This window comes from Populus nigra, chromosome 1, assembly GCF_951802175.1.
Source record: "Populus nigra chromosome 1, ddPopNigr1.1, whole genome shotgun sequence".
Lineage (NCBI taxonomy): Eukaryota > Viridiplantae > Streptophyta > Magnoliopsida > Malpighiales > Salicaceae > Populus > Populus nigra.
This window is the reverse complement of record NC_084852.1, coordinates 24,371,353-24,506,286: the sequence shown is the minus strand read 5'-3', so window position 1 is coordinate 24,506,286 and position 134,934 is coordinate 24,371,353. Positions and strand designations below refer to the sequence as shown.

General features: G+C 34.4%; 10 protein-coding genes, 2 long non-coding RNA genes and 2 pseudogenes across 18 annotated transcripts; 6 read left to right on the top strand and 8 right to left on the bottom strand.

Annotated features, from left to right (window-relative positions):
• Positions 1-4,012: 4,012 nt before the first annotated feature.
• LOC133687391 (abscisic acid 8'-hydroxylase 2-like) lies at positions 4,013-9,680 on the bottom strand. Its single transcript, XM_062107038.1, has 8 exons — positions 8,965-9,680; positions 8,526-8,844; positions 8,275-8,424; positions 7,852-8,106; positions 7,426-7,515; positions 7,009-7,194; positions 6,369-6,487; positions 4,013-4,359 (listed from the first exon to the last, which is right to left on the bottom strand). Exons 1-8 carry the CDS (start codon positions 9,207-9,209, stop codon positions 4,251-4,253), a joined length of 1,473 nt encoding a protein of 490 aa, XP_061963022.1. The 5' UTR covers positions 9,210-9,680; the 3' UTR covers positions 4,013-4,250.
• Positions 9,681-29,551: 19,871 nt separating this feature from the next.
• LOC133686778 (uncharacterized) lies at positions 29,552-31,163 on the top strand. Its single transcript, XR_009840187.1, has 2 exons — positions 29,552-29,928; positions 30,015-31,163. It is a non-coding gene; the product is annotated as an uncharacterized LOC133686778 (long non-coding RNA).
• A 3,989-nt stretch (positions 31,164-35,152) lies between these two features.
• LOC133691711 (probable carboxylesterase 16) lies at positions 35,153-39,076 on the bottom strand. Of its 4 annotated transcripts, none has more exons than XR_009841727.1 (2): positions 38,612-39,076; positions 35,153-38,241 (listed from the first exon to the last, which is right to left on the bottom strand). XR_009841727.1 is itself a non-coding variant. In XM_062112321.1 (2 exons), exons 1-2 carry the CDS (start codon positions 38,911-38,913, stop codon positions 38,026-38,028), a joined length of 402 nt encoding a protein of 133 aa, XP_061968305.1. In that variant the 5' UTR covers positions 38,914-39,076; the 3' UTR covers positions 36,949-38,025. The 4 variants fall into 4 exon arrangements, 1 of the variants encoding a protein (XP_061968305.1); XR_009841729.1 differs by having other exon boundaries at positions 35,153-38,201; XM_062112321.1 differs by having other exon boundaries at positions 36,949-38,125.
• LOC133691728 (small polypeptide DEVIL 13) lies at positions 35,393-36,319 on the top strand. Its single transcript, XM_062112334.1, has 2 exons — positions 35,393-35,689; positions 36,105-36,319. Exon 1 carries the CDS (start codon positions 35,393-35,395, stop codon positions 35,666-35,668), a length of 276 nt encoding a protein of 91 aa, XP_061968318.1. The 3' UTR covers positions 35,669-35,689; positions 36,105-36,319.
• A 3,198-nt stretch (positions 39,077-42,274) lies between the features above and the next one.
• Positions 42,275-45,220, bottom strand: LOC133697150 (increased DNA methylation 3). 2 transcript variants are annotated; one of them, XM_062119543.1, is made up of 3 exons: positions 45,089-45,220; positions 43,004-43,189; positions 42,275-42,837 (listed from the first exon to the last, which is right to left on the bottom strand). In XM_062119543.1, the coding sequence occupies exons 2-3, from the start codon at positions 43,170-43,172 to the stop codon at positions 42,533-42,535; spliced, it is 474 nt and encodes a 157-aa protein (XP_061975527.1). In that variant the 5' UTR covers positions 43,173-43,189; positions 45,089-45,220; the 3' UTR covers positions 42,275-42,532. The 2 variants fall into 2 exon arrangements, with proteins under 2 accessions (XP_061975527.1, XP_061975537.1); XM_062119553.1 differs by having other exon boundaries at positions 42,275-42,807.
• Positions 45,221-46,705: 1,485 nt separating this feature from the next.
• Positions 46,706-57,458, bottom strand: LOC133679651 (laccase-2-like; annotated as a pseudogene).
• A 17,401-nt stretch (positions 57,459-74,859) lies between these two features.
• LOC133689220 (uncharacterized) lies at positions 74,860-77,649 on the bottom strand. Of its 2 annotated transcripts, none has more exons than XR_009841277.1 (3): positions 77,098-77,649; positions 75,771-76,094; positions 74,860-75,668 (listed from the first exon to the last, which is right to left on the bottom strand). It is a non-coding gene; the product is annotated as an uncharacterized LOC133689220 (long non-coding RNA). The 2 variants fall into 2 exon arrangements; XR_009841278.1 differs by having other exon boundaries at positions 77,113-77,649.
• Positions 77,650-81,219: 3,570 nt separating this feature from the next.
• Positions 81,220-90,923, bottom strand: LOC133679562 (E3 ubiquitin-protein ligase RDUF1-like). The gene is made up of 2 exons (XM_062102235.1): positions 90,750-90,923; positions 81,220-82,703 (listed from the first exon to the last, which is right to left on the bottom strand). Exons 1-2 carry the CDS (start codon positions 90,921-90,923, stop codon positions 81,594-81,596), a joined length of 1,284 nt encoding a protein of 427 aa, XP_061958219.1. The 3' UTR covers positions 81,220-81,593.
• Positions 90,924-92,376: 1,453 nt separating this feature from the next.
• Positions 92,377-99,345, top strand: LOC133705562 (pumilio homolog 2). The gene is made up of 9 exons (XM_062130842.1): positions 92,377-93,543; positions 94,199-95,781; positions 95,872-96,013; positions 96,104-96,211; positions 96,649-96,861; positions 96,946-97,056; positions 97,586-97,780; positions 97,976-98,150; positions 98,895-99,345. The coding sequence occupies exons 1-9, from the start codon at positions 92,911-92,913 to the stop codon at positions 98,930-98,932; spliced, it is 3,198 nt and encodes a 1,065-aa protein (XP_061986826.1). The 5' UTR covers positions 92,377-92,910; the 3' UTR covers positions 98,933-99,345.
• An 881-nt stretch (positions 99,346-100,226) lies between these two features.
• Positions 100,227-101,315, bottom strand: LOC133705569 (uncharacterized). Its single transcript, XM_062130852.1, has 2 exons — positions 100,789-101,315; positions 100,227-100,538 (listed from the first exon to the last, which is right to left on the bottom strand). Exons 1-2 carry the CDS (start codon positions 101,149-101,151, stop codon positions 100,368-100,370), a joined length of 534 nt encoding a protein of 177 aa, XP_061986836.1. The 5' UTR covers positions 101,152-101,315; the 3' UTR covers positions 100,227-100,367.
• Positions 101,316-110,919: 9,604 nt separating this feature from the next.
• Positions 110,920-114,502, top strand: LOC133692243 (transcription factor LUX-like). Of its 2 annotated transcripts, none has more exons than XR_009841845.1 (2): positions 110,920-114,101; positions 114,184-114,502. XR_009841845.1 is itself a non-coding variant. In XM_062113037.1 (2 exons), exon 1 carries the CDS (start codon positions 111,130-111,132, stop codon positions 112,321-112,323), a length of 1,194 nt encoding a protein of 397 aa, XP_061969021.1. In that variant the 5' UTR covers positions 110,920-111,129; the 3' UTR covers positions 112,324-112,366; positions 114,184-114,502. The 2 variants fall into 2 exon arrangements, 1 of the variants encoding a protein (XP_061969021.1); XM_062113037.1 differs by having other exon boundaries at positions 110,920-112,366.
• Positions 114,503-122,628: 8,126 nt separating this feature from the next.
• LOC133701643 (pentatricopeptide repeat-containing protein At5g59600) lies at positions 122,629-125,185 on the bottom strand. Its single transcript, XM_062125643.1, has one exon. It carries the CDS (start codon positions 124,489-124,491, stop codon positions 122,818-122,820), a length of 1,674 nt encoding a protein of 557 aa, XP_061981627.1. The 5' UTR covers positions 124,492-125,185; the 3' UTR covers positions 122,629-122,817.
• A 1,324-nt stretch (positions 125,186-126,509) lies between these two features.
• On the top strand, positions 126,510-128,512 carry LOC133679473 (uncharacterized; annotated as a pseudogene).
• Positions 128,513-130,237: 1,725 nt separating this feature from the next.
• On the top strand, positions 130,238-132,256 carry LOC133679384 (L-type lectin-domain containing receptor kinase SIT2-like). Its single transcript, XM_062102004.1, has one exon. The coding sequence runs from the start codon at positions 130,238-130,240 to the stop codon at positions 132,254-132,256; it is 2,019 nt and encodes a 672-aa protein (XP_061957988.1).
• The last annotated feature ends 2,678 nt before the right edge of the window (positions 132,257-134,934 follow it).

Sequence of the window (134,934 nt, the reverse complement as noted above, 5' to 3'; positions counted from 1 at the left end):
CAGTGCAGCAACAGTGCAGCATGCTGCACTGTTGATGCGAATAGTGCAGCATGCTGCACTATCCACACAAATTAATTGGCATGAACAGTGCAAATTAATTGGCAGCATGCTGCACTGTTCATGCCAATTAATTTGCGTGGATGTGCGAAAGCATGCAGCAGAGAGGAAAAAACACGACAGAAAGCATGTAAATTCTGTTCAACAAAACCGTGTTTTTAACGCAGATAATGGTAGGTCCAACGTATAAAAATCACGGCTTATTTCTTAACTAAACACTATGTTATTACTATTACATGTTAAACGCGGCCACAAACTCTTAGCCAAACAGACTCGAAATCTTTTAGCCTTTTGCTACGTTGGAAACATGGAGAAAGTTTTCCACGTTTTCCTCCCCCTCCTCTCTCCCATGGTATTTCTCGTCATCTCGGTGGCCTAATTAAGATTTCCAAGTTCAAACAACGAATCCCTATTTCCTAACTATTCCTAATTTATTGAATTTTCTAGGTTCAAACAGCAAGTCTTTAATTTCTTTATATTTGATAGAAAATCTAGATCCTTAATTCAATGTAAATCATGAAAATGATGTTTAATTTAATATTACCTCTATTCTTAAAATAAAATATTATTAAATTAAGCATGATAGATTAACTCCGATCAAAGAAGTAGTTAATTATTTTTTATAAGGATTAATTAATTAATCTTGATAAACTTTAAGGGCTAGATTATAATTAACTTCAACCAACGTTACTTGGGAGGAAACAACTAGCATGTTTATTTTGACTTAGTAGTTTTCTGTAACAACAGTAAGAAAGAGATGATCCTTCTGCTCCCGACATGTTACAGGTGGGAGGTGATCTTAGCATAAAGGACTGAGAGTTATTGATGCAAAATCACGGGCACTGCTTCCTCCCCTCGACTGGTAAATAATATTGTTTCTGCATAATGGTACCTTCTCATTAAGAAATCACTTGGTAAAGCCGTGCATTTAAAATGGTTAGGGCTAGTAGCTGCTGCTGCTGCTGTGGTGGTTATGTAAAAAGTATTCAGTTAACACAGTAACATGATAATATAATCCAAAATTTTTCGCCGTGCATTTCTTTCGCCGCTGGCGAGACCAAATTTTTTGTAACCTAAAGAAATGATATTCAAGCGTTTTTAGTGTATTTAAAAAAGAAAAAGAAAATCCATCACTTGATATTACAGAAAGAAAAAAAAAACAATTGACAATTGATCATATGAATTCAAATATAGAAAGATAAAATTAAAAATATTAATGAAAAAAAATTAAGAACCAGCAAACTCAAGTGATAGCGTCAGAACTCGCAAGAGGAATTTATGAGAACAAGATAATTTAAAAAAAAACAAAAATGACATGGGCTACCTGCTGTCTAGATCATAAGATGGAGATAACTTAGTTGAAAGGAAACCAGATAAAATAACGAAGTTTATTTTTCAAAATAAACATCTTCGAAGGACGTAATTGGAAAAAAATATCAACCCGTGTAAACTTTTTAAATCCATGACTTTGGCTAGTAACTAAACAAAAAACATCTCATTTGAAAAACCACTATTTTAATACTAGAATTGACCCAATAGGTTGACCCATGACCCTATAGTGCTTAGACCGGGTCGAGTTTTAAAAGAAATTGAGGGACAACTGACCCAGTGTGAAATGATTAAAAACTCAGGTTGACCCATGACCTAGTCAGGCTGGGCAAGTTGAGTTAAAACTCGTTGGCTATTTTTCTTTATTTTATTTTATTTTTAAAAATGATGTCATTTTAATATTTTTATAAAACAAAAAGATTTGGTTGACTTGGGTTATCTCGGGTCAGCCCACCTAACCTATAACCCTGAATTGACTCCCCGGTTGGGTCTAAAAACTATGAAAAACACTATAAAGACTAACTCCCAATAAATCAAATGTTGAATGATGAAATTTTTAAAAATTCAATTATACAAAAGGGTAAAAAAAAATCAATTAAGAGAATAAAGACTTAATTTGAAAAATAAATTGAGAGTACAACCTAAAATTTTGAATTTTTGGGAAAGAATGAAAAGAAAAATCAAATTAACAAAAGAATCCAAAACAAAAAAATAAAAATCAAGAGAATGGAGACTAAATTTGAAAAAAATAAAAAAAAATTATGGATCCAATGATGAAATTAAAAATAAATTAAAATTTGATAAAATGGATAAGAATAAAAATAAAAAAATAAAAAAATTGAGGGTTCAACCTTAAATATCATCAAATGTTGAGTTGAAGGGCAAAATTGAAAAGAAAAATCAAAATCACAAAAGAATCCAAAACAAAAATCAAAATCAAAAGAATGAAGATCAAAATTAAAAAAATTAAAAATCAAGATCATGGATATAAGGATGAAATTGAAAATAAATTAACATTTGATAAAATAGCTAAAAATTAATATTAAAAATCAAAACAATGAGGGTAAGAATTGAAATGTTATAAAATAAAAGGACAAACCTCGGTTTTTAATGGCCATCACAAAACTCAAGGAGAAAGAGAGAGAGAGGGGATAGAAAGAAAAGGAAAGGGCATCCGATGACAAATTTTCATCATAACCACCACACATGTCACTTTTTGTGAAAGGGAGTGTCATATAGCTTCCAACGCTTTAGCTGAAGGTGGTATTTCTCCATCGGACAACAACTTACGAGTTGTTTAAAGAGCGTGTAGTTGCCCCACACATTGACACTTGCATAATTTTTTTTTAAAAAATAATTTTTAAAAATAACATAGGACTGGATTCCTCCTAACCCAACTTAAGAATAACAAGAAAAACACATAGCAAATTACATAAACACCCCTAGATGATGGCTTAGGCTTAGTAAATTTAATTTTAGGGGCAATTTAGTCAATCTAATTTTTAAAATAAAGTAAAAAAAACAAAAAATACCCCTAGATGCTAATTAAATGAAAATAACTTTTAAGGGTAATTTAGTAATTTTACTTTACAATTAAAATAAGAGTTGGCTATAATGTCCCTTAAAAATCCAGTAATGACATTTTGACCATAAAAAAAATCTGAATTACTCTCCTAACCAGGTTAAATGTTTTTGTGTGGTAGAGTTAAAACAATTAATTTATTATGTGAATCTACAATAAATTAATTATGAGTGTGTACCGATATCTTTCAGCCTTTTAAAATTTTTTTTATTACTCTTTATATATTTTTGGTTTTTTAAGAATTTTAAAAACAAAAACCAAGAATAAAAAATGACAACTATGCCAACGGGCGATGATGGACAGCCGTGTGAATAGGTGATCTTCTTGTGCATTTGGGTGTTTGCTTCACATGCAAACAATGAGATATTTAGATTTCCAAGAATACAAACTTATCTTGGAAATGCTTGATTCTTTTAACTCAAAAAAATAAAATAAAAATAGAGTCACATGTTTTTCGAGAATCACCTGTGTAACATTATTGATGTGAATTGTGATTATTTTATGTTTTTTTTTTGTTTTTTTTTTATGAGGAAGCCATGGTGATTCAATGCCTTGTACTAAAAGGTCACGTAAGTAGCTAGACTAGGCTTCAATCCTGGACCATGCTTAAATATCCTTTCAAATCACCATTCGCCATGAATGAATCTCAACCTGTGAAATTTTCAAGCACACATTCACTCGATGAATGCGATATTGTAGCCAAAGCAGCAGCTAGCCCGACGTGGAATCCTAAAGAGCACAGCCCATTAACGCCACGTGGCACAAACCCAGTTGCCTATCTTTGCCAGGGTTATCTTTCTCCTCCAGGTTCTTTTAGAGACCAGACGAGCAAAGAAAAAGATCTAAGAACATGATAGCTACTTCTTTCACCATTCAAGGCCACAGACATTTGATCCTTAAAAGACACGAACTTGGTCCAAAAGCACCAATTCAAACACACCTTTTTCTTTCTTTTGCACCCTTTTTTTCATTTTTTTTTCCTGCACAAATACATCGATTATATCGTGACAATACATGCAAGCACGTCAAGATTAAAGGCACAAATAGAGGGAAGAGGGTGCATCTGACATTGAAAAGCCAACTTATCTATATTTACAAACCAGACAAATCCCCGTGAATTAGAAATTTAAGGATCCCCAACAATGATTTTTTGACAACCAAAATAAAACTAGAGGGAAAAAAAAAATCAAAGTAGAAACTCAATGGGGCCGGGTTGCTTTTTTGGCCCCATTGAAACAGTTCCGTATCATCGTGGAGAATCCAATATCTGTCCAGCGTCCAATCACAATATTGCTGACTTGTTCCGGCGGCTTACCCTTACAGGCAACCCCCATTTGGGCACAGGGAAAGGACCATATTGTATACCATCGTCGTCTCCCACAGTTTGCCACCTGAAACCAAGCATCACAAAATTTCAAATTAAACCAGGAATCACAAAATGTTTATGGCCATTTATCGACTCTTTTTATCGTCAACATGGCTGCATTTAGTATGCTAATGATCAGCGTCATCTCCATAAATACATAGGAGATCAACATAATCAAGTAAATAGTATAACAGACAACTTTGAATGTCTAAAATCCGCTTGGAAAAGTAAAGAAATTGCAGGAATCATTTTTCTTCTCTCTCTAAATTAATTGATAAGAAATAATTTTAAAATAGTGAGGACAAAAGAAGAGAAATGATGTGGCCTACGATAAAGGTACTTCAGAAGAAATTAAGCTTGTGGTGTCGACCAAACCTGGCATCCTATAGTAATTGAATTTGTCTATAGTAATTTCCATAGCTGGCATCCTAAATGGGCTCATACTTATTTTGATTTTTTAAGACTGCGTAGCTGGCAACCATGTCGCTTATATACTAGCTGAAGACTGTGTTTGATTCGCATGCTTAACATTATTCCCATGAGCCGTTGTTGCTGTGGGATAGAGGTATATAGATACGCACGAGGATGGCAAGTTTCTGGGTTCAAATATTTTGGGGGATATATATGCATATGTGGTGATGAAAATCCTATAAAAAAGATTGGATATTTGGTGACTGTAACCTTTGCCACGTCGAAATCTATTAGATATTAATTATATGTATATAAACCTGAAATCAACATATCGAAATCTTTATATAAACAAGGATGTTTTAATTTTACTTGCAGTTGATTATGATTAGGCTTCCTTAGCAACTAGCTAGCTAGGAAGAACATGTCACGAGTCACGTGGATGGACAATGCTAATCCTATATATCAAATAACTAAAGTTTCGACAGCCTAGAAGATTTTAGAATCAATCAAAGCCAACCAGAGGGTATCATGACTTGGATGATCAATAATCTAAGGTTAATTATTTAAGTTTTTAAGTTGAGATGGTTTTTTAATATAGTATTGGAATCTTGTTTACCAAGCAATCTGTGCAAGTTTCAAGTTAAAAGAACTTTTACTTGATGAGATGTGTTGGAGAATAATATAAAACTATTATTGGGATCTTACCTAACATCTTAAGTTTTTAAATTGAGATGGTCTTTTAACATGATATCATAGTTTTATTGACTAAACGGTCACGAGTTTTGAATCTCATCACCTCCATTTTATTTTTTAAAAATTAAATAGAAAAAAATATAAACATGTATAAGTTTCAAGTTAAAACACACTTAAAAAGTACGCTAAAAAATATATAAATTATATATTAAAATTTTATTTAATAATTTAAACTATTGAGTTAATATAATTTTATAACACTAAAAAAATTATAAAGAACATGAAAAAATTAGAAGCAAAATCCTATAAATGGAGTCGGAGACTCGGAGTACAAGCTCTCCGCATCACTGATCTCCACGTTAACATGCAATTAAATTAATAACATGGGGTGTGCTACCCACCAATTACCAATTGCTCTTCTAATTCTAAATAGCTCTTGGAATGACTCGTGCCTAGGTAATGGAGCAAGTACGTTAGATTCATGTATCATGCATGAAAGCCACGTATAATGAGAATGATTCTAAATTCTGTTTTTTTTTGCTAGCCTGGTATCCACTACTAGAATCCACTTAAAAGGGCAAAAAAAAAAAAAAAAAACAGCCCCACTGGCGTTTCATTGTTACCTAGGACCACTTCCACGGCCCAAGGAAAATCAAGAGGACCACCACAACACCACCATCAATGGCTCCCCAAGTCAACCAACAGCAGACCTAACCTACGTGGCTCGACCTTTATCTTACATTCAAAACAAAATCACTAGATAAGTACGCATAGCACTGTATTTCCCCCTTCAAATTAATTAGGTACAGAGTCATGTTCAGATTACCCAAATCCTTTGATTAATGTAATTAAGCTTATCATCATGAGTAATCTTGACGCGTGTGTGATAGATTAGTGTGTATGAGAGAGAGAAAGAGAGGGGGGACGGACCTGTAAGTGGTAGTGAGATGATGCAGGAGAATGAGCATCTCAAGCTTGGCAAGCTCACTGCCTGGACAGGAGTGCAATCCATTGCCAAAGGGCATGAACGTGTTAGGTTTCGGTGGCACCTGCAACATCACAGAACACACTCGTCTTCATCTCTTTCCTTGTTTATCTTCATCATCAAGTAATTAAATGTATAAGCTCTGAATATATATATCTATATTCTTTTTCCACAAATATATAGGAGATGATATATTTATAAATATATATGATTCCAAACAGGATCATACTTCGTTAGAGTAGTTGCTGTTTATGTTTGCTACTGTACCCTACAAGAACCAACTCACGTGATCGGATACAGAAAAGATTTCATGACGACGAGCTGCTATCGATCATCTAGATACAGGAGATTCACATAAACAACAATGAAAAGGACACTACCCATCAACCAGGATAATCTTTCCCTTATTAACTTTGTATTTCTACGTAATCCGAAACAAGATAGACTGTATAGCGGTGTATGACCCACTTCATGAAACTTGGTCAGTGACTCAGTTAACACAGAATGCATAGTCGACACACATGTAATGTTTTTGGTATGTAGCTAAGCTTACGTACATGTGAATTAATTAATTCTGGCCCTCACCTCGAATCTTGAAGGGTCAAATTTCTCGGGTTGAGGGAAGAAATCCGCACAATGATGAATGCTTCTAAAGAGAGGAAGAACCTTCCAACCTTTGGGGATAAAGTAGCCTTCAAACTCAACATCTTGCACTGCTTCTCTGAACGTGAACGACAGTATACTTGCTGTTCTTAGCGTCTCTTGGATCACCTGAAATTAAAATCATAATCAATTAAGATTGCAGCACACATATATATGTGGAAATATTCATTGTAATATAATTATCATAAACACTACAATATTAAATTAATTTGTTTTGTAATTTTTTGAATATTCAAATCACGTAAAAAAAAAACAAAAAAAGAGAGGATGACGATATGTCAATTGAGTTAGAAACTGAAATAAATTAAATTAGACAAAATTGATAATTGATATTTGTACCCGACTTGTCAACGGCATGCGCCTTGTATCATCCCACGTAAGCCCACGATTTGCCTCTACTATTTTGCTTCTAATTCCTTCCTGTTCTCTCTGCAACAGACAATTAATTTTCAATGAATAACACATACCATCCAATGCATATATAGTTGAATAATCCAATATTCGATTGCTTTCTCTGCCGCAAGCTTCTCTCTTCAAAGGCATTATTTTAATAGACCAATGATCGGTCAAAATAATAATAAAAAAAAGAAATAAATTGAGAAAAATCAACTTAATGAAGACAAAAGAGTAAAAATCATACTATAAAAAAGAATAATATGAGACAGACACAACTTGACAAATACACTAATGATAAATGATTGGCAGGAGGGGAAGCTAAGGGGATGAATGGATTGGATTAACGTGGGGAGATATTAATTAACTTACCGTGACAGCTTCTAATAAATCTTCATTATCATGCAAGTACTTCAAAATCCATGTTAGGACACTAGCAGTAGTATCATGAGCGGCAAAAATCACTCCAATTATATTGTCAGCGATTTGAGAATCGCTAAGCTGATTTTTAAGCTTCTCGTCATCTTTATCTCCTAATAATACTCCAAGCAAGCCTCCTCCTTGTCTCCTGCTTTGCCTTCTCTTCTGTATCAGTTTCTTCAATGTCTCGTTCAGTTGCTTCCTTGCCTTTCCAAACAAACATCAAAACCCGGCACCAGTTATTAAAAATTGTAAATAGACAAAATCAATAAATATATATGTTTCCTTGATACTCTTGACCAGCAAAGAATACAATGTGTGCAAGACAAAGACAAAGTAGAATTCAAGAGACAGGGGAGCCAGGTAGCTCCTTACTTTCATTGCTTTGTGAAAGGGTGTTCCTGGTAAATCTAGAGGCATAGAATTATATCCCTTCTCCAGGCGCTGATACAGATGCTTAATTCCTTCCATTTCCAAGTCTTGTTTTTCACCGAAGGCAGAAATCATTGCCACATCAAAAGCATACTAAGAAAATTAAAAGTACGTTTTTTTAGCACCTCAATGAGACAAAAGTTGAACTGGTAAAAGATTACTTTAGTTCTTAAGAAACAGACATATATACATACCCTCTTCATTTCTTGCAAGGTGTTGATAGTGGTGTTTTTCCAAGAGGGAAGAAATCTCATGACAATTTGCTCAATCTCCGAGACAGACCCTCTTATAGCAGAGGGTAAAAAAGAGGCCTGCACCAACTTCTTGAGCCTTGAATGATATGCCCCTTGATGAAAGAACAGGGCCTCTGGTCCTATCATTTTTTCCTTACTTGTTGGATATGTAGGCTTGAACAAATGCGCCCGAGTCACCAGAACAATTCTTGCTGCTTCTGGACTAGAAATCATCACACAAGGACATCCCAATATGTGGGTCTTAAATATGTCTCCAAACCTGCAAAATGAGCTTAATTATCAAGAACTAAAAAAAGAAAAGAGCTACACAAAAATATTTCAAAGAAAAGAAGAGAACTATATATATACACGGTACATATTGTGTAACTTTTGTATATACCGTTTTTGCCTGTTGAAGAAGAAGGAATTTGGGTTCTCAGCATAGAGCTTGAGCGTCTCTCCAATATAAGGCCAACCCATTGAGCCAGGTGGTAGGCGTTTGTCTTTGGGGTGATGCCATTGAAGATAAACAAGCAACAATAGAAAACAACAGAACAGGACTCCAGGTACCATCAGAAAAACAACCTGAACCTGAGAATATCGTGAAGTTGCGAAAGCCAAGGGTGGTGATAAACTAAGTTGCATGTTTTTCAAAGAGAGAATAAATTAACTATTCAAAGAAGTGAGACAGAGAGGTGGCAGAGGCTAACTAGAACAACTACTAGTAGTGGTGATGGAGAGAGAGCGAGAGAGAGAGAGAGGTAGTGTCGTAGTGAGGGAGGGTTATTGGCGTGAAGTAGGGGGACTTATATAGTGGGGAGGAGGGGTTTGTAGGTGACAAGCGTCACCACGTTTATGGGAACACCTTGCTCGTCAGCCCCTCTTTTAGGGCTATACCCCAACCTTACACCCTGTATTAATCACCCTTTTCTCTGGATACCACTGTTTCTCTTTGGACACGTTCATTAGGACGATGAGGTACGGCTCCCGCGTTGTTCTAGGCATTTAGGGACCAGGCTACTGCATCATATCTACTTTATGTATTCAACATTTGTCTGGCACAGACCTTTAGCTTCTGTAGTAATTCGATTTCCCATTTCTCTCATGCACGCGGCAAGTAGCTATCTCAATTAATCAGAACATTCATGCTTTATTAAACCAAATCAATTTTATATGTTATCTTGCTGATTTATTGCATCTATGAAATATAGACTGAGTTCACAACAGCACCGATCCACTACGATATTAATTCTGGTTCAATGAATCAATCAAGATTCACATAAAAGTTTCTTTTACATAGAGGTTTTAAGAAATTCTAGCATTTACACCTATATTTCTTTTTCTTTTTTTGTTAATACTAATTAGTAATTAACACTGTACCGGATCAGCTAATAAATCTTTATTGGTTACAATTACTAATTGTTTGAATCTAAATGATACTAATTATACGTGTAGCACGAGGAAATGTAAAAAGAATCAAAAGAAAACGATGGAAGAGAAAAAAAAAAGAAGAAATGTTTAAGAGTGTGACCGTGATTGTTTTTTAAAATTTTATTTTATTGGAAATATATTAAAATATATAATATTTTTAAAAAATTATTTTTAATATTAGTATATTAAAATAATTTGAAAATATATAAAAATAAAATTTATTTAATCCCTATTTAAAACACAATACCAAACAAAAATAAAAATTGTACCAAATAGTGTGTTCACTGAAGTTTCAAATGTTATCAAATTGATTTATTTATTTTTTTTCTTTTAAGTGTTTTGTATCAGAATTATAAAAAATCTCTTAAAAAATTAATTTAATAGTTTTTTTTAACAAAAAAATAAACTTAAAAAAACTGGATTTTCAAAACCACACGAAAACAAGTATCAAACTTGATGGGAAGCTTCTACATGTGTGTGCTGTGTATTAACCTCTAAGTACTTGTCAGTTCGCTGGAAGAGAAGGGAAAGACATGATAATGCCTCCATCCATGATTACCTCAAACTCATCGTCAGTACTTGTCAGCCCGGCCCTTCGCGGCCTGGCCCAGCCAATCTTATCCCGGCAACGTTGTCTGCACCATTGTGTTCCTGCATACGTGTCGTTAGCCAAGAGCGTTAGCTTGACTATGTTTGTGTTGCCAATTTAGTAGTTGGGACTTGCAGTTTTCACGTGTCACGTATATGTGTAACTTAAATTTACAAAAAAAGAAAAAAAAGAAAGAAGAAGATATTGTTGGATTATTTATTTTATATTTATCTCATTAATAGTTTATATAGCTATAAACCAAGATAAAAAAAATATTGATTATATTTTCTTGATTAAATAATTGAAATAATTTTTTGATTGCCTTCAATCTCTTGATCTCTTTCTTTTATTAATTAATAACTAATCAATAATATTTATTTGAATTATTTTCTTAACAAGTCTTTTTAAGCTCATACTAATTTTAATTTTCACGAGTTTGACATTCACAATCTTTATTATAATTATAGCTTTATTTGTTTATCTATAGTGATAATATTTATCTAAATGCGACTATTTTTAATTATTTTTCTCCTTTTATGGTTATTGTTTCATTTCTTTAATTAAATGTCTCTGTTCATGATTTGGCTTTTTAAATAGTCATTCTATAATGATTCACTTTTTATTAGACTGTTGCATTTTTCTTAATTATCATTATTTCTTAGCCATTTTCTATCTACTTTTTTAGGAAGAACTCTCTCTCTCTCTTTATTTACAAGTGATCTTTTTTTGTACCACTTTATCTCTTATCCAAGAACCTAGTCTTTTTTTTTTTTTTTATGTTTTTCTCTTGATGCAAGATCTCAATTCTCTTGGTGAGCTTTGTTATTAATTAATTCACATCTTTTTTTAATGTTATTTGATCATTCGCATGGTCTTCTGATTTCTTTATGTAATGAGATGATATGTTATTGACAAAGAATAGTAAATAAAATATTTTCTACACAATGAGAGGATTGAAAAAAAAATATTTTAAAGTGGTTGGACGGACTGCATATATAAATCCACCTATGAAAAAAACGAAAAGAAACAGAGTTCATATTTAAAATAAGATATATGTAAATAACGTATCGCTGAAAATTAATATGAAAGCTAATATTTAGAACAAGATATGATCGACTTACTTTGATATCATATATATATATAAAAAAGATTTTATATGTAAAATTTGAACTCTTAAATGAAGTTTTATATTTGGATAATAAAATGCATATATCATGTTGTATAGTATAGTATAGTATAATATAAACAAGAAGTCATTTTTTTATCATTTTTTTATCTTTTAATCTATAGATATAAAATCAAATCTTCCATGAATTAATCTAGAACCCAATAGTCTACGAATCAAATTAAGTTTTTTCTAAAACAAATCAACTTGAAATTGACAGGTTTAATCCAATTAGTTTTATAAATCTATATATATGATCTGGTCACAACTTAATTTAATTTTTAAAAGAAATTTCAAAACAATATTATGATCTACTTTTTAAAAAGAAATTAAATCAAAATGAATAAACTTGTATCAACTTGTACACCTCGTTACTAGGGCAAACACTTATCCTTTTCTTTGTTACCAGCCGCATTAATCAGCACCGTCTCTGCTTTATGGAGGCGATGTGCTTGAAACATTTGCCAACGACAATGATTCACTTGACCGGATTGTGATGCAAAGCCTGTTGTACAATAAAGTAATTTTCTTTTCGCATTTAAAAAAATAACTACAATTCCCATACATTCCCACTCATATAAAGGATCAATCTCACGACTTTGATTGATGATATTTTAATATATAGTTAGAATTTTTTTGTTAAGATTTTTTTTAATGATATTGAATATATTAAAAATAAATTCTCAATGTGTTTTTATTAGCTCATTTTTTATTTTTATTTTTTTTATCTCTTGCCACATTACCTTATTTTATTCTTCTTTTTTATTTATTAGATATTAAATTTTATTTTTTAACTATTAAATCTTCAAAAAATCTTGAGTGGATTTTGTTAAGGTTAATTAAATTGTAAAAGATATGTTATTTAAAATATAACTAAAGGAATGCTATTTAAAAATATCAATTATATATAAAATTGATATTAACAAATATAATTATATTTAAATTATATCATTTCCCAAATATTTTTTCAATAAATTTTAACCAAACAAAAAAAATCGGAATATAGAACGCATCAAGTGACGGGGTGATGATAGAATCTTTTCGATTTAAAAAAAAGTAGAATTGTTTTCACAGAAGTTGACGTGTTTCGGTGTTTGCTTGGCAGAAGCTAACCACACGTGTGGTGGCGCAGGCCAAAAGAGGTACCGACCAGTTCACGTGGTTACACCGGCCTTGATGAGCATATCCTTAATCCACGTGCCCGCTTCCTCTCCTCTGTAATTTTCTCCCTCCCCACTAATGCTAGCCACCTGTACACTCCAAGCTTGGACCTTGGAAGGAGCTCTTCCCTTGCTAGCCTTCTCTGGCCTTTCCTTTTCGACTTGCAATCTTCTTTCTTCCTAGAACCAGAAGCAGGCACCGTATACGTGGCGATCACTTGCACTAAAAGAGCCCACAGATGATTGAATGTTCCGCCTTTTGTATTATAAGTATTAAATTAAACGGTGACGTGCCGCATGGGATCATGGATTGATTTACTACAACGCAGCAACATGGGTCCGATCGATGCACACAAGATAGACTTTGGTTTGCAATTGATGGAGAAAATATAAGAGAAGACTATTCGAATGACACATGTCAAACTGGGGAGTTTGCAGGACCTTCGTATCTTGCTCATTGCATTGTTGATCAGCAGAGATTGTCGTCCATTATATATGATTAATATTCAACGATATAGTCTTGAAGATATAAATTATTAGAATTTAGTGGATTAATTCCTAATTTCGCACTGAGGAAATCACATGGATGTGTTGTATTCATGAACAATATGATGATTATGCTCCTCAACCTGCATTCAAAGCATTTGAAATTGTATCTACAAGGTCCATTAATCTTCTCTGAACTTATGCCCAATATTTACAAAGTCAATTAATTATTTTTTTATAACTTAATTAGATATTTAACTTCGTACGTATAGCATGGAAATGTGAATGAGAGTTACTGGTGCATGGTTGATCTAGCCGAATCTTCTCAAGTGCAGTAAAATATGGATTAGTTGGGCAAGAAATTGCACTACAAGAAAACGTGAAAAAAGTATCTTAGAAATTATTTCTTGTGGGTTTTTTTATTGAATTCATTGCCATTTTTTTGTTTATTTGATTAAAGTTTTAGGTTTATTTACATTGCCATTTTTCGTTCATCTAGCTTTAGTATTAGAAATTATCAAGTAAATGAATACTGAAGTATAAGATTTGCAAGGGGTCTCAGAGTCTTCGACCAACTATCGAATTTTATTTTCTGGTGTTCCTTTTCTTAGGGTTCCTGCTGGATATGAATCTTCAACTTAACAGAGAGAGCACGGGAACGTGTTCCAGGCATGGAAAAAGCCCACAACTCCTGCCAGCCAACTTACAGCATCAGTGCCATTCCCATCAACCCAAGACCAGGAACCTAAAGACCAGCAATTAAGTAAATTTGCCATCATAATTTTTTATACGCACAATGTCAAATTATATAAGTAACGTTGTTTTGTTGAGTAAGATTATGGAATGAATTAATGAGCATGTATGAAAATACGATCGAGGAATATCTGATCCTGGACCAAATATTTTTAGCTTTATCATATGTTTTAACTAAATTGACAGTTAATTTGACTATATATTGCACAGTTACGGTTCTTTTCTAGAAAAACCTTGAATCAACAAAACAATTTAGTTTATAAAGTTAAATTGATAGTTTAACTAATTATTTTTAACTAAATACATTAATCATGAAGAAAAAAGAATAAAGAACCAACAATATTGAAAACAGAGCTGCTGCTACTTTGGAAAGCCATAAATGTTATTCTTTATTATGTGATGTATCATAAATATACGAAGTAGCAGAGACGTGAGTACAAGCAGAATAGAAGTCTAGAATTACAAGGAAAACTGACAATCTTTATCTTATAAGGACTGCATTTCTTTCTCATAAAGCACTGGTGTAATTAATCCTTTACGTATCAAATATTTGTTGCTAAAGAATCAGCTAATATTTAGTCTTCTTCCAATACTCCCCCTCAAGCTGGATCAAGGGGATTGATTGATCCAAGCTTGGACAACAGTCGGTGAAAGTGAGCAAAGGTTAGGGATTTGGTGAACACATCAGCAAGTTGATCATGACTGCGGATGTAATGAGTTTGGATAGTCGGAGACTGAACTTATTGATGAATAAAGTGACAATCAACCTCAATGTGTTTTGTTCTTTCATGAAATATAGGATTAGCTGCAATATGCAAGGAAGCTTAGTTGTCACAAAACAAGGTCATATGGATGCTACTTGGAAAACCCAGTTTAGATAGGAGACCTTTAAGCTAAATTAACTCACAAGCAGCTGATGTCATGGCACGATATTCGGCTTTGGCACTAGAGCGTGCAATGACATGTTGTTTCTTGCTACACTAGGATATAAAGTTACCACCAACAAACATACAATAGCCAGTGGTCGATTTGTGATTAATAGCATTGCTTGCCCAATCTGAATCATTGTATCCGGTTATCTGAGTGTGATCGTTTTTGGTCATGACAATTCCACGTACAATAGAGCCCTTTAGATAGGGTAGGATTCGCTTGACAATACTCAAGTGAAAAATAGTAGGCGCATGCATGAATTGGCTAACAAGACTAATTGTGTATCTTATATCAGGTCACGTGATAGTAAGATAAATGAGCTTACCTACAAGATGTTGATAATGATTGATAGATTTAAGAGGCTTACTATTTTTGGCAAGCTGCAATTTACTGTCCAATGGAGTAGGGGCAGGCTTAGTATCTATCATTTCAGCATCCTTGAGTAAATCAAGAACATATTTTCGCTGATTAAGAAATAACCTTTTTATGAGCAGTAACCATTTCTATTCCAGGAAAGTACTTTAATTTGCCGAGATCTTTAATTTGGAAATGATGTTGTAAAGTGGCCTTGAGATGTGATATAACCTCATTATTATTTCCTGAAATAATAAGATCGTCAACGTAGATGAGAACCACTAATGTTTCCTTAGGTCCAAGATGAACAAATAAGGATGAATCTGCATTGCTCCTTTTGAAACTAAGCTCTTCAAGAACAACACTTAATTGAACATGCCAAGCACGTGAAGATTACTTCAAACCATAAAGTGATTTGTGAAGTCGGCGCATTAAGGTAGGATATGAAGCTTGAGGATGACCAAGAGGCAATTTCATGTAAACTTCTTCCTCAAGATTCCCATGCAAAAAGGCATTTTTAATGTTCATCTGACACATTAACCATCCATTGTTTACGACAACTAATAGTAAAACACGAACAATGTTCATCTTTGCAACATGAACAAAGGTTTCCTTGTGATCTACTCCAAAGGTCACCCTGAGCTACAAGACGTGCCTTGTGTCTGACAATGGTGCCATCAGAATTAAACTTTGTTTTATACACCCATCGACTGCTAACAACATGTTTTTTTTTGGGAAGTTTGACAATACTCCAGGTTTGATTCTGAGCAAGAGCTAGAAGTTCATCATTCATGGCATGTTTCCATTCATCTTGAGAATTAACTTCCTGAAAATTTAGTGGCTCATGGACAATAGATATGGCAGAAAGAAATGCAATATAGGCAGGTGAGAGTCGTTGGTATGTAAGGGAATTTGGAATAAAATGTCTTGCTGCAAAAATGACAAAATCTTGCATTTTAATTGGAGGAGCACGATTATGAACTAGATTTTAACGAGTATGTGGAAGAGGAATAACATGAGCATCCAATTCAGATTGCTCATTAAGGGAATCACCCTCAGGATTAACCATAATAGGTTTAACGACCCTTGAGCTAGAAGAAGGACTAGCAGTAGACACAGAGATACTGCTACTAGAATTTGCATCGGGTTTAGAGTGTTCATCATCTTTTTGAGATTTTGAAATAATTTGACCAAAGTTCTCTATACCTGAGGGCACATCAGCGGTTGATGAGAGGGTGTTGCCAATAGCGGGAAGTAAGGTTGAAGAAGATACTGTGTCTGTAGGAGCTAGATAAGGCAGAGGGAATAGATCTTTTAAGGATGTCGGCTGACTTATCTCACAATAGTATGGAGTAGTTTCTTCAAATTGAATATCTTTTGATATGAATAGTTTTCAAGAATAAGGGTGATAACATTTATATCCCTTCGTGGTTGAAGAATATCCTAAGAAAATACACTTAGTAGCCTTTGGATCAAGTTTGTCATGATTTGAAGCCCGAATATGCATAAAACATGTGCAATCGAACACCCTTAAATGTGATACGTCAGGTGATTGTTTCTGCAAAACTTCAAGTGGTGATTTGAACAACAACACTCGGCTAGGTAGCCGATTAATTATATATGTAGTAGATAATACTTCTTGAGACCAAAAGGATTTGGGAATATGCATTTGTATCATCAAGGCTCGAGTTTTTTCTAATAGATCTTTATTTTTACGTTCAGCTACCTTATTCTATTGGGGTGTACCAACACAACTAGATTGATGTAAAATTTCATGAGAAGCTAGATACTATGTTATTTTTTGAGACATGTATTCGACGCCATTATTAGATCTAAGAATTTTAAATGTCGTAGAAAATTGAGTCATGACTAGCATATGAAAATCCTTAAAAACATCAATAACCTCACTTTTGAATTTTAAAAGATATATCTAGGTTACACGAGAAAAATCATCAACGAAAGTAACAAAATACTAATAGCCATCAAAAGATTCAATGGTTGGTCCCCAAACATCATAGTGTACAAGTTCAAACATCTCATTAGCTCTAGACAAAGAGGGTGAAAAAGGTAGTCTGGTGGATTTGGATAAATGACATGTATCACATGTGATGTTTCTGGCATCTAAACTAGGCATTAATTTTTTAAGAACACTCTCGGAGGGATGGGCTAAACGTTGATCCCATAAAACTTGATCCTGACCAAGGGAAGAAAGAGTAGAAATTTAAGGTCGCTTAGAATTATTTGAAAAATAATAAAGTCCTTGAAAAATGAAACCTTCACCAATCATCCTCTTGGTGGCGCAGTCCTGAAAAAGAACTCTTTGAGAGTCAAATATAACACGACAATTTAGTGTTTGGGTGACCTTGCCAATGGAAAGCAATTGGAATGGAAAAGATGGAACATATAAAGCCAAAGACTCAATATTTTTAGAGAGCAATTTAATTTTCCCTCTACCCTTAACAGGGACATGCTTTCCATTTGCAACAGAAATATGAGTTGGAGAAGTAATTTTTTTGAAATGAAGTAAGCTAGTTATTTTATTTGTTATGTGATTAGAGGCACCTGAATCAATGACCCGCAAATTTTGCACAGTGCTAGCAACCAAAATAGTTTTAAAAGCAGTCAAAATACCTTCTAAATTCTCTTGTGATGGATGATCAGAGTTTCCCAAGAAGCCAACAAACTTACCAAGAAGAGCCATAGAATCAGAATTGTTTGAGGCTGTCAAGCTAGCATCACCCTTTTCTTTAAGATAAATGGAAAAATCATTAAGAAGAGCAGCTAGGTTGGTAAAAAAGTTTACCACATTACTTGGAGAAGAACTATTAATAGAGTGAGCAACAACGTGAGCTTTATGTTCATAACCTTTTTCAAGTCCCCTTTCCTTTTCAAAGTTAGGCTTCAATTCCAGATGAAGAGTCCAACATCGCTCGATTGTGTGTCCAAGATTATGACAATAAGTGCACTTCAAATATGTTACTCTTTATCTATCTAGTAACAATATATACACGAGTTTCTGGCAAGGTGATTATTGGCTCTGGATTCATGATCTTTCTGCGAGCTTCTCCTCATTGTATTGTAACACATACATTCACAAGGGATGAAAGATCAGAGTTCATCAGACCTCAACTTTGAAGGTCTTCATAATCTGGACCAAGACCGGATAACAGTTGGAATATCTTGTCTTTCTCATCTTGTTTTTCCAATACTGCAACATCAATAGTGTAAGGTCAATATAATGCAAGTTCACTCCACATACCTTTCAGAATTCCAAGCAGTTGCACATAAGTCTTGCCATCCTGCTGCAGATTAGCAAGATCCCTTTTGATTTGAAAAACGTGAGCTGCTTTGTTTTGATTTCCATACATTTCCTTTATAGCCTCCTAGAGGTGCATTGAAGATTCTGAATAGCTGGATATTTTAGCAATATTGTTCTCCATAGAATTGAGTAACTAAGGCATGACAAGTTGATCATTGCATTCCCATGCTTCATAGTTCTGTGAGGAAGGGTTGGGCTTTGATATGGCCATTGACATAGCCAAGTTTGGACCTTCCACCAAGAGCAATAGTCACAACTCTTGACCAAGAAAGATAGTTGAGTTCATTCAACAATAATGAACCTAGACGTTGGTTTGGATTATTTTGTTCTCCTTCTGAAGTGTTAGAAGATCTGTTGATGTCATCAACACCAACATATTTAGAAGAGTCTTCCATAGAAAACTTTAAGTAAAACACAGGTTTATCAAACCTGTTCTGATACCATGAAGATAAAAGAACAGAGAACCAACAATATTGAGAATATAGCTGTTGCTTTGGAACGCCAGAACATTATTCTTTATTATATGATGTATTGCATATATACAAGGCAGTAGAGGCGTAAGTGCAAGCATAATAGAAGTCTAGAATTACAAGGAAAACCAATAATCTAACCGACAATCTTTATCCTATAAGGACTGCATATCTTTCTCCTAAAGCACTGGTGTAATCAATCCTTTACGTATCAAAAATTTGTTGCTAAAGAATCGGCTAATATTTAGTCTTCCTTCTAATAAATCAGCCCACTTGCAAAAGAATTTAATTAATTTTTAGCTTTACAAGATAACAATTAATTAATGTTGAGGTGTAAAGTTTGGACAAATATAAAATCCTTCCAAACAGCCCTGATTAATTCCATCCTAAAAAATGGATTCTAAGTCTTTCTGAGCTTATGATTCAAACATGATTTAGTAATATAAATGAAGTGATTATCGAGAATTATACTCTTTTTTTTTGTAAAAATATTAGACTCAACATGAAAATAGTTCGTAAAATATCCCACTAATTAATTTTATCCGTAAGAATTATTACAGCTCCAGATATAATGAATAATATTTACACCATATGTTAAAAGCATCCTTTATGAGAAATTAAGCACACGAACCATGATGGAGCAGTGTCTCGTCCAACCACAATGTTTTCCCTCATGCCGCTACAAAATTGAACTTACCGATAAACTACCATTTACATGATCTAGCAACGATCGAGTGAACTTTTAAAGCTGAAAAAGAAAAAAAATCTTCATCCAAATAACTAATAATTCAAGACGTTTTCCCATATAAATATTTGAATTGGATATATGCTTGCAACTAAGAAGAGGATGAGTGCAAGCAAGGTCGGAGTCTTGTACAAGGCTCAGGTGGGCTGTAGCCTAGGTAACAAATAATGTTTTGCCCAATAAAAAAAAAGGAGCACAAGTTTAAACAATTGAACCTTTATGAAATTTGAGGTTTTCTAAACACAAAATTATACAAAGGAAAGGAGTACAGATAAAAGTAAGGACACAGTAATATAATTGCAACATGTGGAAAATAATTGTTTTTGTACGTAATTAATTGTAAAATATGTTTTGTTTTATTAGGGGTGTTTGTGGTAGTGGTAGTGGTTGTTTTTAAAGTACTTTTCACTTGAAAATATATCAAAATAATATTTTTTTTATTTTTAAAAATCAGTTTTGATATCAGCAAATCAAAACGATCTGAAAACACCAAAAAAATTAATTTAAAGCAAAAACCAAATTTAGTTTTTTTTAAAATATTTTTGAAACCCAAAAATAAACTAACTATATATCACTACGGAGTGTCGAAACATGAACAATTTGGATTAAAAAAAAAATAATTCTGATCAATTGTGTTTTGTAGGGCATACACACTTATATTAATTAATCATCCCAGGTTATTTTTCTCAAAATTGACAACCATTATCAATCTTATTAGAGTTTCTCCCTAACATTATATCGAGTTACATTATACTTAGGTTATAGAAATTGCACACATGGTAGCTACCAGAGAACGTGAGACTGGTAGAGTGGTTAATCAAATTGGTAATTTACATCGAAGTGGAACTACTCACTGGAGCTCTTATTTTGATTTTATTTGCAGCTTAATAGATATGTATAGAGCAACTATTAATGTGCTTGTAAGTATAATTCAAGAAGGATCTTCTAAGTCTATACATGGAGAAGCTGGTGGTTGTTTGATTGTGATGAAATCTTTTGAATTGATATTCATCTTATATTTTACGCATAAAATAATGGGGACTACTGATTTACTTTGTCGAGTTTTGCAGCAAAAATATCTTAACATCTTAAATGCAATGGATCTTGTATCAACTACTAAAGCATTGCTTCGAACTTTGAGAGATGTCGGATTTGATCTTCTTCTTGCAAATGTGCAATCTGTTTGCACAAAATATAAAATTGACATACCATATATGAATGCTTCATATAAAAAAACTACAAGTTGTTCATATCAACAATAAGGTTAAGTGATAGTTTACTAGTGTTATCATTATAATATATTTAACTCAACAATAGATTTTCAGTTGGAAGAATTAAATTATAGATTCAGTAATGGAACAGTGGAACATGTTAAAATTGTGCTTCACAATAAAATGAAAGAGGAGTTCTTAACAGATTCTTTAATGATTTACATTGAACGAGAGCTTGTTGAAGATATTGATTCGGATTCGATCATAGATGAATTATATTCTACAAAACATCGAAGGATGCAACTTTGATAGTATAATTTATTTTTATTTTGAATTTTATGTACTTTAAATTTTATTTTATATATATATTATGTTATGTATTTGAATTAAAACTTTACTGTTAACCTAGTAAATTTATATATCCGAGTGAATGATTGATCTTAAAAAATAATTTATATTTACTTATATCATAGCCCAGGACATGAAAAATTTCTGGCTCTGCCTTTGAGTGCAAGCAAATCATTGGATGCTTGCATCTTTAAAGCTGAAAACGCTAACAGACAGCGCAACCGTGCCTTATTAAGATATATAACCATCATTAACAAAACCCTAAGTGCGCCAGTGGTATTGTTTACGTATAGAATATGTACAAATTGCTATTTAACTAGTATACATGTCACTAAAACCGAAGGAAGCACTATTATAATTGACATAACAGTCCCAGGCTATCGATATGATGAAGCTGATGCCCTCCCATTACGCCGACTAATTAAACTGATTCCTCCCCACTAAGATATTCATTATACAAGCAAAAGCATCCATGGTGTTTGTCTTTGCCTTTACACGTAGTGCATACGGTTCGTTACCTATAATTAGCATCAAGGTTACCATGTCAACAATGTCACTTTTCCTCGTATGAAAGAAAGACGCTTCACTTCAATTTTCTTTTGGGATTTGGACTGAATATTGATACCTTTCTGATCTACAGACACCCCTTACCATTTTTCTACAAAGATTTTTATGAATTCATACAGAATTAGCTGGTCATTTAAAACACAAAAGCTGTATTGCCATAACAAATATTAAATTGGCAATCGCTATGAAATTGAGGAGATATTTTAGCCTAATATCTTAATATGAGTAATTATAATTTTCCAGGATGAACTCATAGACTCTTATATGATAGCATGAATGAGCCTCTCAATGTGATCATAGGAAGAACAGAGGTAAGCCCAAGCCCTGGCAATGCCACATTCAAATCAAATGATTAAATTGTTAATGTCTTTTTTCTTAACCCACAGTACTCCACTCCAACACTAGTTACTTATTCTCGTGTAAATATTCAACAATGTATTATTTTTAATTGTGTGAATTCATAGTGTTTATTCTCTTAAAAATACTCAACAACATATTAGTTTTAATTAGTGTAAATCCATACCGCTAACTCTCAAGTGTTTCCTTTCTTATAATACTCTTATCTTCTTGCATTGTATATATCTATTTCTTCTGATTAATAGAACATAACCAGTTATATTGGCAATGTTTTTTTTTTTTTAATTTCATGGTATCAGAGGCTTTCTAAGCTAATGTTATAATTTTTACTTAGGCACATTTCTCCATAATATCATCTTCATCTTCTTTCAATGATTTTGAAAGCCCTCTTCCACTCAATATTTCTTATAACTCTCTAAGAGCCTGTTTGGGATTAAAGTGTTTTTTTTGTTTGGAAATATATCAAAATGATATTTTTTATTTTAAAAAAATTATTTTTAAAATCAGCACATCAAAACGATCCGAAAACATAAAAAAATAATTTTTGCAAAAAATAAATTCAAAATTTAAGGGAACATGGTTTAGACCACGTTTCCAAACGGACCCTAAATCATTCCTCCAGGACAACATCTTTTAAACTTAATGGCCCAAATTACCTAGTATAGTTGTCACAATTTCAGTCATTCCTTATTAAAAAAGACCTCTTAGGATTCGTGGAAAAATTTGACCCAGTTCCTTAGAGATTTAACCCTGATAATTCTCTTAATCCTTTTTATACTAAGTGGTATTTATAAGAAAGATCAAGCTATATTAAAAATTATCTTATCATCCATCATCAATCCAAATCTTATGGCTTCTGTATGTGGTTTAAACACTTTTACACAAATGTGGAATGCTCTTAAAACATGGTTTTTCAACCAAATTTGTTCTCTCATTACTCATATAAAGTGTCAAGCATATCATTACTCAAGGTTCTCAAACTTGTTTTGCCTTATTAGACCATGCAAAAACCATTGTAATCAACTAGTTACTGTTAGAAACAAAGATTCAAGAACTTTGATGAACACTGAATTGTATCGCCTGCCTTGAAGAAACAATTGTCTAGCTTTATATTGCTTTACAATGTTGCATGGTAGTTAATAACTGATGTACCGTGATTTAAGGAATCAGTTTGCTAACTAACAGTTAAGCACTAACAAACTTACCTGACTTAACTAAATGCCAGCTGGATACCAACTAACTAACAGCTTTAACAGATTTATTTAACAGTAATACTAACAGTTATTGAATACTTCTCAACATTCTCTCCTTTAAACTAATTTCTGTGTAACAATTAGTTTACTCCAAGCATCACGCAGACTCCCAATTGTTCTTGAAGGTTTTTAAATGTCTGCAGCTTAATTGGTTTTGTCAGCAGGTTAGCCACTTGATCTTGTGAGCCATAGTGCATAAGTTCAAGGACTCTATCTTGAGTTAAATCACGTGAGAAATGGAATCTCACATCAATGTGTTTGCTGCGTCCATGCATGATAGGATTTCTTGAGAGCTTGATGGTTGAACTGTTATCACACATTAAGATGGTGCATCCTTTTTGTTCATGATTTAACTTCTCCAGAATCCTTCTCATCCATACTGCTTGGCAAGCACAAGCTGCTGCTGCCATAAATTCTGCTTCAGTTGTTGACAAGGTGACTATAGGCTGCTTCTTTAATGACCATGAAACTACTCCTCCACTCAGTATGAAGACATAACCGGATGTACTCTTTCTGTCTGCAATGTCTCCTGCATAGTCACTATCAGTGTATGCAATCAGTTGTTTGTTCTCATTCTTCTTGTAGAATATTCCATAATTGATAGTGCCCTTCAAGTATCTTAATATTCTTTTAGCAACCTATAGATGCACTTCTATTGGATTGGCCATAAACTTGCTAATAAAGCTCACCCTAAACATGATATCTGGCCCTGTAGTAGTGATATACATAAGACTTCCTACTATTTGTTTATAGTAAGTCTTATCGATTTTGTTTCCTTCTCTAATTTTATCAGCCTTGAAGCCAAGGACCATAGGATTCATTACTGCGTTACTCTCTTCCATTCCAAACCATTTCAGAACCTTTAGTGTATATTTTCGTTGATAGATATAAATTGCATTGGTCTGTTGTAGCACTTCTATACCTAAAAAGAACCTTATCCTTCCTAGACCAGTCATGTCAAATACCCTTATAATTGATTGCTTGAATTCCAGCATCATTTGCTCATCATCTCCAGTGATGATCAAATCATCCACATAAACACTCACAATTAGAATGTTGCCTCAACTGGTTTGTTTAACAAACAAGGTTTGTTCACTGATGCACTTCTGAAATCCTTCATGAGTGAAGTAAGCTTCAATGCGACTGAACCAAGCTCGAGGGGCTTGTTTTAGTCCATTCAAAGCTTTGTGTAATTTGTAGACCTTGTGCTCATTTCCTTTTTGCTCATAGCCTTTTGGTTGTTTTACAAATAAATCCTCACTTAATTCCCCATGTAGAAAAGTCGACTTAACATCTAGTTGATAGATGAGCCAACTTTTTTGAGCAGCTAGAGCAATGATCATTCGAACAATGTCTATTCTTGCCACAAGAGCAAATACCTTTGTGTAATCCACACCATGTTGTTGAGCATAACCCTTTGTAACCAACCGGGCTTTGAGCTTATCCACTTTACCAGACTCATTTAGCTTGGTATTGTATATCCATTTCACCCCAATCTTCTTAGTTCCAACTGGTAATTCAGTTAAACTTCATGTCTCATTTCTCTGAATTGACTCTATTTCAGCATCCATGGCTTTCCTCAACTTGTAACTTTTCACTACCTCTTCATAGCTCAAGGGGTCATCAGAAGTTATAATTGCCATATTCAGTTCAGTTTCTTCTTCTGACAATCCTTCATTAGAGACGTAGTCTCTCATACAACTGAGAGTAATTGTCTCCCTCCTTGTATGCATATTGACATCTTCTTCATGTATTATGTTGGCAGGAGCATTACTGGATTCTTCAATGCCATCCCAATTTGACTCTGCACCTAAGTCTACAATATTATACCCATTTGTGTCTGCATTTCCACTATTGTTTGCTTCATCTCCATCAGTTCCACCTTCTTCTCCCCATTCTAAGTTCATTTGTAACTGCTCTTTGTAATTGATATCTTAGTCCTAGTGTTTCTCTTCTTCAAAGATTATGTCTCTGTTAGTTACAATTTCTTTGTTGCAAGGTCATACAATCTGTAACCCTTTGATTCTTCGCCCACTCCCAACAATACACAGTACACAGCACACACTCTTGTTTTCCAGTTTGGTTCATCTTGTATCTGGTATATGCATACTCTTGTTTTCCAGTTTGGTTCGTCTTACATCTAGTATATGCAATGGGCTACACATCTAAACACTCTAAAATGTTCAACTTAAGGCTTCACTCCAATCCACACTTCTTCTAGAGTCATGTCTTTTACAACATTAGTAGGGCATCTGTTCAAGACATATATGGTCCAGTTTACTGCCTCAGGCCAAAAGGTTTTGGGAATCTTCTTTTTTGAAAGCATGGATCTTACCAAGTTCATCACTGTCCTATTCTTCCTCTCAGCCACTTCATTCTGCTGAGGGGTGTAGGCTGTAGTTAGTTGTCTTTTGATGCCATTCTGCTTAGAGAACTCATTGAATTCCAGCGAGTTGAATTCACCACCTCTATCTGTTCTTATACACTTGATGAATTGTCCAGTTTCTTTTTCAACAAGCTTCTTAAAATATTGGAAATGCTGAAGAGCTTCTGATTTTTTTGATAGAAAATAAACCCAGGCCTTCCTGCTACAGTTATCAATGAGGCATAAGAAATACCTGTTCTTGCTGTTTGAGATTGGTGTGATTAGACCACATATGTCTGTATGAATGAGTTATAACCTTTGTGATGCACGCCATCGAGTCTTCTTTGGAAAGGATTCTCTGTGTTGCTTGCCAATAATACAAGCAGTGCATTCTGTAGATGATGTAGGGAGTTGTGGCAGTCCTCGAACCATCTTCTTATATTGCAAGGTTCTTAGTCATTTATGACTGAGATGACCATATCTGGAATGCCATAAATGTGACAGATCTTGTGAATGTGTATGAAAACAAGAAGCATATTTGACTTGAGCCTTTGCTATTAACACGAATATTCTATTGATTGTCATCCTGGTTTGAATGATCAGGCCTCTCACAGGATGATAAATTTTGCATGTTCCTGATTTAATAAGGATTGCCAAACCCTTTTCTTGTAACTGGCCTATGCTTAGGAGGTTATTCTTCAATTCAGGTACATAGAATACATCAGTAACCATGTGCTACATTCCATCCAAAAATAGCTTGACTTTTCCTTTTCCAAGAACTGTTATTCGTGTATTATTCCCAAGCTTTACCAATTGTCTAAATTTTTCATTCAACTCACAAAACATAGCTTTGTCTCCACATATATGATTTGAACAGCCAGAGTCCAAAAACCATGCATCATTTCGATTGTTGTCATACAATTCCACGTGAGACATCAATAATATTTCTTCTTTATTGTTCAGTTCTGCATAATTTGCCTCCTTGTTCACTATGGGACATTCATATTGAAAATGGCCAAGTTTGTGACATTTATAACACTCCACAGTGGTTTTGTTAAAGGTTTATTATCCTCTACCTATTCCTCTTCATCTAAGAGCTCGTCTGCTTTGACTTATGCCATAAAACCTATCTTCAGATGTCATCTTCAAGGCTTATTCTTCCATGCTATGTTTCTGAAATTTTTATTCATGTACAATCAATGAGCTTTGTAACTCATCAATTGAGAGAACATCAATGTTCTTAGATTCTTTAATTGAACAGACTATGTAATTGAATCTGTCAGTCAAGGATCGAAGAATCTTATCCATAATCGTTACATCTCGCATTTGCTCCCCATAAATTCTCATTTTGTTGGCTACAATCATAACCTTTGCAAAATAGTTAGTGATATTCTCACCAGTTTTCATCGCCAGTGTTTCAAACTCCACCCTTAGTGTTTGAAGGATTGAATGCTTCACTCTTGCATTTTCTTTATATTTCCTCTTCATTGAGTCCCAGATTTGTTTAAAGGTGTTCTTCTCCAGAATAGTTTCTAAAATGGTTATGTCAATGGCTTGAAATAGATAGTTCTTCACTTTTAGATCCTTGACTTTTAACTCCTCTAATTTCTTTTGTTGTGCTTCAGACACAACTGCTCCTTCCTCTGGCTCTGTGTAGTCTGTTTCAACCAAGATCTAAAATTCCTTGGATCTCAAGAAATTCTCCATCAGCATGCTCCAGTGATCGAAATGACCATCAAAACGCGATATGGATGGTTGGATGAAATTGTTATTATTGTCTTTCGCCATATCTCAGTCTGGCTCTCCTTTGTTTTGTAAAGTTCAGAGAAAACAACTGCAGCTTTTTCTTTCTCTCCCTGCAGCTTTCTCTTTCTCAGGCCCATTGGAGGCTTTGATACAAATTTGTTAGAAACAGAGATTTAAGAACTCTGATGAACACTAAATTGCATCGCCTGCCTTGAAGAAACAATTGTCTGGCTTTATATAGCCTTTACAATGCTGTATGGTAACTAATAACTGCTGCACCGTGATTCAAGGAATCAGTTTGCTAACTAACAGTTAAGCACTAACAAACTTACCTGACTTAACTAACTATCAGCTGGATACCAACTAACTAACAACTTTAACAAATTTATTTAACAGTAATACTAACAGTTATTGAATACTTCTCAACAGTTACTAGAAGGAAACTTGATGATCAGGAATTGATATCTTATCTTTTTTGTGGTCTGAATCAGGAGTTTAATCCCTTCATTATATCTTATAACCTCGCTTCCAAGGATAAGGACTTCACCATAAAAGATTTTCACTTTGAGTTGTTGAGTCATGAAGCTCAGTGTAGCATAATGGTTTATAATACCACTTTTGAATTTTTTTCTTGTAAAAAATCATTACCTCATTGGATTGTTGTCAAACACATTTTCCAAAACTTAAAATATTCCATTTATTATGATTTCCTTTACACTCCATTTTTCATTGCTTTAAATGCATTATGTGATTCTGATTGGACAGAAAACTCTGATAATTACAAGTCAACTAGTGGTTATTAGGTGTTTATCCGCCAAAAAATTGTTTTACAGAGTGCAAAGAAAGAAGTTGTGGTATCCAAATCTAGTACCGAAACAGAATATCATTCTATAAAGCACTAGCAACATCAAAATTGTACAAGATATGAATGTTATTTCATGACCTTGATATCTTTATACCTTCTCCTCCTACTCTATGGTATGTCAATGTTTGATGTGATTGTTGTTGCCTCAAATCCAACTTTTCATACTCACACTAACATGTTAAAATTGATTATTATTTTACCACTTAAAAAGCTATCAAGAAAGATATTTTGGTTTGTCATATATCAACTAAAGATTAATTAGTTGATGACTTTATCAAGAGGCAAATTAACTGGGGGTAGGGGGGGTAGGGGGGTCTATTCCTTCACTCTAGCACCGGCTATTTATTCCCCTACAAATACTCAGCAGCATATGAGTAATTGTCTGCTAATTCTCAAGTATTTCACTCCTTGTCTTGTTACATTGTATCTATTTATTTTGATCAATACAACATAACCAATTGGCAAGACTTTCTTCTTCTTTTATTATGTAATAGAGGTGGTTTTGTTTGGAGTTGAATTATATTCAATATGATTAGATTCATGTTTGAGGAGAAATACTTAGAGATATTCACTTTGAGTGAAATGCAATTGAGGCATATATATATATATATATATATATATATATATATATATATATATATATATATATATATGGAATTAAAGTGGGCATTGAACTTAAGATTCTTCAAATTCGAACCTTTTTATTAAAAAAAAAACAATTATGTCGTCAAGCACGTCTATTCATCATTAAATGATCTTGCTAGGTCCACAAAAAATTTAAAGTGATTGGGTCTAAATTGAAAAGCTAAAGCATTTGAAAAGCCAAGTGTGATAAGCAAGAATCCAAAAATCATTGAAGGAAGCAGCATTTGATATCTGGGGTCTGATCCCTCCGTGTTCGCCTCCAATCCACACACAACGCCTGTCTAATCCTGCGTGTCTTCGCATAAAGTATTTGCTCATCCTTAAACCCAGGGCATATCGGCTTGTTCTTATTACCAATCCTGAAAGCCACCACTCCAGCATAGCTTTTTTTTTTTTTTTAAAGTGTGTGTTTAATAATAATATTATGCATGATGTTTTTTTAAAATATTTTTTAATTAAAAATACAAGTATACAGGGAGAACAAACAGGTACAAGACTTTTGGCGGTCAGTTTGTGAGTTTTGCCTTTCATTCTTGCTTTTCCCCCCTCGGTTTAACCTATAGCTAGTGGGACTCTCCTATATAGCTTCACAATGATTTATTCCGGTGGGTATTTGCTTTAATTACTATGTCATTAATCATATTCGTTCCTTTTCCTTACTTTTGCTTCATACGTTATAATTTTCGCTTAGGGTCAGGGTCGGTCCATTGATACTCATGGAAAGGTCGATCTGATCAAGACCATCAGTCTGCATTGGCGGATGCGGCATCATCAAGATTCACAAACTTTAAGGCTTGAGTGAGAGGGGCGGTTTACGGTCACCTCCTTTAGTCCAAAGGGTCCTTTTTTATGGGAATCTTGATGATGCTGCATCGGCGAATATGTGACTATTCTTCTCTACTGTTGCATGCCATATATGTCCAGCAAGCTCTTCGATTTGATCAAAGGTGGAGTGTAAGTTCATTTTCAAGCAAAAACCATCAAGGTAATATATATTTCCTTAACATATCTCAAGCTGCTTGTTGAATGAATAAATTGTGTAGATTTATCATGCCCTTAAGTGATTTTCACCTGCACAACCTGCTTGCTTATCGTTGCCATCCAAGTGAGACTTCATAAGCCGGTTTTGCTACAGAAAAATTTTATATTGGAACTGATGAAAGATAAAAAAAACATCATCAGAGCCAGGTTTCTTTCTTCAATTTCTTGGCATGGTTTTCACTTTTAATTAGTTCTCAGAGAAATATCACTGAATATATAGTCATATAGAGATCATATGATTATCCAAAACTCTTGTAACGTTTAATGTTTTAATAGAATGATTACTCTCCACTTTTATGGCATCAAAACTGCACCCAGAAACGTTATGTAGAAGGTTAATTTTCCCTCTACCTTATAATAAGCTCTTTCTTTCTTTCTTGGATTCAGAGGAGAGCATTTAGCTCGATGATCATTTTATTTTTCTTTTTAAAATATTGTTTTCAGGTTATGTTTATCCAATCTAGTTTTTGCTCTGTTCTCATCTCCCATAATTTGGTGATTTACTCGAGTGTTTATCTGCTGCATTTCAACGGAAGTGTGCTGGTTCTCCTTCTTTGGCTGCTGGTCTGGGATTGTTCGGTGGTCTATCAGCTTCATTTGGTTGTGGCAACATTTTTTCAGTTTATTGTTCGGTATCAGTACAATGAAGAACAGAGGGAGTGGTGTAGTCAACAGGTTTTATGTTTGTTTTCTAGAGATTACTAGTTCGAGTTTTATAAATTTTAGAATTATTAAAGGCTAGCATGCTTGTTAATTTCAAAATTTATAGAATTAATTAAAATATACACAAACTTACCCCCTAGATATTCAAAAAAAATAAAGTGACTGACATCTTAAACATAAAATTAAGAATAAAAGTACCCTCTGCGTATAGGGAGGTGAGGATGTTTCCAATTCACTCCAATTAAGGCAAACTGCGGACATTCCAACGCTAGTTGAACACATACAAGGAGCTTAATCAATATTGTTCACAAAAATTTGAGGTGTTTATCGGATACAGTAAGGCCTGTCAATCCTGCATCAAATTCGGTGTCATAGAACAGCCATGAAATTTTGCTTGACCTCATGTTTTGGGCTCATGCTGATATGAAAGTTGTACTCGCTAGAAGTATCAACGAGCCCGTGTTGTTGACCAAGTTTATTGCTATCAATGATCAAGCACTCGATAGAATCGTGCTTTAGGCTTTTTTTCTACCTGCTAGGAATCTCAGAGTCATCAGCCAAGGCTCCGATCATCCATTATTCTAGCTGCATCAATTAAAATTTAATTCTGTAGTAGTTTCAAATCACAACATCAATTTAAATGTTGCTTTTAAATATCATGGTTTTTAATGATATCATATAAAAGTGTGCTATTTTATCAAAACATTTTATCATTATGTTAATTCATTATTTATTTTAATTTTATTTATTAACTATCCAATTTATTAGCTCTGGGGGCACCACCCATTTGTCTTGGTGCATCCATGGTATAAAGATCCATAACTCATTTCAAGTTCTAAGTCCAATAGGTTAAATCAAATCAAATTTTGTTTTTTTTTTAAAAGGTTAAAACGGTTTTGTTTTGAAAAAAAAAAAAAAATTTGACCAAGTTTTTTTCAAGTTAAGGGTTAATTTATTGGGTTGTCTAAGTTAAATCAGATTAATTTTTTATTTTTTATAAAAAAAACCTAACCTAAATCAAAAGTGTCGTTACAAGTTAATTTGTTAAGCCGAGGTCAATGAATGCAGCACTTCCACCAGGCTGGTTTTTATAGGTAGGGGGTAAACTGCACAAGTTGACACTGTAAGTACTATATATATATATATATATATGGTAAAGAGCTGTGCAGTATATTTTACTAGCCATTGATGACCTGCACAGTAAGTAAACTGTAGTTGACAAGAGATGAGCCAAGTTCAAGCGTCATCTTTCACTTTTGTGTTTCGATATATGAGGTAATTACGTAAATGGAGCCAGCAAGATGAACTGTAAAGAGTCTCTCTGATGCTTCCGTTTAAAATAAATCAGTGGACCATTTGTAGACACAAAATTATGGAAAGTTTGACCTGCTGTTCCTATGGAGTGTAGCAGAGAGGGATCCATGGTTTCACAAGTCTTACCTTCCCCGTCCCGAGCCTGACCATCCCTTGTGCAGCTCACATGTCTCCATGTGGGTCTCCCAATACGTGCATATACTCAAGCCCCCATGATTCACCTACGAATTTGCTAAGCCCAAAGAGTCTTAGAAGAAAAAAAAAATCAAAGAAGATTAAAAAAAGAGATGCGTTGTGTACCCAGTAGAACATACCATGTGGCTAGATTTTGACTCTTCTATTCATTCACTTTGACCAATCAAGTGTAGCATTTTAATAATTGTTTTTTAAAATATTTTCACATAAAAATATATTAAAATATATTTTTTTATTTTTTAAAAATTATTTTTAACATTTATACATCAAAATAATTTAAAAATATAAAAAATATTAATTTCAAGTAAAAAATAATAAAATATGAAATTTTTTCTAAAATGCTTTTAAAATACAAAAACAAACTAGGATTAAAATGTATTTTAAATAGTGAAAATTAAAAACACAACAAACAAGAACAGCCACTATATTTGTTCCTTGCAGTGAAACTGTAGGTTTGATTTCACATTGTGCAAAGAAATGTGCCATGGAGATTTATAGGTTTTTATAGCTTAGTTTATTTTATTGAGTTGATTAGGTGACTTTGCATTAGAATAAATTATTCTTGACATGTAACCTAATAATTTAAATTTTTAGATTAAATAGGGTTATTTTTTTTATTTTGAATTAAACGATGTCAATATCACGCTCCAACAATTACATAATCTTTCTTTTTTCTTCTTGATCATTAAATGTCTGTCAAAGAAATATTTTTCTATTAAAAACATATTAATTTTTTTATTTTTAATATGAGAAAATCAAAATCTTTGAAAAGTATTAAAAAACAACTTTTTTTAAATGAAACAAACTTGGAAGATACATAATTTATCACGAAGTTAATGAAACCAAAAGGTAATGAAGACCGCAACTCAATTTAAGTACAATGAATAAAGTGGATTATTTGACCGTTGTTTTGAGAAACTTTTATTAGTTTATAATTTCACACAGAATTTTTTCTAAGTACCATTTGATTATTGATTATTCAAAGCTTGAGATCATGGGCTGGTCTGGCTTTAAATAATCTCGTAAGTACACCATTTTTTTTTTTGTTTTTTGAAGTTTGTTGTCCAGCAACGGATGACGCAGAGCACAGACCATTTTCATCACATGGTGAGTTTCAGAAGAGCACCATTCAAGAACGTTAAGCTTCATTTCTCCTGACCCAAAGGGTTGCAGTACAATCTCTTGTGACGAAAGACACGATAGATATATATATATATACGATATATGTATATAGCTTTGGTGATTCACGGATATCAAGCTAGCCTAATATGGCATCCTTCACAGGCACCGTAACTCTCTGCTCTAATGCAACCAAGAATCCCAGGAGAAGAATCCTAGGAGGAGGAGGAGAAAGGAAGAAGTTTGAGCATCCAAGGCATTTTCCGAGACATCTTCCTTCTTTTTTTTCGAAGTGATTTTTCTATATATTTTGCAACAAGTGTGTTTAAACAGAAGATTAAAAACATCATATGGGGATTATTTTAAATGATATTATCTATGTTTTAGAAAAATTGTCCCGCTTTCTATTTTTATTTGAAATGAGTTAATTAATATAAGATTGAAACATAATACGATAACGGTTTTAAATGATCCCATCTCCATTCAAAAAGATTGTTCCGTGTTCATCTTGTAAAACACCTGTAATTGGAATGTGTTTTTTATATATATATATTAATAATTTGTATGGCTATGACTTTTCTTTTTTTAAAAAAAAAAATATGTAATTAAATTTTATCTATGGTTGGTTCAAATCCAATGACTTGTTGACACAAGATCTGGTTCAAGTCAAGTTTCAAATAAATCAAATGAAAGTTGATATAATTTTACCTGGTAATTCAATTAGTAACATTGTCCACGTGTTAAAACTTAGTTTGATTTAAAAAAAAATTAAAACGATATTATTTTAATTTTTTTTTTAATCTTCAAGCGATGCACTCGAATCGAATCAATCTAAATTAACTTACTCTATCCATGAATCATGTTTAGCCATATTATAAACTAGATAAAATTTAATTGAGAGAAACTATCCACCCAAGTGTTTGAGAGTATAAAAAAGTTGTTTTTTAAAGTATTTAATTTAAAAATAAATTAAAATAATATTTTTTAATTTTTTAAAATTTATTTTTAATATCAATACATCAAAATAATAAAAAAAATAATAAAAAATTTAATTCAAAACTTTAATTAAAAAAAAAAAAACAGGTTGAAAGTGCAAAAATATGACCTTAACTTTTACAAGCGAAGGAAGGAGCCCAACTTCGTCGCATATTGAACGTGCTCCAAGGCCAGGAGCAGTAAACGTTTCAATTATTAGACGGACCCCTGTCCTTCGTGGAACAATGAGCACAACCCTCTTCACATAACCAGCTCATACCTGTCGACTGAGTACGAACCTCTCTGTATGGTATGGTGACCCTTTAAAAAAAAAAAAAAAAAAAACCATAATGGAGCACTGTACGACAGCAGTGTCTACAAATTAAATGGTGGATCTCCGAGAGGGAGGAAGGAGGTTCAAGAATCAGGAAGTCACACGGTAAGAATACAGGACCTTGAGACCTCAGAACCAGCCAATAACATGATGATGCCATGAGAGGTAAAAAAAAAAAAAGCAAAGAATTTCAGCACCAAATGAAATACTGGTTCGCATCTTGAAATCCGAATCGCCATTACAATATATAATAAAAAGCCCACTCACTGAGCGAGTCCCATCCTTGATCTTATCTCTCTCTCTCTCTCTCTCTCACACACACACACACACCAACTCTTTCGCACTATCACACGTATATAGTACATACAGAGAAGAACCATATCAGTTGCTGTTACTAGCTAGTCACTTGTAGCTTCTAAGGTTCGTAGATGGATGAGAAGTGGAAGTTATCAAAGAAAGAAGGTTCATCTTCTTTCACAAGAAGTTTCTCGACTAAGAGTTCATCTTCCAAGGCTCCTCTCTTGAGGACCTCGTCCCTTAAGAGCTCTTCTCCAAAGTGCCCTCTTCCAAGGAGTTTCTCTCAAAAAAACTCTTCTATTTCACATAAATGTAGTAGCTTAGCCAAGGAACAGAAGGCAAGGTTTTATATCATGAGGCGCTGTGTTGCCATGCTTGTTTGTTGGCACAAACATGGTGATTCTTGAAGGAACATGCAAAGAGATCGAGTAAGGGATCAAGTGTACCTTCTTGGTTGTTTCTTCTTGCTTTTTTTTCTCCTCCCCTCTCCTTTCTTAAAGATGGATGTTGGGTTTGATTGAACTCGTAAATTTTCTGCCATCTGACCAAGAAGAGATTGGTATCATAGAGTTTTATTGTCTTTCCTCCATTTTTAGAATCAGCTCTGTAATTACAATTTGAAGAGAGCTAGAATCATCTGCTTTGTAACAAGAGATCATCACATATCAATTATAATCCAATAAAATCTCGAATTAACTAGCTACATTTACTTTGATGATTCTTCATTTTTTTCAATGTTCTGGGTAGAAAGATTTTAGTCCCTTATTGGATCTCTACACTAGCAAGACTTGTTTTGCTCTATTATTGGAGTTGTCATAGCAATCTTATCTCTTCTCTTTTCAGATTCCGTTTTCCTCTCTGTTTTGTCTTTTGATGGAAGAGAGATTCCTTTTAGATGGTGGAACTGGCAGTAAGGTAGGGGACATTGTTAGCAATTGGATCTGCATTGGGAGTGCCACTCATCTCTCTACCATTGATAAAAATGAGTTCTGTAAAAGGTAATACCAGCAAAACTGATGCTACTATAAATGACAACTTGCATACAGTTTGATTCTACAGTAGGAATCTGGATTCCTTCCAAGCATCTCTCCTCTTATCAGCACAAAACGTCTAATTTTGTCATTTAAGCACTGAAAAATATCAGAATCATCAAATGACACGACATGTCGTGTCGTGTCCCGCGTATTTCATCAACTGTAGGATAAGAACTTGTCATAAAATAAGGTACGGGAGTTTTTAGCTTCTCGATTTTCATCAAATCTTTCAGCAGTCTCACTCTAGTTAGGAGGTATCAATACATCTCCATCTATAATCCTATCATAAAAAAAAAAAAAAAACCCCACATGTACAACTAGATGCGTCAATAAAACACCAGCCCCCCCGCCCTTGTGTCGAATGAAACATGTGATGCTTTACTCAACTACTTCCAAGCAAGAACGTGAATACAACAAGATTAGAGAAATCATCATGGTAATAGTGTCTTGTTAGAATCCATAATTGAACTGCATAATTGAATCATTGCATAAATGTGATAATGTGATAGACAACTGCATAAATGTGATAGACCTGTAGATATATACTATTAGTCACTGGTGAATCTGCTATAATTCTTTGTTTCCGTAGCAGAACACTGATACTTGGGGCAAAAAAATGAAGGACGGATGTTGTTATAACTTTCCAAAGTCAGTGACAGTAAACACAAGAAAATGTATAGCAGCTTTTAAATCTGGCCAGAATCAATCATTACAATCCTTTCTGTAATTTGGTCTGATAATTAAAAGATAATGTTATAGTCATTTATTTACTGCAATTCGCAGGATTGAAATAGCATAAGATCAAGCATAACATAGAAAAAGACACTTCATGATCAAAACGTCATTAATCAACAGATAAAAATATTTTTTATAATTCCACCACAAAGTTGTTTACCTGTCACCTGCGATAGGAGTGACGTCTGAAGTTGAAATGAAGCCGCAAAATTACCCCATCAAACGTGCTCTTGAATCCTTTTTTATGGCTCACATCCCAATCTTTCTTCACAATTCGGAATGCAATGTCCTCATAAGGTGGCCCTACATGAAATCTTATAATGCAAGTCTCCCCATTGCTCCCATCATCCTCGCATGTATAAGTTGGAGTCTCTGTCCTGTTTATCATGTCTGGGTAGAAGATATTAAACTTGTATCCTCGCACAATCTTTGGAGGTGGATTTTCATGATCGTAGTGAGTCCTGTTATATTTGTTCCATTCATATCCAGTGTGAAAAGTATTGACATACTTAGGCTTTCTCGGTTGGTACTTGTCACACCACCATTCTACCTGCATGTGAATCCAGGTTCACTTCAGCGACAGAGCCAATTACTCCATCACCTTCCTTCATAGCTCCCATGGCTTTATTCAGATTGAACTTCTCCAATAATGTAGGCGGTTCTGGTTCCACAGGTTCTTGAATCTGATTTTTTCGTTCATCATCATTAGCAACAATTGTGGAATAGCACAATCCTCTTTCTTCTGCCAATCCTGAAACTCAGCACGGGCACGTTCTCTAGCTAACAACTCCCTTTCTTCCTCGTGCTGTCGTTTCTCAAGTGCCCTTTGCTCTCTTCTTTTCTTAACCTTTTCAATCTCTTCCATTCTCTCTCTCTGTCTCCTTCTTTCGGTTTTAAGAGAAAAGAAAGTCCGCCCTTGCGCAATATCACGCTCAATCTTTTTGCGCCACACAAATTTCTTATCGAGATTGGAATCACCAAAGGGATTGGACTGGTTAGAATAAAAGGACGAGAATGATGATGATGATCTCGACGTCAACTTGTTTGCTTTTTTGATCGCCTTCTTCACCTTCTATATCTTCTTCACTTACCTTCCTGTTCACGTCCATGTTTAATTCTTTATCAGCAAACAATTCTCGCTGCCCTCCTCTGCCTCCCGCCCCTGCCTCCTCTGCTTTTGCTTTAGGGTAAATAAATCATCTAAAAGAAACCTAATTATATAGGGAAAGTAAGGAACCCTGGAACCGACCTTCATTTTTTTTTTCTTTTATTAAAAATGAGAACCGACCTTCAACCGACCTTTATTGTGAATGTATATATAACAGAACATTTTTTTTATATATATATAACAAAAAGGTTATTTTTTATTTTAGGATATATGACATGAATTAATTTATGTTAGAAAGATTTTTTTATTATTTTTCAGCTTGTCACGTGAATTTTAGAATAACTAAAATGCATATACCTTAAACCCATTGAGCTAAATTGCTTACAGGCACGTGAAAATCAATATGTAATTTTATTCATATTAATTATATGCTTGATGAAGAACAGAACAGGCAAGTTAATCCGAATGGATACCTGGAAGGATCTCCATGAGCAGCCAACCAAGGCTTGACCATGGAAGCATCGAAGCTATAGAAAATGTGGCTTTGAGCATCTACTATTCCACAAGCAGCCAAATTAGACTGTTTTGCTAACCAATTCAAAACCTTGAACCCATCTTCAAAAGCCCCCGGATTCCTGGTCTCTGGTGCCAATCTATACCCAACAACCACGACAATAATATCATCACACTGTTTCGTGATTCTCCCGCAAAACGCGTCGTTCCCTACCGATTCATTGCTGCCTTTCACAAACCCGCCACCGTGAAACTGCAGCATCACCAGTGAAAGTTACCTGGGGGAGGCAAATAGCCGCCGTGATCATGGGTTGAAGGGCAACGGGGAGGTGACAGCTGTGTCAGGCAGGCAAACGCGGAGAGAAAGAGAGGAGAAGGAGCCAACACGGATGTTCTTGGTGGCTACACCCAAGGTTTTAGATAGGCCCTTTTTTTCAATAAAAAATACAATATAAATTTAGATTATAAACTTGAATAATAAAATTATAAGTAATGTTTTTAACTAATTATATATTAATAATTTTAGTTAAGAAATTAAATTACATTAAAATTTAATAAAATGAATCAATAATATTATAATCAATGCGTGATTTAAATAAAATTAAAGAGATAGATAGTATGATTCAATAAATTAATGATATAGAGAAATAAAAGGTTTTAGAACAAAATTTTTTAATATAGGGGAATAACTAAAAGATAGGAAGCACACATAAATTTAGTGACAATCTGGTTGTTTCCATCACAATAAGTCTTAATAGACCTCTTTTGGGTTGCAAGCTAATGAATTTAAATTAGTAATTAACTAACATAAAAAAATAATGAAATAAACCTCTAAACAATGTCTAATACGCTGGAAAAAATTCAAATTAAAAATAATTATTTAAAATTAATTAAATAAATAAAATAGAATAATAAAAAAATTCTTCATGCAGTCTAAATATCTAATTTTTGTATATTCTTGACAGATTTGAGTCCTGATTTCAAACATGTCGATGAATTATTGGGCTTACGATATATAGTTGAAAAGTTTCAGATGTCTAGTTTCTATCCCAACTTTAATCGAAGCCAAATTCCACCAGTAGCTCTAAATAAGTCCCAAACAATACACGCAAATCTTGTTTGATATATTTGACAATATTAGTTTTTTAACTTTGACCCTTAAGAATGAATTCACCACCCCCTTAAGATTTTTTAATAATTCTGTAATATGATTTTTTAAATAGTATAAATATGTGTGTTTTTTTTATGTACATTCCAATGGTAAAATGCCTTTTAAAATAGTCAATTATATTTTTAATATATTTAATACACAATTATTTTAAAAAATTAATATGATCTAGTTGATTTGACAGGTTTAAAAACAACTCAAACAATTCATTATCAACTTAATATTAAATGATGAAATTGAAAAAAAAATCAATTAAAAAGATAATAAAAAAAACAATCTAATTCAACTCGGGTGAATTTGCAAAACCCATAATATAGGTCCTGAGATCATTATCATCTTATGGAAAGTAAAAAAAAATTAAAAAAATTAAAAATAAAATTTTATAAAATTTTATTATTTTTACCGGATTTATAAGTATAATATTTTTATAAGAGAAATAATATTTTAACATTTTATTTAACATTACCAGCCATCATTAAAAAGCCAAATTTTTTTTTTTCTCTTGAAGATGCCCTAAAAGATGTTTTTGTTCGCTTTCCCTTCTATTAAGTTTTTTTTATTATTTTTTAACAAGGTTTACTCGTTATATTTTGATTAGTTATCAGATCTTAACAAGGATGATAATTTCAGGAAGTTTAGTTTGCAGTCTAAATTGTAGACATCGATTATTTGAAAGATTTTTCTATACAATATAACTTGGTATTAAAATAATTTTTTTCAAAAATATTTTTTTTTTAACCTCCTTGTAGTTTTTTATAAACCATCACTAATTTGTATCCTTATGAATCTATCGAAATTAATTTTTTCTTCTTTGAACAAACCCTTTCCATTGTTTGTCATGCGTTCAGCCCATCACATCCCAAGGTTCGAACTCATGTTCAACAACACATCTTAAACACAATAAATTGTGTAAGAAACCATTAGTGTAACATGCAGATCCATTACAAAAAGTAGTATATTAGATATATAAAAATATACTGTGATAAATTTTTAGATTAAATGGAGTGAGGGAACATAATATTTCAGAAGGTTAAAATTAGTAAATTAATATTGTTAAATATATCAAACAAGACCTTCGTGTACTGTTTGAGACATGTTTTAGCGCTACTGGTAGAATTTTGCTTCAATTAAAGTTGGGATATAAACTAAATATCTGAAACTTTCCAACTATATATCATAGGCCAAACAATTCATCCAAACGAGAAAGAACGACATGTTTGAAATCAAGAGAGAACGATATGTTTGAAATTAAGACTCAAATCTGTCAAAAATATAAAAAAAATTGGAGATTCAGGCTACATGGAGGAATTTTAATATGAAAACTTTTTTTATTATTATATTTTATTTATTTATTTATTTTTAAATAATTTTTTTTAATTTAAATTTTTTTCTAGTGCATTAGACATTATTTAGGGATTTATTTCATTATTAAATTTATATTAGTTAATTACTAATTTGAACTTATTAACTTGTAACCCAAAAACATCTATCAAGACTTATTGATGGAAACAACCATATTGTCACTAGATTCATATGTACTTCCTACCTTTCAGTGATTCTCTTATATTAAAAAATTTTATTCTGAAACTTTTTATTTTTCCATGTCATTAATTTATTGATTCATACTATTTATTATTGATTTATTTTATCAGATTTTAATGTAATTTAATTTCTTAATTAGAATTATCAATATATAATTAATTAAAAAAATTAGTTATGATTTTACGATTTAAATTTACAATCTGAATTTATATTATATTTTTCGTCTTAATCATTTCAAGTTTTTAAGGTGTTTGATTTTATTTTTTATTCAGAAATATATTAAAATAATATTTTAAAAAAATTATTTTTAACATCGAAACATCAAAATAATCTAAAAATACTAAAAAAAATTAATTTATAACAGAAAAAATCAAAATTTAATGAAAAACAGATTGAGTCTCAATGTCAAACACCCTTACAAGCACCACAAGTCTGCTATGGAAACCAAAAGGACCACTGGTGTCATATTTTATGCCAATATGGTTTATTACTAGTCAGAATGGCTACAAAACAGGACTATCAGCCATTCAAGTTTTTGCCCAGCTCAACCTGAGCGAGGCTGGATGAGAAACAAATCTGAATTTGAAGTTATAAATCCAATATACTGATATATTACCCAGCAGAAAACAGCAAATGAACTGAAATTAACTCATCACTAGTCAATGCATTTCTACTAGCTTTTCTTTTGAGGAATTCTTTATATAACAGGAAATGTCAACTGAAAGCTTGCATGTGCTAGCAGCGATGCATTGACTGGTGATGAGTTAACTATCTATAATGAAGTTATAAATCGATAATGCCCTTTCGGGAGAAAAAAAAATCTGACGTAGATTGAGGTTAATTAACTATACATTAAAAAAAAAAAAACATAATCAAGACACGCAAACAATGGCAGAGCCAAAGATAAGATGTGTTGAAAGAAAAGAAAGAACTAATTTCGGCCATCAATGAAAATGTAATGATCTGTTCAATAAATATAAACAATACAAAAACTTCGTCAGATTAGCCATGCATTCTGCAGAAAATCTGGCAGGACATGCGAAGATGTCCCCACTTCAGGGTGGTTTTCTCTTTTAGTTTTCAGCTAGTCTACTGTTTACAGCATGCTTTGTATGTTTCTGTGTTCAGAAATAACACAATTAAGCTCCTGAATAAAAATAAATAAAAAAACTCACAAAGGCGGAACCCCATTTGTTGAAGCACTTGGTGGTCTGTATTTAATTACCGCCACTTCCAGGACACCATCATTCCGGAAATTAGGACAGAAGAGTCGAGGGTCAACAGGACCAGGCAATTTAAAAGAAATGGTGAATGGTCCAGGAGGGCAGAGTTGCTGGACCCTCATCTGGAAGACACTAGATGAATCTTTCAGCATCCCAGCATCAACGGTTACCACACCTTTTATGTGAACAGTCCCATTATGCTGGATATCACATTTTAAATTACCTGGAAAAAAAAGGTGGACTACGTAATTTCCTATATCACAAAACAACATGCCACCGTCATTCCTCAAAGCTTCGGCCTTAGAATTTAATAGTGCTTACTGCATTACTAAATTCTTTCTAATGGAATAAATGTGGCTTAAGGAGCATGATGCTCAGCAGAAGCCACCGCAATTTAACATTTGAGGTAAGAAGCTTACTTTCATTTCTCCGAATGCCAGGCAGTGCAACACGGAAAAGATATGCATTTTCACTGACGCCAATGTCAACAAGACCAATTGGTGGTCCTGCACTACCTTCCTTTGCAGTTCCACTTAAAATCACTAATGGTTTCAATTTTGGTTGGTTAGCAGAATCACAAGCATCCATGCTGCCCCCCTAGATTCCTGTGACACTCAAGTTCTCAGTATCCACATATTAACTCCACAATCATGGTGAACAGTGATGAAGGAGGAGTGCAAATTCCAATTGTGCATGCAGTTGTTTTCTATTCAGACAGATAAATGTACAATAAAAACACCCATTGAAAATTTAAAGAACTTGCGTTGTTTAGATGTAACTGATAGTACTTTTGGTAGCATCTAATAACAGGCCAAGTAACTTATATAATGAAGCTAAAATTTGTTGCAACTTTTGCTTAAAGGGGGGGCGATAAAGGCAAAGGATAAGCAAAACAATTCAATTCGTAAGTGTTGCCAAGACTCAAAAAAACATAGCATAGGGATCCAAAAAAGGAAATTCAGAAATGTGCGAGGATATATTTGTCTGAAATTTATGAGTGAAGAAAATTAGTGAAAGATAAACAACAAATAGGTAAAAAGATTTACAATTCAGTCTCTAAAGGAAACCTTAAATCCATAAGAGTAATCTAGCTCCAGAATGGCTGTTCCCAATCTGGACAGCTAGCACGCCAACCTTTACTTATTAAGACTAAAATATAAACCACTGGAACAAATATGCAAAGACACAGTATAGAGTAATTAAGTATTTTCATTTTTCAAAAGATAGCCAAACAATATTTCCAAGTTTCATGCTAAAAGAGGAATGGCAAGGGTCCAGACTCTGCATCATAATGGTTCAGCTAGTGCTGTCTAACAATGCAACTTGGAACAAGCATGAAATAAAAGACACAATTAGTATGAAAGCATGGCCGATCTGGGCATCTCATAAACCAAAGTAATAATATTTTCAAATCCATTTGTTGTTCTATGAGAGTATGGTATTCAGATGACAATATCATTGAAGATGACCAACGGAGAGCTTGCCATAGACATTCATGACAATCACCAGATCACCAGAAAGCTTTAGGCCTGAAGATTACAATGAAGCTTGCAGAAATGTACATGACACAGGTTGCTTTTGTTTCCTACAGGCCACCTAAGAGATTGATTTCCGAGAAAGAATGGAAGAGAAGATAAAAGACTCCTCCACTAAAAACAATCCAATTTCAAAACTATATCTGAAATATCTTACCCATGTCAATGACACCTAGAACAAGAATCCTTTATTCATGTTGCGTAGGTAATGGATTTTCAATTGATAGCTCATTTTGATAAAATAATCCTTGTTGCTTCTCAGTCATGCTTCCAATAAACACAGAATGAATAGAGACAGGAAAAAAAAAACATGTTCGTTAAAGAATCTTAATTTAGATGGCATCTGAATAAGTAACCCTAACATCTTAATTTCGAAGTGCCAGTAATTTAAGGAACCAAAAAGACTAAGCTGACATGCAGCATCTTTAAGAAGAGACACAAAAATAGCAGTTATTTTTTTATGGTTAGGTGAAAGAACAAAACTGAAAACCCAAGATAAAACGCGAAAGAAACCCTAATTTGATTCGGAAGAGACATAATTAAGAAATGGATAACCACATGAGCTCCATTTCTTTCTTCCATTAATCGCATTCTAGAAAACTAAAGCTTAAATTTCATGGAACTAACTAAGCAATAATTCCACTTCTAAACAAACCACTTCATAATCACAAATTCACTCTTTTTCTGAATATATTCTTTTCATGTTCTAATTTTATCCGTTGATTAGAACAAACCCCCATACCAATAAGACCGCAGCGCTTCAACACCCATCATAATCTTCTTCTAGATCAATCGAGCCAAGAAAAATAAGCACAAACCCATTCAGCTTATATAAATAAAAAGCTTCAATGCACTTATTATACTACAAGATAAACACAAATGATTGTGCAACACGGAAAATTTCATGCGTGCGTGTGTGTGAAAATGGAAGATCTAGATGTATTCGTTGTTATAGCCGGGAGACTTTACCGTTAATACTCCGGTAGGTCGTCGACGGCGGTGGACAGCAGAATTTTCTCTGTGACTATTGAGTTGGTGCGGTCACTGTGCAGCTAGGAGTATTTTGGTCGTCTTCTTCAATTCCAACATGGCATTAACTATATATGGCCCAGAACCGATTAGAGGGTGCCGCGTCGAAATGTGGGCTCCACTGTGTATATATGCACTTGTTTCCAATACGTTTTTAGAAAATTTTGATTTTTTTTTATTACTTTCAATTAATTTTTTTTATATTTTTATATAAGATGTGGATGTTAAAAATAAAAAAATTGATATATTTTTAAACAAAAAATATTTTAAAAAATAATCATTACAAGTCTACCATAATATCATGGTAGAGATGAAAGCACTTCTAAAATTAATTTTGGCATGGTTTAGAAGTGTAGTTGTATTGTATTTTTTAAAATTTTTAATATTTTAAAAATATTTTTAAATTAATTTTTTTATATTTTTAATTATTAATATAAAAAATAAAAAATGTTATTTTAATATATTTTTAAATAAAAATAATTTTAAAAAATAACATATAAAACACTTTTTATATTATTATTTTCAAAAGAAAATAGAATCGGGTTACATAATTATGAGATTAATCTACATGTTGAATAATAATGATAAAATGGAGGTTTATCACATCACAAGTATTGTATAATGTACAAGACTCAATAAAAAAAATAAAAATTAAAGAGACTAATAAAAATTTAGAAGAGGATAGCAAGGAATTATGGATAAAACCCTTTTTAAATTCTTACAAAAAGAAAATGCATTAAATACATGTCCTCTATACGGGCCCGAGGCCTTGTACAATTGAGTGAGGTGAGACCTGCGAGCAAATGGACTTCTTCGAAAAGAGAAATCTGCCCTGATGCAAGCCCGTCACACTTTGATGAGTTCATCTAGCAAATCTTCAGCTGTTTAATTTACAATCGTAAATACAGAGAAAGAGAGAGAGAGTTACATTATGAAATGAATTGGAGAAAAAGCTGTAAGGAAAGCAACAACTGAAGCAAAAAAATGCTGCAGTCGTTGAGAAAATGTGGACAGCAGCAGAGATGCTCGGGGACATGATCTGCATTCTGCTTCTTAGCGAATAATATGGTAGCTAATCTTTGCATGCAGGCATGTCCTGAGAACAGAAGGAGCTTCCTTGTAGTTGGTTGCTCAAAAACATAGATGGGACAAATTAGCAGACCACTGATTTGAGGGGCAACACCGCAACAGAAACACCAGGAACAGAAACTTCGAAAAAATATGCACCTTTTCTCAATGCCTATGTCGAAAATTCCGATTGGCGGTCAAAGTGTCTTCCGGCCCTGCTTGCGCTGGCCAGTCAATAGTCATAATGACAGATTCATCTGTGATAGGAAATTCCACATGAGGCAACGGCCTCATCCAATTTGCAGCTCTTCCCGATTCCAGAGATGCTTTCTTGATTGTGTTCTTTTGAATTACAAACAGTACCATAGGAAAATCCTGGCACTGGCAGGTCGCAAAGGCGACGCCTCCTTCTGTATGTCTGTCCAACCATTGCTGATGAGGGATGGTTTCTCATTTCTAGAAGAATTAGTTCCAGCAGTTTTTTCATAGCTATTTAGCAATGCCAATTTGCACGGTTTCTTCTCCATACTGCTGCTGATCTGCAGAGATGAATGTTCATGGATATAATTCTCAATTATGATTGTTACAGATATTTTGTTTATCTGATCCAAGTACATTGTTGTAGTAGTCATCATCATCATCATCAATATTTTTTATTTATTCGATTTGAATTTTTTCATTAGCCCTTTTATTAAAACAAAATTTTTCTAGTTATCCTATGTTAAATTTCAAACATGTGGACATGTGCATCAACCACACTCCTGCATCACACATTACAATATAATATCCACTTTAAATCTAATATTCTACTACAAATAGTTTGAATAAATGAAATGAATTGAGTTAATTAATCCCGTCAAAAAATATTTTTCTCCGATTCACTTCTCAAATTATTTCAACCACTGAATTTATGGGATTCACAAGTAAAATCTACTCTAGAATCAGTGAAAAATGTTCAAATAACAGCATGGAAAAGGAAAATGTGTGCTATGTTAAATATTATTACGAACCTGGATTGTCTGCACGAAATCGAATTGCCACCCAACCACCAGAAGGCACACCAACAGTGTTCCTCTCAACAGGATCAACTAAGGTTAAAATTTTTGGGATCACTCTTAGGATTAAAATTTCCAAACCCTTCTCCAACAACAAAGAAATTGAGGCCATGAAGATGGAGAGGGTGACTCTCAGTACCCAAAATGCTAGTGTCCTGCATCACTACCTATGCACTTGTGTTAAATGAATGGATGGAGAGGAAAGCTTGGAAAATCAGTGGTGAAAACCCCATTTGATTTTTTGAAAAAATAGGATTGGAGGTGAGGTGTGCCGCTGAAAGGAAAGCCATGGAGATATTGTTAACAGAAGCTGCAAATTTTGTGCCATTAGGCCCGTGACATATCTTATTTTTTGTGCACGGGCTATTTCTTAGACCAACTGTGAAGAAGGATTTCTTGTCTGCTTTTGTTTGAGGCACATCAACTAGGAATTGAGAATTAGCCAAACTACGAAATTTTGTTGTGAAATTCGCAACGACATTTGTAGCGTTAATAAGAGGTAAGGTTGGTTTAATGCTGTCGACTTTGAAGAACTTTCATACTCAAGTATCCCTGCAACAGTCGTGTTATCAAACGTGCCGTGCTAGTAAAATATGGTCTTGCTAACATGTAGAATAATGCATTGGGGGCAATGGGTTCGGTCTTCAGAAGAATATTTGTGGTCTGTCCTGGTGTGATAACTAAAAGGTTAGTCTCAAAAGGCTTCACATAAGTTGCATCCGCTTTAACAGTGGTGAATGTGTGGTTCGCAATGCTGAAAAAGAGCTCATCGTTGAGTGCAGCATTGATCAATCAGAGAAGATATGTCTTTCCACACTCCGGAACACGTTTTAAAGGTGTAAGCTTCGGAGACATTTGGCCACCCTCCAGTCTGTAAAGCCTGGTTAATCACTGCCTCGGGATCAGCACTGAACCATGTTGGGTCATTCAAGCAATCAAACACACACAAATTTACGTGGTTCGGCAACTTGCCTACTCCACGGAGCTACTGGTTTGTATTAATCAAGCTTAGAAACAATACAAACAACAAAACAAGGAGGAGGAGAAAATTCTTCTCAACTCAACTCAACTCTCCCTAGCTCTCTCTCTGTGTTTCTCTCTTGTTCTCAATCTGTTCTCTCTACTACGTCTCACATCTCAGCTCTCAATAGCACCCTCTATTTATAGCTGATATGGGAGACAATCTTCTTTATGTAGTCAATTATGGTGGCCACCGTTTTCTTTGTTTAGGCACCCACCATTGACTCTTACCATGCAGCCATGTTTGACAGCAGTCATGCTTGACATGGCTGCCACCACCACCAGATTGTGTCCACACTTAACAATCTCCCACTTGGACACAAATGGTGCTAGATCTGTCTTTTAATTTCTGAGACCAACTGAAGCTTTACACAGCTTCAGTTTATCAAGAGTAACTCCTTTGGTTAACATGTCAGCTGGATTCTTGCTTCCGCAGATCTTTTCTAGCATTAGTTGCTCCTCGTCTAGCAATTGTCGGATGAAGTGATATTTGATCTGAATATGCTTCGTCCTGGAGTGAAATGCTGGATTCTTGGCAAGGAAGATTGCACTCTGACTGTCGCTGTACAAAGTACCCTTTTCCTTCATCTTGCCCAATTCTTTCAGAAAACTCTGCAGCCATACGATCTCTTTTGCAGATTCTGAGACTGCAACATATTCAGCTTCTGTTGTTGAAAGAGCGACGATCTTTTGCAAGGTAGAACTCCAGGAAACAGCAGTCCCTCCTAGAGTATATACATATCCTGTAGTGCTCTTTCTGCTATCAACATCTCCTGCTAGATCAGCGTCTACAAAACCTTCAAGTTTCAAACCACCAGCTGTGAAAGTAAGACATGTCTCTGATGAACCTTTTAAGTATCTCATGATCCATTTCACCGCCTCCCAATGTTGCTTTCCAGGATTGCTCATATATCGGCTTACAACTCCCACTGCATGGGCAATGTCTGGTCTGGTACAGACCATAGCATACATCAAAGAGCCGATAGCTGAGGCGTATGGAATCTTATCCATGTATCCACTTTCTAGCTCAGTTTTTGGTGACTGGTCTTTGCTGAGCTTGAAATGATTCCCCAGAGGTGTACTTACTGGTTTAGCATTATCCATACTAAACCTGCTGAGAACCTTCTTGACATACTCTGTTTGTGAAAGCTTTAGTATGCCTTTGTCTTGATCTCTGATGATTCTCATGCCCAGTATTTGTTTAGCAGCTCCCAGATCCTTCATTTCAAACTGTTTTGACAATTGTTGTTTCAGCTTGTCAATCTCCTCAATGTTGGATCCTGCAATCAACATATCATCCACATATAATAGTAGAATGATGTAGGAGTTGTCAAAATGTTTGACATAGCAACAGTGATCAGCCTGGCATCTTGTGTATCCCGAACTACACATGAAGTTGTCAAACTTCTTGTACCACTGTCTTGGAGCTTGCTTCAAACCGTATAGGCTTTTCTTTAGCTTGCAGACTTGGTTCTCCTTTCCTGGTATTTCAAACCCCTCTGGTTGTTGCATGTAAATGTCTTCCTCCAATTCTCCATGAAGAAAAGCTGTTTTTACATCTAATTGTTCAAGATGTAAATTCTCTGCCGCTACTATCCCCAGAACAACTCTGATTGTTGTGAGCTTCACAACTGGAGAAAATATCTCAGAGTAGTCAATCCCTTTCTTTTGTTGAAACCCTTTTACAACAAGTCTTGCCTTGAACCGTTTGCTTCCGTCATGCTCAGTCTTTACTCTGTAGACCCACTTGTTTTGCAAAGCCTTCTTTCCTTCAGGTAGTGTGGTCAGCTCCCAGGTCTTGTTCTTCAGCAACGAACTCATCTCATCCTTCATGGCTAACTCCCACTTGCTTGAGTTTCCATCTTGTAAGGATTCTTCATAACTTAGCGGCTCACCACCATCTGTCGATAAAATATAATTCAGTAGAAGTGTGAACCGTTGTGGGGGCTTTATAGTCCTTGAAGACCTGCGAACATAAACAATTGGTTCACTTGGCTCTGCATCGTCTTATGTAGTGGTGGGTACAGATGTGCTTGAATCTTCTTGTAAAGACTCTTGAGTTTTGTTATGCTCGGTAACATCAGGAAGCCCTTCTAATCTGATGAATTCAGATTTTTGTGGACTTGTATCTGAATCAGTCATATCTGTTTCTGCACTTGATCTGTCTTTGTACAAAACTTTCTCATTGAAGATCACGTTCCTGCTTCTGATAATCTTTCTGTTCTGATCATCCCAAAACCGAAATCCAAATTCTTCATCTCCATAGCCAATGAAGAAACATTTCTTGGATTTGGCATCTAGCTTGTTGCGTGCATCAGAATCTATATGCACATAGGAAACACACCCAAAGACCTTTAAATGAGAGATTTGTACCTCTTTTCCTCTCCATACTTCCTCAGGCAATCTGAACTCCAAAGGAACTGATGGTCCACGGTTGATCAAGTAAACTGCAGTATGAACTGCGTCAGCCCAGAATGTTTGAGGTAGCCCTGAATGCAACCTCATGCTTCTAGCTCGTTCATTGATGGTCCGGTTCATTCTTTCAGCAATGCCATTCTGTTGTGGTGTGCCTGGAATGGTCTTTTCCATTCTGATACCATTAACAGCACAATACTCCTTGAAACCTCCATCAATGTATTCTCCTCCATTATCAGATCTTAAGCATTTCAACTTCAAACCTGATTCATTCTCAACCATAGCCTTCCACTTCTTGAATGTTTCGAACACATCAGATTTATTTTTCAGAAAGTAGACCCATACCTTTCTGCTGAAATCATCAATGAAAGTTACGTAATACCGAGAACCTCCAAGAGATGCCACTGGAGAAGGTCCCCATAAATCTGTGTGCACCAGTTCTAGCTTTCTTGGTCTTAAGGCCCTGCCAACCTTTAAGAAACTGAGCTTCTTCTGTTTTCCAAGAACACAGCTTTCACAAATGTCTAGATCAACATTTTTAAGCTCTGGCAGTTTTCCCTTCGACTGAAGTATCTTCATCCCTTTTTGACTCATATGGCCGAGTCTACAGTGCCATAACTGTGCTTGATTTTCTACTTCAGTAGAGGCAATAATATCTTCACATCTTGTGGTCATATACAGGGTGCCGGTTTTCTTTCCACGAGCCAAAACCATTGCTCCCTTTGATACCTTCCACATACCTCCAGAAAAGAGGATTGAATGACCACTCTCATCAAGTTGTCCGACTGAGATCAACTTCTTCTTGAGTCCAGGAACATGCCTTACATTTTGCAAGTTCCATGTAGATCCATTCATTGTCTTGATATGCACTTCTCCTATACCAACAATCTTCATTGGTTGTCCATCGGCTAGATAGACTACACCGTGATCTCCAGCAACATAGTTTTGCATCATCTCATGGTGTGGTGTACAGTGGAATGAAGCACCAAAATCAAGAATCCAATCATCAATCGGACTTTGTACAGCAAGAATCAAAGCGTCTTGCACCTCATCTGTGGTAGCGTTTGCAGAGTCAGCTTCAGGTTTTTTCGGTTTTGTGCAATTCCTCATGAAATGACCAGGTTTGCCACAATTCCAACATTCAGCCTGCTTTCTGGGTCCGGACTTGCTTTTACTTCTGTATCTTGATTTGGATCTGCCTCTGGATAAGCCTCTATCCTGTCTCCTCCCTCGAGTGTTAATGTTGAGAGCTGATCCTGAACTTGAACTTTCACCTGAGTCTTTCCTTCGAACTTCTTCAGCTAAAATCAAGTCTCGGATGTCATCATATTTCAGTTTGGATTTTCCAGCTGAATTGCTCACGGCTGTCCTCATACCTTCCCAACTGCTTGGAAGTGAAGCTAGCAAAATGAGTGCACGGATCTCATCATCAAACTCAATCTCTACAGATGACAATTGATTTGTGATGGTATTAAAGTTGTTGAGATGTTGCGTGACGGAGGTGCCTTCTGTCATTTTCAAGTTGAACAACTTCTTCATCAAGTGCACTTTATTGTTTGCCGAGGGCTTTTCATACATCCCAGACAAGGCTTCCATTAGTCTTGCAGTGGATCTTTCTTTCGTAACATTGTGAGCAACTCTTCTTGATAAGGATAACCGGATAATACCCAAAACTTGTCTATCAAGAAGCAACCAATCTTCTTCTGGCATATTCTCCGGTTTGCTCCCCAAGAGAGGAAGATGAAGTTTCTTCCCATATAAATAGTCTTCAATTTGCATTTTCCAATATCCAAAATCTGATCCATCAAATTTTTCAATTCCCGCAGCCTTTATTTCATCTGCCATTTTTACTGTATCTCCGATTTGAATTTGTCAAATCTGACCTTACAGATGTGTCCGGAACGGCCAAAAATATTGGAAACGACACTGAGATCACCCCAATCGGACTTCGGATGGCTCAGATCTTAACAGTCAAAGTTTTGGATCAACGGACGGTGCAGATGAAGCCGCGTGTCAGCCCAGAATAGCGTCTGCGAAGCACTGGATCAAAACCCACATTTGATGACGTGTCAAGATGACGTGGCTTCCACGTAGGCCCACTGGGACCCACCTTTGCTGACGTGGCAACTGCACGCGCGTCCCGTGCTGACGTGTCAGTGTCTGACGTGGCTACTGACTGGTCGGATGACGTGGCAGTTGACTTGCTGACGTGGCAGGTGACGTGGCAGGAGACTGTACTGTTTTGCTTGCGTGGCGGATGACGTGGCGGGTCAACCCGGTTTAGATGCAGGTATCCGGGTAGAGACGACGCGTGGAGAGCGTGCTGCGCGTGGGCGCGCGTAGGCAGTGGCTTCGTCGGCGCGTGTGGGTGCGTGCGGGCATGCAGGACGTCGGTTCTTCGCCGGGTTTTCACCAGTGAATTCGTCTCCTCTTGCTCTACACGATGGTATGTTCAAAAACACGTTTTGAGAACTTTGATTTTTGAGTTTGGATCAAACACCCTCTTTTTCAAGAACAAGCTCTGATACCAGTTGTTGGGTCATTCAAGCAATCAAACACACACAAATTTACGTGGTTCGGCAACTTGCCTACTCCACGGAGCTACTGGTTTGTATTAATCAAGCTTAGAAACAATACAAACAACAAAACAAGGAGGAGGAGAAAATTCTTCTCAACTCAACTCAACTCTCCCTAGCTCTCTCTCTGTGTTTCTCTCTTGTTCTCAATCTGTTCTCTCTACTACGTCTCACATCTCAGCTCTCAATAGCACCCTCTATTTATAGCTGATATGGGAGACAATCTTCTTTATATAGTCAATTATGGTGGCCACCGTTTTCTTTGTTTAGGCACCCACCATTGACTCTTACCATGCAGCCATGTTTGACAGCAGTCATGCTTGACATGGCTGCCACCACCACCAGATTGTGTCCACACTTAACAAACCACTCTCCCGTGGTTTATTCAATCAGATTGTTTTATTCTTAATTAGCTTGTTTAACGAAGATACAAAATAAAAAGGTCACTTCCTTGCAGGGTTTGGCAAATCGTTAAGAAACATTTTGCTTAGGGAAGATGATGAGGGGTCCATAGACAGTAGCTCTAAGCCATGAAAAGTGAGTATGCCAGAAGAGAGTTCCTCTTTTTCCTGTAATAGTGAAGTTGTACACATATGTCTAGTTTGTTTGAATAGGCCATTGTGTGATGCATGATGGCCTATCTGCCCATCCACTTTGAAGCTGTCGAATTCCATGCCTGTTTCCAATAATTTCATCACCAAAAACATGTCAGCCATGAAGACCAATCACGTAGATATGATTTAACCACTTGTCATTGTTAATTAATCGATAAATACAGTACCACAGGACAAAAACTTAGTAAAAGAAACAATCATATATAATAGAAGTACACGATCGATATATACAGAGTTCAATTCATACCGATGGATGCTGATATTATTTGGAACATGATTGACCACCTTCACCACTAGACGGTCACCATCTCTAGCAACTATGCGGGGCCCCGAGAACATCCCATTAATTGTCTCCATGCTCTTGGTGTGGCACAACTTGGTCACATTTTTCAGTTTTAGACAAAAGCATATAGTTAAAAGTGCCACAAGTTTAGATAAGTGTAAAATGCAAAGTATATATATGTACTTACGTTGAACTTGTAGTGCCTTGTAATGCCTGCATGCTTTGCACTGGCAACCTCAGGAAAGGCCCAGAGGCAGCTTATAGCAAAGAGTAATATTGCAGAAGAATTGTTGGTGATGCAGAAGCTGAAGCACCCATGCTTTACGTGCCAACCAAATTAAACTAAAATATTCTACTTGGTAAGAAATTAAAGGACATAGGAGTTATAGGCACTTTTGGTGAAACTTAAACTTTGCTTCTCATGTGCATATCATTAAACTCAGTTGGGAGTGTTCAGTTATACAGGCAAATAGTTTATAGATAGAGTAATACTGGCTGGTTGATTAGGTAATCAGAGGTTTCAGACATGACAGAAGGAAGAGAATTACCTACTGCATGCGATCCATGTTTGATTTTGCAGTGTAATCATCAAAGTCAATTGATTAGTTAATTTTATTTGTGCTTAAGCTTTTGGTTTGAATATGCTTATCTCGTCCTCCTAATTACATAGACAAGTAGCATTATTTCGAAAGAAATGTCAGCATGCTAATTTCAATATCCCTTCCTCATAAGTTACCCCTTTCATTGAAAATTCTTCTGTCGTAGAATCAATTTTTTCCTCAAAAAACAAGTAACATGTTTGTAAGGAAATTTGACTTGATATTCCTAATTAAAGTAATGAAAGGTATCTTCCACCAAACAGGTTGGAGAATATCAAGGATAGAGAAATATCAGTCATGCCAAAATCTATGTTCCACGATAGCGCGAGTGACTCTTCGAGGGACTTGGTGAGCAAGGCAAAATATGTTTCTAAATGTCATTCTTTATATACTCCTCAAAGCAATGCACTACACTATTAAACAGTTTTACCGATGGATTAATTTCGTCAGTGTAAGGCATGAAATTCATTGGTAATAATGTTATCGAAGACCTTAGTCCATCGGAATACGGATCGTCGGTACTTCCCCATTTCATTACTGATTTTGTCAAAAATAAAAAAAAACCAACCACCAACAATTTTACAGGCGGCGACGCGCGGCAAAAAAAAATATTTCCCGCGAGAACATTACCGATGGAATCCATCCATCTGTATTTTCAACGGTAATCACCGACGGACTATCCGTCGGTGATGGTGGCATGACGGTAAATATTTCAGAACTCTATGAAATACCGACAGATATATTCCGTCGGTAATAGTAATAGTAAACATCGACGGAATATGTCCGTCGGTAATTGTGGCATGGGTGGTAATTGTTTGGCAACTCTCGGTAAAATACCAACGGCCAGTTTCTATCTGGAAAGCCGTCGGTATGTATTTAAAATATATATAAAAAATAATTTATAAATAGTAAAAAAGCTTCATAAACAAATAAAATTGTATTAAACATTAAAAATATAAAAATAATGTTAAATAATATCCATCCAAATATTCATTACAAATTTAATGTGTTTAAAAAACAAAATTAAACTAGAATAGTGGCGGAGCTGGAGAAGGAGGAGGAGGCTAGTTGTTCCCGGGACCATATGGCCAAAAAGGAGTTGCACATGTATCATCAGTCATCCTTGATCTAATCTCCATGACCATTTGACAGAGCTGATCATAATTCGTCGAGAGTTGTTCATATTGTTGTTTCAAGACCACGAACTCCTTAGACTGGGTGCTCGATACTGATGGAGAGCTCCCAATGGTTGAGACACTACAAGCCGACCGCAAGTTTTCGGCTGTAATGTTGGAGAGCCCGTAGACCTGATTTTTTTTTGGTCCACCAAATGATCCCACCTCCATCCACAAATCCGAATTGAAATCTGGATGGGTCGAAGGATCGTTCGCATATCTCTCCCTCAACCGGCTATTATAGGTCTCCTGAAATTTTTTTAAAAAAATCATCATATTCAATTCAAGAAAATTATAACTTACAAAATAAAATGATTGAACAAACATACCACGAAGTGCTGAGCACGGTTGTCCATGAACTGTTGCACCCTTTTTTGGCGGTCTTGACTCCGCACATGTGTCTTTACAAACAGCTCCATTAGACTCAGCTCACGTCCAAGAGATGCAGCATGTAAGGAAAAAAAAGGTTGCAAGTTAAATATATTTATAAGCAACAACAAATTAATTAACGATATATTTCATTAAAATTAATCTTACCATCCGCTTTGCATGGGTGCTGAACGGGCGAAGCCGCCGGTGTGCGTGGTCACCGAACCATGAATTTACCGGTTCTGGTTGTCGGTGCCGAACTGTGAGCACTGTGAGAACCGCTCTGAGGTCACATGCTCAATATATGTCGTCCATATATCTCCCGAGATGAATGACAATTTGAATTCCTGCCAAATCGCCACCTCATTCCATCCTTCAAGACCGTTATTACTTACATGTTTTTTTGACTTTTTTTGGATGTCATACCAAAAATCACGCAACCTGCTTCCATAGTAACAAATTAGAATTTAGAACATAAAATTATAAAACAAAAATAAATATTATTTTCGATATTACCTAGTTGCCGCATGATTCTCCCATAACCTCCTCACAACAATGTTGTTCGCGCTATCCCACTCAAATTTATGATGTGTATATAAATAATTCATTTAATATAAAAATAGTACAAGATATAAAATTATAAAAATAATTTATTAAAAATAAGCTGGAAATTAAAAGTTAACACCGACCTGAAATCACGGAAACCATTCATCGATATTAGGTCTCCACTCAAGATGTCTGGAAACCTAACTCCATTGAAACAATGGAATCTCCATCAACAATTTAAACGCTAATGTTATTGTCCTGGCAGCCTCAATGTTCGTGAACCTGAAATTAAATAAAATTAATAAAATATTAATTAGTTGTTCATAAATTATGTTATAAGTATATAAAAAAAAACTAAAACCTAAACAAACTTACATTGAGAGGTCATCCTTCCATTGTGCTTGGTACTTGTGGGTGAATTGATCCCGCTATGAAGGCACACCGTCTCTATGCTGTGAAACCGCGCTAGAAGAGGCAACATCACAAGTTGGCGTAGATGCCTCGCCGTGATCAACACCTAAGGATACATTCTCCTCGCTGCTAGAAGAACTAGCTGCAACCGTCTGCTGACGACATGCTGTAGATTTCATTTTACATATCTACATAAATTTATACGAATAATTTCATAATTAACTTCGATAATTTAAAAAAAAAAATTGGTAGCACCTCCCCTATACTAGAGACTACCCACAATTTTCAAAACTGTAAATCTTTACAATAACCATAAACCAATTGACTCCATTTTAATATCTTATATACAACCTAACATCTAATGAAATTCAACATCTATATATTTTCAACTAACATCTATAGAAATGCATAAATGACAATTAAAATTGATGGAAATAATAAAAAACCATAACAATCAATAATAGAATAAAATTGAGATAAAACAATGAAATTTAATTCTTCATTTCCAATTATCATTTCAATTGAAAATTCAACAATAAAATTATATTAGAGACTACATCTACACAAATAAAAAGACTAAATTATCAAATAATTATTACAATACAAAAAATAAAATAACATTAATATAAATTCATAAATAATAATTAAAATTAATCAAAATAATAAAAAATATAACAAACAATAATATCATAAAATTATGATAAACTAATTAAATATAATTCTATATTTCAATTAATATTTTAAAGGTAAATTCAACAATAACAATTCAAATTTAACAAAATTTTCAAGATATTATGGCAATACAAACAATCAAATGAATTTAACAAATTAAAAGAAAAAACTAAAGAACACTACACAAAACAAACAATATACAAAACTAAAGAACAATACATAAATTCAAAATAAATTTAGGAATGAAAAATGTTACCTTAATAGTATATTGATTTCAAGATTTTATCTACAAACAATACACAAAACAAAGAAAACCACACAAATAATCATAATTAAAATAAAAAAAGTAAAAAAAATACAAAGATAAAGAAAGAAAAATGCATACCTTTTAATATGTTGAAAACTACCAACACAAAAATAAAAACTCTTGCAAAAACTTATTACAAACGGAGAGGAGAAGAGGAGATGAAATGAGGAGCAGAGTAAAAATGAATCACGGAGGGGGGGTTTATACAACAATTTTTCCGTTGAAATTACCGACGGAAAATAAAATAATAATTTTTTAGACGGTAGCATTAAAGCCCATTAGTAATTTCCGTCGGTATTTAATTGATTCTCACACCAAAAATTTTGAAAATCCCTCCATATTTTTCAAAGTTCATCGGCAAATCCGTCGGAAATTGTGCGCCAGAGCACACACGCATTGGTTTTGCCATGTCCGTCAACAAATCCATCGGTAACTTCTAACAGGCATGCGCTTTGGAATGTGTGCCATCCATATGTGAATGCATCGGTATATACGTCGGTAATTATCGCAGGCCTATCGGTAATTGTGGTAAAATACCGTAACTTTTTTACAACTCTCTGTGAAATACCGACTAGGTACTAGTCCGTCGGTATACCCATCGGTAATGGTGGCAAAATGCGGTAATTTTTTTGCAACTCTGTGAAATACCTAAGGGTATATGGCCGTCAGTATACATGTCAGTAATTGAGGCAAAATGTCATAATTGTTTTGCAACTCTCTGTGAAATACCAACGGGTATAAGTCCGTCGGTAAAACAAACAATCTTTTTGCAAGTGTTGATTATATTGCGTGTCTATCCTCCTGCACAAAAGCTTGAATTGTAAACTTACAGCACGCACAACACAATAACAAGAGCTGACAATTATAAAATAAATATTTCATGTTTCAAAATATCATCCTTAATATTACATTATAAAAATAAGGCTTTACAACATATTTAGTCAGAATTTTCATCTTCGTCCTCAATTAAATTGTTATCAACTTCATCGCACTCTTCAATGTGGTTATCATCTTCTTCATCAACATTCTCTAGTCCACTAGAGCTCAAAACAACATTCAACTTCTCTGCGTCAACATCAACAAGACTATCATCGAAAAAACACGAAAATTTGAATTTTCTTCTAAGTCAATCGAAGGAGCAACTCAGTATGTTTCAACAACCTCACTAGCTTGAAAGACTTCATCTATCACACTTGTGTCTTCGTTCTCATCCTGAACAATCTCGACATAACCCCTTGGTTTGGTTTTTAAAACAGATAACCTTTGCGAAAACAAAGACATTATTTGCGTTACGGTGTCTAGCTTTTGAGTTGATTTCAACGAGACCATAGTGAGGATTTACTCTGATTTCTCTGTCAGTTGTGTCATACCAATAGCATTTGAATAAAAAAAACTCTATTATATTTGCTATGATATTGTAATTCGATGACCTCTTCCAATCTACCGTAGTAGTCAACTTCAAACTCACTAGAAGTCGATCCGTTAATATAAACACCGTTGTTGTATGTCTTTCTTCCATGCCCGTATTTTTCAGCATGAAAGACATATCCATTGACAAAATACCCATTATAGCACTTGACTTTTCTTTCAGGGCCCAGGCTTAGTAAAGACAGTGAAATAGCAGCACTACCTCCCATTTAATAAACCTTGTATATCAAATACAACAATAATCAATAAACGAATATTTTGTAATATTGATGTACAGTTAATTACATTGCAAGAGATAATGAGTTTGTGATAGGACTTACATGTGTTCTAAACCACGTGGCAATTTGTTTATCTTGTAATTGAAAGATATGGGATTCGGTCAGCTGTGAGTTATTGGACAGTATGTATCGTCGATGTTGCCTGCACGGTTGTTCTAAATTATATGAGTTTATGGTATCATAATATATAAATAGTACACTCTTGACAAAGTTTAAGTCGAACATCTACTTATTTAATAAAAGGTCTCAGCTCATCACAGTTAAATAGGACATAATTGTGCGCTTGTGCGCTTGTATGAACTCTATTTCAGACAAATATCTTCCCCTCACGACATTTTTAAGTGTGGGTCGTCCAAGATTAGAGAATATTAACAAGTTCCTACTTGAAGGCACTTCACCACCATCATCATGCCGTGGAACACGGTTAATCGTTCTCAAATGAGGTTCGAAATAGTATGAGATAAATGTTGAGATCTCCTGAACAATATAGACCTCGCATATTGATGCCTCAACATGCGCCTAGTTCTTAACCTTTTTTTTTTAAGATTGAACAAGTACCTGCATATATAGAATTAATAAAAAATTACCAATTAAAAAAATTAAGAAATGTTTAATTATGAATTACATAGCAACTTTAATTTTTAACCTCTCGAATGGATACATCCATCTGTACTGGACTGATCCTCCAACTTTTACCTCAAATGGTAAATGTACAAGTAGATGCTCTATTAAGTCAAAAAATGATGGAGGGAATATCATCTCAAGTTTGCATATTGTCTCCACGATATTCATTTCAAACCTTTCAATATGAACATTCAACTTGCCGGAGCATATATTTTAGAAGAAATGACTGATCTAAGTGAGTGCATCCCATATCCCCTTTGGCAACAAATCACGAAAGCTAATGGGATGAGTGTTTGCATAAACACATGGAAGTCATGACTCTTCATTCTAAATAATCTGCATCCATTCGTATTAACCAGCCTTAATATGTTCGAGGCATGTCCATCGGGAAAACGCAGACTCTAAGCCATTTTTAAACTAGTAGTTGTGCGTTTTTCTCTAACATGAAGCTTGCTCTTGGTTTTGCGACCCGTGACCCATCACAAACCAACTCTATATTTTTACGGTTACAGAACAACGCTGCATCCAATCTAGCCTTGATGTTGTCCTTTGTCTTCCCCTTCACTTTCATAACGGTGTTGAAAATGTTCTCAAACACGTTCTTTTCAATGTGCATGAAGTCAAGGTTATGGCGGAGAAGATTGATCTTCCAATAAGGAAGCTCACAAAAGATACTTCGCTTCACCTAATTATGGGTCAAACCATAACCAGGAAACTTATGCTTACCTGATTGGAGACCAAACACAATGTCACCGTACTCTGACACAACATCATGCAATTCTTCACCAGAAAGACGCGGGGGTGCAACATCCTTTTCAACTCTGCCAACAAAAAAATCCTTTTTGTTCTTTCTGTACTTGTGATTCGGTGGCACGAAACGACGATGACACTAAAAAAAAAAGCTTTACCCCCGTTTGTTAGCGTGAATGCCTTGTTGTTCTCCATACAGTATGGACATGCTAGTTTTCCATGCGTGCTCCAAACAGAAATCATTCCATAAGCTGAAAAATCATTGATAGTCCACATCAAAGCCGCTCTCATAACAAAATTTTGTTTCCTCGAGATATCATAACTCAAAGCTCCAGAGGACCACAGCTGAGTCAACTCATCAATCAACGGTTGAAGAAAACATCTATATTCCGCCCCGGACTGCTCGAACCTAGTATGACCGTAGATAAAAACATGAACTCCGGCCTCATACACATCCCCGAATGGGTTGAATCCATCTGTACACAACCCAAGACACACGTTCCTTGATTCAGCTGAAAAGTGAGGATGCACACTATTAAAGTGTTTCCATGCTTCGCCGTCAAAATGATGCACCATCACTCCATCAACTGCATGATGTGATTGGTGTCATGTCATGTGCTCAGCGGTCTTTGGTGACATGAATAACCTTTGTAGTCTAGGTGTGATTGGAAAGTATCTAAGTTTTTTATATGCCACGAGAGTCTTTTCTCTGCCAATTCTAGGTTTATAACGGGAATGCCCCCATATCATGCACTCGGTCAACTCAACATTTTTAAGGTAGAATAACATGTAGAAGTTAGGGCACATGTCAATTTTCTAGTATCCTAATCTGAGGGGTTTCATCATGGACATGGTAGTATAGAAGTTCTCTTTCAGCTTGATCCCTTCAAGAAAAATGCTTCTCGCCCATTCGATAATCTTGTCATAACCGGCCTCAATCAACCCGTGATCTGACTTGATGGTGAACACCTGTGCAATGGCTGATAATTTACTATGGTTCGTGCAGCCATCACATAATGGTTCGTCAGAATCTTTCAACATATCAAAAAACCTTGTTGCATCTGCATTAGGTTCTTCTTCTATGATTGGACATTCACTGACATTACCTTCACTCATTCTCATTGCATCCATAACCATATTCTTGTAAAGATTACTGTACTCATTTCCAACTTCATGCATATTGCTAGCACTAGAAATTGACCTAGTTAGCCACCCTTTCTACCATGCTCTCATTAGGAACAAATAGTTCTTCGTGTGCCTACCAACACAGGTAATCCTCCATGAACCTTTTGGTTAGAAGATGCATTGTTATAACATCTTGATGCAAAAAATGTAAATTTTTACACTTCCTGCATGGACACCTAATACCGCCATCAGTAAAATTCCTCGGGATAGATGTTGTGAAATTAATAAAACTCTGAACCCCGTTACAATAATCCATCTTCTGCAATCCTTAGGGAGAGTCCCGATACATCCATGAATGATCATCCATGACTTCTATCAAACCTCTATAAAACTATGACGACAACATATATTAATTAACTACGTTACGTAAATAAACATAACAAAAATATTGGTTTTTCCCGACATTATCCAACAAACTAGAAAAACACTTATGTTAAATATTCATTATCAATGATCAATTATCAACGTCCATACAAATTTATACATATATAAATTTACCGAAATCACAACTTCGCAATACAATTGATAACAATTAAAATGAACCCGTTAAACAAGCTATTATTTATTTCATCATAACACATCTAATTCGATGTAATTCAAACAAAGTTTCATCAATTTACAAACAAATATAATTTGACAAAATCTAAAACAAACTATAACAACTACAAAATTATACATTCATACTACAAGTTTCTTTGACAAATAACAATCAAACAAGTATATACGTTAATAAAATACATATACTAAAAAAATAATAAAATTCACATTTAAATGTTAAAACTAAAAAGTATAGATTTACTTATAAAAAATGATAAAATCCACGAGAACGGATGTTGTGACCACGTACAAAGGTATAAGAAACTTAAGTGCTTGTGTTGAGAAGAGTGGAGAGTTGAGATGGGTGGTTGGTTGTAATTTGGGAGCGGAGAGGTGGGATGGGGAAGAAAAGGAGAAATAGAGGAAGAGAGTGTTGGCAGTGTGGGTATATAATGGCTTTTATCGGTGGAATCATTGACGAAACGTTTTCATCGGTATACCTGTCAGTGATCTCGCCGGTGAAAGTGCCACATCACTGTACAGATATCCTGGTTTGAATCCCTCGGTCAATCCATCGATAAAATTGTCTGAAAAAAATCCATGTCATCACACCATTGCAACTTTTCAAAAAAACTGTATAGTCCGTCAGCGATATAGTCGGTATATACTGATGGATGTATTCCATCGGTATATACCAACCGTATCGCCGGATGTTCTCTGTCGGTATATTCCGACAAATTTTGAGACAAAATTATTTTCATCAGTAAAAATTACCAACAAAAAAATTTTATCGGTAAGTCCGTTAGTTTTCGTTGATTTTCTGGTAGTGATGCAATTGGCTGCTGGCATTTGGGGTAGCTGGTGGTGATGGCGTTGGGGTGTTGTTGTTGCTGAAGGTCTTAAAACTTGTTGGGGTGGCAATGTCTGGTTTTGCCCTTTGGTTGCCAGGATGACTTAAGTAAAGGCTTGCACTTGATTGATGAGTTGTTGAAAGTCTAATTAGATAGAAATGTCCATGATGGCAGTAAAGGCTAGATCTATCACATGTCCTAGCCTAAGTGTCTTAATTTTCTGTCATGAAATGACCTGAAAATATCAAAAATAAGTTTTTAGAAAGAAACTGATGTTTTTATATTAGTTTCCTATAGACAACATCATTTGATAATGTTTTAAAATCCAAGACATTTAGGAATAAGGCTTATCTAGTTAGATAAAAGGTCAATCACTTAGTTCTTGCAATCTAGTTCATTCTATTTAGCCATGATGGGTGGTAGCTTAATGTGGTAAGTCAATGTGCATGGTAGCTTGATGTGGGAAGAAAAGTACTTGTAAAAGGTTCATTTAGATAGATGTGGGGATTCTCATATGCTTCAATAAATATATTTGTAGAGAGAGTATAATAATATTTTAGATAGAGGTGCTCTGAAAATATGTATCCAAATATATAGAGAATTAATATATTATGAACCTTTTATTTAGATGACTCATGGGGTATTTATAGATCATGAATCTTGTTCTTTTGTTTAGATAGAGGGGATGAAGAGTAATTTCATCCTTATAAATTATTATTGTTAGTCATGAGTTGTATTCTACTCAAATGTATTAATAAGATGGAGATGTGGTAGGTCATAAGAGATTTTCGTACATCTAGGGTTGAAGGAGAGTTAGATCCAAAATAAAATGCATTGGGTCAGTAAAAATCCTGAATGACTCATGTGGGGTCTAAAAAATAAGGTTTAGAGGGTTAGGCTCAGGTCGTCTGGTTGAAGGATAGGCACTCAAATGGGCTTATATGTGTTGTTTAGGCCTATGGAAGTTAGGCTCAAGCATGACACCCAAGCCCATGGGCATTAGGCACTTGGCTTTGTCTTCATGCTAAGCCCATGGGAAATTAGGCCCGAGCAGTGTTTTTGGTCTTTAAGGTTTTTGGGCCCGTAAACAAAAGTAATTGTCTTGAAAACTATTAATAAATCTTGATCCATCACTTGTAGAGGCTAACATGAATGAGAAGGGGTACTTTTTAGTAGTGAGATCATTAAAACTCTCGTTCCATTGATAGAAGTATGGAGATACACCATATGTGAAGGTGGTAACTAGCAATATGATCAAACATCATGTTTTCACCAAAATCAAATTTATCGAAGACAAAGGTATGTTATCCTCGTTGGTGTTGCTTCTGTCATTTATGATCATAAACATCGTAGTCATTGATTAAAATGAAATGCAAGATTAATAGAGACATTAATAAAGAGGTTGACTTAAGAGTTTTCAGACAAACATGTAATTAGCCATGAATTAAATGTACTATGGATATATGTCATCAAGTTTTTTAATTTCTAGTTTTGATTAGTTGCATTTTTCTCCTATAAATAATATATTACATAGCCCTTTTTTTCATAAATTAAGTGAAAAATATCATATGTTAATGTTATGCTAGTTGTGTATATATACTACACAATGAGAATGAATATATAAAATGGGGTGATTAAATACAAGCTGACAGAGCATTCTGTTGTCTCTGCTCCTTCATTTTGTATTACAACTTTGACATTACAAGATTATATTAAGGTTGTACTACACACCAAATAAATCAAAGGCTACATCATAGTATTAGTACATCTAATCTCAAATATTTATGTGTGTATGTCTATGGTCCATCATTTTTTATTAGAATTTAAGGCATGTATGATATGTCATGACTTAGTTACCAACAACAAATAATGTTAATTATTTTTAATTAGTACTTAGTTATAATGAATTGGATGATAGATGCAATTGTTAGGTTTTTTGTCATTAATATGAATACATCGGCTCACATATGCAACAACCATGAATGGACGAAATCGTCCATTGATAAAGAAATTGTAGCACTGTCCATAGTAAAGAGGTTGGCAAGTTTGACAACTACTAATGTTAAGAATGAACTAGAGTTGATGGCTATTAAATCTTATAAATAGACTCAAGCAAGGAGAGCAAAGTATAAGCTTGTAAAAAGCCAAATGTAAGGAAATAGAGAGATTGAGTGAACTGGCAAGGGTAGTAGTGATGACATCCATTACAATACTACTAAGATAGAGAAAGAGTGAGACTGAGAGTTGAGTAGAGTGAATGATTCCTCCTCCTTCATTGTTGTGGTTTTATTGTTCTCTTTTTAAATAATAAGATTAGCTTTTCTGTGGACGTAGACAAGTTGTCAAACCATGTTAAATTTTGTGTGTGTTTTGCCTTTAAAGAGCAATGATTAGAACATTTGTAGTCCTAATAAATGGTATCAAAGCTTTGGTGAAGAATAATGGTGTTTGATCTTTATCTAAAAATAAAGTGTTTAAAATATATTTTTGGATATACCACCGTAAATAGGAGGCTAAGAGGATCACAACGATGAAAATAGCGTGCAAATCAGAGCCAAAACAAAGTTGTACAGGCTAGTCAAAGTTTGCACAGAAAAGTCAGTGTGCCACGTCAGCATACATTAACACCAAGTCAATGTCTAGTCATATGTCACATCATTAAATAGGTCTCATAGGACGCATAAGCAAGCTGTAAATCGAGCTGAGTGAACTGAGCAAGCTAAGTTGGATCAAGCCGCAAACTGGAGAATACGATCCAGTGTAGTTGATCCTATATGCAACTAGATTTATTGATTGAATCTAGGCCATCCATCAAGCCAGAATTGTTTTGATCAAATCTTAACTATCTTAAATGTGATTTGGATGATTTTAGACTTGTTTCCAGCTAATATATTTGTTTTGAATGCAATGGTACAATTCAATTATTGAGATTTGGACAAAAAGTGGTGATGGTGATTTAATAATACATGTTGCCCAATAAAGGGTTATTTGAAGGTCATTATGGTGGTCGATGAAGATGATGAAGAAGAAAAGGATATACACGTTAGCCAAATTACATGTGCTAAATTGCTAAGTGGGGAATTCAGAAGCCTTTAAGTAAAGATAAAATTGGGTACTATGAACACCCGATCACATGGAATGCAAAAGATGAGGGTATAAAGTGAAAAAAAAATATGAGTCTTGAAATTTTTTTTACATTAGTAGTCTCGCTAAATATTAAGAAATCAAGTAGATAACCAAGATATTCCATATCACTTATAAAAAATATCTGCAACATAACTAGCATACAATGAAATATACAAAAGACACTATAGTGAATAAATAAAAACCTAAGAAGTTATATCTAACGAGGTTGGATTTTAAGTAGGATTGTTGTAACCCCTCCAATATTTCCTAGGAAATTGCTTAGTAGAAGTATTATTCACATGATACTTTTCTCATACATAAGTAAATTGACAACTTAAAAGAACAATTGGGTTCTACATGTTCAAGGATCTAATAAAAAGGTGATTTCTCTAAATTGTTAGATTCGCTGACTGTGATTTATTAAAGGTATAACTGAGAAAGTTCCTGATAAAGGAAGAGAAATACAACAAAAGAAAAAAGATTAACATCCTATTTTAACTCGCACAAGCGTTATGACAAGATGAGCTATTTTCAAACATAAGTGAAGAATAGAAAAATTTAGTGAACAAAAATTGCATAAGAGCATATGGATATTATACATGAGTACTTGTAAAACCTAATGAGGTACTAAAATACATTAAAATACAATGAAAGGATATGTTCCCAGATAAAGCATAGAGAAAAGACTATAATATGGATATGTACAACAAAAGGTTTTTTTATGCTTTTATTAAAGACAATAGCATATGCATTTCCAATGCATGCAATAATGGAAAGAGAAGTTATTACATAAACACCTAATTGAGGGGTTTGATCACTTGTGATAAAAGATAATCGCTTATAACAAAATGAGAAGACAACTTGGTTTGAAGGTGTGGATGGAGTATTGAGTATCCTAGGTGAGAGGGCGTAAAAGCTATATCAGAATATGCATAAACTCTATGTGATTAGTGGCAGTAATTTCTCTTATAATGCATATGGTGGTAAAGAGTGTTGGGGTCACTTCAAGACATCCTAGAAAGAGGATATGATTGCCCTATGACAACAAGCAAAGACACCTTAGAGAGAAGGTGTGAATGTCAAGGTATAAGCCCAAGTTAAGATCACCCTAGAGTCGATATTACAACTAGATATAAGTGAGCAGATGTATGGATAACCAATGGAATGGCTAAGATGAGTATTGAGAGAATTATCAAATTGACTTTCATAGATATTTTCCTTATGATAAAGATCAATGAGTTAGAAAAACATTTACTTTTGCAATAGGTGGATGACTTATAAAGCATTATGATAAGATTGTTAGGTATATGTAAGTAAAGGGAATGCTTAGGTTCCCATAATGAATTGACTTTTGTGAGGGTGGTGAGCTCAGTTATGGAATTGTAACATTCAGAGTATAAAAACAAATATGGATCAACCTTTAATAGGCCACCCTCATGGTTAAAGGTGAAGAGCTAATTGGACTCTTAGACTAAAGAGCATGAGACTCGTGGAGAAGTAAGGCATGGTTTCTAGGGTTGAACAGAGAGCAGGTGCACCTCCTGGATAAGTAGACTCTTGAAAGAGTAGTGATCTCGTGATAGCGTTATAATACTCAGTTAATGATTGTTGCACTCAAAAATAAATATTTTCACTTTAGAGAGTATTGAAAGCCTTATTGGAAGATTTGGTAAATCGTTGGATATACCACTCCCTTTTCTTTTTCTTTGATTATTTTTATCCAATTTCCTTTCAGATCAATCCTCAATAGATTGGTTTAAAAACAAAATCCATAATGTGCAAAGCTAAGATTGGTTTAAGGTTAGATAAAAGCCCATCCTAGAAATTATTTACATATATAATGTACAGTGGATTTGTTTTCATGCAATCACAAAATGTGACATGAGAAATATTTCTTGCACGGATGTCTGACCCAGCTAAGTCACTCTCTCTCTCTCTACTTTCCTGCCATCCAGAAGCAATTAAAAATTTACACACAAGGCATGTGCCTTGCTGCCGCAACCATAGATCTATACAGTTCGTATGAAACTGCAACGAAGAATGACCAACATAGATTTTTTGTCTTCAATACAACATATAAATTAAATGTAATGCTTGTTAATGACTTAATATGCCAAGCATTTATCACCAAAAAGACATTTAAAATAGTTGATTTAAGACTAGTAAACCATCCAGCAAGCACAAAAGTTAAAATTTAAGACTAGGTGAGAGAATACAAGTCAAATTGTCCATTAAAAGTAGTCATTTGATTTGCACTGTGGTCCATTTGATTATTTATGATGTTGATCCAAAGACCAAGATAGCTTATCATAATTTTAGATCAAGTTCTTTTAGAAATTCTTATATTCTCTGTTGAAAGGCAAATTTAATGTTGTAGTCATGATTTAGTTTCCAACCATTAAACCTCGGTGACTAAGTCGTCATCCCACCATGTCAACATATAATTAGCCTTTAAAGATAAAATTATTTTTTTTTATATGACCCATTTGTCATTACAAGATTGAATATTAGTAAAATAGTCTTTTAGTCTTTTATTTACACAATTTAATATCTAAAATACTCTTAAATTTTTTTTAAAAAAAAATTAACTCTTTAGGCAAGGGCATTTTTTGTTTTTAAACTTTCTTAACACAATGTAATTACAAAGGCACCCTTAGAATAAAAAAAACAATAGCTTAGATCAAGAGGCTTTTTGGTCCTTTTGTTATGGTGTTTCCATTAATATCATATAGGGTCAAAGGCGTTTAGGTATTTTATAAATTAAATAAAAAGAAAAGGAGAAACGTTAGGTGGCAGTGCCTTATAGGGGCTAAAAAAGACAATCACCATCTCTGTCGATGATTCGCTTAGAGGTGCATATACGGGGGTGGCGCGTGTAATGCTTCTCTCGATGGTTAGGTGGTGGTTAGATTTTTTTTCTCCCCCTACTTTTCTCTCTCTTCCCCTTAGAAAACATGTAAGCCTAGCCAAAATTAAAAGTTGTTCTCTATTTTCTTCTTATTTCAATTATGGTCCTTAATCTTTTGATGGTTCTTTATTTGTTTTGAATTCTTTTTTATTAATTTTTTTTTTTTCAATTCTATCCATTAGCATTTTACCCTTTTTGTATTTATACCAAATTTGGTCCCTATTATTTTATTGATTTTTTTAATTTATTTTTCAATTACATCCTTTATTGTTTGATTAATTTTTATGTCAGATTTGACCCTTATTTTTTTTAATAATTTTTTTTCCTCGGTTCCTTTCCTTTTTTGAAATTAGTTTTTTTTTTTAATTTCATCCTTTAATATTTATTTTATTTAGAATTGGGCTGGTCTCAAGACACAGGTCACGGGTATGAAATTTTAACCCGGGTCGATATTGATCTTTTTTATCATATTTTTCACTAATTGTTTTTTAATTTCATCATTCAACTTTGAGTTTATTGAATATTAAAAATTTTTATTTTTTTTGTTTTGCTTTTTATGACAATAACTCAGCCTTGTGGCCTAGGACATACATTTGTCATGCTAGCCCAGATTGACTCAGAATTTTTACATCATTTTATTTTTATATCAAATTTATTCTTCATTCTTTTAGTTTTTTTATCCTTTTTCAAAGTTATTTTTTATTTATTTTCAGCCTTCATCATTGGATTGTGGAGGATTGGGATTCGTTATTTTTTTATATGGTCTGCCTTGTCTTTTGACCAGGATCACATGTATAAGATGTTAACTCGGGTTGACATCAATCTTTTTTTACACCTATTTTTTTCTAGATTTCAGCATTCGACTACGAGTTTATTAAATATTTAGTTTCTTTATTTTTTTTTCTATATGCTTTCTATGATAATGTTCTGACCTCATAATCCAGGTCATAAACTTGTCATGCTAACTCGGATTGGGCCGGAGATTTTAGTTTCATTTTTCAATTTCTTTTCATCTTCAACCTTTAGCATTAAGATCTATAACTCAATCATAAATTTCTTTTTCATTTTAAAACACGTTTCCATTGTTATCTTAGGTTATGAAAGAAATCAACTCGACCGGCAAAACACAGGACACCCCTCCGGTGATCATTCTATAACACAGTGCTCAATAAAGCATAATATCGGACGATTTAAGAAAAAGCCAGGTCCACAGAAGACGCAGAGGCTCATTTGTGTTGTCCAGTAAGACTAGGGGTGTGTTTGGTATTGTAGTAGTTGTTATGATTGTGGTTTGAAAAAAGTTGTTTTATAAAAAAACACTTTTAGTTGAGGTTGATTTGGAAAAATATATATTTGGTTAAAACTGTGGTTGAAATTAAGGTTGAACAAAAAATTGTTTAATGTGTTTGGTAACTGTTTGGGAATGCGGTGCAAACCATGTTCCCAAAAATTTTGAATTTTTTTTTAAAAAATATTTTTTTATGTTTTCAGATCGTTTTTGTGTACCGATGTCAAAATAATATTTTTTTCAAAATAAAAAAATATTATTTTGATGCATTTCTAAGTGAAAATCACTATAAACCACCATCGCTACCATAATCCCAAACAGGCAAGCTTTTCAAATTGAGATAATAAAATAACTAGAAAAGACATATTAATATTGATGGTTTTTAATTGAAATATTGTAAACTTAACTACTGTTATTACATCATGAAACAAACAATACTTTATATAAAGTATTTTTTATTGTTCCATTAAACTATCTGCAATTCCATCACGCATAAAATTCATCCTGCCTTAACTACAGTTTCCATTGATTTCAGAGTGTGCAACAACATCAGGTAAAATCTCATCAGGAATATAATTGGGATTGCGATCAAATTCTGCAAATGCAACGTCATTATGCGATCTCCTTTTAATGTAATTATGTAGTGCCATTGATGCCACTACAATTTCCACTTGCGTTTTGTATGGATAAGCAAGCATATTTTGTAAAATCCTCCACCTTTGTTTCCATACTCTAAAAGAACATTCTATGACATTATGTAGCTATAAGTGTGCTCAATTAAAAACTTTTTGCCAATTTCTTGGTTGCCCACGACGCCTAAAACCTTGTAAGTGATATCTCTCACCTTTATATAGACCTAAATAACAATACTCATTGGGATATTCAGCATCAACCAAATAGTATTTACCTATAATTACAAACAACATTCAAATTTGTCATGTAATTAGTAAATAATAAACAAATTATTCTACTTATAATTACATAACAAGTTCTATTATATAACTACCTTCTGGTGGTTTAGGAAATTTTATATTTCTATTCTTAATAGCCTCAAGAAAAATATGTGTATCATGGGCACTGTCTTCCCATCCTGCCCACACAAACGTGAACTGCATGTCAAAACTACAAACAGCCATTATGTTTTGAGTTAGTACACCTTTTCTTCCGATAAATGAAATTTAATTTTCAGTTGATATTGAAGCTCGCACAAGTGTTCCATCAATTGCACCAATACAATTCTACATAAAAGCCATTGATAATACAATGTCATTACTTACTAACATGCATAAAACAATTTAATGTTGAATACTAACAACACTAACAAACATTTTTCTTACCTTGAAATGAGGCATATATCTTGGATTCATTGCAATTTCTCATAGAGTGTTTGTAAAATTCAGGTCCTCTGGTTTTATGACATCTACTGCAAACAAACATACTATTACAAGGACTTCTTTAATGCATCTACTAACAGTTTCACCCGAATGTTGAAATCGCTATTGAACCTCCCTATTTGATGCTCCTAGTTCTATTATATATAGAAATATAGGCACTTTTTGTATCACACTCATCCTTCAAGAAGGCTTTAACCCATACTTTATTTCTAAATCATTGCACAGGCTCAACAAAGTTGATGTGTCCATTCTAAACATGTTGACACATCATTTCCAATGTCCTCGTTAAACTTCAGTTAACTAACAAATACCTGTATTGTATGAAACCATGCACGGTTCTTTATGCATATAATTAATATAATACATGTTTATTACCCCAGCTGTGCACACAACTAACATTTTCATATCAAAATCTCGTTTCCAAAATGATTCATCATCCTCATCACTATCACGTCATCGTCGTCATCATTTTCCCAATCATCACCATCACCTCTCGAGCCACAGTTGTGATCATTACCACAATAATTAATGTGATCAACAACATGATCCATTATGTTTTCATAATTATCATCAAGATCTTCATTGAATATTGCATTAAAACGTGCATCTTTCATATGTATAATGCTAAATAAATAGTTTCAACACTAGTTTTTCAAATAAAACACAATATCTAATGGTATTCTTTAATGTTTTATTTTATACCACACAAATATTAAAGTCTAAGTCTTCACACTAGAAAAAATATTAGAAAAAGATGTTTTTGGAAAGTATTTTTTACAAAAAAAAATTTCGATTTGTTTTTTACAAGGTCAGACCTGGTAAAAAATGTTGGTTTGGGTCGAGAACAATGGAGACGCTCTACACTATTCACATGCAACATGAACAGTGGAGCTGAGCAAATGAAATAGAAGAAGGAGAAGGAGAAAAGGAAAAGCAGGCTACCCTGTGCGGCAACGAAGTCTGGTTAGTGGTGGCAACGGTGGAGGCCGATTGTGAACTGAGGGACGATTTTCCTCTGTTTATGCTCTTCCTCCTTCTTTCTGTCTCTGCTACGTTCTTTTTCTGTTTCGGACGATTTTCTCCCCGCTGATGGTGGTGCTACTGTTGTCGACAATGACTCTAGACTGTTATTGTGGCGGCGACGAGGAACGTAGGCGGTGGTGGCCCTATTTTTTCCCTTGGTTGCCTCTGTTTTTTTTTTCTGTTTCTGCTCTTCTTCCTTCTCTTTGTCCCTACTACATTCTTTTTCTATTTTGAATGATTTTCTCCCCACTGATGGTGGCGCTGTTGTTGTCGACAATGACTCTAGATGGTTGTTGTGGCGGCGAGGAAGGTAGGCAGTGGTGGCCTTGTTTTTTTTCCCGTATTTGCCTCTGTTTTTTTCTGTCTTTGCTCTTCTTCCTTCTCTTTATCTCTACCACTTTCCTTTTCTGTTTTGGACTTCTCCCCACCTTACTCTCTGTTTTTATGATCAAATTCTTTTTTTCTTAGTTCTTTTTTTCCCACCCTTCTAATTTGTCTCTTCTCTCTACCCGTATGTTTTTTATTCTACAAGGTTGTAACCCATGTGAAAAGTATTACTATAATGTATTTTGTCACCATGTAAAAAGTTTCCATATCCCTGCAATTTACACATGTGAAAAGTATTACTGCAATGTATTTTGTCACCACGTAAAAAGTTTCCATATCCCTGCAATTTACACCAGTTATTCCTTGTTCATGTGACTTATTGCATTTCAGATCTGTGCTATTATTACATCCCGTGATGTATGATTTTTAGTTTTTTTTAATATGTTTAACATTTTGTATGTTCTTTCCTTTTCCTTCCCGTTAATCCACATCAATTTTGTTGTTAAAAGGACACAACTTTTTATAATTGGATTTTCTAAGCATGGAATTTATAATTGAAAATTGTTTTGTCAATTAAAACACTACCCTTTGTTTGCATCATCAATTTCTTATAATTGGATTTCCTGAGCAGTAGAATTTATAATTGAAAATTGTTTTGTCAATTGAAACACTACCATTTGTTTGCATCATCAACTAGTGGCATTCATAAGCATATTTATTATGTAAAATCTAAAACCATTGTCCACATCATATGTTATTAATATTGCATAGTATTTTCTCATATCACAATTCATAATACTCAGTAATTATTGAATAACACCACAACTTTTAACTACATTAATATACAATCCATAACATGAATATAATAAATATTAATGCTCCATAACCTAACTGATTGCAAACATTGTCTCCTTATAATGTCAACTGTTAAAATTACAAATAGGGTCCCGAACAAACATAAATGAATTTATTACTCCATATCATCTTGAGATATCTGTAAATTTAAATAAATGAAAGCATGTATTTGGGATCTATATATACCTCTCAGTTTAAGGTGTTTTATGTCATGTATACATTCTCTGCAACCATTTCATCTTGTTTTCAAGATTACCCATAGTTGACCACATTTCTCTATTCCTTCTCAAACCTAAAAACTTAGTAGCAAACCCATTAAAATCATCACCGATATGAACTCATTCAATTGAGTGAAGCTCGGTCATAACATCAGGAATACTACACCCTTTCCTATCTCTACTGATAGATGTTGAATCACTATTATTTGACATGTTGTCAACCATTTGATCCCATCGTGACAATAGTTGCAACCCAATTCCAAAACTTTTTTTTTTCCAATCTTGAACCTCAAAATGTTCTCTTTCTTTTCTCTTCCCACTGCTGAGTGTGTTGCTAATGCTGGACAAATTAACCCCTCTAACCATGTTGCAAACATCAACGGTGAAATTTAGAATTCCATCCTCTTCTGAATTACTGCTTCCTTCTTCTAAATCAGGTTGTTCCTCATTGGTATTTGGATCCTCATCAACACCAACATTATCATCACAGAGGACTCCAGACGATGGTGCCCATGCATACTCTCCAGTAGCAATAATGTTCGAGAACATTCTGTCGAACTTTATACGTAAAGATGGTTCGATACCAGTTTGCCTGAACTTTTTTGATCCTCTTATTTCCTACACAAAACAAATGAAATTATTTAATGCAACTTTAAATAATTTAGTAATTACTAAACTGAGATTTAAACAAATTAAAGATTAAGGATCATGACAAATAACCTGAATTTTTTCTTTCCACCACTCATCACTTGCAGAAATTGTTTCTAATTCATTACTCCAGCCCACACTAGTTTCGGAAATGAGCTTCGTCTAAATCCTCCAATCCTTTTTTGCAGCCATCCCATTTGTTCTTCAGTTGTGTCTTGGTGAATGCATGACCAGTTTGTTCTTTGAAAGCTGTCAACAAATATTTTCAACCATCTTTGTCGAAATGAGTATTCTGTCTCATTCCCATGTCGATGGCCTTGATGCAAAGGTCACAAAAAACATGCAACATTTCTTTATTCCAAGCAACTTTTTCCATAGTTTCAGGACCTTCCATTCCTAGTTGGATAACATATTTGAAAGCAAACATAATGAATTATAACATCCTAATAATTTGACTAATCTTGGATGGAAGTGTAGTTAACATACAAATATGTAAAACAACCCACAACAGACACACCATTGAAATTCAAAGCAGAAGACTTGTAGTCCCAAAAATGAACTTAAACCATCAAATATATATATATATATATATATATATATATATATATATGGTAGTTAGATCAAACATGTTAATGCAATATATAATGACATCAGCTAAAATTAATTACCATTCTATCAAAATTCTAGCCCTTCTATAAAACATGTATATGTGTGGCAAAAACATTAAACATCAATTCTGCAAATCTTCATGAAAAATTGGTACAAAAATAAAAGACAAAGCATATTGCGTATAAATTGTGATAAAAAGGCACTAGTCTTATAAAAGGATTAGAATTTTAATCTAATATAACATGAGGTAATTGAAGTGGTCCTTCACCAAGGTAATTAAAAAAATAAACGACAGCTCAGTTTCTTCATTCAAAATCCTTCACAGACCAAATATCAAACAACTTGACTACAATTACTCTTTAGATCAAGAAATTATGGATTCTTTCTCATAAACCCTCGCCTCCCAATTCTCAAATCTCAAAATAAACCAATAATTAGAGCATTGTGTAGCATCAAGTCCTAAAATAAATATAAAATGAGGCAACACAGTTTTGGACTAAAATGGCAACAGTAGAATCCGACTTAACGGAACAATGAACAAAGTTTCAGTATTGTCGAGACAAAAATGCAAATCACCAAAAAATATAGGTTAATTAACCTAATTCACAACATCCCTTTTTTTTTCATATCGGCATCCAAGCAAGAAATTGTTGTGGTTAATTAACTTACCTCACAACACCATATATTCAGAATATTGTAAACCAGAACAATACACAACACCTAAACATTAATTCATGTATTATTAAAAATAAGTAATTAGTTAAATATTTGTAAAAACAAAAACACATACTCAATTTTACAGCACCTTCTCTTTTTGTTCCCAAATAATTTCTCAAGGTCTCCTTGTTCTTTTGCCTCTAACACCAACTCAGATCTGCAAATAAATTCATCAACAATAAAAACGAAATTGTGAGAAGCAATAAAAAGAAAATGGACTTCATTTTTTTTTTTTTTTTGCAACTACAAAACAAGGAGATTTCAGATCATATATTAATTTTGGTGCTATTTGGGAAGAAGACATGCACAAAAGATATACAAAATTGTTCACGGTGAAAGCAACAAACAAATGAAAAAAAATATCTTTTTATTAATCAGATTTACAAGATCAAGAGCTTGGAAAGGCGTATTGGGTAGAAAAAAAAAAGGGAAATTATTTTTTACAATAGAGGAGAGAATAGTCGCAGGAGATAAAGATCTCAAATTTTTTTTTGAGAGAAAGGAGGGATCTGCTAGGTGAAGAAATGATTGAAACATATTTTTGCTGTGATTTTTTAAGGTGAATCGTTGAGCTGAGAAGTTTGATATTCCAACGGCTTTTTTTTTCTCTCAGCCTAAATTAGCTTATCGGTGGATCTTGAAAAATGAGGTTGTTGCTGTTGTAAAGCACAATTTTCCAACTTTTGTTCAACCACGCGTGCGGCTACAATTATTGATGGATCCTACCAAAATAAAATTTAATTTTTGTATAACCAAACACAAAATTTATAATTTATTTTAATTTAAGGTATAGCCGCATTACCAAACGGCACTACAATGATATACTTGGCACCATTCATGGTCAAAGATGATCAAGTAGAATAACAACATTAATCAAATCACCTTAAAGGTAAACAGCTGTTTGATCGCAGGTCAGGCCAAGGATCATGTCAATAACTGAAGACCATTGGATACGTGGCTAAACGATTGACTTTTAAATTTTTAAGCTATCATATGCCATCCATCTTGTCTGAGCGCGTGACTTATAAGACCAATGCATACCTGGAATATTTAAGGTACTCTAGTAATTATTCACATAATTACCACATATAAACACCTTCATGCAAAGTTATTTTTTTCCGAGCATTAAAGATATAAGTGCTATTTTACTGTATAAATTTAAAAAATAATTAAAATAATCATTAGTAAAAGATCATTTTTTATCATATTTCAAGGGAAAAAAATATTTTATTATGCATTATAAATTTGAACAACAACTTTATCCCAAATTAATTTTCAAATAACATTTAAATCTTATGAAAAATATGATTTTGCTTTTGGCATCAAAATAATTAATCACTGAAGCCGTTAATTATTATTTTTTTATAATTCACATAATAATCTTTGCGTAACTGAGAAACTATATAAATGTAATTTTTATTATCAAAATAAAGGGGAAAGGCATCATTTGAATTTTTTTTTTAGTTAATTACAACCTACTCCCATTAATTTATGAAATTAATCAATTAATCTTTGTGGTTTTAGCAACTATATGTAATCCCGTTACAAGTTGGTCCTTAATTAGTTCCACATTATTTTTTGATTTTTTTATCTTTTGAAAAACAAAATAATAAAAGAAGAAATAGATAGGGTTATCAAGTGACGAGACTTGGGTTCCATATCAAAAATGTTAACTCGAGTGAATCTATTTTCTTAGAAAAAAAAGCATAAAACTTGACGGGAAAAAAAAATCATCTGGTTTATTATCAAGTTTGGATTTATTTTCATTAGGTTAATTTTTTCTTATTTTTTTTCAATTCGAACCGATCTCAGCTTTGAGTTGGTTGAGTTTGGGTAAAGCTGTCGAGTCGATATATGTTTTATAATTATAAAATTAAGTAAGCTTGAAAATTTTAATTAGGAAAGGTGGTAATTTTGAAAAAAAGAAAAAACAAAACTTACTATGCTATACCGCTTCTCCATGGAAATTCGCTTTTCGGTACACATAAGATCACGATAATGAGTACCACCAATCACTCCTTCCCTCTGATTCTATTATCTATTAGCAAAGTGAACTTGAATAATAATAATAATAATAATAATAATAATAATCGTGCATGCTTCAAAGAGCACATTGACATTGTCTTTATTTAAAGAGATTTTATTAGAAATTGAGAGACCACTGTTAGGCTTGACTTTGGTTGGTGCTGGTTAGGTGAATCGGGGCAAAGTAAATTGCTGGTAGCCGATGCAGATCCAGCTGGCCCGTATTTAATTACTCAACCTGCCCATTTTTGGAAGCGATAGTGGATTTGAGGCCGACGATGTTAATATATCTATTTTATATTTTTTAAAATATTATTTATTTATAAATATATTTAAATAATTATTTATTTTTTAAAATTTATTTTTAATATCAATGCATTAAAATAATCTAAATATATTTAAAAAATTATTTTTAAAAATAATAAAAATCTTTATTTTAATATATTTTCAAGCGAAAAACATTTTAAAAACAATTGTTGGCGCACTCTTAAACACCTATTAAACAATGTTAACACGGCCCATTGAAAAACAAGATACTCAAATCAAACTAAGATAGATACCCATCATTACATGGATATTTTTTTTATTTAATAACCTTGTGTAATTTTAATTTATTATAATTTATGAATAATGCAATGTAGAAAAGAATTGCATGGAATGTGGGAAAAAAAATTAAAACTTATGATAAAGATGTAGAGCAACTATTTCAAAGAAGAATATTTAAAATTTTAAATTAAAGTTAGTTAACATCTATAGCCTTTTTTTGGACCATGACTAAGAATCAAAAGTTTATGTTTCTTTGCTTCCAAAATTGAAACAATGAAGCAAGCACAGCATTCCAAACTACGAGTCTTCTTTTTATCAAGCTAAAGAATCATAAAAGTTATTGTTTACTTTTCTTTTCTTTCAAGATTGAGACAATAAAAAGAAGCATATTATTCCATATATACTGTAATTGATTGCAGACCTCTCTAGTTGAGAAATACTTTTTATATATATAATTATGAGTATTTGAGTGAGTTTACATGCATCTCGATTAATTTCTCAAAGCCTTAAAATTAATGACTAAATAAATTTTCAGTATACATGATATTTATGAGATTCGAACTTATAATTTTTAAAATAAATTCAAAAATTAACTAATTAAAATAGATTCTCGTTAAAAAACACTTGATATGATTGATATAATTTGTCATGACATAATACAATAAAAATACGTTAATGAAATTTCTTTCCACTAGAAACAGAAGATTTGGAGTATGTTTAAAAGTGTTGTGGAATTGCATTATAAAAGATTTTATTTTATTATATTATGTTTTTAAATTGTTATTCTAAAAGATTTTATTTTATTTTTTTATATTTTTAAATTATTTTAATATGTCAATATAAAAAATAAATTTTAAAAAATAAAAAATAAATTATTTAATATATTTCTAAATAAAAAAACACAAATTGAGTTTCTTATAAAATTGGATAGAGGCGTTGGGTTTGATATTTAAAGAGTAAGTTGCCTTCTTTGACTTTTTGAATCCAAATCCTGAATCGATCAAAAGAATTTATTAAATGATTCTAAATTCACCATATCCATATCAATACAAAGAATGTGTTGTTAAGATAATCTCTAACTTGAAACCAGATCATTGTAGCAAATGGAAAAACAGACGGGAGTTTCACTCCACCTCTACTCTTACAACCATGGTAAAGACCTCTACCACAAACATACAGACGTTTTGGCAGATTATACTTGGATTTAACTTTCCATTATCATTGCTCAAAGCTCCACAAATAGACCACTCACAATACTGTAAAGCGGAACACAAGGCAAAAGAAGACCGAAAACTGGAAGCACGAGCAAGCAAAGGTAGGTGCTTTTTCATTAACAAGGCCAAAAATTCCAGTCACGCATCATTTTACTAAGAAATGAATGGATCAGACAGTCCCCCGTGGAAGCATTAAAAAGATCATGATTTGACCAGAAAAAATGAGCGATCTGATCTCATGCTGCTTTTAAGCTCTGTGGAATAACTTAATGTTTTTGTGCAAGATGAGCTAAATTCAGTCATCCTCCGCTTAATCCCCAATAACCCAATCCCATCTAGATACACGGCAAAGCACACCCAATCAGCTATACTGTGACTTGCTAGAGAAAGGAGGCAACCAACAAACTCAATAGACTGCCAAAAGTAGAAATTTAATTCATAGAATGATGTTTCCAGTGATACTGCAAATAACAAGGAAATTGCCAGTAAAAGTTTTTTTTTAAGACGAGGCATTTTGCTCTTCTACACTGTGGATTATCACCTATTTCAGTTCATCTATCTTCAAAATTTCAGAACCAACAAAACTGAATCATTTATCCTTCTGCGGCAAATACAAAGAATTTTTCCATTTGAAGAGACGAGAAATCTCTACTCATTACAAATACACTCTCTTTCAGTAAATGAAAAATAAATAAATTCTTAACCTGTTTAAGTGCTACGTATATACATACATTTATCAGAAGAAGCAGTCCGTCTCTTCACCTCTCCATATCACCAGATGATATCACCACCTATCAGCCCCCTCCTCAACTCCCAAATCCAATCCTCTCCTCCTCCTTGTTACATGACTCGAATAACTTCTCTCAATCGATTCAGTTCCAGATACATCATGCATTCTTGACGACGAATTAGGCCTAATCCTCCTAAAAAACGAACCCAAACCACGAAACACTCTCCTAAAACCCCCACTGCCACTACTGCCCTCCCTTCCCCTACTCCTAGTTACCCAAGAATCCCAATCTCGAGGCCTCCTGTTCCCACTAAGCCCACCATTCCCACCGCCATCCATCTCCGTAAAAACACCCGGAAACTCCCTCTCTCCACCTCTCCTCCCACCACTAAACCTCCCAACAGCAAACCCGCCTCCAGGCAACCTCCATATAGTCAACCCCACAACCTCCCCTTCCGCCTCCTCGTCAGAAATATCCACAGGCAACTCGTGCCTACAAACCGGACAAGAATTTCGCATCGCAAGCCAGGGCAAGATGCAATCAGAGTGGTAAATATGCTTGCAAGGCATCTCGCGAGCTTCGTCTCCAATCTCAAATGCCTCTTTACACACTGCACAGTACGTCTCCGAAACCACGTGCGTTTCGTTTATTTCTACACTAGGCATTGATTCAACCACGGCTTTCGACGCCGGCGGGTTAGGGGCCGACCGGCCTAAGCTGTTTATCTCAATCTGTGATAATTGGTCCAGTAAGCGATCAAAACCAGAAACCATTAAAAACTCCGACATCGTCTCAGGTACGGGTCGGAGACCCGACCCGGTTCCATCGTCGTAGTAGAACTCGTAGGCGCTTCCTTCATCGTTGTCATCGGCAGCGGCGGCGGGGCTTGTTCCGCGGAGGACGATCACCGGGTTGTACGGAGACCGGTCGCCAGCGTTGCGGCGGTTTCGGATGAAGTTGGAAACCCGACTACGGTTCCGACGGTTGTCGTAGTTGGATTGGATCTCTTCGACAAACCCACCGTCGCAGTGAGGACACGTGATGTAGTTGGCGTGGTTTTGTTCTTCGTCGTCGTTGCGAGGTGAAACGGTGACGAAGCGTGCACATCTGTAACACCAATACGACGTGGCCGTCGTTGAAGCCATGGTCAGATCGGAAAGTAGCTAGAGAGAGAAAGAGTGATGATTGTAGTGTGCGAAAGAAATGAGAAGAGAGAAAGAGGCGTCGGGCTTTTAAAGAGACGCGTGAAAGAAACTTGGGATGGCGGGCTATGAGTGCGAAAACAAAATGAGAGGGCGAAGGAGCGTTCCCGGTGGATCAAATACAGGATGTTACGCGTGAGCGTCACGTGGTTACGCGCTTTCATTGTTTTATTTTATTTTTTTGAGAAAAAGGCGGTTTTCAATAATTGGGTAAGCTACAAGAAAAGCCCTAAAGCACCCCCTTTGTATTCTGTTTTCTATGCCATCCCTCTCTCTTGCGGTTGGAAATTGCCTCGGCTGCCTTTTGCAACTAGTTGCGCAACCTCGCAAGCGGTGGAGTAATTTTTATGTCAAAAATTTGGTTTAAGTTAGTGATAATAAAGTTTTATATCTTTATTCGATGCTTAAATAGTTTAAGATTTCCTTTTAATAAAAGTTTGACTCTATTTACAGTCAAATTAACTATTTTTTTTAAAGTAAGTTTTTAAATTAATTTTCGTACACATTAACTAATTTCACGAATTCAAAAATTAATGATTATATTATTTTCTGTTAACTATCATATTAACAATTATAGGGCTCGAATCAGATATCAAAGAAAGAGCAAACCCCTTAATCCAAAGTTTTTATTACTGTGTTACTTATTAGATGATTAACTAATATTTTTAAAAAACATTTTATATTCATCACAGAATTATTAATATTTTAAGGTTTTTTTTTATTTTTTATGAGAATTTTTTTATATATTTTACATGGTAATTTTATTTATTTGATATTATATAGATACAACTAATCTATGCGAGGTGATAATTATAGTATTAACAACAAACCAAAATCAGTTCTCTTTACAATAATGATCATATTTTTTAAAATCATTGAAATAAAACACAAGCAACTTTTTTTTTTTACTCTCTCACAAATCTAAAAATCATAAATAAAAATTAAATAAGCGCATCTAACACATACACCCTCTAAAAATAATTAAAAACCCTTAATGCCGAGCATTCGTTCTTGACTTGTCAATTCAATTGCCTTCAAAACAAGACTGGTATGAATGAAACTAAGACCTCGAGGGGATTTATAATAAATATTATATATTTAAGAGGCAAATTGACATAAAATACAAATCGCAGGAGGGGTTTCGTGATCTGAGTATTGACCGGAGACCTTGTCAGTGCCCTACGAGTTAAGGTAGACTTGACAGCTAGGACTACAAGGGCTTAGAATTCTGCTGTGTACAGTATTACTAGACAAGTGGCACATAGCTTGGATTGGGTTTGACTGAGGAGAGAACGCCCAGTTTGAAAATTCAAGCAAAGTCACCTGTCGATTCGAGGCATCTTGCGAGGAATCCGAACGACTAGTCTCTCAACTCCTTTGCGTTGGAGTGGATTGGCCTGCCTGTCCAAAACCACTGACTCCAATTTTAATCCTGCAATTAGATTTTATTTTTTGTTTCTATAGAAGGACTTCAATTTCGATCCTGCCCTATCGAATATCGATGCGGCCGGTAAAAAGAAACTGTTCACCGTCGATCCACTCAAAGTTTAACCTGAGTAGGTATTCCAGGTTAAGATTAGTTTTTTTTTATATTTTAAAAGTATTTAAAAAAATAAAATATTTATTTTTTTAATTTAAATTAATTTTTTTATATTATTTTAATGTACTAATGTGAAAAATAATTTTTTTAAAATAAAAAATATTATTTTAATATATTTTTGAGTAAAAAATACTTTAAAAATAATCACTATTACATTATCAAACACCCTCTTTAAATATAATATAAAGAGATATTTTTCAGATTTGAATGTGGATTTTGTAATATTATTTATGGAAATAAAGTGTGTTTTATAAATTAACTATGAATTAAAAGGCATTAAAAGGAAGATGCTTTTTATTTATTTTTTTTCAGGTTTTTTTTTAAATTAATTTTTCTTGTTTAATTTAGTTCGTTAATATTTTTTTTTAGTTATTACATTCTCATGACACGGATCCCTAGTATGATCAGTTTAATTTAGTTGATTCAAATTTTATTTTTTTAATTAATTTTTTTCTTTTAATTTCATCTTTTAATATTAATTTGATTGAAAGTTAAACTTTATGATTATCTCACGAGGAGATTTTACTTTTCATTGGAATAATACTCTGCTTTGTTTTTTTTCTTTTCAATTAATTTTTTTTTTAATTTTATTTTTGAATATTAAATTTCATTCTATTTAGTTATTACACTTTTATGACACAACCTTACAGCTAGGCTTACATCCAAGACTTTTAGATCTAGTGTTGCAGTCAGACCCAAAGACTCTTGGAACTGACATTGTAGAGAGATCCACTTAAACTTGGGTTATGCAACTTTAATATTATTATTAGTATTATTGATATTATAATTAATATTATAAATATTGCTCTTAGATCAGACACTCAGTTAAACTCAAGACTCTTAAATCTAACTTTACAAGTAAATCTAATATTTTTAGATTTTAATTTTTTTATAAAAAAAAAAAAAAAATTTGCACCGTAGTGTATAGCAGGACAACTAACTACTTCAAATTAAACCACCTGTACAGAGTGATTAATTTCTTTACAGTGGGGATGGATTGCGCCCCGTTAATCAAAAAAATGTGGACTCCAATATTCAATCCTATAATTGATTTCTTTACAAACTCATGGTTATGCATGCTTAAGTGCTTAAATGTGAGCAATCTGACATCCTAATGTATAGTGATTACATCCGGTTGGAATTTCATGTAGTTTAAGGTTTGACTCGTGAGTTTATTGGGTCAATACAAAAATAATATTGTTTCATTTTTTAAATTAAATGACTTTCTTATAGATAAAAAAAAATATTAATAAAAAAACCATTGAAATTGATTAAGTCCAGTCCTACTCGGGTTAAAACAGGTTTTTAATCAAGTTATTTATGTTAGATCGAACCAATCTCCAGACCAATTTGGAAAGAACTCGAGCCCAGGATTATGAATTGATCATTCGGGCAGGCAAATTTAATAATTATGACCCAGAGGGTTTTCGTGTAGCGCTCCAGAAAAGAAAAGGAAAAGGGACTGGTGAGCACTTATTACTCGGCATGTCTTTTCTTGGATTTCATGTTTACCGAAGGCTCAAGGGTGCCTATATTTCTGGCAAGGAGCATGCGTTTAAAGCGAGTAATTATTGGGGCCGCTGTGTGATGGGAACTATTAATTATTGCGAGACACGAATTGGGGGGAAAATGAAACAGTGCTGCGTACAGTAAATTGAGATCTGGATATCAAGGGAACAAGATTGATGCCGAATCGGAGCCTTTCCTTGGACCCCGTTTTATCTTTGACCGGTGGAGGTGCCTTTCCTCGCATCTTCTCCGCACCATATCTTCGCAAGTGAAATTTAAATTTTATTTATTTTTGTGCTTTAAATTAAAATTTTTTTAATTTTTTTCTTGTTTTAAATTAATATTTTTTTAGAGTTTTTAAATTATTTTGAAACGCTAATATTAAAAATAATTTTTAAAAAATAAAAAAATAAAAAATATTTTAAAAAGCAACTGCAACTACATTTTCAAATAGACTATTAATTTTTTATATTATTGTTATAAAATAAAGAAATAGATGCTTCGTAATGATACGGAAGGTTCAACTTAAAATCGCTTTTAGGAAATTTAATCGCAGTTGACGCATAAATTAATCTTAGCTCAATAGGGAAAATAAAAAACATTTTTGAAGTTGCATCATTAATCAATATAAACTAGACAATGTGGGAAATTCCCATGATACAATAGAGAAATCACTGTTCATTAAAATAATGAAGAGACATGTTTGTTTTTCAAACCAAAAAGCACAAGGGTTTTTATAAGATGTAATTGGATCTTTTCACGGGTTTATACGTTATTATTGATTTAATAAAAAAACTCAAGGTTTGTTAAAGTTTACTTAATTTTTTATATTATTAAATTACAATTATCTTTTACTATAGTATTAAAATAATTGAGCTTATTAAACCTATTGACTTAATTACTCAAGTCTAGAATTATTTTTTTTCTAATGTCATCCTTCATTATTGTATTGGTTGTTCATCATTGTATTGGTTGAAAATTAGACTTCTTTACTGAACACGAGTCTAAGATTTAATGAGTTTTAAATATCAAAGATTAACTCATGTTTGGAAGATTTATTTATATTTACTTGGTTTTTCATATAACTAAATCATGGTTGCCTTATTTTCATACTATTATGTTAAAAGATCTTTATGGAACTCATGCGGCTTAATGACTACAATATTTGATTTTTTTTTCCTTCTTTATAAACACTTGAATCACCTTAACTCTTTTTTAATATATGTTTTAAATTTTCTCAGCATGTGGTGTGGCACCGACCATTGATCTAGATTTAGGTTTTGTTTGGAAATATTGTGCAAAGCTCCTTTTTTAAAATTTTGAATTATTTTTACTTAAAATGAATTTTTTTATGTTTTTGGATCTTTTTGATATGTTGATGTCAAAAATAATTTTTTTAAAAAAATAAAAAAACTTTAATTTAATGTATTTCAAAGCAAAAAACACTTTGAACTATTATTGCTATCATAATCCCAAACACATCAAGATTTTTTTTTTTAGATTTATTTTTTTTCATTTTTTACCTTTAATATTTGGTAGATGTTACATGGGGTTATCATATTCACACTCCAAATCATGAATTTTGTAATTTAACCAGGTTTTGCTTGAGTTCATTCAAAATGTTGTTATCTTTATATTTTTTTAAAAAAACAATATACTATCCATCATGTCAATATTTCAGTATTTTAAAAGTGTTTTTCTCTAGTATGTATCAAATTTTTTATTTTATAATGTTTTTATATTTTTTAAAATTTTTAAAATAATTATTTTACCCGAGATGAAATACAGGTAAAAAAACTAATATGATATTACCTCGTGTCATTTCCCACCGGGTCCATCTCATGTACGGTTTCCCGTGAAACCCTTTGTTCTTGTGTAACAAGTCGGGTATGAAAAGTCGCTGCGAAAAATTAAACATTGACTCGGTTTTGTTCGTCATAGGTAACGTGATTTTTATAAACCTCGAGGATGGTCACGCTGGCCTCGTTTACAAGTCAAAAAGGCATTCCCCCGTATTCGAGAGTTCACTGTTGCCTAAAAAATGGTGAAGGTGGCGCGGCGGCGGAGGTGATGAGGGTGCAGCAATGCTGGCAACGATGATGGTGCTGCTGATGACATTATGGGTTAGGATTTGAAGCGGCAAGGCTATATAAATTCTCTAGATAAAGGAGATGATGAAGCTTGTCTGACCTGGTTGCAGGAGAAACTTGCATTGGTTGATTTGAAAACCCTATAATTTAAGGCAGGATTGATCATTTATTTTGATTTAGAAGACTATTTGTTTTTTATTTTTTATTAACCTGAATTTGGGTTAATTTATACGCGTTTTGATTAATTTTACAGGATTTAAAGTTAACAAATATATAAATCTCTAGTAGTTATGAGATTTGTAAGACTCAAACTAATAATTTTTAAAAAATAAATTTAGAATCTAACTAGTAAATTATATTTTTAAAAGTTAAAAAGATATTTGTTGATTAATTTAGAGTTGGTTTTAAAAGACTATTTGTTGATTTAAATATTTATCTTATTAAAGTTATGCGATATTGATTTAACTCAAGGAAAGATTTACATATAAAAAATAAAGGTAAGAAGAAGATGATGGACGAATACGTTGATATAAAGTGTAATTAGCATAGATTACGTGATTAGCCTTCATTAAATACAATGATTATATTGTATAGTTGATCATTTAATATTCAGTCAAGAGAGGTTGATAGTGGGATTAACAGTCAGAACAATCATAATACAAATACACGTGAATTTTGACTTATGTTGGGTTTATGTGTTTGACAGAGGGTCTATGTTCGATCATACAATTACACTCCTTGGTAACCATTTTTTTTTTTTTACTAATTTTATATTTTAGAAAGATCATTCTATCTAGTTAATTACTCGCTCGGGCCCATATTTTGTTGGATCAAAATTCAATCACTACATTTTAAAAAAAAGAAGCAAGTGTCACAAATTTTTTTATGAATACAATAAAATATTTGAAATGAAAATTAAAAAATTGACTAATATATTAGATCAAATTAATATACCACCATATATGTTGATAAATGTAAAACAAAAATTGAAGTGACCTACTCAACTTAACGGGCCAAGAGAGAATTTGTCACCCTACCTAAATGGTGATTTGGTTAAAAATATTTTTATATTGCTATCATTTTAACTTATGGATAACCCTAACTCAAATGTGAAACAATAAAATCTCAAATGATTAAATTGCAATAATAATAATAATAATATAGAAAGTGCAATAAAAAAAAGGCGACACATTATATTGACCTGTGTTAACCTACAACTCGAGTAATGGACATGACCACAATGACTTACCCGATCAAACAACCTGCCTCTTTCTTTTTCCTTCTCATATCCTCCTCCTGTCTGGGCCTTGATCGGGTATTAATTGACCTCGGGTTCAATTAAAGAATGAAGATAAAATTTAAGAGATAAATAAATACTAAAGGATGAAACTAAAAAAAAATTATCTTAAAAAAACAATCAAATTTAATCGAATCACTTAAACCTGGGTTAATCTTTTAAACCAATAGCATGTTGAATCCTAAACCTGGGTTCAATAATGTTGGAGGAGGAAATCGCAAAAACAATTTATATTAAAAAAAGTTACAAGAGTAAAATGAGTTGCAATAAAATAAGAATCTAATCGCATAAGAAAAAAAAATTGAATGATAATGAAATTGCAAAAAAAATCTTCAATTATAAAAAAACAAAATATATAACAATCAAAACAATGAAGACCAAATTTAACAGATAAAAAAATTGAAGAAGAATGAAATTGAAAAACAAATAAATATTGAAGGATGAAACATCAGTTTTTTTTTTAAAGCAAACAATGGCAAATCCCTTAAAACTAGGCTAATATTCCAAACCTGTAACCTGTTAAATCTTAGACCCGAGTTCAATAAAAAAATCAATTCCCATCTAATTTAATACTGGAGGATGAAATCGCCAAAAAAAATTAAATTAAAACAAGTTGTCAGATAAAAAACTGAAGAAATTTAATTTAATACTGTAAGCTTTTCATTAAAAATGGTTAATCTCTTAGTTCAAATAATCTAATTTATTTTTTTTAGCCAAAGTGTCTGATGTCTTGATATGAAAAGCTTAAGTGGTTAATAATTGATAACTAATGGTATTTGGTAAGTTAAGGTGACTTGTAGCTTGTACCTGCAAAAGGTATCATTTGATGGATATCGAGACTTTTATATGTTTAAATCAATAACTTTATAAAGAGAGAAAGTACAATGATATTTTAGAAAGATAGACTCTGAAAAGATGTATACTAAAAATATTAAGAAAGAGAAGATTCTGAACCTTGAGTTCAAAAGATTCATGGTGTATTTATAACTCATGAGTCTTGTTTTTTTGTAAAGAGAATGGACTAAAGTGTAATTTCATCATTGTGATATTTTGAGTTGTATTTTACTCAAAATAATATGTATTTAATCAATATAAAATACTGAGAGACCCTCGTGGGGTCTAAAAAAAAAGAAATTATCAATAATCAACTATAAAAAAAGAGTTACCAATATCATATTCAAGACGAGAAGTAAGAAAAGCCACCTGGAGACTAACTATTGCTCCATCATGGATACTAATACACCATTAGAAAAAGTTTATCGAGATGATTTTAACACCACTATAAAAGATTATATGATGACAATAAAAGAGATCGCATGCACCATTAGAGCAACGACCCTGAAAGTTAACCAAATAAAATATCATGAAGTATCGGGCATATATTAAGACAATTTACTTAATTTAATTCGAAACCATTTTTAATGAAAAGCTTACAGTATTAAATTAAAGAAAAGCACACAAAGATACAAAACATGATATAAATTAAAGAAAAGCAAGGAAGTTGGTAGAACCTGAAGAGCAACTACAGACTGGTTGAAAGCACCTTTTCTGCCCGAGTCTCCAAGCATCAGAAAGGAAAGTGTCCCATTAGTTTTTGCAGGTTGTTCAAACTTTCGAAGCTCTGCATGTGTCGAGACCAAACACAAACCAAAACTGCTAATCATCAAAACAAGGCATAAAGCCATGTATTCGTTATTAAGACTTGCTGCCATGTCTCTCTAGCTAGAGCTGAACCGAGAAAAAAACTCAGATAGAGATGAAATGGAATTATGAAAGCTGCAGGAGTTGTGACATTTGAAAAAAAAAAAAAAATCTCAACCGGGTTTTGCTAAATTTTTATTTATTTCGGTTTTTTATCTTACTCATACTGGTTCAGCTACTAAATCAATCAGATTTCAAGTTCATCTGTCAGGCTGGTCGAGTTTTAATAACTATGCTCAGAGTTGCTTAGACTCCATCCTTGCCCCCACTCGACTCTGGAAGGCCTCGGACTCCATCCTTATCTCCCGACATCTTGCCCTCATCTTATCACAACAACCGCTCACTGAAGCTCTCATGTGCTGGACTTGTGCTTGATCCAACTTGTAAACAACCTAAACCTGAATCTAATCCCTGGACCCAGATCCAATATTGGTATGTTCGTGGACTTGATCCTAGCCCAGTCACTACATCCTGGAGCCTTCTTGATTTCGAAATGTACAATGATAGTGTTGTCGAACCTTTTTTTTTTTTTTGGTTTGTGAAGGTTTGAAAATACTGAGCCAATTTTTTTTTTATTGAAATCCATTAACAGAAACAAATAAGTTTTCACATTTTGTTTTTAAAATTTTAAAAACCATAAAAATAAATAAAAATAAAATGGTACAGAAAAAACCTCTAAACAGTAAGAAGAAAATAGAAGCAAAACTCTGTCACAGCATCATTTATCAAACTAGGAAAAAGCTCATAAATAAAGAGGGAAACCTTGAAAACAAGAAGATTAAAACCCCATGAACAATTGCTTGTAGCTCCGCCCCCTCCCCCTGTTCCTCCAACAAACCAAGGAGAGCTAAGAGCTGCTTGTTAGTGAAGATTTCCCACAAAACCTGCCCACATAAATTCTGGCATTAGTATAGCACACTCATTAGGGCAAAGTAAGTTAATTACTCAACCAAATAGCTGAAAAAGGAAAAGAGGAGAGTTTTCTTGGTATATTGTTTTCTTAACACAACAATGGCGATGAATTGAGGAAGATAAAAACAAAAACCGATGGTTGAAATACATTGCTACTTTAACAGATTCTTCTACTCAAGTTTTAATGCCTAAAATGTATTTTTTAATTTAAATAAAAAAAGAGAGGCAAAGACCAAAGAGGGTAAAAACCGACTCTAAATAAGCTGACGTGCAAGACCATGGAATTCTGTTGTTGTTTAGCAGTTTTGGGACACACGGGACGAGGAAAAACCAAACATCATTATCTTCTTTCGACTACCGATTTCTCTACATCAGTCGGTTGTCACTTTGTCAATTACCCATGTTCTTTTAGGATTGGACTTAATAAATAAAGTATTTTATTTATTTTTATTTTTCCTTTTCTTCGTAGGATTCGTACCAATAAAAGAAATTTCTTTTCTTTTTTAATATATAAATATCTCACTGCTTCTAATAAAAGTCTTTCTTTTGATAGTTGATGCTCATCACTCCGCATTAGAACAAAACCCTAAGGGTTCTTGTAAGGGCCAATCGCCGCCAGATTGATCTCAGCCCACTATAAAACCCTCTTCTTCCATGTTTTTCTTGTTTCTTCAATGAAAATTGCTCTCTTTCTTTATCTATCTATTTCTCACACAATCTTTGCTGCTTGAAACATGGTGCGCAAAGTTGTGTGCTTTGTTTCATAAAATTGATTTAGAAGATAAGAGAGGAAAGCCCCATCTTTTTTAACATGTTTTATGATTGAAAATTGAAGTTTTTGCAGTTTAGGAGTGGGCAATTGATGCTCATCAATTTAGTAGGTGTACAAGTTTTGATCTTTTCACATCTTGAAGCTGTAAGTAGGGTTTTGGCTATTTCTAACGTAGACAAGTTTTGATTTTGGAGACGGTTTAGGTTTTAGGGTTTGATTATAACTGGTGGGTGTTGATCAGTTATTGAGTTGTTATAGGGGGTAATGATCAAATTGGGGTTTTGAATATGCTATCTGAATTGGGAAGGAGACCGATGATAGGAGCTAATGATGGATCATTCGGTGATGATTTAGAGAAGGAGATAGGGTTATTGTTGCGTGAGCAACGTAGGCAAGAAGCTGATGATCGTGAGAAAGAGCTCAATTTGTATAGGAGTGGTTCTGCTCCTCCAACCGTGGAGGGTTCATTGAATGCAGTCGGGGGCTTGTTTGGCGGCGGAGGTAATGGTGGTGCCTCTTTCTCAGACTTTATTGGTGGAAAAAATGGGAATGGTTTCACGTCCGAGAAGGAGCTTAGGTCTGATCCAGCTTACTTATCTTATTACTATTCAAATGTGAATTTGAACCCTAGGCTTCCTCCTCCTTTGCTGTCGAAGGAAGATTGGAGGTCTGCGCAGAGATTGAAGGGTGGAAGTTCAGTCTTAGGTGGGATTGGAGATAGGAGGAAAGGTAGTAGAGCTGATAATGGTAATGGTAGATCAATGTTTTCAATGCCACCAGGGTTTGAATCGAGGAATCAAGACAGTGAGGTTGAGTCAGAGAAGGTTTCTGGCTCACTTGAATGGGGTGGTGACGGGCTGATTGGTTTACCAGGATTAGGACTTGCCAGCAAACAGAAGAGCTTTGCTGAAATATTTCAGGTGCATTTCTATGATTTTGCTCAAGTCACGTTTCTGTTTGTTTGTAAATTTCTGGCTTTTGCGTAGCATCTTCTTTATTGCTTTCTGGCATCAAGAATATCATTGGATTATTTTCCTTGAATTCCCCGTTGTGGTATTCGGTGCTTCCTATTAAGGATTGGCACAATCTTATTTGTGCATGGATGAAATAAACAAGTTTTTTGCTGTCCTTTTCTAATTTTCTACTTTGAATGTTACAGAAAATCAGTTTTTTTTTACCTGGGTTATTTTTTTTTTGTATCATTCTCTATGCCTTGCTATTATTTTGGTTTCAGTTTGTTTGTGTACAAATGGTATTGGAGGTGTATTAAGAATGCGATCATGACAAATTGATGCAATATTTAGTTATTTTTATTCTCGAATACACAGTAAAGAAGTCTATGAACTGGTCGGTATGTTTTAACTTGTGAACTCTGAGGAGCTTTTAGTTGTGTGGGATTTAGTTCTGTGTGAATGACGAGACCATTACGAGGCCCCATGCTAGACATACACTTTGAACTCAAGCTTTGGATTGGGATACCAATTTCAAGGGCATTGTCTATGGCCTAAAAGTTGCCTTCTTTAGATTGTCCACTCCACTGTTATATTTATGATTTGGTATCTTATATCCATGCAGGATGATTTGGGGCGTGCAACTCCTGTGACAGGGCCCCCATCTCGCCCGGCTAGTCGTAATGCATTTAATGAAAACGTTGAGACCTTAGGTTCAGCTGAAGCGGAGTTGGCTCATTTGCGCCGTGAATTATCATCTGCAGATACTTTACGATCTGGTGCAAATGGCCAGGGCTCCTCTCCTGTCCAAAATATAGGCCAACCTTCTTATAGTTATGCTGCTGCTCTTGGTGCCTCCTTGTCTAGGAGTACTACTCCTGATCCTCAACACGTTGCCAGGGCCCCTAGTCCATGTCCTACACCCATTGGACAAGGGAGAGTTAGTGCATCTGAAAAGAGAGGCACTGCTAGTTCAAACTCATTCATTGGTGTCTCATCTGGTATCAGGGAGCCTTCAGAGTTGGTAGCTGCGTTTTCTGGCATGAACTTGGCAACAAATGGTGGAGTAGATGAAGAAAGCCATTTGCCATCACAGGCTGAACAGGATGTTGACAGCCATCAGAATTATCTCTTTGGCCTCCAAGGTGGCCAGAATCATCTGAAGCAAAATACATACATAAAGAAGTCTGAATCTGGGCATTTACATATGTCTTCTGTTCCTCAATCTGCCAATTTATCATATTCTGATTTGGCTAGGAGTAATGGTGGTGGATCAAACCTCAACAGCCCATCCTTGATGGCTGACAGGCAGGTTGAACTACAAAAATTGGCCTTTCCTTCTGGCAATTCTTACATGAAAGGATCACCTACCTCGGCTCTTGGTGGTGGAGGTGGCTTACCTGCACAGTATCAGCATCTAGATGGTATCAATTCATCACTTCCAAACTATGGACTGAGTGGGTATTCCATGAATCCAGCATTGGCTTCCATGATTGCTCAGCAGCTTGGCACTGGTAATCTGCCACCATTATTTGAAAATGTTGCTGCCGCATCTGCTATGGCCATCCCTGGAATGGACTCAAGAGTGCTCGGAAGTGGTTTGGGGTCTGGAACAAATCTAACTGCTGCTTCGTTGGAGTCTTATAATCTTGGGAGAGGGGGGAGTACAATAGCAGGTAGTGCTCTTCAGGCACCTTTTGTTGATCCTATGTATCTCCAGTACTTGAGGACTCCTGACTATGCTGCTACCCAGCTCTCTGCTATTAATGATCCCTCAATAGATAGGAACTACTTGGGTAATTCATACTTGAATTTCCTTGAAATTCAAAAGGCTTATGGTCTTCTATCATCTCAGAAATCACAGTATGGTGTCCCATTAGGTGGTAAATCTGGCAGTTCTACTCATCATGGTTATTTTGGGAATCCTGCCTTTGGTGTTGGTATGCCATATCCTGGAAGTCCCCTGGCAAGCCCTGTCATTCCAAACTCCCCAGTTGGACCTGCCAGTCCCTTAAGACACAATGAACTGAATATGCGTTTTCCTTCTGGAATGAGGAACTTAGCTGGGGGCATCATGGGACACTGGCCCTTGGATGCAGGATGTAACATGGATGAAAACTATGCTCCATCCCTTTTGGAAGAGTTCAAGAGCAATAAAACCAAGTGTCTTGAACTCTCAGAAATTGTTGGTCATGTTGTTGAGTTCAGGTATCTCTTGAACAAAAAAATCTAATGGTCATTCATTGTCATAAATTTTTTTTTAATATAATTCAATGATTTGAGATCCCTTATGAGCAGTGCGGATCAGTATGGGAGCCGATTCATTCAACAAAAACTTGAGACTGCAACAATGGATGAGAAAAATGTGGTTTATGAGGAAATCATGCCCCAGGCTCTTCCTCTGATGACTGATGTGTTTGGTAATTATGTAATTCAGAAGGTACCAGATATCTATGCTTTGTTACGGTGCACTTTGTTACGTTTTTATGGATTCCGCATATGAAAGTAGTAACTATGTATTTGTATGTAGTTTTTCGAGCATGGCCTTCCATCACAGAGAAGAGAATTGGCTGGCAATCTTTTTGGTCATGTTTTGACACTTAGTCTTCAAATGTATGGCTGTCGAGTGATCCAGAAGGTACCATTAGTTTTGCTACCATTTTGCAATTTAATGTTACGTGATACACCCTGTTACATCTTTGTTTGTGGATTATGGTACTATGGTGCCAGAAAGTATGCTTCTGAGAACAAAAATGTTTACTCCTGGTTCGTGTAAAAACAAAATGTTTTGGTCATACAGCTCAAAGAATTATTTGTTAGGGTTGTCCTCACCAATTTGCATAATGAAGTGTCTTGTATTCTCGATTAGGGTAACAAGTTACCTATTTTGGAGGGGCTGCACTGCTTATGTATTTGTTTCTTGCCTTCATCATTACACAATAGAAGCGTGATTATGCACAAATTTTTGGGGATCCCTAAAAACTCACCAATCAAATTAAGATGAATATGATTATCAGGGGCAGCTACTGAAGTTGTTGATAGCAAGTAACATGTTCTTTTGTTTATATTGTTTAGGCCATTGAGGTTGTTGACCTAGACCAGAAAATAAAAATGGTTGAAGAGCTCGATGGTCATGTAATGCGGTGTGTACGTGACCAGAATGGGAACCATGTCATCCAAAAGTGCATCGAGTGTATTCCTGAAGATAACATTCAGTTTATTGTCTCAACATTCTTTGATCAAGTTGTGAATCTCTCCACCCATCCATATGGGTGTCGTGTGATACAGGTTTGGAACTGTTTGCTTATTTCAAATCTACGTGGACCTTTCTGAAAGAAAAGAAAATTACGCAACTCTTTCTGTATTTTGCAGAGGATATTGGAACACTGCAAGGACGCAAAAACAGAGAGTAAAGTTATGGATGAGATTTTAGGTGCTGTTAGTATGTTGGCGCAAGATCAATATGGAAATTATGTAGTGCAGGTTGGTTTTGCATTTCAATGACTCCCACTTTGGATGCATATAAGTTGCTACCATTCTTGTTGAGTGTTATAACTTTTGTGTCATCTAGATACTGGGTATGGGATATAAAGCTCACTGCTTTTTATAAAAGCATCCTAATAGTATGCTTGCATATGTATTAGTATGCATATGAACCTCGCTTGTTCAAATGCAAGACGCATCCTGATAGTATTCAAGACTTAGATCGCTTCTTATGGAATCTTAAATTGGGAGTAAACTTTAATTTCCAAGATACAGATCTTTATTCCTTTTTGCTTATGTCTCTCACCCAGACAAAGCGCGAGATGATGGAGAAATGGCACTGCTTTCATTTCTTTTCTTAGTGTTCAATATGGCAGTTGGAATTCCTTCTACCGATGCCAGTTATTTCCCTGTGCTATGTATTTTAAAAATTGCACTTCCCAAATATTGTTACTTAACGGCACTTCTCATGTTGTCTCTTAATATTAATCTCTATTGATTGATTAAGCATTGGCTTCTGTTTTAACAGCATGTGCTGGAACATGGAAAATCTCATGAACGATCTGCTATTATCAAGGAGTTAGCTGGGAAGATTGTCCAGATGAGTCAGCAGAAGTTTGCCTCCAATGTTGTGGAGAAGTGTTTAACTTTTAGTGGTCCTGCTGAACGCCAAATACTGGTCAATGAGATGCTTGGCACTACTGATGAAAATGAGCCTCTTCAGGTTTGCAACTTCTGTACACTTTTGCAGGCTACAATTGAAGAATTTTCTAAGTTTCCACTATTTATGCATGTTTGTGCGTGCATACGTGTTTCAAATTTTGTTTCTTCCTGTTCCAAATTCTGTATCTTTCTGTTGCACGATTAAGCATAATCATTTCCCGATCTCTTCTGCTAATGTTTTCCCTTGTCTGCTCAGGCAATGATGAAAGATCAGTTTGCCAACTATGTTGTGCAAAAAGTGCTGGAGACATGTGATGACCAACAGCGTGAGCTGATCCTTACAAGAATAAAAGTCCATTTAAATGCACTGAAGAAGTACACCTATGGAAAGCATATTGTTGCACGTGTAGAGAAACTTGTTGCTGCTGGGGGTAAGCATTATTTTAATGCTTATGATTTAATGTAAGCTTGATTTGTGGATATGCTTGTCTGTAATTGAAGTAAATAACACTAGTACCTTGTAACCTTAGTTGTGGATCTTGACATGGCATATGCTAGTAGAGCGTCTAACTGTTGTCACGCAAAATCCCTGTGAACCCTTGGCAGATTATAAGCTTTTGGATGAAGGATTGGTGTGCTATAATAGCTGCCTCATGTGGTTTGAAGACACATGCTACCTACCTGTTTCATATGCATCTTCAATTGCATCTCAAAGTTAGCTGCCAGTTTTTTTATTCATGAATTTCACCAAACCAATAGTTGATGAGTTATTTTGCATCATTGTGCATGTGCATGCATTTGCATTTGTATATAAACATATGTTTTGCTTTGGAAAGTTGTCATACAGTGTTCACCTTGCAGTTTACGATCTTTAATCCACTTAAAAAAAATATGAGCCTATATTTAAATGTTTCATGAACAGGCTGTTGATTGGCAATATAAATGTAAACTGGGACATGTTTTATGTAAACAAATTATGCTTTCTTTACCGTTTACTCTTCTGATGAAAACAAAACCTACCTAATGCTTGCAAGATGATGGTGGTACTGCTTTTTATAGCTAGTTGTTCTGAGCAACATCTTGTGTGTGCATGCATGCCATGTCAATTTAGCTAGTAAGACCATACAATTCCTTCCATGTCAATTTAGCTCTCATTAATTCTGAATTGCTTGCAGAAAGGAGAAGTGCTGCACAGTCCCTGCACCCTGCTTAGTTGTGATAGGAAAAAAAGTTGTTTGTACAGCTAACCGAGGCTAGTGTGAGCTTCCTCTCTTTATTCCTTCCTGTTTGATGGCTACGTCTCTACCCATCTCTTTAGACAGGTATGGGCTGTTTGAAAATAAAGTTGTTGCTTGTATCGGAAACTGTACATTCTGTAGTTTAAGGTTTATACAGAGTTGAACAAGCGAGGTTCAGATGTTGAATGCACACCTGATGCCCCCTGCAGAGGAGATAAATGACATACGAGTTTTTAAGGGTGTAAAAATGTCGGGGTAGTCTAAACGTGATATGTACAAAATGTTGGTATGTGAAGAGCTGTTATTGTTTAGGTGAGGGCAGAGTTTTCTTCTATGTATCCGGATTCGACTTTTTTCTCTATTAAAAGTACATTTCTCTTCCGTTCAATTATGGTTTTTGTCTGTGCGACAAAATTAGCCGTGGTTCTCTTCTTTCCCAGCCACTTCCCATACTGGAGAAAGTGAACCTTCATTTTTTATTTTTCGTCTTTTATTGGTCTTCTGCGCTTGTTATGGCCGATAAAAGTTTGATTGTTAGTTGTTAGACAGGGAAATCAATTTCCATCGTCTTCTTTAAAGTCGTATGCATCCTTTGAATAACTATATATATAAAAATGAAGAAGGATTCTCACGCCAAAAGCAAAAGCAAGAGTGCAAAACGTTTATGAACAGTTGTTTGATAGACCTATGGGCTCAGTCATCCTCTTCATTATGCATCATTGCGTCATTTTTATTGTTGGTATTCTTTATATTCTCTCTACTTGCGAACTGCAACAGTTTTGAAAGGGTTGGAGACATGCTCAACTGCCATAAGCACTACAACACCGGGCTTCAATATGCAAAGTTTACAGCAGTTGGTATCATATCTTCGTTGGTGAGTACAGCTCTGAACTTGAGTTTCGTAGTTCTGAAACCTGCAGTGTGAGTGAATTCACGAAACTGCAGCACTCCAGATTGGCTTTAGTTGCCTGTTTGAATCCTGTGAGCTATGTGCAGTGCTGCTGCTTCGCTGAATTTACAAACAACCCAACAACTCACTCCCTTCCCCTATGATATTTGGTTAAGCACCGTTACTAAAAAGGTCCAAAAAATTTCAATGGTGAAGAATCTAATCCAATTTCAAAGAAACTAACCAGTGACTGTTTCTTCTACGTACAGTTGGAGGACTATGACAAAACCCATGTCCTGTTGCAATTTCCATTTCTTGAGTTAAAGTGAATTAGTCTCCTTAACAATGGTAACATAGAATCAACTCTCACAACAGATGAATGGTAGACAATAAGACATTTTCAACATTGTACGTGTGGCATAAGTCACCGTGTATAGAAAGAATCAAGAAAAGCTCCAATATCTTCAATGTTGCAAAATTGGAGTTTACAAAAGACTAGTCAAGCTTACATTATACATGTGCTAATCATCAAATTCATCATCTTCATTGATCTTCTGCCCAAATCCTCTTGGCCCAGACCTTGCTCTCACCCTTCTTTTCTTCACTCTCTTCTTCTTCTTAGATTCCTCTTCCTTCTGAAGCTTCTCTGTCTCCCTCTTCTGCAAGAAATCTGTTACTCCTAAGTAGATTATCTGCAACCGAAGAAGCCACCTCAATTTAGCAACAGCCCACGTTCGAAAATCACAACTTTTATCAACCACAATAAAAGCCCATTATTTTTATTTGCCTTGGAAAGCTAACCATTTGAATTTTGATTATAGATGGAGCAATGCTATAGACAACCATAACCACAATTTCAAGATTGCAACTTTGACCATACAGAAAGCACCACCACCACCACCGTTATTATTATGTGAATCTTGAAAAGTAATTAGAATATACCCCAATAGTGAGAATGGATAGAGCAGCAAAGGCAACGAAAAGGAGGGCTGAAATGATATTGCCAACTCCATCATCATTAGTGGTGGACAACATCTGCTGGGTACTCTCCAGTGGGGTTGTATCTGAAGGCAAGACCTCTTCAGGGGTTGCTTTAATTTTCCAAATTTGGGTGCTCCTCCGATGAATTTCTTGTTTATAAAGAACAGTTCTTTTTGATGGTAGAGGATTGGATAAGGAGAGAGGGGAGGTGAGAGTTAAAGCTTGGTTGTGGTTGTGAATACAAGAGGGAGGGGGTTTGGTCTTGGTAAAGGAGAGAAGATGTGGTGGAGGTAGTGAGATCATAGGATATGATGTTATCGCCATGGGGCATCTGCTACTGCTTTGCCACTTGCTGCTCTCCGCCTCTCTCTGCGACACCCTGGCAATAGAAGTCAGTGCCTACGAAGGATAGATAGAAGAAGAAGAAGAAGAGAAATGATGGGTTGATGTCATCTGTGTTCTCCCTCGAATGGGCGATGGGCTCAAAACGCTGCATGATCCTTTATTAGTCCTAACCAAGATTGGGTCATTGGGCTTCATATTTCGATAAATGAAGTTTTCATTTCTCTATGTTTTAATTATTATATATATTTTTAATAATGATATTCACTTATTCGGTAATAAAATTTCTTCTTATATTTTTATACGAACCGTTCTTTGGTTAATTAACTTTATTTAGTTCATAAAAAATCAATTTATTTAAAGTAATTGTTACAAATTATTAAATTATATAAAATACTTTTTTGTTTATTTTTTTTCATATTATTTTGATGAAATAAAAAGAAGTTTTTTTAAAAATATATTATTAAAAAATATTTTTAAGAATTAAAATATTGACATGTATTAAATTAAAAAACATAAAATATTGGAGACAAGCTTAATTACTAACAGCTTGGAGAAAAAGCTTAATTTTAGCAGTTTCTCTAACAAACTGAGAGTTAATACGCAAAAACCCAAAACTTGATTCTAGAGAGAGAAAGAAACCACGTAATAAAAGAAAATACAGGCACCCTTACCATAAAAAGCAAACATGGGTGCACGCAATCTTAGCTCACGAGTCAATCTTAGCTTGTGAGTCAACACTCAGCTATCCCTGCTTGTGATTCCTTCTCCTAATATGGTTGTATCGTCGTTGAATTGTTTGCACGCAACATGTAGATAAAATATTTAGATTAATACATTTATAGGAGATTTATTTCTTATAACCATTTTTTTTTGTATTTGAGTTAAAAAAATAGTGTTTGGTATGAATATTTTGGTTATTGGGTTAAGCCTGATTTGCTCATGAGAGATGAGCCTGGTTTAAATGTCTAAAATAGCTACTAAAAAAAGTAGTCATTTCCTCTAGATATATACAGAGACATAACCCATATTAAGAGGAAGTTTTTTATTTTGAAAGATAATAGTTGTTTTTTTCTTTTCTTCCATATTTGACTCTCTAAATTAACTTAATAAGATTTATAAAGACGTTCGTATTGTGAAATATTTTTTTTGTTCTAGTAATCAAGTAACACTGAAGCAATTGATTCAAGGATAAGAATGTGAATTCTCAGATCAGCAGTAAGTTTCCTTTAAATCTATAATGATACCAGGGTATGGTTTTAAGATGTGCATTTTATTAGATTTTATGAAATATATATGTTATAGTACAAACGTTTCTTTTTCCTGATACATATAAATACATGCGATTTCTTTGTTTGCATCAATGATTGCACCATGTATTATTTAAAAGAAGGATTCTAAAAATGTTTGTCAAATTTGTATTTCTGAAGACAAAGAGTGTATTCTATGCTATTTGTCTAGTTTTCATATGGCAAACCATGTGTATACTTTGTAACAAAGTATGATACAAAAAAAATTTGGGAACAAAGACAATGAAACTATTTTTTTAAAAATTCATATGGATAATCAATGTAAGGATAGTAGTTCCAGTAGTGTAATTTTTTTTAAAAGGTTATGATGGCATTTGATATTATGTAACATAAATGCTTTTTATTATTATTTTTGAAATTCATTAATTTATGATAATTAATTAAATTTTTAGAATTAATAATCTAATAATTATACATGACACCTTTTGCCAAATTGTTCAAATAATTTGAATGAAGAGTTGTTTTTTAAACTCTATAGACATATTGGTCTGAAGAGATGTGTCTTTAAACTCTATAGACCCTTTGGTATGAAAGGATGTTATTTTATTTATAAATATCAGTTTGATGTTGACAGAAAAAAAAACAAGAAATAATCTTCTTCTCTCCCTAATTTTTCTCTACAAACTCTATGTTTACGTTTTTAAAAAACAAAATATAATTTTTTAATAAACTTATAGAAGTTGTTGTCTATAAGTTTAAGGTTTTGCTTTTCTCCTGAAGGTATATTGCTTTAACCCTATAACAAATATAGTGGGGGCAATTAATACCTTAAAGATAGTGATCTTCACGCCTTAAAGCCTATTTATTATACCTTTGACTGTTATATTTATATGCTTTTGGAATACCTTTTGTTGTAGTGGATAAACAACAACAAATTGATCATTTATTGGGTTATACCATTAATCATGTTCATAAAATTAAAGATCACATTGATTATATGTACCATTGGATGAGTAAACTGATTATAGGTGGTGTTTACGAGTTCTATATGGAACATCAAATGTTATTCGTTTTTAATTCTTTGCTTGAAGAATGGATGTCAGTGTAACTATCGTTGGAATATAGGCTGGAATCATTAGATTTCAACAATCTTGATGATGAAATGTTGCTTGATAGGGAACATCAGTATACCGAAAAGGGTATATAATACACTGGAAGAAGCGCAAGTTATTTGGATGTTGCTACTAAACTTATTCAATGGTTTGAGCAGAATGAACTTGGAGGAGATGACTTTGATGAAGTAGATGTAATTGAAGACCCTAATTATGTACTTGTAATATAAAATAATTCTAAAATTTATTATTCTTAATTTTGTATTTTTATTTTATTTTTTTAGTATTTTTTTAAAGATAATTGGTTGTTTTTTTTTTGTTGAAGTGCATATTTTTTGTAATTTAAGTTTTAATTACATTATATATATATATATATATATATATATATATATATAATTTGATCAATGAGAGTTGTTAGTTGAAACTACAAAGTATAATTTTTGCACTTATTTAAATTTTCAATAATAATTAGACCATACAAATGTAAATGGATTAAGTGTTTAATATTATTTTCATTTATATTGTATGTGTTAGATTATTATTTGTTTAATTTAGAATTAAGAGGCAATAAATGTCATTTAAATTGTATTAGATACTAATATCTATAATTAGTGTCAATATCGCCTGATATGACCGCATATAAAAGTATTATTGCTAATTTAAACCATGAAGAGAAATTAAGTGAAAAGAATTGTGATGTTTGACATCGTAAGATTGAGTATTTCTTGGAAGAGCAATAAATGCTAAAAATAATCACACAACTGTTGGCTGAGCCAGAGTAAGGAAACACTGCTCAACACATGCTTGATATGGAAACATATCAAACCTATAAGTGCAAGGATCATGTAGCTCATATTTTGATGTTGAGCAACATGAGAAATGATATAATGTTGTGTTTTGAAAGACATCGTTCAATCCAAGCAGCTTGGGATGCAATAAAGATTTAGTATGGGGAAACATCCAATACTAGACTTCGTCAGTTAATTCTCAAATTTGATGGTTATAAGAAACATCAAAATCGGACAATGAGGCAATATCTTATAATTATATCTAACATGATAAATGAATTAAGGGGTGTCGAGCATGAGATGACCGATGAACAACAAGTCCAAGTTGTGATCCGTTCTTTGCCAAGCAATTAGGAGCACATATGTGTTAACCTTACCCACAATGACAACATCAAAATATTTGATGATGTTGTTCGTCATGTTGAGCTTGAAGAAGATCAACTTCTCACTGAGAAGCCTATAAACAAGGCTTTCATATATGAAACTAAGATGTAAGGAGCATATGGCTTTAAATATAAGAAGGACAAATGCAAGAGTCCTAAATATGGCAAGAGAGGAATAGAAGCAAATAGTAATATAAATACAAGCATGGAAAACATGGCGGTAAAAAAGACAAGAATATGAATTATTTTAATTGTGGTAAACTTGGTCACTTTGCTTGCGATTGCATTAAGCTAAAAACTTAGAAGCAACCGACCACATAACAAAGGATCAAACAACCTTTGTGGAATTTCATCGAATTTCAAAGGAAAGTAGATGCATATACATGGGAAATAATGCTTCTGCTGTTGTGCTTGGGATCGGTACCTACAAACTAGATTTTTAAGATGGTCGCACACTTTATTTTCATGATGTACTCTACATTTCAAAAGTTCAATGAAATCTTGTGTCTATTCTTATTATACTACAATTGGGCTTTTATATTGTGTTTGTTGGTTGTTGTGTGAAAATATATCTAGATAATATTTTTTTATGGTTCTGGTTTTGTATTAAAATATTTTATAGTGTTAGATACCATTAATGTATCTATTAAGGATGATGCTTCTATTTATGTTGTTCAAAGTTCCAGCACTACTAATAATAATGATATCATGTTATTCATTATTTGTTTTATGGAATATATTGTGAGTATCGTATAATATAATTTATTAAAGTATAACGATAGATTTAGATTGATTCACTTATATGAGTAATTATCTCTAACACTTATAAGGTGAGTAGAGATGAGATTATTTGAGTTTTAATTCTCAATAAGCGATTTGGGCATAGTGAGAGCAATTTTAAATCAAAGTAATTATTAAAAAGTTACATTGGTTGGGACCAAGATGAGGTTCTTAAATAAAAGAATCAATATGAGTGAATTCCTATCATTCATATATCTATTATGATTAAAGTCAAGTATGAAATTATTCATCTGCCACTAATAATAGTGAGTAAATGAGAATTTTTGATTTGAAATCTATGTTTTTGGTGATAAAACTAGGACTCGTATGAAGCATTTCCTCTAACAAGAAGAGCAACAACATGCACTCTTTGTCTTCAAATAAGAAAAGAGTAAGCTCCACTATAACATATATTTCATATTACATGTACTGATGACCATTACAAGAATAAAGAATGAATCCCTGTTTTTTTATTAAATAAGTCCTGGAGATCATATATAAGATCTCAATACATTACCGTTTATCACTTTTGAATATATAATAAAGTGATGTGTAAATGATCTCTGCTTTAAGAGTATATCCTATGTCATGGAATGAGTTAATTTAGATCTGATTGATATGAGAGCGAAAGAAAAAGTAATTTTAGTTCTATACATGTTACTTATATTCATTGACCGAGATCATATCACTCGAATAAATTTAATATGATTTAGAATACTTGTAATTGTATGGATGGATTGAGTATGAAATTCTTGGGGGATTGAGTGTTAGAGATCATATATAAGATCTCAATATCTTACCCTTTGTGACTTTTGACTATATCATGAGGTGATGTGTAAATGATCGCTACTTTAGGAGTATATACTATAGTCATGAAATGATTTGACTTAAAGGAATACTCCTAGGAAAATGAGTTAATTCAGATGTGATTGATATGAGAGCGGAAAAAAATTAATTTTAGTTATATAAATATTACTTATGTTTATCGACTAGGATCATATCACTCGAATAAATTTGATATGATTTAGAATACTTGTAATTGTAAGGATGAATTGAGTATGAAATTCTTGGGGGATTGAATTATATTCAATTATTGTAACTAAAAATGCTTGGGGTATAATAGTATACTTTGAGGAGTAATTAATTATGAGGTTGATGTCTCCTACATAGGCCTGTATTAGGTTCCTATGTTAGAGCTCCTTTCACCGTGTGCTTCAGGTCGTATAGTTTGTTTGTCTAGTATGAAATTCTTCAGCAAGTTTGAAATATAATGTATTAGATAGATCAAATACTTCATGGGCGAGTGAGAGATGTTGATTATTGGGTTAGGCTTGCTCCGTCCATGAGGGATGAGTCTGGTCCAAATATTTAGAGGAGTTACTAAAAAAAATAACTGCTTCCTCTCTCTCTCTCTCTCTCTATATATATATATATATATATATATATGAACATAACCCATATTAAAAGGAAGTTTTTACTTTGAAAGATAATGGTTCTTTCTTTCCATTCTCTTATTTTTAACTCTCTGAATTAATTTGATAAGATTTACAAAGATGTTCATACTATGAAATATCTCTTTGGTTCTAGTAATCGAAATAGCACTAAAATAATTGATCTAGAAACAAGAAAACGAATTCTCAAATCACTAATAAGTTTCCTTTAAATTCTCAAATCATCTGGGGGAGGAATCACCCTGTCCAACTTTTTTCTCTTTAAAATTTTGTATTTTACTTTTGTTTTAAATTTAATTCTTATGTTATTTAATTTCATGAGATAAAATTTTAAATTATAGTTGAAATTTCAAATTAAAAGAGAAATAACTACGATGTACATCATAGGAAAAGTACACGGCCAATTGTGAAGTCGCTAAACTCTTTTTACTAATTTAATTCTTTTTGTTACTTAATTATATGAGATAAAGTCTAAAATTATAATTGAAAAATCAAAATAAAAAAAAGAGGATCACTTTGTGAAATTCAAGGAAAACACGCAACCAATTTCAAAGCTACTAAAAAAAGCTTTCCAGCCCATAAATTTTCCTTTCTCATCCGACTTAGTCCTTTTAGCTTTTGAAATTTAAATTTTAGCCCAAAAATTCATTTTTCAATCTCAATCTTTTAGAGAAGAGGGAGAAACTCATTAAAAAAACAGTGAATGAGAGAGAAAATTATCGTTTGATCACATAACAGTAACAAAAAAAGTGGATCTTAATGTCAACGAGTTTCATTCGATGAGAAAAAGTCTATATTTGAGGTGTTTTGAGGCCTTTATCTTATTGAAAAAAGTAGATTGAGGTTAAGAGATATTTTTTCCTTGGATTGATTTTGTGTTTTTGGTTTGATTTAAAGGTGTTTTGAGTTGAAAGATTGGTTTATTGACATAATAAAAAAGTTTATCATATAGTTTTAGGTAAAAATATGTTGAAAAAATATTAAATATTTTTTCCTTGGATTGATTTTGTGTTTTTGGTTTGATTTAAAGATGTTTTGAGTTGAAAGATTGGTTTATTGACATAATAAAAAAGTTTATCATATAGTTTTAGGTAAAAATATGTTGAAAAAATATTAAATAAAAAATATCAGCCTGATTCTTTAACCACTTATTCGATAGTCAGAAACTAGATAGGTAGATGAAATGCCGTTTAACTTTTTTTTTCTATAAAAAAAATGGACAACATGATGTACTCTTCTTTTACAAAAAGAAAAGAAAAGAAGGTCAAGTGCACATAACCTTTCTTTAAATAGGTTAGGGGTGCTAGGACATTTAGGCCTAGGTGCATGACCTCTATATTGTGGGTTTATTACATATATTTTTTTTATTTTTTTATTAAAATTTTGAAAATAAATAGCTTTAAATACATTAAAAATATCATCTTAGTATATAATAATAAAAAATTAACAGAGTGTGGATAAAGTTGAGTAGTATATAATAATGCATGAAATAGCATAAAAGTAGTTTTTTGACCCGCTCTAAATTGCAGGTTAGATCAATTTTTTATAACCTTATAAAAAATATAAAAATGTTAGGAAGTTAAAAGTTTGATGTATAATGGACGAAGAATTTTTAAAATATTAAGATGGTGACATATTTGATGACATATATTTTTTTTTAAAATATATTGCGACGCTAACATATTGAATTACCAGAGCCAACCATGTTTAATCTGCAGAACTCTCGATCTGGGATATGAGCCTGTGACAACACCATGAAATCCAAATCGAAACAAATTAGGAGCAATTCCAATTAACCAAAAATTAAAGGCCTAAAATGAAAAAAAAACATTAAATTAAAAAAAAGATAAAACAAATGACTCGAGCAAACCTAGAATAGTGGCTCGCGCTATGTTGCGGTTCCAACCAGTGTTTTTAAAGAAGAAAGAAAATCCTATACAATAAAATGACAAATGATAAACTAGGTTACTTTTAAAGCAATGAAAATCCTATACAACGAAAACTATAAAATCACAAAACCTAATATCTAATTAAATCAAATGACAAATGATAAAATTAAAAAACAATAGTTAAAAAAACAAATTAACCTGGACGAATATCCTAAACATGAATCAAGTTCTTAAATTCACAATTCGTTAAATCCTAGATATGGAGTCAATCGAGAAGCTTAATTTAATGTTGAAAGGATGAAATAAAAAAAATAATTTTAAAAACTTGCTAAGGTTAAAAAATAACAATTAAAACAATGAAAGTAAAATCTGATATGTAAATATAATGAAGACGAATAAGATTATATAAAAAATTCAATTCTGAAAACTAATCTAAATAAAATAAATAAAAATCAAAATAATAAGGACTGAATCTAAAATGCAAAAATAAAAATAAAAATGATGAAGGATAAAATAAAATAAAACTCAATTCTATAAATTAATTCAAATAAAAAAAATCAATTAAAAGAACAAATACCAAATCTCAAGGGAAAAAAAAATTAAAGTGTTGCCGGGAAGGCACAAAAACCAAGGAAGAAAAAAAAAGCTAGCTGCTACCATATCGCTTAAAATTAAGTCATACATGCCGCCTAGAAAGGTAGCCTCCACTGTTGCGAATAGAAAAACACTAAGAAAACTGGTTTTTCATAGTTGTGAGCCATCATATATCCTGTCTGGAGATGGTGGGGTGAGTCACTTGCTGATATGTTTTATAAACACGCTAATAACTTTTTTTATTAGTTAAATTACTAAATCATCCTGGTCACATTATTATTATTATTATTAAAAAAAATTAAATCATGAATATTCCTTTTAAGCAAAGCCTAAGATTTTTCTAGTGTACGGTTAAAGAAAATTTCAAAAAACCTCCTAGACGATAGTTATTTTTTTTTTCTAGACCGAGTAGTTACACTATGAAATATATATATATATATATATATATATATATATATATATATATTGGGACACCAAGAAATCTTAAATAACAAATGAATCTAGATAAAAATTTTTTTCCCCCTGTCTTGAATGATTTTTTTTATGGATAAAATCACCAATTTACTGTTACAATCCAAGTGAATTAAAGTATACCTACCGTGGTTTTTCCACACCATGTAGATTTGTTAATACTAGTGTGATGTAGGTTTTTTGTTTTTATTTATTTTTGTTTTTATTATAATTAAAATAGATACACTTTATATTCGATAATCGAGAAAAAGATAAGGTGTTTCTTAATAGGGCAGCACTCCAGCTGTCCTCCAACCCTCTACTGTCTCATTGGTCCAAACCCTAAAGAATAAACGAAAAAGGGAAAGTCGGTTCTAAATTAAAGTGACTCCTGAAATTACCAATACAACCTCAAAAGCGCACTCCCTTTGTCTACCTGGCATCCAACAACCCGCTTTTCAATCCAGTAAAAGAAGAGCCTTTTCCACTTCCCAATCTACCACGACTAGTCCATCTCCACTGCTTACGTGCCTGATCTTCATTGGATACACTATACATCTGTCGAGTAGATTGAGCGAGTATCCATCTGATTCCTTGAGCTAGAAAGTGAGAAAGTGACACGTAGAGTGTAGATATTTAGAGAATAAAAAATATCTGGCTAAGTCGTCCACGCTGGCACCTATGCAAGATCCATCCATCTGAATTACCTATAAGATATTAGTCAATTTTACATTTTATTAACATAGTCCATATACTTTTATGTTTTTCAAAATCCACCCAAACTCTTGGTTTATTAAGAATGCAGTCCTTCCGTCCCTAATATTATAATTTTACACTGTTAAATTAACATTTATTTTTTTAGCCTGGATTTTATGTTTTTACGAAACTTGTCTTCCATTTAGAGACAAAATAACGGTGTTAGAGATGGAGGGATCACATCCCTAACAAGCCCAGAAAAGAGGGATAGATTTAAAAAAATAGAAGTATAAGGATTGCTTTAAAACATATTAAAAGTAGAGGGGTGAAATAAAACCACGATTAACTCATGAGATATTTGCACTTTTTCTCTCCCAAGAAGACACCCTCAAAAACTAATTTTCCTTTCCTTTCCTTCGAACCAAACAAACAAACCCAACCCCTTCCCGTAATATTCTCCAATTTCTTCTCTGAATCCGATCCAATTCCTTTTTCGATTTCTAAAAAAAAAAAAAAAAAAAAAAATCCAAAAATTCTCCAATTTCAATTTTTTTTTTTTCAACTACCATGGGAGAAGAAGTGAAAATGAGTGAATACGAAATCAACGATGAAGATAACATCAACAGGGACGATGAAAGAATTGATGTGTGGGAGATGGGATTACCTACACCTTATGATCTCACTCCTTTATCACAACCGTTGATCCCACCTGAACTTGCTTCCGCCTTCAACATCTCCCCTGAGCCTCACCGTACTCCGCTCGATGTCAACCGAGCTTCCCAGAACACTCTCTCCAATCTCCACGGTCATTTAAACGCCCTATCGTCTAACAACTTCAAGTTCTTCAACGAAACGACAGGTCAAACGAACGACCCTATGGTAGTCGAGTTAGAGGAGGAGGAGGAGGAGGAGGAGGAGGATGATGTGACCGAGGCGATGGATCGGGACGGGTCCGGATCCGAAGCCAGGAAGTTGAGGAGGATTGATTCTGAAGAGGCGGATTCAGCCTTGAGGACTGAGAATTGGGTGGATGACCCGTCATCTGCTGCGGCGAGGACTTTGAAACGGCCACGGCTGGTGTGGACCCCGCAGTTGCATAAGAGATTTGTTGATGTGGTGGGCCACTTAGGGATGAAAAACGCGGTCCCGAAAACAATTATGCAGTGGATGAATGTCGAGGGTTTGACTCGCGAAAATGTAGCTAGTCATTTGCAAAAGTACCGGCTTTATTTGAAGAGGAAACAGGGGTTTTCGAGTGAAGGACCCTCTGCTTCTGATCAGTTGTTTGCGTCCACTCCTGTGCCGCAGAGTTTGCACGAGAGCGGCGGCGGAAGCTGTGGGGGTGGGAATTTCGGAATGCCAATTCCAGTGCCTTATCATCATCCCGCCACCACGGCTGGTGGGATGATGCCAATGCCGGTTTATGGACATATGGGGATCCAAATGGTGAATGATCATGTTCATAATAATAATAATAGCAATAATTATCAGCATCAGCAAGTTAGTATGAATAGTCATCAAAATGGGTATAATGGAAATGTTGCTTTGCTAATGGGGAATAAGCGTGTTCATAGTAGTAGTAATAAGCATCAGCATCAGCATCAGCATCAGCATCAGCAAGTTAGTACGAATAGTCATCAAAATGGGTATAATGGAAATGTTGCTTATGGACATGTGTTTCAGCAGAGGGATTGGAATCGGACTGATTATGGTCCATACTCGCATCATCCTCATCATGCAGTATCTAATGATAATATGTGATGTTGGGAGGAGATATTTTTTTTGGAATTCTATAGGAAAAGAGGTCAGTGCTGCTTTCAGTTGGAGTTGTTGGATATAAATTAGTTGTCAATTTCTGTTATTATCTGTCTGAAAGTGTATTCATGAATTAGAAATGAAGCTCTGTAGCTTTAAATTAAAGTATGACTTGGGAAAAATTCTAATTTTGAATTAGCCCTTGTTAATATTTGATTTTGATGAGTGTGCATATATAGAATCGGCGGAGCTTGCTTTTCATTGCTTAAAGTCACTTGTAGAACAGGTGCCTTCCACTGCAAATGCATTGCACCAGGGACCAGTGCTTTAAACTGGTTCTTCGTCAATTGCAATATTTCTTCAAGGTCACAATTGATGCTATTCCTAGGTTTGAGATACTCCTTGCAAATATATTCCTCAACATGCCATTGTGTTTTATTTGTTTGCTTTACAATTGATTTTATGAACACCAATTTATCAAATGTATCAATTGTCTGTATCAATGGCAATTAACATATACCATTCACCTGAAGCCTTAAAACATTTGATAGATGTATTTGAGCACTCATTTTCCTCCAAACAGACATCTAGAAGACCAAGTTAACTATACACTCATCTTCTTCCAAATCCTCAATCCCAAGCTAGTTGGGGTCAGCTATATATTTATTTTCACATTTTATTGGAGCCTCTAATTTTTTTTGGTAGAAAACAACTAAGTTCAATTTATGAGCTTTTTAGCTTGCACTTTTGTCTGCGTGCAACGAGAATTTGTGTTTAAATTCTGTTGTGAAAACTGAAGAGGGTAAAAAATATGTACACTGTTACAGGTTCTAAGTGACAGGGAAGGAATCCCCCTCTCCTTTAACTCCTAAATGTGCACACAAACAATCACCTAGAATATCTAGAAATCTGAAATTTTAAGATACCATCACATCAGGTAGGGAGATGGACATACAATGTCATCCTCTATCAAGCCTGCACAAAGACTTCAAGATGATAATACCACAACATTATGCTTACACTCTGTGCACTTGCAAACTATTGGCTGATAATAATTGTTGTAATTGGGGGAGTGAAGGAGTTGTACATTTAGGGTTAATGTGCATGGCAGCATCGCTTTTAACCTGAAAAATTAAACCTTTTCTTGAATACTTAATACTTGCATGGCCATGATCTGTAAAGAGTTCGAATGCGAAACAAAAAAATACAACTTAACTAGATGAAAGCTTGTAGATATCTGTCAATTTGCACCCTTGAACTGAAGTAGGCTCTTCTATAGATACCGGAAGGTGCATGCTGTTGCATCTGTCATCGTCTCACTTTTATCTCAAACTTTTTTGGTTTGCCTTTATGTATTTTATATGATGTTCTGTATTGATCTGTATGTAAGATACTTTTGGGTTGACAATTTTTTCTTTCTCGTTTTTCATTTTCATGATGTTATTATGTGATAGTTTATGTGCAGAATGATTTAGTGCGCTTAGAAGTTTGCTTTTCTTTCTCTGACACAAGTCAGGTACTGAACTTTTTCCAGCAAAAAAATAGGTATTTTAATTTCCAAGTTTTGATCAGCACTTGTGCTAGAGTGTTCTTTATTCATTTTCTTTTATTTTTCTTGTATTGAGAATGAATTCTAGAGTCTAATTTGCTGACTAATGTGATCTCTTTTGAGATGGTTTTGATGCCCTTTGATTTAGACTTGTAGTGATGTCGAACTTACAGGTTTGCGGTCCACCTATGTTTCGATAAGGTCCCCTTTATTTGTTCTAAGATTTACATCCCTGGTAGTTGCACACTTTCTGTTATGGTGCTTTTAGCTGATTGGCTAGAGAGGTGTTGCAATTAACATTATTTCTTTTTCCATAGATTCTGGAGATTGAGTAACCTGGCATAACTGTTGGAAGTTGCAGAAATTTAAGCACTCACAAAATTTAGAGGGTTTGCAGGAAGAATTGTGTGGAGACATATCCGAGGCATATTTCCAGAGATTGTTAGGTTCTGCAGGGGTCAGGAAAACTTGCAATCCTTTTTTGAATATATATCTCATTGTACTTACCTGATGGTAGCAGGAACCTCAAGATATTACTTATCATTGCTTCCATGATGATTAGTAATAGCTCACATTCTTTACTTGTTCTTCAATTGATATATGCTGAATAAAGTGTGTATTATTGGATGTGGCAAACAGTTTTCCATAGCAAATCTATAAAGGAACACTAAGCAAATTCAACCTACCATGTGATAATGTTTCAAAATCCAATATACTCGTGCTTGGACAATGAATAATTATATGTTCATATCAATTTATTTTCCAAAGCTTATGTGGTTGATGATTGGTGATAGAAGATTTAATACCTGTAAAACAGTATCTTATAATAGGGTTTGAGGATTTTCAAATGATGAAGTTAGTAACTTTTAAAAAAAGATTGCAATGAATGAATGAATTTTAAATTTTAATAATAAGAGTGTTTGTTTTTGTTTTGGTATAATAAATGCTCTAGGATTTTAAAGTATTAGTGTCTAGAAAATAAAAATTGTGAACCTTTTACCTGGATGATTCATGAGGTATTTATAACCCTTAAACCTTGTTGTTTTATTAGAGTGGAGGGACTGAAGAGTCATTTCTTTCTTATAGCATTAATGAGGGATGCACATTCCTTACACAACATTAATAAGGGATAAATATCTCTTACACTATTAATGAGATGAAAATATAGTAGGCTATTGAGAGATTTTTTTATACACTAAAAGTGTAGGGAGATGAATATCCTTGATATTAACATTTCATGTTAAAAGTTATAAGAATAAACAAACTGAGCTTTATGGTTGGACATGAGGGTTATGATGATCTCAAGACCTTTAACTTTTTGTGTTTGGCATACTATCATGCCCACAATCAATTGGTATGGTAACGAGCCAAATCCATGCCCAATTAGGCTGAGCATATAGCAAAGCCTGAGGTTGATGAGTTTACATGCCCATGCCCATGCCCAAATGGGCTTGGCACGCGGCCAAGCCTAAGGGCGACAAGTCTACACACCCATGCCTAAATAGGCTTGGCATGTAGCCAAGCCTAAGGGTAATAAGTCTGGTAGTTCACTAGACCCATGCTTAATAGGGCTCGACGTACAATTAAGTCTAAAGGTACTAGGTTTGGCACTCACTAGACCCATACACATTTGGGAATGGTATGGTGCCAAACCTGTAAATGGTGGGTCTGACAGCTCGCTTGATTTATGTCCGCGTGGGCTTGATAAATAGCTGAGCCTAAGGGTGTTGGGCTTGGCAACTCATGAGACTTATGGCCATTTTAGCTCAATAAATAGCTGAACCTAAAAACATTGAGTCTGACAGCTCATTAGACCCGCATCCATTTGGGCTCAACACATGGTTGAATTGAAGAATATTGGGTCTGACAGTTCGTTAGATCCATGTCTGTTTGGGTTATACCCGTAGCTGAACCCAAAGACATTAGGTCTGGTAGCCTGCTAAACTCTTGTCTGTTTGGGCTGAGCACGTAATTGAACCCAAATATGTTGGGTCTGATAACTCACTAGACTCACATCTGCTCGAGCTCAGCTACGTGTGAAGCCCCAACAAACATGGGTTTGGAAAGCTGACAGACCCAACATCCTTAAGGTTAGCATGTGGCTGAACCTATAGATGTTGGGTCTGACAGCTCGTCAGACTCATGTTAGCTCGGGCTCGGCAAGTGATTGAACCTAAGAATGTTGGGTTTAACATCTCAATAGACCTATGCCTGCTTGGGCTTAGCAAATGGCTGAACTCAGGATTGGGTCTAGCAACTTGTTAGACTCATGCCTGCTTGAGCTTATCACGTGATTGAACCCAATATGTTGGGTCTAGCAGCTCGCAAGATCCATGTCTGCTTAGGCTCAGCAAGTGGCTGAATCCAGGTTCTTGGTTGGGGGTCAAACAAAGTTTACCCCTTCTAAAGTGATTGCGAGTACTACTGCCCGCTTCAAGAGAAGGAAGGTCTCCACCCTCGTGGAGTTTACCGTTGTAGCCTTAACCTCTCATGTTACCTCATTGGTAATGCCCTCACCATCACTTTTAACCGTAGAGACCTTTTTGGCTGCTAGGATTTCTGCCTAGAGAGCTTTACTAGAAGCTGGACAGCTTGGCCTTGAGGATGTTTTTGTTGACCTTGTCCTCAATCGAGCCCTTTTTCACCTTGAAGGGGATGAAAAGTATGCCATGAAGTTTATTCTTAATGGGAAGTCCAACTTTAAGGTTGAAGACTTAGAGGTGTTGAGGAGCTTGAAGAAGCTTTTGACCATTCCTTCAGACGTCCAAGTGATGTTTGATGAGAGCTATAACCATTATTTTGCCTTTACTGGATAAATCACTCTCTACATAAGAAACCAACCATTGTATGCTCTAATTATTTTATTATTTTATTTTTAATAATCATCTTTTTTTTTTAATCTTTGATAGACTTTTATGACGTGTGCCCACTTTAAAAGACATTGGATAGTTGAAAGGTGCCAAATGAGAGAGGCCATTACCAAGCATAAGGCAAACTAGACTACTTTTCAAAGGCTGAGGGCTGAGAAAGTTGCAATGGAGGTTGAGCTGCGGGAGCTCAAGATAACATATATAGCGTTAAAGAAAGACATGAGAGGTTAGGTCCTTCAATTGAACTCCACTAAAAAGGAGCTTTGCCTGGCTCGTGATGAAATGGCCTCCTTAAAGTAGAGGATGATTGAGATGGGGGCATCATAGGAGACTTTAAAGGCTGAGCTCCTTATAGCTAAAGAAAAAGTCCATAACTCTCATAAGCGGATGAAGGCTCCGAGGAGTTCCAGGAGATATTTGAAGGGTCTCCAGCGTTGAAGGAGATGGTTGGAGACAATATTTTCCTTGCCATGTCTATCCTATATTTCTTTAACATGTAAAGGGGAATTCAAGTGGAGAATGTCAGTCCGAAACTGCACTCGAGAGTAGGAGATCTGAGATCAACCCCTGACGAATTGATAAGAGACCCTTAGACATCACCTAGAGAAAACAAAAATGTATTTTTGTCATTTTGAATAAGTCATACATATATTAAAAACTTATATTCTTATTCTCATTGACTATGATACTTTTTCAAATAATCAGAGTGCCAAGCGTGAAATAGACTCTTTCCTTTCATATCTTGCAAATAGAAGGTGTTTGGCTTTACCACCCTTGTAAATTTGAATGTACCATCTTATTTTAAGGCCAACTTGCTCTTACTTTCTCTGTTATTCGTAACTTCTAATTTCCTCAACACCAAATCCCCAAACTTGAATATTTTATTATTGATTCTAACATTATGGTACTGAGCAGTTTTACGTCGATAAACTTTATTTTTGATCATCACGGTCAAATGATATTCTTCTAAGAAATCTAGATTAACCCTAAGGCCTCGTTAATTGCCTTCTAAGGTATAATAGATGACTCAATGACTCAATGACTTAGGCACCAAATCTTAGCTGGGATTATGGTCTCAATTTCAAAGGTGAGGAGAAATGAAGTTTTTCTAGTAAACGTCCTCTAGGTAGTATAAAATCTCATTTAGCAGTTCTACCCGCTCTAATCTGGCTTATGTTATCTTCTTTTTAAGTTCGTTGAGAAGGACCTTATTGGTGAGTTCAACTTGACCATTTGTTTGGGAGTGAGAAATTAAGGAGAATTGATGGTCAATGTGAAGCCTTTGACATTGCTCTTTCATCTTGTAACTATCAAACGGTGTCCCATTATCAGTGATCAAGATTTTGGTAATTTCAAATCTATAAATGATATTCTTCTATAAGAAAAAGATGACATTATTAGTGGTGATATATGCCAAAGTTGACATTTCATGAAAATTCATTTTTTTGCATAAAATTATTTTTTTAAATGTTTTTTTGGATCGTTTTGATATCAAAAATAATTTTTAAAAAATAAAAGATATCATTTTGATGCATTTTCAAATAAAAAGCACTTTAAAAAGCAATTGTTACCACACTCCCAAATACCCCCGAAGTAGTCTACGACTACCAAAATAAACTGTCTATTCCATGTGGCCTTTAGAAAAGGACCCGATATGTCCATCCACCATGGGGCAAAAAGCCACAAGGAAGATATGGTTATCAACTATGTAGAGGGTTGTTCAGAGACCGATGTAAACTTATGACATTGATCACATCTTTTCACCAAGTTATCAGCATCGCCTAGGATGGCTGACCAGTCAAATCTTGCAATGGTGACCTGAGTAACAAGAGTTCTAGAACAGGTGTGAAACCATAAATTTCTCTATAGATTTACCTTAAAACATAAGTGCTTTCCATAAGCGACAAGCAATTTAACAAAAGAGCTAGAGCAGATCGTCTATACAAGACTGCTTTAACCAAACAATACCTTGTTGATCGTCTAATTAAACAAATGATCTCATTTTTATCTAGGATAAACTCCTAGTTAGTAGATAATCTTTGAAGGGAGTTCTCCAATTGTTCTCTGTGTCAATTGGGTTGGCCACTAAGCCTTCTTCTATGCTTGTTTTTTCTAAAATTTCAATTCATACATCCAGAGAGAGTTCAACTGAATTGGAGCTTACTAGTTTGGACAATATATCTTCCTTGCCATTCTTATTTCTTGGAATTCTATCAATTGATATTTATTGGCCTTTGTATTTCTACGAAAACGACCACTAGAGGGACTAGAAAATCATCAGGGTTGATAACTCTTAGTGTCATTTTTCCTAGCCTTCTCTGAATAATATAATTGTCTCCTAGCTAAGGAGACAACTTGTGGTTGAGAAGCTAAGACTGAGGGTGTTACCTCATGTGTCAAGACTCACTAGGCTTGATTTTTCCCTTGAATGGCCATCCCTACCTCCGTAAAGAGCCAAACCTAATTAAAGAATTGTTGAAGCTCTGATGGAGTAGATATGACAATAATTATAGGGACGTATATGACATGTCCCATCCCAGATGTATCTTGATTGTTTGTTATAAAGTGACTTAAAAAGGTTAATAACCAAACTCATAAAAGAGTTGATGACTTTTTGATTAAGTCTCCCACATACGGTGCCAAATGATGATGTTCTAAAATTTAGTATGCTTAGGAATGATGGTTTTTGGTGCTTGGACAATGGGTAATCATATGTTCATGTCAATATTCCATTATATAGAGCTTATAAGGTGGGTGATTGGTGGTAGAAGGCCTAATACCTACAAAACAATATTTTTTGATGGGGTTTAGGGACTCTTAAATGATAAAGTTAGTAACTTTTAAGAAATAGATTACAATAAATGGGAGAATGAACTTTAAATTCCAAGAACAAGAGTGTGTATTCTTGTTTTGGTATGATAAATACTATAGGATTTAAAGGTATTAGTGTTTAGAGAGTATAAATTATAAACCCTTTACTTGAGTGGTTTAGGTGATATTTATAACCCATAAACCTTGTCATTTTACTGGAGTGGAGGGGATGAAGAGTCATTTCCTCCTGATAGCATTAACGAGGGATAAATATCCCTTACACAACATTAATGAGATGAAAATATGGTTGGCTGTTGAGAGATTTTTTTATACACCTAGAAGTATACGGAGATGAATATCCCTAACATTAACATTTCATGTGAAAAGTTATAAGAATAAATAAATAGAGCCTTATGACCCAACATGGAGACTATAATGATCTCCAGACCTTTAGCCTTTCGCTCTTGACACACTACCAAACCCAAGGTCAATAGGTATGGAAGCGAGCCAAATTCATGCCTAATTGGGCTTGGTATGCAGCTAAGTCTAAAGTTGATGAGTTGAGAGGGTTGCCAAATTCATTCTCAAATGGGCTTGGCATATAGCCAATCTAAGAGCGATGTGTCTGGTAGTTTGCTAGATCCATGCATATTTGGGCTTGGTGCACATCCAAGTCCAAAAACACTAGGTCTAGCACCTCGTCATGCTTGCATTTGAATACCTCTTTTACTTCTCTATCTTTGCTTTTAATCCTTCATTCATTTGTAGTTGTCATGAAAGTTCATCAACTATCTTAATTAGCTTTGTTTACTTGTATTTATCCTAAAAGTTGATCTTTCATTTGAATTCTTTATAAATCTTGTTGGAAATATTCGTCATGAAAGATTCTAGAGTTAGTTTGATGTTCTGTTATCACATATCTTGCATCTTATATATATATAAAGAGTTTAGATTGAAGTTTACTGTGATGAGGGCAACAATAGATTTGATTTTCCTGTCATGAAATTGAGTTGTAGGAATTAAATACCTAGCTTGAAATAAAGGCATTACGTCTTCGATGGGATTATCAACTTAGAGGCTTGTCATAAATATTTGAGTAGGCTTGATTTAATATTGGTTGTTGCATGCACGAAGTTAAATATATGAAAATATATAGTAATCATTGATCTAATAGGCATATTTAAGCCGTGGAAATTTTCATAATATGCACGGAATACCACCACTCAAGGATTTTATAGGGTTGAACTTCCTACTTTGACAGAAGAAACCACTTGTCTTATGTGGATGATTGATATACAATGGCATCAAAACGACAGTGCAGGATCACCCATCTCTTTTGATTCTGAAGACTTTTTTAAGTCGTGGGCGATGGCTTTACTAAGTAATTGCTCAATTGCTGATCTCTATTGAGATGTTTTATGTAATTCTATTTTAATGAAAGGCTGAGTATTCTGAAAGTTACCTGTCACTGGTTTCTGCTTCCTTGCTTCCCCCTTTTCTCTTCTTTTCCTTTTCTTTTTCTTTTTAATGATAATGCTATAAGTGCATTATAGTTCTTCTAGGCGTCTTTATTGGCTGTTGTTTTTCGTTTTTCATTTGGAATGTTGATTTGGCATTGCAGCGACTGAGAGTGCTAAAATAAATCTCATCTAAATGAGAAGTAATTTAATTATAGCAACGCTCCTCCCGTCTTCCTTTGCACCACTAAGAATTATGCATGCCTAACTTTTACGGAACAGATAGTGTTCCACGAGTTTGTTTGGTTGACCGTGTTTTTGTTAAGATTTGAATTTTTTCTAAATTAATTTTATTTTTAATATATTTAGATTATTTGCTGATATTAAAAATAATTTTTTAAAAAATAAAAAGATATTATTTTGATATATTTCTAAATAAAAAATACTTTAAAAAACAATTATTTACATAATATCAAACATTATATATATATATATATATCAAGTTGTGCTGCCCAATCTTTTTCGGTGTCAATCAAAAGTCAGGATAATCATGAGCAAGAACTAGATTATCAAAATTTTGTTCTAAATGTTGGCAGTTCGCAATGACATGGGATGATGAAAAGGGAGGGTGAATTTAACCAGAAATTCTAATTTTTTGCCTGAACAAAATATTAAAATCTAGGGTTTCCACTTGGTGGTTTCTATTTCAAACCCAAATGAAAGAAAGGGAAGAAAAGCTGCTTCCATGCAATAGTACTTACGTGGATTGTGTTTATAGATTGGCAACGCAATTCTTATGTAGTTATTGTAGTTTGTGTTTTGATGTTTAAGACGGAATGGTTGAAATATATCAAAAAACATACATTAAACATATAACTTCAATTATCTTTGGTGTCAATTAATAAAAGAATGTGTGATTCTTAACCAAGAATTTTGGAATTTTTATTTTTTGGGGGATGAAAATGATGTGTTTGATTTTTGACAAACTTTTAGATACAAGCAAGAATACCTTCTTTAATTAAAAAATAAAAATATATATTATTTTGATATATTTTTAAATAAAAAATATTTTAAAAATTAATTATTATTACATTTTTAAACATCTCAATATTAGCCATCCCAATATTAGCCGATGGCAACCACTTAGCTAAGAAAAGGAAGGTGGATAGTTTTAACTTCTAATCCAAGTTTTTTTTTCTGAACAGCAAATTTTTTTAAAGTTGATGGGAGGAGAATCTGGTGAAGGATTTGGAGAATAAAGAGAGAAACGTGCCCACTAAAATTTGGTGAAGGATAACGAATAAAGAGTCACTTTATGACTATTCTTTAGTTTTTCAATACGAGACTGGAATGGTGTCGGGGCAAATTGTTTTCGACAAAGAAAACTCCCTTTCTTAACTTACTTGTACGGAACCACTGGGGCAAATACGCGGGTCATGATTTTGTCTTCCTGGGTAGCAAAAGAGGTAAATGGTTTGATCATCTCCTTGCATTCTCTGCCGCAACAGCAGCAATATAGCGAAGAGCTCTTGCATGAATATCCGTCAACTAAAGAAGCATTTAATTGGCAGGACTATCAAAGGTTGGCCAATAATAAAATATAAACAAAAACATACTAACAGGATGAGGGTATTAAGATCAATTAAAGGAAAAGAGAGGCAAGCACTGATGATCATGCAATTGCCTTTGGCAAGATTTAATTGCACAGCATAACTACAAGCTACCAAGAGAAAAAATTGGAAAAAAAGAAGAGGGTCCACTCTGCATGAATATTATATATATCAGCAATAGCTGTTCTAATCATGCTTATATATCAGCTAGCTTCCTCTATCCAACTGCACCCCGGAAAGTTTTTCAGCCTTTTACGTTTTATCATCTTCTTAGACCTTGATACGTTTTCCCAGCTACCAGCATCAGCATACAAATTTGACATAAGCATATTATTCCCAGCATTCTCAGGCTCAAGCTCAGCCAAATGCCTAGCTGCTACCTCAGCAAGACCTATATCCCCATGATTCCTACATGCCCCTAATAATGCTCCCCACACGAATAAATCAGGCTTAACAGGCATTTTCTTAATCATATCATAAGCCTCATTAAGATTTCCAGCCCTACCAAGAAGATCCACCATGCATGCATAATGCTCTAATCTTGGAACAATCTTGTACTTCTGTTGCATCAAGAGAAACAAACTTTGTCCATGTTCAACCATTCCAGCATGACTACAAGCAGTAAGGACAGCTGTGAAGGTCAAGTGATCAAGCTTATTTCCCTCTGATTTCTCCATTTGATCAAAAAGCTCAATTGCTTCATCACAGTAACCATGATTTGCATACCCAAAAATCATCGAATTCCAAGTAACCGTATTCCTCTCAGGCATCATATAAAATAGCATACTTGCTTCTGATATAAAACCACATTTGGCATACATGTCAACAAGAGCACTTCTTACATATACATCATCTTCAACTCTAATCACCACTGCATAGCCGTGTATCTCCCTCCCTCTCCTTACATTAGCCATGGTCGCACAAGCAGCCAAAACAGTACTAATTGTAGCAGAGGTTGGAAGAAATTCCCAGCCCAACATCTGTTTAAATGCATCAAAAGCTGCCTCGTTACGAAAATTTTGCACCAACCCTGATATAACCGAAGTCCAAGAAATCACATCAGGCTCCACTCCCTTACTGATCATCAATTCAAACATCTTTGAAACCATTGCATCATCACCCTTTTGTGCAAACCCCGAAATCAAGCTATTCCAAGTTATTACATTAGGCTTTATACCCAATTTTTCCATTTTATCCATCAAAGCAAATCCTTCTTTAGCAAAACCATGTTGACCATAACCCGAAAGCATGGCATTCAAAGCCACCAAGTCTTTCTCCACCATCCTATCAAACACTCGCCGTGCCTTTTCAACTTCTCCACATTTAGAGTACATATCGATCAATGAACTAATAACATAAACATCCGATTCAATCGAATACTTCAAAATCACAGAGTGCAAAATCCTCCCAGTTTGCACATCATACACATGACCACAACATTTGAGTACGCTAGGAATAACAAACTTGTTGGCCCCTAAACCCTGCTTTTGCATTTCATAGAAAACACTCAAAGCTTCTTGAATAAGCCCACGACGAGAATAGGCCCCAATGAGCACAATCCAACGGCGGATATTTGACTCGGGAATTTTGTCGAACAACTTGCGAGCGTCAGATAACTGCTTAGTTTCTACATAGAAAGAGATGAGTTTGGAGGCAAAATGGGTCAAACGAGCTAAACCGTTAATGATGAGATGAGCATGAAGTTTTTTCCCTTGCTGTAATGCTCGATCACGACCGTATGTTTCGATGAGATGAAAATAAGTTTCCGATGATGATCGAAATGAACGGCGTGATATGATTAGGATGGGAAGCTTATGGTGGGATTTAAAAAATGCTAAAGCTCCCTTGAATTGGTAACGGGAAAGAAGCAGGTACATTTCAGATTTCTCCTCAGCCTCTGAAATCCCAGTTCCAGTGCATTTCTTTCTTTCCTGGGCCTTGAGGCAATAGAGGATTCTTGTTGCCCAACAAGCGACCTGTCGTTCCTTGTCAAACTTATAAAAGTTACTTAAAGAAAGCTGCAAGGGAGAGTTTGGTGTGGGGACGTCCTAGTTTTGTTGTATGAAATAATTTTGAGACTTCAAAGATATTTGTATTTATGTATTTATAGAATGTTAAATGTAAGAAAATTTAACATTTCTTGGGACATTAAACTTTTGAAACTTTAGGGTATGGTTTTGGATATGGCCAAATCACTTGCATTTCCTCTTCCACTTTGGACAGAAAGGAGGAGCAAAAGGTTTTACAAGAACAAATGACTTGAGGAGGTATCTTGGGGTGGCTCTGATTCATGGAAGGATAAAAAATGCGCTTATAAGATATATTGTTGATGAAGCACAGCAGAGATTGGCTGGTTGGAAGGTGGACAAGCTTTCATTGGCTGGAAGAGTTGCTCTTTGTCAATCGGTCACTCAAGCCCTGCCTTTGTATACAATGCAATCTGCAAAGTCTTCCAAAATCTACTTGTGAGGATATTGAGAGGATTTGTAAGCGTTTCATTTGGGGAGACCAGGAGCATGCTGGACGGTTCATTTGGTAGGGTGGGATAAAATCTGTAAGCCTAAGAGTTACGGTGGTCTGGGTCTTAAAAATCTTGAAGCCATGAACGAAGCTTTGTTAACGAAGTTTGTTTTGGGGTTTGATGAAAGGGAATGATCAGTCCTGGGTTCATGTGCTGAGGGATAAATACATGAGAAAGGATGGTTCTGATTTGGGGTGGTTAGCAAAGCCTGATTCGTCTCCTCTATGGAAGACTATTTGTAGACTTCATCCAAAGGTGCCAGAAGGTGTTTCTTGGATTCTTGGTAATGGAAAAAGAGCTCGGTTTTGGCAGCATTGCAGGGTTGCTAAATGTGATCCTAGGCTTCTTGAGTTTGCTATTGATTTGGTTCCTGAGGAGCAACTTCAACGGACTGTCTGTCAGTTTGTTAGTGATGCTAGCCAGTGGGAGTGGTCAGTCTTTGATAGATTCCTACCTATGGAATTAATTCTGAAAATTGCAGCCTCCTCACGGTTCTGCTGGCCGAGAGGACATATTTATATAGAAATTTACTTTCAATGGAGAGTTCTTTACAAACACAGTTTATGGTATGTTAGAGGATTATAAATAAATAACAATTTACATAGAAATATAGTTTCTTTTTTTTTTCCTAGAGAGACTTGTGGTTATTTGGAGTGAATTTGATATAAGAGAGGTCGTTAATGTGAAGAATTTACTTGTTTATAAATGTGACTCAAAAAATGATCTTCATGCTTTGATTACTGTTTTTGGATTTGATGTTCATGCCCTCAGGGTTCACTTGTAATAAAAATTGTGTGGAGACAACGTAGTCTGTTCGTTCTAAACAGTATATTAGTTTTCCTTGTTAGAACAGAGACAAAGTAGGCTGCAAGTAAATTAATGGCGATGATCAGGGTTAGGATGGGTGTCACAACCTGTATATGAACTGAAAAAAAGGGGGATTTCTAAGTGTGATATATGAAGCTGAGTTTTTTTTACTCTGGACCATGATGGCTAGTATTTTGAGAAAGGGGAAACAGAGGAAATACCTCTTTGAAGCCATATGACTAAAAATGGGGAAACAGTTATGCAGACTTAGTCAACTTGGTATTTCAGGAGGTAACCTTCTGTGACTAACAATTGCAATCAATTAAACTGCATTGATCTTATTGCCACATGTTAAAACAGAGCCCACAAGTCTCTATCTTTTACCAGGTGACATGCGGCTCTTTGTTGTTCACTGCCTGTGCAAGAACTCCGGAAAGAGATACTTTGGCCACCCCCCTCCTTAAATTTCCCTCTCTGTGATCAAAGATGCAGACCAAAGGAGGACATTAGGAGAGAAACTCAAGGCTGAAGGAATTTATGGCACACTCTCAATCACGTACTGGAGCGATGGCTCCATTTGATGTCAAGCACGGACATGGTAAAAGGCCTGGAAATCCAACAACCCCAACTGTGGAAGAACTACAAGGTAATTCCATAAACCATAATGTAACCTCCATGGTAGAAGAACAGGTTAATGATTCTGTTTTGCCTAGGAGGCTTGAACTTGAATACGATAGGCAACGGGAATAACAACAAGATGGTCGAGCTATAGCTTATCAGCAGCTGAAGAAAATTTTAGGATTTGTCTATGTTCAGTTCATTCATCAACTCTTTCTTCAGATATTGAAAATTGAAAATAAATGTGTTTTAATTTATATTACAACGTAAATTATTAAAAAAAAATGCCTGTATTTGATTCCAAAGTCATGGAAATTCATGTCTCTATCACTACTGACCTATGAGTTTTGCATGTGCAGCTGAGGAAGTTACAAGGTGGTCGCCACACACCACACCAACTTTTTGTAAGGATCATGAGCTGGAGTATGATCAGTCCCCCAATCAAAAGAAATCAGTTATTACAAAAGTGAAGGAGAAGGCCAGGAAATGGCGAAGCACCCTCAGCAAGAAGAAGCATAATGACGACGGCAACACCACTCCTTCATGGGGTGTCAGCCTGGATTATGTTGAAGATGAAGAAGATCCTGAATATCTAGGAGCCCCAAGTAACTTCAGTCATAGTCTCATTCTTCATATATAGTAGAAAAAATATAAAATCTTATGTGAAGTAAAAGTTCTTGGGAATGCTTGCCTTAATGAATGTGTATTTAATTAACTCGTCTATGTGATCTCTCAGTGTATAAATCAGAGATGGCTCCTGAGGGGTATAAAGAGACCGCTAGACAGCATCCAAGAGCAGTTCCTGTGATATCGGAGACTCGTGTTCTGCCAAGTAGTGAGACCTGTGCTGCTGAAGTCAAGCCAATAACTGAAACTGTGAGCGGGAAACAAGAAAACGAGAAGTCTCCCAAAACACTAACTCAAACCGTGGCAGAGAAGCTGGCACCAGCATACAACACAGTATCCGTTGCTACCCATGCCATTGCTTCCAAGATTCAAAGCCTCGCTGTTTCAACCCCTGAAACTGTGATATCGGAGACGCATGTTTTGCCGAGTAGTGTGACCTGTGCTGCTGAAGACAAGCCAATAACTGAAACTGTGAGCGGGAAACAAGAAAATGAAAAGTCTCCTAAAATACTAACTGAAACTGTGGCAGAGAAGCTGGCACCAGCATAAAACACAGTATCCATTGCTACCCATGCCATTTCTTCCAAGATTCAAAGCCTCGCTATTTCAACCCCTGAAGCACCAGGTGCAGCGGGATTAGACTCAGTGGAGGAAGGTAGAGCGGCATCATCTGTAGCAGGACCAACCAAAGTAGCTCTAGACCAAGTTACATCAGATCCATCCCGAGATCCAGTAGCTGCAGCATCTGGTTACCATTTCTGTGCCGGAGAGAAAAAATGGGATAAAGGAGTTTCAGTGAAGGAGTATTTAATGCACATGTCTGGGCCAGGAGAAGATGATAGAGCCCTTTCTCAAGTGACATTACAAGCAACAAGTCCAAGGAAAACTGCTCGCGATGTGAGTGTGGTGAACAAGGTGAGAGATGCTGTAAATTCTCTTCTTCAGGTCCAGGAGTCCTCCCAACCTACAGTTTTCCATTCAGCTAAGAACTCATCCTCAGATGTTACCATATCAACCGATGCTCATGAAGGTGACTTAATTTTTTTTCCCTTCATTCTCTAGGAGCTCAATCGATTGGAATTATTGGTGGATATTGTAATTTGTTAAATAAATGATGAATCAAAATCAGAATGGATTGTAGGTTGTGACATGATTTATCATATTACTGTTGTAACAAGATTATCCTGACCTGCCAGGGCTAAGATTGGCAGTATGATTTGTGTCATGTACATTAGGAATAGTTCCTTTTCTCACTGTACATCTTGTGGTTGCAGTTACCGAAGAAGAAAATCATGGAAGAATACATAAAGCCAACTGAAAGGTGATTTCAATAGATATCAAAGAAAATTTTTGGTATTCAGTGTACCAAATTCTATATATGTTAATAAATAGCTGCCAATGAAGGTGGCAGTAATAGCTTAGAATTAGCGATAACTATCTAGAGATTGCATTTTGTGGATCCCTGCACTGAATGTAACATTTCTTCCTATTCCTCTTCTGAAATTTAATCATCAGAGTGGTCGTTTAATTAGAAATGTTATGTCACCTGACAGGCTTTAGCTCAAATGGTTCACTTTTGATCAGCAGGTGAGCTTAAAATCAGTGGCAAAGCGGCTGAAATGGAATTCTGGAGATTATGATGGATAGTTGTTTTCTCTTACTACAGTTTTATGAGCATCTATCAACTGATATCAGGTGATCGTGACCGTGACAAAATGTTTATTACATCACACTGTTAAATTAAGAATGACAGATCATGAATGCTGCCAAGTACTTGTTATAAACTACACAGCAGATATTCAAACGAGAACATCATAGCGATGGGCCATGATTCGATCATCCTTCCAGGATGATTAGTGCCTTGTACTTCCCTTTCGTTTTACACACAGAAAAACTAACAGTAGTATTTGATGATGGACAGATATGGTAAGTACCTAAAATGACCACAGAAACCAGAACCGTAATCACTGTAAAATGCCCTTCCCAAAAATTAGTTTCTCAACTTCTATTACAGTAGTGTGGATAGGGGGCATTTGAACTGCGATCAATTATCACATATCTGTTTCCATGGTTTTGTACTGCCTCAATATTAAATAAAGCAGTTCCTACTTTCCAATCAACGAGTCCTGACGATGCTTTGAACAACATTCTTGTAAAAGAATTCATCAAACTCGACGGGTGACTGAACGCATCGCTGGTAATCAGGCATGATTTCGGAAAAAAAAATTATTATTTTATGCATGGTTTGAGCTTATATTTGGAACTTGGAAAGGAGCAACTGTCAGTATCATGTGGTCATTGCTATTTTATTTATTTATTTAATGTACATGTGGATAAGTCAAAGAAATACCAAAACTTCCCTTATTGGTCTGCTATTATTGTTTATGAAAATTCAAAGCAGACCGCAATTCTGCTTTGAATTTTGGATTTCAGATGCCTGCGTTGTTAGGAACTTGGCCAAAAAGGGAGGAGCAGTAATAATAGATTTTTGGCATCAAGCTTAGAGCGACCAAAACTATCATATTTTCATCCAGTTGCCAAAATCTATGTTCATATCACAATTTATTTGCTAAGAGAACACTGTTGTTTTACTTGTGTTCAAAATCGAGCAGCCTTGGCTACCTGGCTATGGTTGACAAATTGCAAATTCATCCTCAAACCTCTGTTCCTTAATACGGTAGAACATGCTAAAGCACCGAATGTCAACTATATACATGTAGTCGAAGTAAGGTATCTGTGCTGAAGTATTATATAGTTGAAATATTCTTGTGCTTCTTCCTTGAATGATTTTTTTCGTTCTAGAATATTCTTTGCTTGGACCTCCACAGGAATTTAACAATTGCAACTTGATTCTAGCTTTACTCACCAAAAGTCTTATATTGTCATTACTTTTCTCCAGTCCAAGTTGTTGACATTGCATCTGATTAAAGCATGTCAATAATCCTGCTGAAGGGTCCGATTGCGAATGCAGCAAAGGCTAAAGGTTCATATCACCAAAGTTTTCAAAAAGCTGAACAAGCAAATATCATCCTCTCTCTCTTATTTTCTCTATGGCAGCATTACTTAGAGCACTCCATTTTGCACTAGCTCTTTTCATATCCTTAAAACACTTGGCCTTGGCTCAAGAGATGAACCAGTTCTTCTACAATGGCTTCAAGGGAGCCAACCTGAGCCTTGAAGGCATTGCAAGTATCCACCCCAATGGCTTGTTGGAACTGACAAACGCTTCTAAGCAGCAAATTGGTCATGCTTTCTTCCCGTTTCCCTTCCATTTCAATACATCCTCCAACAATTCTAGGTCCCTTTCATTTTCTACCAACTTTGTCTTTGCCATGGTTCCAGAGTCACCTATGCGTGGTGGACATGGCATTGCATTCACTATCTCTCCATCTACAGATTTCAATGGTGCCACTGCTACTCAATATCTTGGACTCTTTAATTCTACCACAATTGGTTTGTCTTCCAACCATTTGCTTGCCATTGAGCTTGATGCTATAAGAAGCCCTGAATTTGGAGATATCAATGACAATCATGTTGGGATAGATGTCAACAATTTGACATCCATTCAATCTGCTTCAGCATCATACTTTTCTGAACATGGAGAAAATGAGATCTTGCAGCTCATAAGTGGAGATCCAATGCAGGTGTGGATAGACTATGATGAAATGGATAGGCTACTTAATGTAACACTAGCTCCTGTAAGCATCACGAAACCTCGAAAGCCTCTCTTGTCTACAACTATTGATCTTTCTCTAGTTCTTTTGGATTCTATGTATGTTGGTTTCTCTTCATCCACTGGCTCTGTATCCAGTCACCATTATATTCTCGGGTGGAGCTTCAACAAAAGTGGGCAGGCACAGAGTCTTGGCACTTCAAAGCTTCCTTCACTTCCTCCTGAAAGAAATTCAAGTAACAAACCAGATTTACGAATCGTGATCCCATTGATAACAGTATCTGTTTTACTCATAGCAAGTTTTGCAACTATGTGTATTATGAGGAATAAATATGAAGAAGTACGTGAAGATTGGGAGCAGCAATATGGTCCTCAAAGGTTTCGCTACAAGGATCTTTATAAAGCAACTAAAGGTTTCAAAGACAAAGAGCTCCTTGGAACTGGAGGTTTTGGAAGGGTTTACAGAGGAGAATTACGTTCTTCCAAGGTGGAAATCGCAGTTAAGAAAATCTCTCATGGTTCAAACCAAGGAATGAAAGAATTTGTGGCTGAGATTGCCAGCATGGGGAGGCTGAGGCATAGGAACTTGGTACAGCTCTTAGGCTACTGCCGGCGGAAAGGAGAGCTTCTCTTAGTGTATGATTATATGCCTAATGGAAGTCTCGACAAGTTCCTATTTTGCAATGAAAAGCCTAACCTTGATTGGCCTCGGCGATATCAAATCCTCAGGGGAGTAGGATCTGCTCTTCTCTACCTCCATGAAGAGTGGCAACAAGTTGTTCTGCATAGAGATGTTAAAGCAAGTAATGTCCTATTAGATGGCGATCTTAACGGACGGCTAGGAGATTTCGGGCTCGCTAAGTTTCATGACCATGGATCTACTCCTCAAACAACCAATGTGGTTGGAACTGTTGGATATCTTGCACCAGAGATTACTAGAACAGGAAGGGCCACAACAAGCAGTGATGTATTCGCTTTTGGGACTTTTATGCTTGAAGTAGTTTGTGGAAGGAGGCCTGTAGAGTCAGAAAGACCACCTGAGGAGGTTGTTCTGGTTGACTGGGTACTTGAATGCTGGAAAAGAGGGGCCATTCTAGGGACAGTTGATCCTAGATTGAACGTTAACTATGAGGTGAAAGAAGTGGAGTTGGTTTTGAAGCTAGGTCTGCTCTGTACCCATCGCACTCCAGCAGCTAGACCTAGCATGAGGCAAGTGGTACAATTTTTGGAAGAAGATGCTACTTTGCCTGACATACCACTTTATGGTGCAGGAATTGGTTTAGTTCCAGTTAGCAATCAATCATCTAGGAATCACGTTTTAACAATCCCTATATCATCAGATGATGTTTCTTCATGTTGCTTGTCTGACTGTGAATCCATCCTCAATGGTCGTTGAACAAGCGATGCTTCATGGCTTGATGAGGTCAGCATGATGATGGACAAAAGAGATTTGAAGAAGAAAAAAGAAGCTAAAGAGAGTAGAAGAAACGAAAGAAAAGAAAGAATAGGGGTTGGAAAAGTCTACAACTTTGTAATTTTTATTCAATTCATCAATAATTGTTTAGCATTTAGAAAAATAAGATATAAATACTAAGAATGTATTTGGCAGTGTGGTTGCGGCTGCTTTTCAAATAACTTTTCATGCCAAAATGCATGTCAATGATGTTTTTTTATTTTTTAAAAATCATTTTTGACATCAGCACATCAAAACGATCCAAAACATACAAACCATATTAAATTTTAGCAAAAAAAAAAATTAAAATTTTTTTGGGAACGCAGCCGCAGCCGCGTTCCCAAACATATCCTAAATCGTAACTAGAACAAGCAACTGGGCTTATAATCTACTAAATAAATACTCAACAATAATTAAATTAAATCCAACAAATAAAGCTTAATTAATAAATCTCAACTAAAAGTTCAAATTAATTAAACCAAAACAAAGCTAAAGCCCAATCTTTTAATGCTTTGGGCTACCAATTCATCGTCTATGATCATACAAGTGCGTAAACAATGTTTCTGGTCCAATGTCCCCACCAATTCTCTCGGGGTTGGAAAAACTCGACCTCATCAAGTGTAATTCAAGGCGGCTTTAATAATGCTCCCAAAGATCATGATCAAGTTGTTGTGATATCTTTCTGATAATTCATGTATAGTCTGAATCTGGTTGTCTAGCTTATATACTGTGATTCGCTAAAGTTCATCATTCCTAATAAAAACAACTTGTGCATCCAAAGTAACATTAATATGTTTCTTTTGTGCCAAACATAAGGATAATGGGGAAGGGTTTCAAAAAAATCATATGTTTTGAAATAAAAAGAGAGAATTAATAAGAAAAGACAACAATGCCTTTGGAGGCTTAGATAATAAGTATAAATGAATGAGAGGTATCGTGGTAACTGAACAAATAGCTTGATAAGTATAAATAGAGAGATAAAAATAAAATAAAAAAGAGACGTCTGAAATTGAGAGATAGAACTGGCAATGGAAGAAGGAGAAGAAAAGAGAGGGAAAGATTGAGGAAAATTATCGGAGAAACTAATTGTTTAAGGTAAGACTTGTTCTTTAATGTGTAGTTGAGGTAATTAGTTTGATTTTGGTTTGTTAAGGTTTAGGGTTTTGAAGTTTATGTTTTAGGGTGTCATGACCCGATTCCCGGATTCATGACCGGCATATATATAAGGTTCCTCTTCAAGGTTTCATACCTATGTGAACCCAAACTTACATACAAACTTATCCTAACTCAATCAGAGTTCAACGCAACATTAATAAAAAAATTAACTTTATAATATATAATTTGATTGTTTTAATACAAGAGTTAATACAATTTATAGTTGTGGAGCACTAACTAAACATAAAGGAAAAATATTAATTTCAACAAAAGAGCAGGTTCTGAAGGTCCAATAAAGTGACCCGCTAACAAGCTATAAGCTTGAAAAGATAAATAATAAGAGGGTGAGTTCAACAACTCAGTGAGTAGATAACGTTCAATACACACACACAAGGTAATACAAGAATGATGAATATATATACAATTATAGCTCAAGATTCTTATAGGAAGGTTTCTCAAATAGGTCATAACAAGAATATCATAAGGTAAAGCTCGTCAGAAAATCAAAATGCAATGAGCATAAGGCTCCGTACTGTGGGATGATTAGTCCATACAGGTTGGTGACTCCCCCGACCAACTAGGGTTCAGATACGATGTGCACAAAGACTAACACTACCATGTTAGCATGGGTATTCTGACTGGCATATCATAGGTTCATAATCATAATCAAATAGACATATTCATATCTCAAGGCTTAACTCATGACATCAATCAAATGAGAAGCTATCAATTCAGAAGTCAATTCAAAATATATATTGGTTCATATCAAGAATTCAGATTCAACAATTGATCATGCTTTATCGTAACAAAGATAATAATCAACATGTATATATTATCAAGAAGCATGATTCAATTCATATTAACAACTCAAATATTTATAATATTTTTCATACATATGAAAAATTATTCACTCACTTGACTCAAAAGAAAACAACACTCAAAAGTAAATACCGAAGGAAATCCTACTGATGTCCCGCTAGTAGAATATCAGGATTATCTGAATACAAATGAGACATATTCAAGAATGACTCAAAAGAACATATAACCTATTTAATACATTTATCTAAGTGTATATTCCATAACCCTATATGTTTTTAGACTAAACTAGTTATTTTCTCAAAAACCCAAAATTAAATGGTTTTCCAGAAATCTAATCCATAATAAAACAAATAATAAAATTAGTAATAATTCACTAAATAACCCTTAATTATACATCAAACTAATCTGAAAAAGCTAATATTACAGCTAGGGACCAATCTGAATTTTATCATATTTTTAAAGGTCAAATTGTAACTTTGTCAAATTGGAGGGCCAAACTAAAAATATCATAAATTCATGACTATAGTGGAATTTTGTCCACAATTCATCATCATTTCTGTTCAGAATCTCAAATTACGCTCCAGGGACCATTTTGGAATTTATCAAAATTTTAGGGTCAAATTGTAATTTTTGTCAAATAGGAGGAC

Bases quoted from the DNA above. Each gene is read 5' to 3' on its own strand.
- LOC133691728 (XM_062112334.1), top strand. From the start codon at position 35,393: ATGGATGAGAAGTGGAAGTTATCAAAGAAAGAAGGTTCATCTTCTTTC.
- LOC133679384 (XM_062102004.1), top strand. From the start codon at position 130,238: ATGGCAGCATTACTTAGAGCACTCCATTTTGCACTAGCTCTTTTCATA.
- LOC133697150 (XM_062119543.1), bottom strand. From the start codon at position 43,172: ATGGATGCTTGTGATTCTGCTAACCAACCAAAATTGAAACCATTAGTG. The intron at 42,838-43,003 runs GTAAGCTTCTTA...TTTGTGATATAG, and splicing joins TGGCATTCGGAGAAATGAAA to GAAATTACGTAGTCCACCTT.
- LOC133679562 (XM_062102235.1), bottom strand. From the start codon at position 90,923: ATGGCTTTATGCCTTGTTTTGATGATTAGCAGTTTTGGTTTGTGTTTG. The intron at 82,704-90,749 runs GTTCTACCAACT...TTCTCTCTCTAG, and splicing joins AGTCTGTAGTTGCTCTTCAG to CTACTTTCCGATCTGACCAT.
- LOC133705569 (XM_062130852.1), bottom strand. From the start codon at position 101,151: ATGGCGATAACATCATATCCTATGATCTCACTACCTCCACCACATCTT. The intron at 100,539-100,788 runs GTATATTCTAAT...CTTCGGTTGCAG, and splicing joins TATCCATTCTCACTATTGGG to ATAATCTACTTAGGAGTAAC.
- LOC133687391 (XM_062107038.1), bottom strand. From the start codon at position 9,209: ATGCAACTTAGTTTATCACCACCCTTGGCTTTCGCAACTTCACGATAT. The intron at 8,107-8,274 runs GTAAGGAGCTAC...TTGTTTGGAAAG, and splicing joins CCTTTCACAAAGCAATGAAA to GCAAGGAAGCAACTGAACGA. The intron at 7,516-7,851 runs GTAAGTTAATTA...TGTCTGTTGCAG, and splicing joins ATTTATTAGAAGCTGTCACG to AGAGAACAGGAAGGAATTAG.
- LOC133692243 (XM_062113037.1), top strand. From the start codon at position 111,130: ATGGGAGAAGAAGTGAAAATGAGTGAATACGAAATCAACGATGAAGAT.
- LOC133705562 (XM_062130842.1), top strand. From the start codon at position 92,911: ATGCTATCTGAATTGGGAAGGAGACCGATGATAGGAGCTAATGATGGA. The intron at 93,544-94,198 runs GTGCATTTCTAT...ATATCCATGCAG, and splicing joins GCTTTGCTGAAATATTTCAG to GATGATTTGGGGCGTGCAAC. The intron at 96,014-96,103 runs GTACCAGATATC...ATTTGTATGTAG, and splicing joins GTAATTATGTAATTCAGAAG to TTTTTCGAGCATGGCCTTCC.
- LOC133691711 (XM_062112321.1), bottom strand. From the start codon at position 38,913: ATGCTGCAGTTTCACGGTGGCGGGTTTGTGAAAGGCAGCAATGAATCG. The intron at 38,126-38,611 runs GTATCCATTCGG...GGACGTGAACAG, and splicing joins GCTCATGGAGATCCTTCCAG to GAAGGTAAGTGAAGAAGATA.
- LOC133701643 (XM_062125643.1), bottom strand. From the start codon at position 124,491: ATGTACCTGCTTCTTTCCCGTTACCAATTCAAGGGAGCTTTAGCATTT.